The sequence below is a fragment of the Salmo trutta genome, chromosome 32 (assembly GCF_901001165.1).
Source record: "Salmo trutta chromosome 32, fSalTru1.1, whole genome shotgun sequence".
In the NCBI taxonomy this organism is placed as follows: Eukaryota; Metazoa; Chordata; class Actinopteri; order Salmoniformes; family Salmonidae; genus Salmo; species Salmo trutta.
In genome coordinates, this window is record NC_042988.1 from 4,229,996 (window position 1) to 4,374,174 (window position 144,179).

General features: G+C 44.7%; 5 protein-coding genes across 10 annotated transcripts in view; 3 read left to right on the top strand and 2 right to left on the bottom strand.

Annotated features, from left to right (window-relative positions):
• Positions 1-3,548: 3,548 nt before the first annotated feature.
• On the bottom strand, positions 3,549-11,710 carry cdipt (CDP-diacylglycerol--inositol 3-phosphatidyltransferase (phosphatidylinositol synthase)). The gene is made up of 6 exons (XM_029727149.1): positions 11,492-11,710; positions 8,727-8,861; positions 5,916-6,069; positions 5,069-5,150; positions 4,592-4,673; positions 3,549-4,283 (listed from the first exon to the last, which is right to left on the bottom strand). Exons 1-6 carry the CDS (start codon positions 11,532-11,534, stop codon positions 4,138-4,140), a joined length of 642 nt encoding a protein of 213 aa, XP_029583009.1. The 5' UTR covers positions 11,535-11,710; the 3' UTR covers positions 3,549-4,137.
• Positions 11,711-19,861: 8,151 nt separating this feature from the next.
• Positions 19,862-55,307, bottom strand: LOC115170827 (serine/threonine-protein kinase TAO2). Of its 2 annotated transcripts, none has more exons than XM_029727151.1 (20): positions 54,463-55,307; positions 45,896-46,036; positions 45,629-45,700; positions 45,300-45,401; positions 45,168-45,213; positions 44,919-45,015; positions 44,091-44,204; positions 43,848-43,939; positions 43,451-43,544; positions 43,163-43,244; positions 42,866-43,033; positions 39,386-39,592; positions 38,349-38,477; positions 36,470-36,706; positions 34,318-34,446; positions 32,491-32,694; positions 25,460-25,699; positions 24,170-24,382; positions 23,625-23,807; positions 19,862-23,442 (listed from the first exon to the last, which is right to left on the bottom strand). In XM_029727151.1, exons 2-20 carry the CDS (start codon positions 46,025-46,027, stop codon positions 22,516-22,518), a joined length of 3,468 nt encoding a protein of 1,155 aa, XP_029583011.1. In that variant the 5' UTR covers positions 46,028-46,036; positions 54,463-55,307; the 3' UTR covers positions 19,862-22,515. The 2 variants fall into 2 exon arrangements, with proteins under 2 accessions (XP_029583011.1, XP_029583010.1); XM_029727150.1 differs by having other exon boundaries at positions 24,161-24,382.
• A 13,027-nt stretch (positions 55,308-68,334) lies between these two features.
• Positions 68,335-76,461, top strand: LOC115170828 (serine protease 27). Its single transcript, XM_029727153.1, has 6 exons — positions 68,335-68,454; positions 70,727-70,747; positions 70,869-71,031; positions 71,510-71,778; positions 72,773-72,921; positions 75,813-76,461. Exons 1-6 carry the CDS (start codon positions 68,397-68,399, stop codon positions 76,128-76,130), a joined length of 978 nt encoding a protein of 325 aa, XP_029583013.1. The 5' UTR covers positions 68,335-68,396; the 3' UTR covers positions 76,131-76,461.
• Positions 76,462-88,818: 12,357 nt separating this feature from the next.
• On the top strand, positions 88,819-92,732 carry saxo3 (stabilizer of axonemal microtubules 3). 2 transcript variants are annotated; one of them, XM_029727155.1, is made up of 5 exons: positions 88,819-89,466; positions 90,195-90,347; positions 90,468-90,584; positions 90,912-91,006; positions 91,147-92,732. In XM_029727155.1, exons 1-5 carry the CDS (start codon positions 89,365-89,367, stop codon positions 91,520-91,522), a joined length of 843 nt encoding a protein of 280 aa, XP_029583015.1. In that variant the 5' UTR covers positions 88,819-89,364; the 3' UTR covers positions 91,523-92,732. The 2 variants fall into 2 exon arrangements, with proteins under 2 accessions (XP_029583015.1, XP_029583014.1); XM_029727154.1 differs by having other exon boundaries at positions 88,822-89,466; positions 90,168-90,347.
• A 29,903-nt stretch (positions 92,733-122,635) lies between these two features.
• LOC115170830 (potassium voltage-gated channel subfamily C member 1) overlaps positions 122,636-144,179 on the top strand; it is an 89,314-nt gene continuing 67,770 nt past the window's right edge. For all 4 annotated transcript variants that reach the window (XR_003871097.1, XM_029727157.1, XM_029727158.1 and 1 more), the window contains exon 1: positions 122,636-123,253. Coding sequence is in view for 3 of the 4 variants with exons in the window: in XM_029727157.1 (XP_029583017.1) it covers positions 122,636-123,253 (618 nt within the window). In the remaining variant the exon portion in view is untranslated. The remainder of the gene's footprint in view (positions 123,254-144,179) is intronic.

Consider the following 144,179-nt stretch of genomic DNA (forward strand, 5'->3'; position numbering starts at 1 on the left):
GGATGATCAATGGAAACAGGATGCACCTGAGTTCAATTTCAGATCTCATAGTAAAGGGTCTGAATAGTTATGTAAATTAGGTATATATATATATATATATATATATATACACATATACACACACACACACACACGCATACATACATACATATATACACACACACTTTAAACATGTTTTGGCTTTGTCATTAAGGGCTTTTATGTGTAGATTGAGGAGGATGTTTATTTTATTTTATCCATTGTAGAATAAGGCTGTAATTTAACAAAATGTGGAAAAAGTCAAGGGGTCTGAATACTTTTCGAATGCACTGTATGATAGAGAAATTAACATTGAATTATCTGGCAACGGCTCTGGTGGACATTCCTGCAGTCAGCATGCCAATTGCCTGCTCCCTCAAAACTTGAGACATCTGTGGCATTGTGTTTTGTGAAAAACTGCACATTTTAAAGTGGCCTTTTCTTATCCCCAGCACAAGGTGCACCTGTGTAATGATCATGCTGTTTAACCAGCTTTTTTATTTATTTAACAGGGCAAGTCAATTAAGAACAAATTCTTATTTACAATGACGGCCTACCGGGGAACAGTGGGTTAACTGCCTTGTTCAGGGGCAGAATGACAGATTCAGAGAACATTATGATTATGACAGAGAACATTATGATTATGACAAGATCTCCTCTCTGCCCAGAAAGCTACCATTCACCAGCTCTGTCAAAATATGTTCGTTACTCACCAGATATGCCTGCAACTATCGTCACATACTGCCGCTATGTACTTCCAAAAATGTGTCATGTATTGTTTTTGACCGGAAGAGGCACCATTAGAGGCACCTCTTCCGTGTGACTAATATACGTACAGTTGATTATGATAGGCCCCTTGGGCCAATGCTTAATATAGTAAATGGCAGATCTCTATGGTAAGACGCATCCATTCACCCAAGTTTTTTCAAAATTGGGACAGTGGTATCTGAGATATTGCGTGGGTTAGCTAGACTTATATACCTGAGGATTTCTTCCAAATTTTATCACTCTGAGTCAAACATGTGCCTGTTATTTCGCCACCTTGTGGACAATATGAATGTTCTTACATATGTGGAGTCTCGACAGTGTTCGCAGCATGTCTACCAAACTTTGTTACAAAACAAGTATCCTTGACTGATTTATAAGCTTATATTTATGTGGCAGACCACGTCCATGTTTATTGGTCAATAGTCTGGAAAATATAGAGAGACCTTAGATGCCGCACATCAAGTCGCTCTGGATAAGAGCGTCTGCTAAATGACTAAAATGTAATGTAAAATGTAAGTTTCGTGCAGATTGGTCATTTGGTGCCAGAGTAGCGTTTAAGAGTTTTTCACAAAATCCAAAATGGCGGAAAATCCATCTTGACGGACATTATGGATCCGAGGAAAATTAGTTCCTTGTAAGGGACCTACGTACCAAATTTCATGACTTTAGATCAAAAGGGCGTGACCTTTCATAGTTTGCATTTTTTAAATGCTTGTTATAGCGCCACCATCTGGCCAATTTTGTTTATGCCGGATCTAAATGGCGTGCCACCTCATTCGCCAAAGTTTGGTTAAAATCAGGCCAGTGGGGTCAGATATCGCGTGTGACATAGGTATGTACGCACAGAGACAGATACACAGTCCCCTCCCAGATTTCATCGTGGAGGACAACGACGACATTGCTAATGCCGCGAGTTGTCTTGAAAGCAGCATCAGAACTCAGAGTAAAAGTCTGCATGTTTTTTGCTTAGAAATTCCTATTGGTTGATTCTGAAAAAAAGCAATTATTCGAATTTAATAGGATCTCTACAAGTCCTTCCTATTACCCATGGCGCTGGCTTGCACAATAACAACTCTGGACCTCTACTTTGACAACACTGCCTAGAAACTCAACGGCCACCGTACAAGGTGGGACCGGTGTGGTCCAGCAGTTGCAGCCGCTCACCTTGGCACGCATTTGTGGGTTCGAGTCCGGCCCCACTGCCTTTTAGCTCGCCCTCGCCGTTTCCTCTGCCTTTCCAGCACTTTACGGTCTCTGGGGCGGAACTAGAGACTGGGATTGGTCCTTTGAAAAAGGACACTGTACAAGAAGCCATGCACATAATAACGGAAGATACTGGCATAGGAGAGCAAACTGGTAGGTTCAAAGACGTCTTTATTACCTTTTCATCTATTGCCATTGACAAAGACATTCTCCGCAATATCTGCAAGCCGGAGGCACTGCATGGAAATAAAACCTATAACACCTTTCTTACACTGACACCCACAATGATAATATCTGAAAATACATAGATCTTACATGGCTTGGGTTTTTTGCTCCTCCCTCTCACAGCACATTCTCCCAAACGTCTTGTTGAAACTCAAACGAACTAGAGATCTTTGATGCCATCTGGCTGATAGCAACGTCGCCACACTCCAAACATAGTTTCTAATGGTTGACAATAAAACAGATCAGCCACAGTATATCAATACACACGGTCACATAGTGATGATAGAAAAGCTTGTCGAATAATAGTTATAATAACACTCAAAACATAATACTCAGGTGGTCTTCACTTGAGCTCAGGAATGTGCCCAATATAGATGAATGCATGTCTGCAAGCAAGTGTGTGAGTATGTGTGTGGCAAGCGTGTTTGTGTGTGTGTGTATATATGTGTCTGCAAAAGAAAAAAAGTGTACGCATATATCTAAGTGTGTGCGTCTTCCCCATCCAATCATCACTGCAACATAAAAGTCCAACACCACCTCTACAGTCACCACTACCCAGGGGCGCAACTTTGGTTTTAGAAGTGGGGGGGACAATTATTATTATTATATATATATTTTCTTATCCAGTCGGATAAACACTCCAAACAGCCTACCCGACCGCTCGGAGGCGTCCGCATGGTCCTAAAGCACATAATTGCCTCGTTTTATAATCACATTCCAATGATAAAACTGGGGCCGACAAAAATGACATTTCAGAATGTGGTGGGGGGGGGGACGACATGTCCCAAGTGAAAGTTGTGCAACTTCAAATCATTACTGATGACGGCGACAGATAATAATAAAAACAACCATAGGAATTTAAATATTAATAGGAACAGCAATAATAGTGACTTGGACATTACCACTTAAAAGAGTATTTCAAGATAACACGTATCGCTCAAACCCTTGGTTAGGAAGTCTACTAAATAAGGTCTGGTGAAAAGTGATTCATGTTGGCTAGTTAGCTAGACAATATTAAAGCCCGCAATGATTTGCTAGCATACAAAAATATAGCACTACTGTTTACTTTTTCAAGTTTTGACACCAGTTATTATGTCAGGCTTATAAGACTATACAAGTAGGCTTAATAACAGAAGGTTTAAGTTGTTTCAATCTTCTAACTAAAATAAATAGCCATCATCAGTTTGGTTTTTAAAAAAGGTCCCCTGACTAAGCTTCACCTCCATCTTTGCTACATCACACAATAATATTTGTTCTCACACCTTCAACTCTATTCAACAAACACAGCAACTGACTCTGCTTTCTGTGTGTCCCAATCCTCTCAAATATCCTAATTTCCTTGCTTAATTTTCTTGTCTCCTTCCCTTCGATATCACTAACGTTGTTTTCCCCCAATGATTTCACGTCCTTTCCTATCAGTGCTCAAGCGGCGACTAAGAAAAGTGGGTTATTTGAGACTTTTGGGACACAGGGTGCATCTCAATAGTCTAGTGGCTTCCTCTCCTCATCTCCAATCCTTTCTCTCGTCTGATGTGAATTAACTGGATGGGTAAGCAGTGTTGACTAGTAGGCATCCACCATACTATTTTCACCAATCTCTTGTTTTCAGATCAGTGCAGATGGAAGGAAAAGGACATGAGGAAAGGAAGCCACTTTAGACTATTGAGAAGCATCCATCTACAGCCTCCTACACCCCCTCTCTCTCTCTCTCCCCCCCTCTTCTTTGCCTTATCCTAACTCGACCTCTAGCCCCTAGGCATTCAAGTAGATCCGAGAGGATTGGGTCGGTGTAAAATGTAGGAGAAAAAAAAAGCCTGACCTAGCCTATCAGAGGACAAGGTGGATTGGTTACCAAATTGTTACACCCATCCTCTCAGATCTACACACATACCAAGGGATTAAGAGCCCCCCCCCCCTCTCCTCTCACTCGGCCTTGCTCCTCTCCCTCTCACGGTCGTACACGTCGATGGCAGCCATGTTCCTGGAGGCGGTGATCAGGTGCAGAACGCTGATGGCAGACTTCAGCACACACACCACGGCGCAGACATGAAGCAGCCACTGCAGCCACACTGGAGAAGAGAAAAGAAGAAGTCTGTTGTTTCCACAGTGCCCCTTCCTAATGCGTAGGACCTGCTGTACAAACCAGCTATTTAGCATAGGATTACTATGCTTCTGTGAGGGAATATGAGCCAACATCTTTAGACAGAGGCAAGAAGGGAGGGATATTACAGAGGGAGATTGAGAGAGATTTGAAGAGAGGGAGAGAACGGAGAATGGAAGATATGCAAAGGGCGAGAAAAGAGAACGGGGATATGAAAAGAGAGGGAGAAACTAAGAAAGGAAGGCGGGGGGGAAAGAGTAGAGTGAAGAGACTCACCATGGGGTTCCTCAATGTAGTAGGAGACGTAGAGCAGGCAGAAGAAGAGCTCGTTCCCCATACACATGACAAACAGCACCGGCTATGGAAAACAGCAGTTAGATCAGCCTGTTGGCGCGCGTGTGTGAGTGGTGTGTGAGTGAGTTAGAGTGAGAGTGAATGTAAGAATTGTGTGTGCATGGGCACATGCTAACAGTTAAAAGCGTTGGGCCAGTAACTGGTTCGAATCCCCGAGCTGATTAGGTGAAAAATCTGTTGCTGTGCCCTTGAGCAAGACACTTAATCCTAATTGCTCATGTAAGTCGCTCTGGATAAGAGCGTCTCCTAAATGACTAAAATGTAAATGTGAAAGGACATTTTTTTGGGTGGTGTGTGTATGACCATGTTGGTGTGTGTGTGTGTGTGTGTGTGTGTGTGTGTGTGTGTGTGTGTGTGTGTGTGTGTGTGTGTGTGTGTGTGTGTGACTGTATTTCTTACCCGGGAAGTGTAGTAGAGGCGAAGAATGGGGTTTCCAGACAGATCAATGGCCTTGTGGCTGGTGGATCCCTTCATCATTGAGCTGAGACAGAGAGAGCGAGAGAGCGAGAGAGAGAGGGAGAGAGAGAGAGAGAGAGGGAGAGAGGGAGAGAGAGAGAGAAAGAGGGAAAGAGCGTGAGACAGAGACAGAGAGAGAGGGAGAGGGAGAGCGCGAGGGAGAGCGCGAGAAAGAGAGAGAGAGGGAGAGAGAGAGAGAGAGAGATAGAGGGAGAGCGCGAGAGAGATAGAGAGATAGAGGGAGAGCGCGAGACAGAGAGAGAGAGAAAGAGCGGGAGGAGAGAGAGGCCGAATGAGAGAGAGAGAGATGAGCGAGAGAGAAAGAAAGAGAGAGGTTTAACCTTTAATTCAGTACAAGGACATTACACCACCATTTTCATCACCATTACATATGCATGTGATGCTCCTGGGTGCATCTCAGTAGTCTAAAAACAGCCTTTCCTCCATCCACATTGGAGAAAAAAAACACGCTAAAGCAATATCGTGGGTGCCTACTACTGGGAATCTGCTGTCACGTGTCCATTCCTTTCAAATCAGTTGAAGGAGAGGATTATTGAGATGAACCCAACATCTGTAAGCCACACTGACCCAGATAAATCTGATGGATCAACAAACTATACACACTTGGCTGTGGACGGGGTGAGGAGCCCCAATACAACCCAAAGAAATCGGCGACACAAACCCCCCCCCCCCCAAAAAAAAAACACAAAACATTCACCGAATCCATTATTTGTGTAAATCGTACGTAAATGTACAGTTCATGGTTCTCCGAGGCTCTTTTGTTACGTACCTGTGCAGGTGCAGCCAGTGGCTGGCGATGTCCAGGCTCATGCTGATCTGGAAGAGGAAGGTGTAGGAGGGGTAAAGCAGAGCTAGGTTGACCAGGAGACACATGGTGGCACAGCGGTCCGTCAACATGTCCAGCATCGCACCAAACTTAGTGCCTACAGGACAGGACAGGAGAGATAGGGAGCGGTTCTTTTTGTATAGCACATTTATTTATACAAAATGATTACCCAAATGTATTTTTCGCAAATTATGTGAAAAGGAATTAGAGAATGCTGTGCAGGTACTTTAACCACTGGCTGGCAAAGCTCCAGATAGCTTAGACATTTGCAAATTGTACGACTCAGTGATTGGAAAATGTGATGCCATGCTGTGTGTTTTACCAATGACAGCGAGAACACAATCTCTTCGCTCCCAATCAATAGACTCCTAAATTCATCACGATACAGTATTCAATATGTCTGTCTAGGCTTGGGTGATATACCTTTAATACTGTACACTGGAATTTCAAAATACAGACTGATTTTCAATACCGTAAAAAATAAAAACTACACTTCATTTGATTTTTTTTTGGGGGGGGGGGGGGCTGCAGGGGTGCGTGCTACACCACTGCTTATAACTGTAAGTTCAGTATAACTATAAGAAATCTAAGATGTGTCAAGTAAATGATATCCAGCTCAGGGCTCCAGCTATGCATTTGGTTTGCTTACTTTCTAGCTAAGTGGCTAAATGTCAAGACCAATCATCTTGGTTACAGCAGAGACATTCAATCCACTCCTGAATCAAGGTCCCTGTTGCCTAAATGGTTTTGTGTGTCATTTTTTACAAATGTTTTCAATACTGCCCCTTATGTGCACTTCCGGTAATACCGTTGTACCTCGGTATGGTACAGAAACGATATGACTGTATGAAAATCTAGATACCGCCCAACCTTATGTCTGTCGGCTGCAGACCACTGGAGGTTCCCACTGGTCACTAAAGATCCATAATTAGACAGACTGTGCACGTTCACATTTCCGCTCTGTCTATTCTGACGTACCTTCGCTTCTCCCATTCATACTCCTGTTTCATGCACGTTTAAACCACTCGCACGATCGTTTGATATCCACTCATGCCTTTTTTTCCCCCTTTTATACATTGTTGATATTATGATCAAAGACAGGCCTATCACCTGCTGCCATAGCCGTGATTACAAAACACCTGCAAGTGTCCAATGGAAACCTGCTGGTCACCTGCCGCGTTTGACATGAAGCCCTGATTAACACAGCTTAGCTGTGGAAATGTTGGTGAATAAAGTGTGCAGCTTTTCCTTTTTCTTTTGGACTTATTCATTACCAATATTATGAAACCTTACAGATGCAAACAGCAAGTATTTTAGCCAATACACAACACAGATACATCAGCATCAGACAAGGACTTTCAACGTCCGATTCTTAAATTTGTGCAGCTAATGAGCTCCGCTTCATGACCGTGGCACTAATTTATAATAGAAGACAAACGACAAAGGAGAGAGAAACATTCTAGCTGTTATTCTCCAGGATTGCCTGAAAGCCAGACACAGATTTAGACTTGGAACAGCTGTGGGAATGGGGCAGGAACTGTCATACTCCGGGCGCGACGTGGTCCAAACCGTACAAGAGGGCCCCAAGTGACAAGGACCTACAGGACGTGAGCGTCAACAGCACCCACTACTCTGGGCTGAACTCCACTGCCGCCCTCCAGGACCCCTCCCCCGGGGGGGGGGGTAGCCCTGGTCATCTCCACGGTGTTAGAGGTGATCCTCATAGCCAACAAGGAGGTACCATTGGGACATGGGGGACATGCTGCGTCCGGTGTTTGCCGGGGTGAAGTCCTCGGCGGTGCGTAACTGGATGGATGAGTATCTGAAGCTCGTGCAGATGGATCTGGAGACCGAGCCGCTCCTCCTCGAGGAGGGTCAGCTCAGCTTTAATCTGACCTCGCATAAGGAACGCCATGCTAAGAGACGACCAGGCGTCCTCCCGCTCCATGAAGCACCGGGTCAACGGAGCCGCCTCCCACTCCCAGATGCCGATCGAGCAGGCTTGACTGGAGAAGGGCCACAAGACGGTCAGAGCCAGGGCCGAAGAAGACATCTACCTACAGGATCCACAGAAGCTGACGGGAGTACCTGGAATCTAAACTCCATATGGATGTTGAATCGACTATGATGGGTACTTACTGCTGGGTTCAATACGTAGAGCAGAATGAGCGGAGTAGTAAATGTGTTGATTTTCAAAGCCGTGATCTGAAGTACTGTCAAGTACAAGATTTTGTTGCCAATTTTCTCAACAAACAACAACGAGGGCAAAGAGGTACTTTGCCGACATCCAGAACAACATGGACGCTTTTACAACCCAACGCCGAACTGTCATTGTACCCACCTAATACTAAGTTTGTTGCAAAAAAAAGTGTTGCATTGTCTCGTGTCATGGTGACTTTTTTTTTAATACGGACCTAGGTAGGGATTAGAGGCTCGTGCACACAAATATGCTCGACACGCGATCCATCTTCCCTGTGATGACCCATTTCCACTTGCTGTATATTATGATTTTTTTTATTCAAACAGATAATATGGATAACATGAAGCGCATCCCGTCCTAATCGCTTCACCAGGTAGCCTAATCCTGATTTACCTTTAGTGGACAGCAGCCTTATAAGAACATTGTTCAAGTCTTTTTGATATCAGCAAAACGCTCAATCGCTCCACCTCTGAGACCGGAGAGTCTGAATAAATCTATCATGGGTTGAATCTATCGCAGGGTAAAAACGACATGAATAGTTGGAATAGTGGTACCTTGGTTGAGGGCGCGGGCGGCGTGCCCATCAAAGGCATCCAGGAGGGCACTGAGCAGGTAGAAGAACACAGCCGGTACTGGACAGCATGGCATCAGGTAGAAGGCAAGCAGAGCCAGCACGATGCGGGCATAGCCTAACAGAGAGGATAAGATCAGAGGAGAGGGGAGGACGAGAGAGGAGGAAAGGAGGGCCGAGGGTGGGTGGAGGTGGTGGTGGTGATAAATACAGGATTTGGCAAGCCCAATGTCACAACACATTCTGAGACAGAGACCTTCGCCCTCTCTGAGAGAAAATCTCCAGGCATTCTAGTGAGCTACATAATCTTAAAGAATGTCGACAGAAAACATTCCCATCCTAAGATAGTACCTAAGAAGCCACACATCAGAAGCCCTAACAGGACGGATATGTAGAGGCCCCAATCCGACTTGGGTTTAAATTATAGACTTTAAATAGAATATCTGAACTCTTTAAAATACTTTTTGCCTTTGTCTGTCTGGCATGCCAGACGGGTGAAGTGTCTACTTTTCCAACTGTTGGTTCCATTTTTCTAGTCAAGCTCAATCAAGCCCAGATAAAGTACTTGAAATTAACTCAAATAGTATTTAACCCAGGTCTGGCACACAATACAATCCTTCCAATACATAGCTAGATGGTGATACAGGTTGCTGGCACTGGCTCCTTCACACTACTAGCCAGCTCTCTATAGCTACTTGTATTATGAATATACAGTGCATTCGGAAAGTATTCAGACCCCTTGATTTTTCCATATTTTGTTACGTTACAGCCTTATTCTAAAATTCCACATCAATCTACACACAATACCCCAAAATGACAAATCGAAAACAAGTTTAGAAATTTTAGCAAATTTATTACAAATAAAAGACAGAAATACCTTATTTACATAAGTATTCAGACCTTTTGCTATGAGACTCGAAATTGAGCTCAGGTGCATCCTGTTTAGATTGATAATCCTTGAGATGTTTCTACAACTTGATTGGAGTCCACCTGTGGTAAATTCAATTGACATGATTTGGAAAGGCACACCTGTCTATATAAGGTCCCACAGTTGACAGTGCATGTCAGAGCAAAAACCAAGGCATGAGGTCGAAGGAATTGTCCGTAGAGCTCCGAGACAGGATTGTGTTGAGGCACAGATCTGGGGAAGGGTACCAAAAAAAATGTCTGCAGCATTAAAGGTCTCCATCGTTCTTAAATGGAAGAAGTTAGGAACCACCAAGACTCTTCCTAGAGCTGGCCGCCCGGCCAAACTGAGCAAACGGGGGAGAAGGGCCTTGGTCAGGGAGGTGACCAAGAACCTGATAGTCACTGACAGAGCTTCAGAGTTCCTCTGTGGAGAAGGGAGAACCGTCCAGAAAGACAACCATCTCTGCACCACTCCACCAAATCAGGCCAGACAGAAGCCATTCCTCACTAAAAGGCACATGACAGCCCGATTGAAGTTTTCCTAAAGGACTCTCAGACCATGAGAAACAAGATTATCTGGTCTGATGAAACCAAGATTGAACTCTTTGGCCTGAACGCCAAGCATCACATCTGGAGGAAACCTGGTGGTGGCAGCATCATAATGTGGGGATGTTTTTCAGCAACAGAGACTGGGAGACTAGTCAGGATTGAGGGAAAGATTAACAGAGCCAAGTCCGGAGATATTTTTACATTTTTTATTTTACCTTTATTTAACCAGGTAGGCCAGTTGAAAATAAGTTCTCATTTACAACTGCGACCTGGCCAAGATAAAGCAAAGCAGTGCAACAAAAACACAGAGTTACACATGGGATAAACAAACGTACAGTCAATAACTCAATAGAAAAATCTGTATACAGTGTGTGCAAATGAAGTAAGGAGGTAAGGCAATAAATAGGCCAATAGTGGCGAAGTAATTACAATTTAGCAATTGCAGACCCTTGATGAATACTTGCTCCAGAGTGCTCAGGACCTCATGGGGCCAAGGTTCACCTTCCAACAGAACAACAACCCTAAGCACACAGCCAATACAACGCAAGAGTGGCTTCGGAACAAGTCTCTGAATGTCCTTTGAAAGGCCCAGCCAGAGCCCGGACATGAACCCAATCGTTCATGGACATCTCTGGAGAGACCTGAAAATAGCTGTGCAGCGACGCTCCCCATCCAACCTGACACAGCTTTAGAGGATCTGCAGAGAAGAATGGGAGAAACTCCCCAAATACAGAAGAATACCCAAGAAGACTCGAGGCTGTAATCGCTGCCAAAGGTGCTTCAACAAAGTAACGAGTCTGAATACTTATGTAAAATGTGATATTTCAGTACTTTAATAAATTTGCAAAAATGTCTAAACTGTTTTTGCGTCGTCATTATGGGGTAGTGTGTGTAGATTGATGAGGGAGAAGAAAAAAAACAATTTAATCAAATTTTAGAGCAAGGCAGTAACGTAACAAAATGTGGAAAAGGTCAAAGGTTTGAATAGTTTCCGAATGCACTGTAATAGCCAATTCATGATGGCAAAACCGGCTCAAATCAAACAGACAGATAACATTATGCTACGATTGACTGGGCTGATTAACGTAAACTAACTCACTTCTGTACATCACGCTGGTCCGTACAATTGACCTTATTTTAGCGCCCCAAAAAACGTAATACTTCCAGATCAACTGTAATACATATATATTACACCTACTGTAGCTAACTGCTAATTTACTAACGTAATCTCGCAAAACATTTTAGCCAGTTTTCATTGGATTGGAACCATCCATGTAAATAGAAACTCACCGATCAAATTCGGAACGAAAAGGAAGATGTTTTCCTCGGCCATTGCAGTGGTCTTCAGGGGTTTTCGATAGAGCTTATATTCGACAAACGACAATATTAGTCTTATTCCACTCTTCTAGCTTTAGCTACAGTAGCCTTCTGACTTCCTCGAATGTAGATTTTTATTTTTGACATAATACTGTGCGACGTCAGACTTCCGGTGAGAAGCACGACTAGGCACCTCCCCTTTAATTGTAAAACGTCGTCCCAAATGACACCCTATTCCCCTATATTGTGCACTAAATTTGATCAGAGCCCTATAGGTCTTGGTAAAAAGTAGTGTATTAAATGGGGAATAGAGTACCATTTGAGACAGCTTTAGCCTCAATCATCAAGGACAGGGGACAAGAAATCAAGCTATTTTTGGCTTATGAGGGCACATGCACATCGTATGCATGCATGAGTGTCCTACTTGCTGTTACTGTATGAATGATCCATGTACATACGGTAAATGACTGCAAACTCACTTTGCACTGCAAATAACAGCTGGCAATGGCCATGTTCTCAGTCGAAATCAGTAAGCCAATTATTACTCTTGGCTATTTCAGGGCCTTAAAGGATTCTTGTAAATCTCTACAAAGTGTGACCGTACAATATTAGCCCAGAATATGATTTGATCTGTCAGTGGCCTGTACAATTGTGCCTGAAATCATTACTGTACTAGTTGTAAAAACTGAACGAATCCGGATGACCTCTACTAAACACTATGCACTGACTCAGGGACGTGTGAAGGACCACAAAGATGTCCGGCAAGAACAGAGCCAACGGATGTCAGGGAAAAAAGGTTTATTGTCACCAAACACACTCCCAGTGTAGTGGAGGGTATACGCTGTATACCCACTATTTTTCAGTGGGCATTGCGTATACTTACTTCTTAATCCCCACTGAGACGTATCAAAGTAGTGTAGTCGGTGTATATGGCGTATCAATCAATAGGGTTGATGGAACTGATCGGAATGTTTAGCTTAAAAATTGATCTACTAGAATTTCTTCACATTTTAGGCGCAGTAATGTACACACGGCAGTAGACCTGCCCGTGAATGTTCCAAAATGCAATTTGCGGGAAAACGTTCTAAAATGCGCACCGCACATGCAAGCGGTATCATGGACAGAGATGGAAATATCCGTTAGACAGAGGGAGGATTTAAAAGATGCAACAACCTTCATGGGTTGGTAATATGATTGGCTGCTAGATAATGAAATAATGTTGAAAGAAAACAAATAGAACAGGAGAACGCATATGAATAAGTCTTTATAAAAAATAATTGCCTCCACGTTTCTATGGTGGGATTTTGGCTATAGGCTACTTTGAAGCAAGGTAAGACACCTTATAATATGAAGTAAAACGTCCAGCTTTCAAACAATTAAGGAACAGGAAAAATATTGCGATGATAATGATAGGCCTAACAGTCTTATGGTAGATGGAAAGAAAAAAACACCTTTCTATTAAATGTTATCTAGCTACAAAGTAGTGATATTATGATTATTTGCGCCAATTCTTTTGCAAACTCCATCTCATGTGCTACAGAAACACCTCTAATCAAACAATAGTGCTAGGTGAATTAAAGGGTAAAGTCAGTTAAGAACAAATTCTTATTTAAACTAAAGTTTTTTAAAAAGTAACAAGAAAATAACAATAACGAGGCTACATACCGTGTCGGGGTACAGGTTAGTCGAGGTAAAGTGACTATGCATAGATAAACAGCGAGAATGAGCAGTGTAAAAACAGGGGGGCTGTCAGCGGGGGCTGTCAGTGTAAAATAGTCTAGGTGCCCATTTGATTAATTGTTCAGCAGTCTTATGGCTTGGGGGTAGAAGCTACTAAGGAGCTTTTTGGTCCTAGACTTGGCGCTCCAGTACCGCTTGCCATGCGGTAGCAGAGAGAACAGTCTATGACTTGGGTGACTGAAGTCTTTGACAGTTTTTTGGGATTTCCTCTGACACCGCCTAGGATATAGGTTGTGGATGGCAGGAAGCTTGGCCCCAGGGATATACTGGGCCAGATACACTAGCCTCTGTAGCGCCTAATGGTCAGATGCCCGAGCAGTTGCCATAACAGATGGTGATGCAACTGGTCAGGATGCTCTCGATGGTGCATCTGTATAACTTTTTGAGGATTTAGGTACCCATGCCAAATCTTTTCAGTCTCCTGAGGGAGAAAAGGTGTTGTTGTTCCCTCTTCACGACTGTCTTGGTGTGTTTGGACCATGATAGTTCGTTGGTGATGTGGACAACAAGGAACGTGAAACTCTCAACCCGCTCCACTACAGCCCCGTCGATGTTAATGGGGGCCTGTCCGGCCCACCTTCTCATGTGGTCCACGATCAGCTCCTTTGTCTTAATCACATTGAGGGAGGGGTTGTTGTCCTGGCACCACGCTGCCAGGTCTCTGACCTAGTCCCTATAGGCGGTAATCAGACCTACCACTGTTGTGTTGTCAGCAAACTTAATGATGGTGTTAGAGTCGTGTTTGGCCACGCAGTCATGGGTGAACAGGGAGTACAGGAGGGGACTAAGCACGCACCCCTGAGGGGCCCCAGTGTTGAGGATCAGCGTGGCAGACGTGTTGTTGCCTAGCCTTACCACCTCGGGTTGGCCCGTCAGGAAGTCCAGGATCCAGTTGCAGAGGGAGGTGTTTAGTCCAAGGGTCCTTAGCTTTGTCATGAGCTTTGTGGGCACTATGGTGTTGAACGCTGAGCTGTAGTCAATGAACAGCATTCTCACATAGGTGTTCCTTTTGTTCAGGCGGGAAAGGGCAGTGTGGAGTGCGATTGAAATGGCATTGTCTGTGGATCTGTTGGGGTGGTATGCGAATTGGAGTGGATCTAGGGTATCCAGGATGGTGCTGTTGATGTGAGCCATGTGTCACGGCTACTCCCGCTCCTCCCCTCCAGTGTTCGATGTTGCTGCTCTACTAACCACTGGTTCTGGCATCAATCGTTATGTGGCCCTGCACGTCATCATCAGACACACCTGGACGCCATTGCCTCACTTATTACCTCCCATATATCTGGCACTCCCTTAGGTTCTTTCCCCAGTCAGTATTGTTTATGTGTTTCATGTCTATACGCTACTTGTGTTTGTTATATTGTTCGATGTTCCGTTTATTATTAAACTCACCACCTGCACTTGCTTTCCGACTCCCAGCGTATACATTACATAATACTGACTCCAACAATGGAAGCAGCAGGAAACAGAATATCTCCCAGACGGTCGACGAGCAGGGATATCTTCTACGTCAACACCATGACCAGCTGGCATAACTGAGGATGGCTATGGAGGAGGCTCTTCACAGTGTGCAACGTCTCGAACATGCCCGGGAGGCGTTGTCGTCAACTAGCGGATAATACTCTACAACCAGTCGACCCACCAGCACGACAGCCCATTCAGCAACCCGTTCAGGTCAGCCATGTCCATTTGTCCCTCCCGGATAGAAATGATAGTACCCCATTGAAATTCTGTGGCTTCCTACTTCAGTGCTCCCTCTACTTTACACACTAAATGGGAGCCCCCCACCACGAGAGGTCCAAGGTTGCCACGGTTATTTCTCTGCTGACTGGGCAGGCGTTGGAATGGGCCTGGGCTGTCTGGAAGAGAGGAGAGGAGGAGCTAGATTCATACGAGGGTCTCATGGCTCTGTTCAAGTGCATCTTCGATCATCCCCCAAAGGGCAGAGAGGGGGGTGAGTGCTTACTTCAATTACGGCAGGGAGACCAGACGGTTGCTGAGTACGCACTCAACTTCCGGACAGTAGCAGCATCCAGTGGATGGAATGAGCCAGCGCTTCGCACGCTATTCAGAAGAGGTCTGCGCGAGGAGGTCCAGACGGAACTGGCCTGTCGAGACGACAACCTCTCCTTGGACGCACTCATTGCAACGGCCATCCGTCTGGATAACCTATTTCGGGAGCATCGGTACTATCATCGCTTCTCTCCCTCCCTCAGTGAACACTCTGGAGCAGAGCCAGAGGTCACACGCCTCCCCGTGACACAGACGGAGACAGCTGGGGTTCTGCCTGTATTGTGGTCAAGGAGGGCACCAGCTTCAGCGGTGTCCGGCACTTCCCAATCCGGGATCCACAAGAGCAGAGGGAGGGTCACGTGATCTTCCTCCTCCTGGGGCAGGAGTGAGTATTCCATCTTCATCACTTTCTGCTAAACTCTTTTTGGTGTCCATCACACTAGTTGGCTGTCCCTCATGCACTGTGTCTACAGCGTTAGTGGATTCTGGTGCCGCAGGGAACTTTTTTGACCAGACCCTTGTCTCCTTTCTTAACATCATCTCATACCCGCTCTCCTCTCCTTTCCCAGTTCAAGCCCTCAATAGTCGGCCATTAGGATCCGGAACCATCACACACATCAGCCAACCCCTCACCCTCACCGTGGAGTCCATTCATCAGGAGAACATCCCCTTCTTCATCACCTGTGCACCAGTTCCTCGGCCTCCCTTGGCTTCAACGCCATAACCCCACCATCTCATGGTCAAGGATGAGAATCACAGACTGGTCACATGAATGTCGGAGGACCTGCTTCCCCGTCCCCTGTGGTTCCACATCGGTTGAGAGTCCTATGGTTGCCCTTCAGCTCAACATCCCGAAGGTATACCAGGGCCTGCGGGAGGTATTCTCCAAGACCCGCGCACCTGTCTTCCTCCTCATCGCCCCTGGGACTGTGCCATCGATCTGCTGGCAGGGTCTGCGCCTCCGCGCAGATGCATCTACCCTCTGTCGGTGGCTAAGACCCAGGTCATGGAGGATTACATCCAAAAGTCGCTCCAACAAGGTTCCACCCGCACGTCCACTTCTCCTGCGTCGGCTGGTTTCTTCTTCGTGGCTAAGAAGGATGGAGGGTTACGTCCATGTACAGATTACAGAGGACTCAATGAAATCACCACAATGTACCGTTACCCTCTCCCGTTCGTGCTGGCAGCCATAGAACAGCTCCGCGGAGTCCGGTTCTTTACCAAACTGGACCTGCGGAGTGCATACAATATCATCCGCATCTGGGAGGGGGATGAATGGAAGACTGTGTTCAGCACGATGTCTGGTCACTACGAGTACTTGATGCCTTTTGGTTTAGCCAATGCTCAGTCAGTGTTCCAGGCATTCATTAACAAGGTGTTCAGGGACATGCTCGGACGCCAGGTGGTGACATCCTGGTCTGCTCGGCTACCCTGGAGGATCAAATCACTTACGTTCGAGCAGTCCTGGAACGCCTCCTGGCTAAGCACCTGTTCGTCAAGGCTGAGAAGTGCCAATTTCATCAGAAGGCTGTCTCCTTAGGCTACCAAATTAGCCTGCAGCGAGTGAGGATGGAAGACAAGAAGGTAGATGCAGTCAGGTCATGGCCAGTCCCAACCACCATAAAGGGGTTACAACGGTTTCTGCGATTTGCCAACTTCTACCGCCATTTCATCAGGAACTTCAGCTCAGTCGCCGCCCCTCTCACCTCTCTCCTCAAGGGTGGTCACCGTAGTTTGGTGTGGAGCCCAGCAGCCGACGGGGCCTTCCTTCAACTCAAGGGACGTTTCACCTCCGCTCCATCGCTCAAACACCCAGATCCCACAATCTCCTTTGTGGTCAGAGGTGGGCGTGTGGGCAGTTCTGTCTCAACGACAGGGTAATCCACAGAAATTGCATCTGTGTGCATATTACTCTAAGTGTCCCCTGCAGAGAGGAATTACGACGTCAGTGATTGAGAGCTTCTGGCGGTGAAGTTGGCATTAGAGGAGTGGAGACACTGGCTGGAAGGCGCCAAGGAACCTCCCACTCCACCTGCAAGAAGCTGAGCCCTCGGGTTTGTGGGGCCATTCAAGGTTCCCCGGAGGGTCAACAAGCTTCCCAGTGACTACCGTATCTCACCTTCTTTTCATGTCTCCCTTCTCAGGTCAGTGGTTCCTGGTCCCCTAGCTGATGCTGTCCCCCATGGCACTCCTTCAACACCCCCCGGACATCGAGGGGGGCCCGGCCTATGCCGTCAGATCTCTACTGGACTCCCGATGTGGTGGGGGCCGGCTACAGTATTTGGTGGACTGGGAGGGGTATGGCCCAGAGGAGCGGTGTTGGGTTCCAGTGGAGGACATTCTGGATCATCCGTGGGGGGGGGGGGGGGGGGGGGTACTGTCACGTCTACTCCTACTGTCACGTCTAGAACCTGAAGCTAGCGTTAGCCATGTCAGGTATGCTAGAAGGCTAGGATAAAGCACTGGACCTGGAAATGACTACCATGTGGTTAAGAAACTGTCACCGTAGCATACAATTAATTATACCAGTAAAAGGTTAACTATCTGCACAATAAGGACTGTAATGTGAGACAATGGCATCAGACTGAACAGCCCCTGTGTAGCCATAGCATTATCGGTGGGCTACAAACATTTAGCAGGAAATGCTAACAAATATACTGAACAAAAATATAAATGCATACATTTCAAACATTTTACTGAGTTACAGTTCATATAAGGAAATCAGGGAATTGAATTAAATAAATTAGGCCTTAATCTATGGATTTCACGACTGGGCAGGGGTGCAGCCATGGATGGGCATAAGCCCACCCACTTGGCAGCCAGGTCCACCCAATGGGGAGCCACGCCCAGCCAATCAGAATTTGTTTTTCCCAACGAAAGTGCTTTATTATAGCCCACCCTCATATGATCCCGCAGGTGAATTAGCCAAATGTGGAGGTCCTGGGCTGGCATGGTTGCGAGGCCTGTTGGACGTACTGCCAAATTCCTTAAAACGATGTTGGAGGCAGCTTATGGTAGAGAAATTAACATGAAATTCTCTGGCAACAGCTCTGGTGGATTTTCCTGCAGTCAGCATGCCAATTGCATGCTCCCTCAAAACTTGAGATATCTGTGGCATTGTGTTGTGGCAAAACTGCACATTTAAAAGTGACCATTTATTTTCCCCAGTACAAGGTGCACCTGTGTAATGATCACTGTTTAATCAGATTCTTCATATACCACACTTGTCAGGTGGATGCAGTGGCGGATTTAGGTATAGGCGACATGGGCAGTCGCCCAGGACGGCATCTTCCCGGCGGGGGCACGGAGCGCCCGCACCCAAAAAATCGGAATGGTGACATTTGCGCGATCGGTTTTCTATCGCTCATTTGCACGTCACGTCAATGATAAGTCATTGTGTGGGACTGTGGGTCAATTAACCTTGTCGGAGTGGGCGCCCTGATTCTAGTTTATGAGCTCGGCAGGCTACTGCCTGGGAAGGTCTCCCACTCAGAAGTACGAGATGGGGAGGGGGGCGGGGGTTGGTTGACTTGAGGTCTCCCCACTGGAAGCCCGAGGTAGGGGGAGCAGGGGAATCTATCAAATAGCGCACCTCTAACTTTGTACAGTACTAATGCAATTAGTCAAATCAGTCACACTACAAAATGCTACCAAATAAACCACAATTCATTCATAATACTGTAAATATATAGTTTCACAGACATATTGTTGCATTTTTTCTGGTTTATTTAGAATCATTAAGAATAATATAAAACCAGTCTGCACACCAAGGTGAACTGGTTTAGTCTTGACTCTTGGTTGACAGTGTTGGGGGGATGGGTAATGTATTGATGCTCAAGTGCCAAATCAACCATAACTTGTTTCTATTTGTCTTTGTTGTCTTATTTTTGTATATATTTATATAGTTTTAAATGCTATGATTATTTATTTGTGTACCAAATGTTTGAATAAAAATTACAGTTAGTGCAGAATGCTTTTTATTTTGTTGTGGCAGGTGTGGTTGCGGGGCTGTAGGGGGGGGTTGCCCAGGGAGCCATACAAGCTAGAACCATCACTGGGTGGATGGATTATATTGGCAAAGGAGAAATGCTCACTAATAGGGATATAAACAAATTTGTGCATAAAATCAGAGAAATAAGATTTTTTGTGCATCTGGAACATTTCTGGGATCTTTTATTTCAGCTCATGAAACATGGGACCAACACTTTACATTTGCATTTATATTTTTGTTCAGTGTAATTAGCCTAGCACGCAGAGGCACATAAATGAGTACAAACATCAATCCCTGCAAACAAACTCCACTATCAACTCTCAAATATCTCACAGGAGTGCTGATCTAGGATCAGTTACGCCATTTAGATCATGACGAATAAAATGACATGGACAGGCAGGACTTGATTCTAGATCAGCACCCCTATGGCCCCTGGAGTGGTTTTCCCCAAGTCAATTTCCTTTTAAAGGATACACAAAATGTAATCTTTACCTTACATCTTTCATGATTAGTTACACCAACTAATATAGTCTGTGGGCGTTCCTTTGAACCGATACACATTCCAACCAATTCCGTACAAATGAAGACAGCATCAAAAGTCATTTTTTTCCTTTTTTTATTTTTCAAAATTATTTTTGTGTTTCTGTACAACAAATTCTGTAGCAGACCTCAGCTCCACTTTGCATTGAACCTGAACGTAACTTGGCCTCTCTCTGTACAACAGTTCTATACCCCAGCACACAAATCCATTCCTCCTCTTTCTATCAGATTCTCGCTCATCCATCATCACCGTTGCCCTGCCCCACCAACTGAGGAGTATCACAATAGTCTTATGAGTCCCCTCCTCATCTCTCCTTCGTTTGAATGATGTGAAAGGACAGGTTAAAGTGAATTTCCAACACACATCCACCTGTGCTGTTTTCTATATGCCGGTGAAGGGGATGAAACAAGGAAAAGGAACTACTTTTGACTATTGAGACCCACCCCTCTAAGCGTACATCAGCACTACATGTGGGTAGCGACATCACACATTCTCTGTCCCGCCAGCTCTGTCTCCATGCCCTAGTCTAAAAATCACAGCCTCTGAAAATGAATCCAGCATGTTCCGTCGTGAACGTGTAAACTGAAGTAAACCACCCCAGACGTGTCTTGAGGTATCTTAGAGGTTAGAGTATTGAAATGCACCCACTGGAGACCCAATGTTTCCCACCCCACCATTTTGTTGTAATGTTGGTGCTGTTCAGATTTGGCAGTGTGAGTTTAGGAGCCAATGGTAGATGATTCTCTACACAAGAGATCCTGGGCTCAGTTAGAATACTTTAAAATAGCTAATTGCTTACTCGTACTTGACTACTGATGAGTGGGAAGGTGAACGCATAAAAGTGGCGACACTTCGCTTCAATCCAATCCGATCCTGTTCTGTCCAGAAATATCTTCCAGAAAGGAAGGCGGAAAGGAAGGACACAATGAAATATTCACACCAAGCTATTTAAAATGGATGCACTTGCTCGTTCTTGGCTGTTGTAACCAACAAATTCTGAGTATTTTGGTGGGGTGTAGTAGTGTATAGGATGAGTACTGTAGTGTACAATCAACAAGCTTGGCTGGTCCGTGTCAACATGAAGAGAGGTACAATATGGCACAAAACGTGCTGGAGTAGAGGCTGACTTTAGTCTTGAATTCAATATATTCACACATACAGCTAAAAACATGAACGGCCCGTCCACATTTAATACTGGCTCTATAACACCACGACCTTTCGTGGTAATGCACTGCCCAGTAGACTCCGACCCTGAGACCATAGAGGGAATGCTTGGGGAAAGGTAGTCGTTTTTCTTCTCTTTAAAAAAATAATAAAAACAATAGCATTCTTTCCATAGCGCTCCATAACAGTAACATTGCTCTTACTCCCCACCTAGTGGTCAAAATTGGCAATTAAAACATTTTTAAAAAACGTTTTTTTTTTTTTAAACAAAATTAGTGTACAACAAACATTACAACTGCTCTAGTAGCAATAATAATAGCAACCATATCTATTTTCCCTCAAAACTATTTTCCAATTTCTATTCACATGGCAAAATGATCATTATTATTACTATACCAGCGTTTCAGAGTGCTTTTATGTACACTAAGTACAATGTAGGACAAAGGTGTTGAACAGTGAACAATCTTCAATTTTACTGTCAAAACTTCTGACAGGTATTATATACTTATATGCATTTCTATAAACATGTATGAATACAATGCTTTCTGTACAGCACTTTCATGCACTGAATTGTAATAACTGCTTTATGCACATGTACTTCTACACACACCTACCAGGCTGTGTGTCCAGGAATGGGTCAAGCGTGAAAAAACTAAGCGAGCATTCAGCTCTGTACACTCACCCGCTTTCATAATGTTCACAGGGAAATTATTGCTCGGCAGTGGCAGAGTTGTGTTGGGTCAGCCGAGCCACCGGATGGCAGTGTTACATCTGTCATATATTTGAAAATCCTATTACCAACAAAAAAAACCCACCTGTTTCTGTAGTTGCCTCTCGTGGTTCCGCTCCTTGCTTCACCACAAATGGACAGTATACGACCCATCATTACCTAGTATGCTTCACGTGTTAGTTTCTGCGTTATTTACAATGTATTTTAAAGCACCCTCTTTCAAATAGTTATCTCCACATCCATTCATTTCTCTCAGTTTGATGTCAGCAGAGAAACCCATTGCTGTTAAAACACCCCTTTAAAAACACCGCTTTCCCCCCACTTGTATCCCTCCCGTCTGTGCAGACATTGTTATACTCTATGGTGTCTGTCTAATCTAAGCAGCTAGTCTGCTCAACTGACTCCTACTGGTGGCCAGCCCTGTCTGACATCTGACCTTACTGTTAATATTCCGCCCCCTCCCTCATCTAAACCCTTCTCCTGAATTTGTGAGAGAGATGACCTCATCCAACATTAAAAATCCCCTTAAACAATTGGAATGGTGGACCTGCTTTGGCTCTGCCCGTTGTGGTGGTAAACCTGTTTTAGCACCACCCCCTCCATGAACAAACACTCTTGTGGAAGTGAGATTAGGGACATTCAACCCCCCCCTCCCCCCCTACTCACTGCATGGCATATCTCAAACGACACCCTATTCCCCATACGAGAGGGCTAGGGTGTCGTTTCAGAGGCAACCTCAGAGAAAGGGCAGGCTTGGTTTGTTCTCTCACCCTGCCCCTTTAAGACTGAGGGGTGGAGCCTATCGTTGCCCTTCCCCTTTAAGAGTAGGAGAGGTGGGAGCCGTTGGAGATGTGTGAGGTGACCGAGGTGCTCCGGCTCAGAACCCCCTCGCCCCCCCCTGCCCCGCCGGGCCCCCCCGAGGCCGTCCTCCTCAGGGGCTGGGGGCTGTTCCTCAGGGCCATCAGGCTGGGGCCCCTGGCAACCAGACCCCCGTATCCCCCTCCCTGGGAAGACGAGGAGGAGGAAGAGGAGGGCGGCGAGGAGGAGTAGAGGGAGATGGGTGGTGGGGGAGGCGGAGGTGGCAGGAGAGCCAGGGACTGGGCTGAGGCGTGTTGGGAGAGGTGGTGGTGATGAACTCCTCCCCCGTGGTGGTGGTGTTGGTGTCCTCCTCCCCCACCCCCCCACTCTCTCTCCCTCTCGCGGTCCTCGCGCTCGCGGCTCTCTCTGTACAGGTGTGGCGTGCTCTGGTGGTGGTGGTGGTGGTAGTGCTGGGGGAGGTAGTGTTGCTGCTGCTGCTGGTGATGGTGATGATGGTGGGAGGACGAGGAAGAGGAGGAAGATGAGGAGTTGGAGGAGTGGCCTCTACCACTCATGTTCATCTCACTATCCCTCCCCAGGCCGTGAGACGAAGTGATCGACTCGGCACGGCTGAACCCTCCTCCACCGCTGCAGCTGTTCTGGCTACGCCACGAAGGGGGAGCCACAGAGTTCTGCACACCGTGGCTCCAGTGGCTCCCGGAGCGAGGGACAGGGCGGGAGGGCCAGCCCCCGGGGCCAGAGGAGGGGCTGGGATTGGGGTAGCCCTGGTTGAAGGCCTCTGCGGGGATGCCCGTCAGAGCCATGTTGCTGAAGCCAAGACGCATGCTCTCCGAGTCAAATGCCTCGATTTCCCGTGCCTGGCGCTCCAGTAGAGTACGGATACGCTCTGAACGCTCGTTCTGCAAAGACAGCATCTCTTCCTCAATCTAAGAGAGAGGGAGAGAGAGAGAGGGGAGAAAAAAAATATTTTAAGTGACCTATCCTTTTTGGTGTCATCTATATTGTACATATTCTCTTGCACACACACACACGCCCCCCCCCCCCCCCCACCACACACACACACTCCCTTCAGACACCCCTCCGCCCCATCTCTCCGTGTCACTCTCACCCTCTGTTCCAGCAGGGCCCTGCGGATGGACACCCTTTGCTCCAGGTCCTTGGCTTCTCTCTCGTGCTGGGAGTCTGTGTGGATCTTGATCTTGCTCTGGTAAGCGTTCAGCAGCTCCAACTCCTGCTGCAGCTGCATCCGCAGCACCTGGTATTCTGCTTCCTGGGTCTCGTCCAATCGCAGCTAGAGGGGGAAGAGGGGGGGATGGACGTCAGTAGAGCACACCCTGGTCTAATGGACGGTTTGGGGATGTCTACCACTCAAAATGTGGTATTTGTAGTCCTAGTTTGTAATTTTAGTAGTTCTAGAGCTTAGTATGGATGTAGTACATGTTTGTTGAACTGAAATTTGTTGGTATACATTTTTGGTGTAGCTGGTTTAATATGTAGGTGTATAGTTGATGTGTAGTGGGTGTGATCTGCAGTATGTGCGTGTCTTTGTGTGGGTTATGTCTCTCTGCGCGTGTGTTTAGTTTTTTGTAGTATTGCGTCGTTGTAGTTGTCAGGTGTATGAGAGGTGCACGGTAGGGTCCTTGCCTTACTCACAGCCTGTGTGGACAGCATGTCGTTGATGGAGTGGTCGTACTGCTCGGCCAGGATGGCCAGTTTCCTGGTCTGCTCCTCCTTCAGCCTCTTGAGCACCGCCTTGTGGTCGGCCTTGGGAGTGCTCTCCAACAGGTGGTTCCTCAGGGCCTTGTACTGACGCGTCTGGATCTTACACGTGTCCTGGAACTGACGCTTGATCTGGAGCTCCTTGGACTGGGAGGGGAGAAAGGAGAGTGAGGGAAGGAAGGAAGGAAGGAGAGTGAGGGAAGGAAGGAAGGAAGGAAGGAAGGAAGGAAGGAAGGAAGGAAGGAAGGAAGGAAGGAGAGAGAGAGAGAGGGAAGGAAGGAGAGTGAGAGAGAGAGAGAGAGAGAGAGAGAAGGAAGGAGAGTGAGAGAGAGAGAGGGAAGGAAGGAAGGAGAGAGAGAGAGAGAGAGAGGGAAGGAAGGAGAGTGAGAGAGAGAGAGAGAGGGAAGGAAGGAGAGTGAGAGAGAGAGAGAGAGAGAGGGAAGGAAGGAGAGTGAGAGAGAGAGAGAGGGAAGGAAGGAGAGTGAGAGAGAGAGAGGGAAGGAAGGAGAGTGAGAGAGAGAGGGGAAGGAAGGAGAGTGAGAGAGAGAGAGGGAAGGAAGGAGAGTGAGAGAGAGAGAGGGAAGGAAGGAGAGTGAGAGAGAGAGAGGGAAGGAAGGAGAGTGAGAGAGAGAGAGGGAAGGAAGGAGAGTGAGAGAGAGAGAGAGAGAGAGAGGGAAGGAAGGAGAGTGAGAGAGAGAGAGAGAGAGAGAGAGAGAGAGAGGGAAGGAAGGCGAGTGAGAGAGAGAGAGAGAGAGAGAGGGAAGGAAGGAGAGTGAGAGAGAGAGAGAGAGAGGGGGAAGGAAGGGAGTGAGAGAGAGAGAGAGGGGGAAGGAAGGAGAGTGAGAGAGAGAGAGAGGGAAGGAAGGAGAGAGAGAGAGAGAGAGAGAGAGAGAGAGAGGGAAGGAAGGAGAGAGAGAGAGGAGAGGGAAGGAGGAGAGGAGAAGGAGAGGAGAGGAGAGGAGAGAGAGAGAGAGAGAGAGAGAGAGAGGGAAGGAGAGTGAGAGAAAGAGAGAGAGGGAAGGAAGGAGAGTGAGAGAGAGAGAAGGAAGGAAGGAAGGAAGGAGAGTGAGAGAGAGAGAAGGAAGGAAGGAGAGTGAGAGAGAGAGAGGGAGGGAAGGAGAGAGAGGGAGGGAAGGAGAGTGAGAGAGGGAGGGAGGGAGAGTGAGAGAGGGAAGGAAGGAGAGAGAGAGAGAGGGAAGGAAGGAAGGAGTGAGGGAGCCTTACCTTAAGGCTCTTGGGCTGCTGGCGGACTTCCACTGTGTGTTTCTGCCGGAGTTCCTGCTCCCTCCTCTTGTTGTACTCCATCTGGTTGGTGAGCTCTGTCTGGTGCTGCGTGCGGATCAGGTCGGCCCGCGTACGCTGCACCGCCCCCAGCTGACGGAACTCCAGCTCCTGGGTGGACTCGTGGTGCCTCAGCAGCATGGCACACTCCAGATCCCTCTGGGTCTGCTTCTTGTTCAGGTCCTGGAGGGAGGGGAGAAAGGAGAGAGCCACAGAGAGAGTTGGGGAAAGAGAAAGAAACAGGTATAGGAAGAAAGATGGAGAGAGAGGGAGTGAGAGAAGGTAGGAAACGTGTCAACCAAGTGTGTCCAATGGTTTTTCTTTATTTTTACATTGTAGCATAATAGTGAAGACATCAAAACTATGAACACATGTGTAATCATGTAGTAACCAAAAAAAAGTGTTCTATATTTGAGATTCTTCAAAGTAGCCACCCTTTGCCTTGATAACATCTTTGCACACTCTTGGCATTCTCTCAACTAGCTTCACCTGGAATGCTTTTCCAACAGTCTTGTAACAGTTCACACATATGTTGAGCACTTGTTAGCTGCTTTTCCTTCACTTTGCGGTCCAACATCCCAAACCATCTCAATTGGGTTGAGGTCGGGTGATTGTGGAGGCCAGGTGTTCTGATGCAGCACTCCATCACTCCCCTTCTTGGTCAAATAGCCCTTACACAGCCTGGAGGTGTGTTGGGTCATTGTCCTGTTGAGAAACAAATGATAGTCCCACTAACCCAAACCAGATGGGATGGCGTATCGCTACAGAATGCTGTGGTAGCCATGCTGGCAAAGTGTGCCTTGAATTCTAAATAAATCACAGACAGCGTCACCAGCAAAGCACCCCCACACCTCCTCCTCATGGTGGGAACCACAAATGCGTAGATCATCCGTTCACCTAATTTGCATCTCAAAGACAGGGCTATTGGAACCAAAAATCTCAAATGTGGACTTTTTTCCACTGGTCTAATGTCAATTGCTCGTGTATCTTGGCCCAAGCAGGTCTGTTCTTCTTATTGGTGTCCTTTAGTAGTGGTTTCTTTGCAGCAATTCGACCATGAAGGCCTGATTCACGCAATCTCCTCTGAACAGTTGATGTTGAGATGTGTCTGTTACTTGAACTCTGAAGCATTAATTTGGGCTGCAATCTGAGGTGCAGTTAACTGTAATGAACTTATTTTCTGCAGCAGAGGTAACTCTGGGTCTTCCCTTCCTGTGGTGGTCCTCATGAGAGCCAGTTTAATCATAGCGCTTGATGGTTTTTGTGACTGCACTTGAAACTTTCAAAGTTCTTGAAATGTTAATTATTGACTGACCTTCATATCTTAAAGTAATGATGGACTGTTGTTTCCCTTTGCTTATTTGATATGGACTTGGTCTTTTACTTAACAGGGCTATCTCCTGTATACCACCCCTACCTTGTCACAACACAATGGATAGGTTCAAACGCATTAAGGAAAGAAATTCCACAAATAAACTTTTAACAAGGCACACCTGTTAATTGAAACTGACTGATTTTCTTGATGTTGCTGTAATCTACAATTTTCCTCCCTCATGATGCTATCTATTTTGTGAAGTGCACCAGTCCCTCCTGCAGCAAAGCACCCCACAACATGCTTCCACCCTTGTGCTTCACGGTTAGGATGGTGTTCTTCGGCTTGCAAGCCCCCCCTTTTCCTCCAAACATAACAATGATCATTATGGCCAGACAGCTCTATTTTTGTTTTATCAGACCAGAGGACATTTCTCCAAAAAGTACGATCTTTGTCCCCATGTGCAGTTGCAAACCGTAGTCTGGCTTTTTAATGGCGGTTTTGGAGCAGTGTCTTCTTCCTTGCTGAGGAGCCTTTCAGGTTACGTCAATATAGGACTCGTTTTACTGTGGACATAGATACTTCTGTACCTGTTTCCTCCTGCATCTTCACAAGGTCCTTTGCTGTTCTGGGATTGATTTGCACTTTTCACACCAAAGTACGTTCATTTCTAGGAGATAGACTGCGTCTCCGTCCTGAGCGGTATGACGGCTGCGTGGTCCCATGGTGTTTATACTTGCATACTATTGTTTGTATAGATGAACGTGGTACCTTCAGGCGTTTGGAAATTGCTCCCAAGGATGAACCAGACTTGTGGAGGTCTACAATGTTTTTTTCTGAGGTCTTGGCTGATTTTATTTTCCAATGATGTCAAGCAGAGAGGCACGGAGTTTGAAGGTAGGCCTTGAAATACATCCACAGGTACACCTCCATTTGCCTCAAATGATGTCAATTAGCCTATCAGAAGCTTCTAAAGGCATGACATTTAATGGAATTTTCCAAGCTGTTTAAAGGCAGTCAACTTAGTGTATGTAAACTTCTGACCCACTGGAATTGTGAATACAGTGAAATCTCTGTAAACAATTGTTGGAAAAATTACTTGTCATGCACAAAGTAGATGTCCTAACCGACTTGCCAAAACTATAGTTTGTTAACAAGAAATTTGTGGAGTTGTTAAAAAACGAGTTTTAATGACTCCAACCTAAGTGTATGTAAACTTCTGACTTCAACTGTATCTCATCTCTCTCCTGTGGTGCCCAGTGTGATTGGCTTTTCTCTTGTTGTGGTCTGGTGTGCTCAGCAGAGGGGAAGAGCGAGATTATTTGTAGTATTTACTTGTGACTATGGCGTCTTATATAGATGAGTTCATTCGCTGTCCATCAGAGTAACTGTTAGAATTATGTACTAAAGAACTGTTGAAGATTGCTGATCACCGGGTTGAAACCTGTGATGAACGTCCAAAATTTCTGTTAGGTTGATATATACTAGAAGTTACCAATGGGCAGCCTCTGCCGAGGACTCGCCGTTTTGCTACAACGGCTGCTCCGTCTGTGAGCCCTAGTAGTCGGTCTTTTGAACAACAGAACTGCTTCTGTTACAACTGGAGCATGATTGTGACAATGCTCGTGTTAAGCATGAATTGGAATTTAAACAGGATTTGGAGCGTGCTAAAATCAAGCTGCAACAAGAGCGGCTAGAGTTGTTTAGGGAAGGAAAGCTCTCGGGGTTGTTTGTCCTGGGAAGGTTACCCCGATTTACCTAGGGGTCGCTCCTCCCTCGGTTGTGCCCTGGACTCATTTGATATTGTTGGAAACATAGTAGTTGCCAAAATTGAATGAGAAGGACCCTGAGACGTTGTTTTCGTTGTTTGAGCGTGTTGCTGACCGCACTTTAATGTTGCAGTGTGTGTTGACCGGTAAAGTGCAGGAAGCATATGCAACTCTTGGTGTAGCTGACCGTGTTAGTTATGGAAAGGTTAAAATGCCTGGGTTACAGATTTACAAATTAGTTCCTGAGGCTTACCGCCAACGATTTATTACTTTAAAAAGGGCTGGCAGACTCATGTTGAGTTTGCATGAGAGTTATCGTCAGTTTAATCGCTGGTGTTCTGCCTCTGCGGGTGACTTTCCAGGGGCTGTGTGATCTGTATTATGCTAGAGCAATTTAAGGACACAATCCCTGATCGTATAGCCACGTATATTAATTAACGAAAAGTGAAGACTGTCTCTGAAGCTGCGGTTTTGGTGGACAAGTACGTTTTGACTCAAATGTCTTTGCAGAGCCCCGTATTCGGAGTGAGCGGGGGCGTTCGGAGAGATTTGGACCTTGCCCACCGAGATACTCTGATTCACGGACAGAGTTTCATTCAACTTGGGTTGAGCCTGGCTCCTGTGGTAAAGCTGACTTCGGTCAAGAGTGTCACTACTGTCAGGGTTCTGGTCATTGGAAAAACGAATGTCCTGTTCAGCCTCCAGTGTTTATGCTGCAATAGTTTGTGTCGGGGGGCTAGGGTCAGTCTGTTATATCTGGAGTATTTCTCCTGTCTTATCCAGTGTCCTGTGAATTTAAGTATGCTCTCTAATTCTCTTTTTTTTCTTTGTCTCTCAGAGGACCTGAGCCCTAGGACCACGCCTCAGGACTACCTGGCCTGATGACTCCTTGCAGTACCCAGTCCACCTGGACATGCTGCTGCTCCAGTTTCAACTGTTCTGCCTGCAGCTATGGAACCCTGACCTGTTCGCCGGACGTGCTACCTTGTCCCAGACCTGCTGTTCTCGGCTCTCTAGAGACAGCAAGAGCGGTAGAGATGCTATGAAAAGCCAACTGACATTTACTCCTGAGGTGCTGGCTGACCTGTTGCATCCTTTACAACAACATTATTATTATTTGACCTTGCTAGTCATCTATGAACATTAGAACATCTTGGCCATGTTCTGTTATAATCTCCACCCGGCACAGTCAAGAGGGCTTGCCACCCCTCATAGCCTGGTTCTTCCTAGGTTCCGGCCTTTCTAGGGAGTTTTTCCTAGCCACCGTGCTTCTACACCTGCATTGCTTGCTGTTTGGGGTTTTAGGCTAGGGTTCTGTACAGCACTTTGTGACATCAGCTAATGTAAGAGCTTTATAAATAAATTTGACTGATCGTTCTCAGGGCTAAGGGTAAATTCAGTGCTCGTTAAACCTAAGCCTACGATGTTAGCAGCGCCTGTCCCACATCAGTTCACTCGTCACTCCCTCATGCCCAGGGGCATGTGAAAGTCCATATTGACCCAGATTATTTGCCTTTCATTACGTAGGGTTTTGTGTCAATGTCAGGAAGTGAAGATTGAGAGACACAGGTGCCTCTGAGTAGTCTGTGTTACCCTTCTATGCTGAGACTAATTCGGGGGAGTAGTGTTTTAATTAGGGGAATAGGTTTCAACTCTGTCAGTTCCATTGCAAAAATTGATGTTGGATTCTGAACTGGTGAAAGGTGAGGTTGTTGTAGGGGTGCGTCCTTCGTTGCCTATTGAGGGTATCAACGTTATCTTTGGGAATAACTTGGCTGGTGAGCATGTGTGGTCTGTCTATCTCTAGTGGTTTCCAATAGGCCATCAATTGTAGGGATTCCCAATGAGAGCGCAGCGCTTCCCAGAGGTGTTCTCTGCGTGTGCAGTGACGACACACTGTTAGATTTTGCTTGTGGTCGATTTGTGCGTTTGCTTTGGCACCTTTCAACACCACAGCTATGCACACAACCACTCACACCATTGTTAACTGTATATAGGTAACTTCAGTTAATAAATGTTTTTGTAACTTTGTGGGTGCCTGATCAATTTCACATAGAAATGCAATGTTAAATGTCATTATCATTGAAAGCAAGTCTATGAAGCAGTAGATCTGTTCTGTGTGGTATTTCTATGCCTCCCGTTCTTTTGTTTTTGCGTGTTTTGCACACTAGCTTCCAACAGGTGAAAATGTGTTACCTTCAGAAAGTTTTCAGACTGACTTTTTCCACATTTGATATCCTAGCCTTGTTCTAAAATAAAACAATTTCCTCAACAATCTACACACAACACCCTATAAATGGTAAAGCTGTGCTGTGACGCTCCCCATCCAACCTGACAGAGCTTGAGGATCTTCAGAGAAGAATGGGAGAAACTCCCCAATACAGGTGTGCCAAGCTTGAAGCGTCAAACCAAAAAAGAATCAAGCCTGTGATCGCTGCCAAAAGTGATTTCAAGTACTGAGTAAAGGGTCTGAATACTTATGTTTCTAGCAAACATTTCTTGCTTTGTCACTAGAGGGTAGTGTGTGTAGATTTAAGAAAATGGCTGTAACCAAAAATGTGGAAGAAGTCAAGGGATCTTAAAACAAGGAAATAAAACGTAAGGTGTCGGATTGGGCGCGGTCCCGAGGTTAAGCCTCATGGAATTCCTATCACCAGTGTGGATTTACATGCTAATTAGGCTTGGGCAGTATATGGGCGTATTTTGGAAATAGCCACAGGATGGTTTATCAATACATTTTTATAGCTATACTAAACAAAAATATGAACGCAACATGTAAAGTGTTGATCCAATATTTCATGAGCTGAAATAAAAGATCCCAGAAATGTTCCATATGCACGAAACGCTTATTTCTCTACAATTTTGGCCAGAAACTTGTTTACATCCCTGTTAGTGAGTATTACTCCTTTGCCAAGATGGCATATCAAGAAGCAAATGAAAAACAGCATGATCATTACACAGATACACCTTGTACTGGGGACAAAAGGCCCCTCTAAAATGTGCAGTTTTGTCACAACACAATGCCACAGATGTCTCAAGTTGAAGGAGCGTGCAATTGGCAGGAATGTCCACCAGAGCATTTAATGTTAACTTCTCTACCATAACGTTTTAGAGAATTTAGCAGTACGTCCAACTGGCCTCACAACTGCAGACCATGTGTAACCATGCCAGCCCAGGACCTCCACCTGCGGGATCGTCTGAGTCCAGCCACCCGGACAGCTGATGAAACTGTCTGTAATAAAGCCCTTTGTGGGAAAAACACATTACGATTGGCATGTGCCGCCATAGATTCTGGCCTAATAAATGTATTGACGGATTTCCTTATAAGTAAAGTCGTTAATTGTTGCGTTTATATATTTTTTTAAGTAATCACTTGCAGATTGCTTTTCTCATTTCACCTGTCACATTATGAAGCATAATAACGCCCGAACCTATTGCTAATCAATTCAAATTTTGTGTGAATCACACGACTATGACGTGTGGCTCTAAATCGAGGCAACAGTTTTATTAGATGTGACTTTGAAAAACAGCAAATTGCCAATCAAAATAATTGTTTTATCACATCAGCCATATTATTTTTGGGAAGCCCAATTGATTCTGATTTGAGGGATATAAAGTTTACATGTAAAAACTTCTGCTTGAAGTCGATAACGGTGGGGGGGTTCTAAGGGTTATGCTAGATGGTGATGGACAGATCTGCCTATTAAAACCGGCGGCTGTTTTCACCGCTCCGGTCATAAGCTTCCATTCAACTCGATTTAAGTTCAGTTCTGAGGCGCTGTGAAACCAGATGGTTTGACAGAGAGCCGGCTGGTGGACGAGACCTCTCTGAGCAGGTCAATCTCCCCCAGTAATATACCTATACTCTAGGTACTACAATAGGTCTGCTATACCTCTCTGAGCAGGTCTTGTTCCAGATTGTGTCGGGCCAGCAGCATCTTCCTCTTGTACTGGCGACACTGCAGCTCGTAGTACTGCCTCTGTCTCCTCAGCAGCCCCGCCTCCTCCTCCGCCTGCAGCTGCTGCAGACATTCCTTCTGACGCACCAGCCATTCCTGCTTCTCCCGCTTAGGGGTCGACTGGTTCTCATTCAGTTCCTAGTAGAAACACAGGGGGAAGGGTTAGAGGGTGACACCAGCCATTCTTGCGTCTCCCGCTTAGGGTTTGACTGGTTCTCATTCAGTTCCTAGTAGAAACACAGGGGGAAGGGTTAGAGGGTGACACCAGCCACCCCTGCTTCTCCCGCTTAAAGGTTGACTGGTTCTCATTCGGTTCCTAGTAGAAACACAGGGGGAAGGGTTAGAGGGTGACACCAGCCACCCCGGCTTCTCCCGTTTAAGGGTCGACTGGTTCTCATTCAGTTCCTAGTAGAAACACAGGGGGAAGGGTTAGAGGGTGACACCAGCCATTCTTGCGTCTCCCGCTTAGGGTTTGACTGGTTCTCATTCAGTTCCTAGTAGAAACACAGGGGGAAGGGTTAGAGGGTGACACCAGCCACCCCTGCTTCTCCCGCTTAAAGGTTGACTGGTTCTCATTCGGTTCCTAGTAGAAACACAGAGGGAAGGGTTAGAGAGTGACACCAGCCACTCATTACAACACAGGGGGAAGGGTTGAAGGTAGGGACATGACAAATGGCTCATAAAAATCCACAATGCAGAGTATTGGTCCTATTACGTATGTATGAAGACTAGGGCCGGGCAATTAAGTTACATGTACCGCAGTCATATACCCTTGAAAGCGCCTCGGCTAGGGCATGTTTGTGTGTCTAAGGGTACACTCAGGCTTTTTAAATGCCGACAAAACCTTCTCCAGAGAAGGTTTCGAGGTGCCACTGAACGGGCATTTTACTTGTCTGTAAAGGAATGCTGCTTCTGAAGGGGAACTAACTGTCAATCAAATTATCTCGAGCTGCCTGCATCTTCCATAGCGAGCTAGCAAGGGATGGAGAGAGAGGGGAGGGGCACAGTATAGGCAGGTCAGCCACCAGACAGACGGAGTCAGAACCGTGCACTAGGCCTATCTATCGGCAATCAAAAGCTGCTCCTCGCAATTTCTAGCAGTAAAAAAAACTTCAGTAAAGCAGTGCCTATCATCAATGAATAGGCTTGGGGAACAGACTGAAGACACACCTGCATCATTAGTGAAGAGAAAGAGCAGACGAGCCAGCTGCACTGTGATAAAAAAAGATTTAAAAAATCCGTAGGATTACAAATAATTTGAGGACTGCAAATTAACCGCAAGAACAGATACAATGTTTGATTAAAACTTAATTTCAAACCTTGCTTACATTTGTATACGATGACTTGGTTCTCTATTATACGTGGGAATACTTTGGGAACAGATTTCTAAAAATGTTTAGCTGATTTGTGGAGCTGATTTCCTGGTGTTTTTACAGTCTTACGTGCAACAAGAAAACATGTATTATTTGTTTTATATTTTGCTAAGAAAAATTGGGGGGCCAAATAATTTTGACTGCGTGCCGCCAGTTGAGGAACCCTGGGTTAGGGGCTGACACAAGCCAATCAAAACAACACAGGGGGAAGGGTTAGAGGGTGACACCAGCCACTCCTGGGTCAGTCCCATGTGACTGCAATTGTGTGGTTGTCCTGAAATGGTTGGAATAAGGTAGTCGTGTGGTTGGAATAAGGTAGTCGTGTGGTTGGAATAAGGTAGTCGTGTGGTTGGAATAAGGTAGTCGTGTGGTTGGAATAAGGTTCTACCTCTTTGAGCTGGTCCTTGCGCTGGCGGTACTGGCGTTTCTGAGACTCCAGTAGACTGGTCAGCTCTTTCTTCTGCTGGCTCAGGATATGCTGCTGGAACTTCTTCTCCTCAGCTAGGGCTGCCTTGGTCTGGAGAGAGAGAGAGAGAGCGAGAGAGAGAGGGAGGTATTTGGTATTTTATTAGGATCCCCATTAGCTGTTGCAAAAGCAGCAGCTACTCTTCCTGGGGTCCACATCACACAAAACATGAAATAATACAGAATATTAATAGACAAAAACAGAACTACAACAATGCATTTTTTTAAAGGCACACGTAGCGTACATATCAATATATACACAAACTATCTAGGTCAAATAGGGGAGAGGCGTTGTGCCGTGAGATGTTGTTTTTAAACCAGGTTTGCTGTTCATTTGAGCAATATGAGATGGAACGTAGTTCCATGCAATAATAGCTCTCTCTATATAATACTGTAAGCTTTCTTGAATTTGTTCTGGATTTGGGGACTGCGAAAAGACCCCTGGTGGGCCAGAGCTGTAAGTTGACTATGCAAACAATTTGGGATTTTCAACACGTTTCTTATAAAAATAAGAAGTGATGCACTAAGTCTCTCCTCAACTCTTAGCCAAGAGACTGGCATGCATAGAATTTATATCAGCCCTCTGATTACAGTGAAGAGCAAGATATTCCACTATGTTCTGGGCCAGCACTAGGTCTTTCCTTGCAGCACTCGACCACACGACTGGACAATAATCAAGATTAGACTAAACTAGAGCCTGCAGGACTTGTTTTTGCAATGTGGTCATCAAAAAAATCAGACCATCTCTTTATTACGGACAGCCCACTCCCCATCTTTACAACCATTGAATCTATATGTTTTGACCATGACAGTTTACAATCTAAGGTAACACCAAGTAATTCAACAGCCACACCATTCATTAACAGATTCAGCTGAGGTCTAGAACTTAGGGACTGATTTGTACAAAATACAATGCTCTTAGTTTTAGAGATGTTCAGGACCAGTTTATTACTGGCCACCTATTCTAAAACAGACTGCAACTCTTTGTTAAGGGTTTCAGTGACTTCATTAGCTGTGGTTGCTGATGCGTATATGGTTGAATCATCAGCATACATGGACACACATGCTTTGTTTAATGCTAGTGGCAGGTCATTGGTAAAAATAGAAAATAATAGAGGGCCTAGAGAGCTGCCCTGCGGTACACCACATTTTACATGTTTGACATTAGAGAAGCTCCAATGAAAGAAAACCCTTTGAGTTCTATTAGACAGATTGCCATATCATGGATTCAGAGCTGAGGTTGAAAAGCCATAACACATGTTATTTCAACATATTATGGTCAATCATTTCAAAGGCTGCACTGAAATCAAACAGTACACCTCACAATCTTATTATCAATTTTTTTCAACCAATTATCAGTCATTTGTGTCAATGTAGTACATGTTGAGTGCCCTTCTCTATAAGCAAAATAATTGGCAACATCAAACGGTTTTGAGATGAAAAAGCCATCTAATTCGATAAAAGATGGAGTTGAAGTTGTCTTTCTGCCCATAATTTCATTTAAAGTACTCCAAGTTTTTTTCCCATCATTCTTTATATAATTGATCTTGGCTTCATAATACAGTTTCTTCTTCTTTGTTGAGTTTAGTCATCGTTTCTTAATTTGCAGTACGTCAGCCAGTCAGATGTACAGCCAGACTTATTAGCCACTCCTTTTGCTCCATCTCCTTCACCATTACAGTTTTTCAATTCCTCATCAATCCATGGAGCCTTAACAGTTCTAACAGGCAGTTTCTTAACAGGTCCATGTTTATCAATAATTGGAAGAAGCAATTTCCTAAATTCATCAAGTGCAGCATCTGGATGCTCCTTGTTAATCACATTAGACCAACAAAAATGTGTCTCATCATGCAAAATATTTCGTATGATCTCTTATACACTATTTCAGGCCCAGCTTTTGGAACGTTGGCCTTCCTGGATATAGCCACAATATTGGGATGAAGGGAGTAAAATAATAAATTCTGTTCATCTTTCCACAGTACTCCTTCCCTACTTCTTGCCCGGTTTGACCCCCTCTCTCCCAAAACTCTGGTTCTCCACCCCTCCTTCTTTCCTCCAGTCCCGCCATCCCTCACCTCCTTCTCCAGTATGGCCTGGTGTTTCTTGCCCAGTTTGTCCCCCTCTCCTCCGAAGGTGTTCCTCTGGTTCTCCAGCTCTTTGTCTAGTCTCAGCTGGTGCTCATCCATCTCAGCCTTCAGCTTGTTCTCCAGGCCCATCAACTGTTTCTGGTGCTGCCTCCTCATCCTCTTATAGCCAGACATCTGCTCCCTCAGCGCTGAGCCCTGCTCATGCTCCTGGATCTGACGAGTAACCTGGAGACAGAGGGAAGAGACAGAGGGAAGAGAGAGAGAGAGAGAGAAAAGAGAGAGAGAGAGAGAAAGAGAGAGAGAGAAAAGAGAGCGAGAGAGAAAAGAGAGAGAGAGAGAGAAAAGAGAGCGAGAGAGAAAAGAGAGCGAGAGAGAAAAGAGAGAGAGAGAGAGAAGAGAGAGAGAAGAGAGAGAAGAGAGAGAGAAGAGAGAGAGAAGAGAGAGAGAGAGAGAGAAAAGAGAGAGAAAAGAGAGAGAGAGAAAAGAGAGAAAAGAAAGAGAGAGAAAAGAGAGAGAGAGAAAAGAGAGAGAGAAAAGAGAGAGAGAGAGAGAGAGAGAAAAGAGAGAGAGAGAGAGAGAGAGAGAGAGAGAGAGAGAGAGAGAGAGAGAGAGAGAGAGAGAGAGAGAGAGAGAGAGAGAATATGTCTCAATAGTATCTGACATCTGAGTTTTGGATTGAGCCTGCCTGGAGAGACAGGTGGGCGGGGTTTTCAGTTGTGGGACAGTTCCATTGGATCGCAGGCAAACTCAATCAAGCTCAGGCAAAGTAATTGTAAGAAAACAATAAAAGCGTTCATAGTAGTATGAGAGAGGGGTTTGGGGATGTGCTAGTGGTTGGGTCAGAGAGAGGGGTTAGAGGATGTGCTAGTGGTTGGGTCAGAGAGAGGGGTTAGAGAATGTGCTAGTGGATGGGTCAGAGAGAGGGGTTAGGGGTTGTGCTAGTGGTTGGGTCAGAGAGAGGGGTTTGGGGATGTGCTAGTGGTTGGGTCAGAGAGAGGGGTTAGAGGATGTGCTAGTGGTTGGGTCAGAGAGAGGGGTTAGAGGATGTGCTAGTGGTTGGGTCAGAGAGAGGGGTTAGAGAATGTGCTAGTGGATGGGTCAGAGAGAGGGGTTAGGGGTTGTGCTAGTGGTTGGGTCAGAGAGAGGGGTTAGAGGATGTGCTAGTGGTTGGGTCAGAGAGAGGGGTTTGGGGATGTGCTAGTGGTTGGGTCAGAAAGAGGGGTTAGGGGTTGTGCTAGTGGTTGGGTCAGAGAGAGGGGTTTGGGGATGTGCTAGTGGTTGGGTCAGAGAGAGGGGTTTGGGGATGTGCTAGTGGTTGGGTCAGAGAGAGGGGTTTGGGGATGTGCTAGTGGTTGGGTCAGAGAGAGGGGTTTGGGGATGTGCTAGTGGTTGGGTCAGAGAGAGGGGTTTGGGGTTGTGCTAGTGGTTGGGTCAGAGAGAGGGGTTAGGTGTTGTGCTAGTGGTTGGGTCAGAGAGAGGGGTTAGGTGTTGTGCTAGTGGTTGGGTCAGAGAGAGGGGTTAGGTGTTGTGCTAGTGGTTGGGTCAGAGAGAGGGGTTAGGTGTTGTGCTAGTGGTTGGGTCAGAGAGAGGGGTTTGGGGATGTGCTAGTGGTTGGGTCAGAGAGAGGGGTTAGGTGTTGTGCTAGTGGTTGGGTCAGAGAGAGGGGTTAGGTGTTGTGCTAGTGGTTGGGTCAGAGAGAGGGTTTAGAGGATGTGCTAGTGGTTGGGTCAGAGAGAGGGGTTTGGGGATGTGCTAGTGGTTGGGTCAGAGAGAGGGGTTAGGGGTTGTGCTAGTGTTGGGTCAGAGAGAGGGGTTAGAGGATGTGCTAGTGGTTGGGTCAGAGAGAGGGGTTTGGGGATGTGCTTACCAGGGAGGCCGTGCGGATGGTGGCGAAGTGGTCCCGGTTGCGGTAGTAGGCCCTGCGGCGGGCGGCTGACGAGGGCTGCTGCTGATCTATCTCTGGCTGGTATGGGTCATCGTAGATATTATCCTGACCCTGGGGGAGGGGGACAAGGAGAGAGAATTCAGGAGGATAGGGAAGTTGAATTAATGTCCACAAACAAACAAATTGCACACACCTGATATACTTACCACATACACACACCACCATCTTCTCTCTCTCTAGCACACACGCACGACACACACACACCTCTCAGACTTACAGTAGGGTGATGTATGATGGAGACTGTGTTCTCTCCCTCAGTCATCATAGCCACCCCCCCCACCTCACTGCATTTACACACACACACACACACACACACACACACACACACACACACACACACACACACACACACACACACACACACACACACACCTCTCTCAAACTTACAGTAGGGCGGTGTATAACGGAGGAGACTGTTCTCTCAGACTTACAGTAGGGCGGTGTATAACGGAGGAGACTGTTCTCTCAGACTTACAGTAGGGCGGTGTATAACGGAGGAGACTGTTCTCTCAGACTTACAGTAGGGCGGTGTATAACGGAGGAGACTGTTCTCTCAGACTTACAGTAGGGCGGTGTATAACGGAGGAGACTGTTCTCTCAGACTTACAGTAGGGCGGTGTATAACGGAGGAGACTGTTCTCTCAGACTTACAGTAGGGCGGTGTATAACGGAGGAGACTGTTCTCTCAGACTTACAGTAGGGCGGTGTATAACGGAGGAGACTGTTCTCTCAGACTTACAGTAGGGCGGTGTATAACGGAGGAGACTGTTCTCTCAGACTTACAGTAGGGCGGTGTATAACGGAGGAGACTGTTCTCTCAGACTTACAGTAGGACGGTGTATAACGGAGGAGACTGTTCTCTCAGACTTACAGTAGGACGGTGTATAACGGAGGAGACTGTTCTCTCAGACTTACAGTAGGGCGGTGTATAACGGAGGAGACTGTTCTCTCAGACTTACAGTAGGACGGTGTATAATGGAGGAGTTGGAGGTAACCGTGTGCTCTCCCTCGGTCATCATGGCCATCTCGTTGCTGTCGTCGGAGCCGTCCGCCAGGCTGTTGACCGAGGAGCTCTGGGAGCTGGCGGAGATGGACATACTGGGCACAGACTGGGAACTCTCCATGCTGCCCACAGTGCCCGTACGGAGCAGGTACTGCTCCACCTCCTGGGTGAGAGGGGGAAGGAGAGAGGGGGAAAAAAAAGAGAGACATTATACAGACAGACAGGTAGGCAGGCAGAGACAGAAAGTTAACATAAGATACAATGCCTTCAGAAAGTATTCACACCCCTAGACTTTTCCCAAATGTTGTTGTGTTACAGCCTGCATTTAAAATGGATTACATTGAGATTGTGTCACTGGCCTACACACAATACCCCGTAATGTCAAAGTGGAATTGTTGAGACATTTTTACAAATGAATTAAAAATGAAAAGCTGAAATATCTTGAGTCAATAAGTATTCAACCCCTTTGTTATGGCAAGCCTAAATACATTCAGGAGAACAAATGTGCTTAACAAGTCATAAGTTGCATGGACTCACTCTGTGTGCAATAGTAATGTTGAACATGATTACATACAATTACCGAGGTCCCTCAGTCGAGCTGTGAATTTCAAACACAGACTCACAAAGACCAAGGAGGTTTTCCAATGCTTTGCAAAGAAGGGAACCTATTGGTAGATGGGTCAAAATAAAAAAGCAGACATTGAATATCCCTTTGAGCACGGTGAAGTTATTAAATCACACTTTGGATGGTGTATCAATACACCCAGTCAGTACAAAGATACAGGCGTCTTTCCTAACTCAGTTGCAGGGGGATAGGGGGGGGGGCACTCAGAGATTTCACCATGAGGCCAATGGTGACTTTAAAACAGTTACAGAGTTTAATGGCTGTGACAGGAGACAACTGGGGATGGATCAACAATGTTGTAGTTACTACACAATACTAACCTAATTGACAGAGTGAAAAGAAGGAAGCCTGTACAGAATACAATATTCAAAGACATACATCCTGTTTGCGATAAGGCACTAAAGTAAAATTGCAAAAGAAACATGGCAAAGAAATGTACTTTATGTCCTGAATGCAAAGTGTTATGTTTGGGGCAAATCGAACATCACTGAGTACCACTTCATATTTTCAAGCATGATGGTGGCTGCTGCATCGTGTTATGGGTATGCTTTTCATCGGCAAAGACAGGGAGTTTTTTTTAGGATGCAAAGAAACAGAATAGAGCTAAGCACAGGCAAAATCCTAGAGGAACACCTGCTTTAGTCTGCTTTCCAACAGACACTGGGAGACAAATTCACCTTTCAACAGGGCAATAACCTAAAACACAAGGCCAAATATACACTTGAGTTGCTTACCAAGACCACATTGAATGTTCCTGAGCGGCCTAGTTGACGTAAATAGGCTTGAAAATCTATGGCAAGACTTGAACATGGCTGTCTAGCAATGATCAACAACCAACTTCACAGAGCTTGAAGAATTTCTTTAAGTAAGTATACAATCCAGGTGTGCAAAGCTCTTCCGAGACTTACCCAGAAAGACTCATAGCTGTAATCGCTGCCAAAAGTGATTCTAACATGTACCGACTCAGGGGTGTGAATATACACTGCTCAAAAAAATAAAGGGAACACTTAAACAACACATCCTAGATCTGAATGAAATAAATAATCTTATTAAATACTTTTTTCTTTACATAGTTGAATGTGCTGACAACAAAATCATACAAAAATAATCAATGGAAATCCAATTTATCAACCCATTGAGGTCTGGATTTGGAGTCACACTCAAAATTAAAGTGGAAAACCACACTACAGGCTGATCCAACTTTGATGTAATGTCCTTAAAACAAGTCAAAATGAGGCTCAGTAGTGTGTGTGGCCTCCACGTGCCTGTATGACCTCCCTACAATGCCTGGGCATGCTCCTGATGAGGTGGCGGATGGTCTCCTGAGGGATCTCCTCCCAGACCTGGACTAAAGCATCCGCCAACTCCTGGACAGTCTGTGGTGCAACGTGGCATTGGTGGATGGAGTGAGACATGATGTCCCAGATGTGCTCAATTGGATTCAGGTCTGGGGAACGGGCGGGCCAGTCCATAGCATCAATGCCTTCCTCTTGCAGGAACTGCTGACACACTCCAGCCACATGAGGTCTAGCATTGTCTTGCATTAGGAGGAACCCAGGGCCAACCGCACCAGCATATGGTCTCACAAGGGGTCTGAGGATCTCATCTCGGTATCTAATGGCAGTCAGGCTACCTCTGGCGAGCACATGGAGGGCTGCGCGGCCCCCCAAAGAAATGCCACCCCACACCATGACTGACCCACCGCCAAACCGGTCATGCTGGAGGATGTTGCAGGCAGCAGAACGTTCTCCACGGCATCTCGACTCTGTCACGTCTGTCACGTGCTCAGTGTGAACCTGCTTTCATCTGTGAAGAGCACAGGGCGCCAGTGGCGAATTTGCCAATCTTGGTGTTCTCTGGCAAATGCCAAACGTCCTGCACGGTGTTGGGCTGTAAGCACAACCCCCACCTGTGGACGTCGGGCCCTCATACCACCCTCATGGAGTCTGTTTCTGACCGTTTGAGCAGACACATGCACATTTGTGGACTGCTGGAGGTCATTTTGTAGGGCTCTGGCAGTGCTCCTCCTTGCACAAAGGCGGAGGTAGCAGTCCTGCTGCTGGGTTGTTGCCCTCCTACGGCCTCCTCCACGTCTCCTGATGTACTGGCCTGTCTCCTGGTAGCGCCTCCATGCTCTGGACACTACGCTGACAGACACAGCAAACCTTCTTGCCACAGCTCGCATTGATGTGCCATCCTGGATGAGCTGCACTACCTGAGCCACTTGTGTGGGTTGTAGACTCCGTCTCATGCTACCACTAGAGTGAAAACACTGCCAGCATTCAAAAGTGAACAAAACATCAGCCAGGAAGCATAGGAACTGAGAAGTGGTCTGTGGTCACCACCTGCTGAACCACTCCTTTATTGGGGGTGTCTTGCTAATTGCCTATAATTTCCACCTGTTGTCTTTTTCATTTGCACAACAGCATGTGAAATTTATTGTCAATCAGTGTTGCTTCCTAAGTGGACAGTTTGATTTCACAGAAGTGTGATTGACTTGGAGTTACATTGTGTTGTTTAAGTGTTCCCTTTATTTTTTTGAGCAGTGTATTTCTAAAAACATGTTTTCACTTTGTCATTATGGGGCATTGTGTGTAGATGGGGGGAGAAAAAAAAATATTTAATCCATTTTTAATTCAGGTTGTAACAACAAAAATGTGGAATAAGTCAAGTGGTATGAATACTTTCTGAAGGCACTTTAAGTGAACGACACAGATCTGCCCAGACAAGTGTGCCCCGTACCACCTCCTCCCAACACTACAACCAGAGGAGGTCCATTATGGGCCTTACTAACATGGGGAGAGCTCCTACCTCCTCCTCCTCGCCTCCCTCTGGGGTGGGTCCGTTGTGGGCTTCGTGGAAGAGAATCTTCTTCATCTTCCTGTACTGAAGGTTGTCCAGCTCCCGCACTGCGTCCTTGGTCCTCGCTATCAGGTCCATCACCGCCGTCAGGGGACGCTCACGACACAGAAACCGGTGCTACAGACAAGGGGAAGGAGGGGAAGAAAGGAGGTGGGAGGGAAGAGGGAGTGCAAAGAGTTAGAGAGAGAAATTGGGGAAGAGAGGAGGAATGAGGAAGAGGTAGGTGTGTGCGTGTTGCAGTCTTACATTGAGCAACACATCAGAGATCGGCCTGTCCTGTGGAATCTTCTGTAGACAGGAGTCCACAAAGTTACGGAAATAATCAGACCTGCGGCGCGAGAGAGAAGAGAGTTCCGACAGAGAGGAGACAGAGAGCGTTAAGAGACAACGAGACAGTGATGTAAAGGAGAGATCATGAATAAAGGAGTTCAAGAGTTAAGCAAGAGAGGGGGGGGGGTGGGGTTAGGTGAATGACAGACAGATAAGTGAGTGGAGAGTTGTGCACGGGGGAGAAAGAGGGAGAGTGATGCTCACCAGTGATTGGACGCTAGGACGGGGCTCTCGTTCTGAGCGATGTGGTATAAGGCACTCATAGCATTCATATTGAACAGAGGAGGCTTCCTCTCCGCTAAAGGGAGACAAGGAAGAGAGAGAGAGAGAGAGAGAGAGAGAGAGAAGTAAGGGAGATCGAGAGAAAGTGACCAAGTGATAGAGAGAAGGGAGAGAGGGGACATGTTCGCTAGCAGCCAAAGCAGCTTAGCGCTGAGTCTCTTAAATCCCAGTAACAATGCCAGAACAAACAGACAACAGACCATTAACAACTCCCAGGGGTTAGGGATTTGGTCAGACGCCTTCACATTTCCTATATTATACTACATTGTTAGATTTCAGAAGTTAAAACTCTCTCTTTTTTGTGGTGTGCAATGCCTACCCAGCTCTATACAGGTGATGCCCAGAGACCAGACGTCCACCTTGCCGTCGTACTGACCCTCGTCCATCGCTAGGATCACTTCCGGAGCCATCCTGGAAAAAGAGTGAACCATCCTTTTATAATCAGCCACTGGCGTGTAAGGCAGGGGGTGGGGGAGGATTTGGAGATTCACGGGAGAGGACCAGCAGTACTTTGGCCCTCAAGGAATTGAATAGTCCATAGTTTGCATTTCTAGCTCCTCACCAGTAGGGGGTTCCCACAAAGGAGTTGGCGGGGGCAACAATTGAGGCAGAGCCAAAGTCTCCCAGCTTCACCTGGCCAGGCTCTGTCAGGAGGATGTTCCCTGCCTTCACATCCCTGAGAGGAGAGGAGCAATGTTGACACAATGTGACAAAAACAAATGTTGACACAACGGTAACACAATGTTAACGTTGACAGCGCAGAGATAACTACGTTGAACATATTAAATTTAACCCAGGGGTGGGCAAACGTTTTGGCTCGAGGGCCACAGCAGGATTTCAAAATTCAACGGAGGGCCGCACAGATTTTTTGGGGGGCTGATTTGTATGCCAAAATCAATTTGCGGGCCAGAAAAAGGGTAGTTATTATTTTTTTTAAATATATATATATATATATATATATATATATATACACACACACACACGTTCCGACGACGCACGTGTCGTGGCGTTTTGGAAAACGCGTGTTCCATCTTCGGCCGTTGTAGGAAAGAGCCATAGTTAAAAACACCAGTAAGCCTAAGTTCCATCGCTATCGGGGAAAATGGGCCCTGGCTATTAAGGCCACAATGGAATGACTACTGAAACAGCACGGGGTAAAATCCCTGAGACGTTACGTAGATATGGTAGAACCAATGACGACAGACTAGACTGAAAGGCGCAGCACTGAAAACAGAACTGGAATTGAACGGCCAGAATCGCTCTAAGACGCTGCACAGTGACAGCATGCGGACAACACAGTAGCATGGACCGAGAGGTTGTAGTAGTAGTTTGACTAAGTCGCTTTGGATAAAAGAGTCTGCTAAATGGCATATATTTTTTATTATATTACCTGTGGATCATGTTGTGGGAGTGAAGATAGGCCAAGCCCAGCAGAGCACCATGGGTAATAGCAGCTATTTCCACCTCCTGTAGTGGCTTCTTGTGAACTACAGAGAGACAGACAGAAAGACAGAGAGAGAAAAAGAGCAAGAAAGAGAGGGAGAGAGAGTCCAGTTATACACAGAACTTCACAAACATGCTAAATGCCCTTAAACATGACTCAAAACAATCCCTGCAGTTGTTGCCATGGTGTACTAACCTTCTAGAAGATCGGAGGCGGAGCCTAAACAGTATTCCATCACCAGCTGAGGGAGAGAGAGGGAGGGGGGGACATATTATTAGTAGACACTCAAATAGTGTAACTGGGGGCACACACACTGCTAATACTGACCCATGCCGTGTGTTCTCTGAGGTAGCAGCCTCTGTACTCGATGGTGTTGGGATGACGGAGCTTCTGGAGGAACTTCACCTCCTTGATGATATCCTGCCATTTCTGAGGAGAACGAGAGAGTAGGGGTTAATACTAAACACCAGGCCACAGGGAATCCTGGAAAATAGACATAAAGTCGATTGTTTAGGGACAAGTCTACGCCATTCTTGAATAGCCTATGTAAGGGTTCCGACTCTGGTCCTGAGTGTGCAGGCTTTTGCTCCAGCCAAGCACTAACACATCCGTTTCTATACGTCGACTTAAGTGTGTGCGGACGCGCGTTCCCTCACCTCGTTGGACTGCTTGCCAGTGTAGGACATCTTTTTGATGGCCACCACCTCGTTGTTGCGCACATCTCGGGCCTGTCGGACACAGCATCGAGAAAGACAGTCACGCACACACACTCCATTCAAACCTTCAAACACTGAAAACAATAAGAGGTTCTGGCTCGAACAAACTCTCAAAACACCTTGTCACACATGTTGACAAGGAGAGAAAACACACACACTTCCTTAATCAAAACTCTCCCCTCCCCCTAATATAAAAGGTTCCCTTACAAAGTAGACGGCCCCGAAGCTGCCATGGCCGATCTCTCGGAGGTCAGCGAAAAGCTTCTCGGGGTCATCTCTGTAGAAGAGCTCAGCCACATCCGGGTCCTTTAGATTGCCCGCCCGCACACTCGAGGGCATAGCCAGGGCCTGGTGGACAGAGGGAGAAAATTAGGAGGGAAATAGAGAGGGGACAAGGGAGATAGAGGTAGAGGAAACAGAGAGAGAAAGGGTGTGGAGAAGAGTGGATAGAGAAGAAGAGAAAGGTGGAAATGGTGGGAAAAGAAAGTGAGAGGGACAGAACAGAGATTAGAAGGGTAGTGGAATAGAGGAAGAGGTAGAGAGAGAGTAGGGGAATAGAAGAGGTAGGAGAGAGTGTAGGGGAATAGAGGAAAAGGTAGAGAGAGAGTCTAGGAGAAAAGAGGAAGAGAGTCTAGGGGAATAGAGGAAGAGGGAAAGAGAGGGAAAAGTCTAGGGAAATAGAGGAAGAGGTAGAGAAGAGAGAGTAGGGGAATAGAGGAAGAGGTAGAGAGAGTCTAGGAGAAAAGAGGGAAAGGTCTAAGGGAATAGAGGAAGAGGTAGGAGAGAGAGTAGGAGAATAGAGGAAGAGGTAGAGAGAGAGAGAGTCTAGGAGAAAAGAGGAAGAGAGTCTAGGGGAATAAAGGAAGAGAGTCTAGGAGAAAAGAGGAAGAGAGAGTAGGGGAATAGAGGAAGAGGTAGAGAGAGAGAGTTTAGGAGAAAAGAGAAAGAGAGTCTAGGGGAATAGAGGAAGAGGTAGGAGAGAGTGTAGAGGAATAGAGGAAGAGGTAGAGAAAGAGTGTAGGGGAATAGAGAAGAGGTAGCGAGTAGGGCTGGGTGATATAGCATTTTTCGGGGGGGGGATCAAAATCAAAAGTAACAGTCAGTATCTGGTGTGGCCACCAGCTGTATTAAGTACTGCAGTGCATCTCCTCTTCCACCAAGGCACCTGCAAGTTCCCGGACATTTCTGGGGGGGGGGGGGGGGGGGGGATGGCCCTAGCCCTCATCCTCCAATCCAACAGGTCCCAGACGTGCTCAATGGGACTGAGATCCAGGCTCTATGCTGGCCTTGGCAGAACACTGACATTCTTGTCTTGCAGGAAATCACACACCGAACGAGCAGTATGGCTGGTAGCATTGTCATGCTGGAGGGTCATGTCAGGATGAGCCTGCAGGAAGGGTACCACATGAGGGAGGAGGATGTCTTCCCTGTAACGCACAGCGTTGAGATAGCTTGTTATCATTGCAGGCAGTCCAAGGATGCTGTGATACACCGCCCCAGACCATGACGGACCTTCCACCTGCAAAATCAATTCCGCTCCAGAGTACAGTCCTCGGTGTAACGCTCATTCCTTCGACAATAAACACGAATCCGACCATCACCCCTGGTGAGACAAAACCACGACTCGTCAGTGAAGAGCACTTTTTGCCAGTCCTGTCTGGTCCAGCGACGGTGGGTTTGTGCCCATAGGCGACGCTGTTGCCGGTGATGTCTGGTGAGGACCTGCCTTACAACAGGCCTACAAGCCCTCAGTCCAGCCTCTCTCAGCCTATTGCGGACAGTCTGAGCACTGATGAAGGGATTTGTGCATTCCTGGTGTAACTCGGGCAGCTGTTGTTGCCATCCTGTACCTGTCCCGCAGGTGTGATGTTCGGATGTACCAATCCTGTGCAGGTATTGTTACACGTGGTCTGCCACTGCAAGGACGATCAGCTATCCGTCTTGTCCCCCTGTAGCACTGTCTTAGGTGTCTCACAGTTTGAACATTGCAATTTATTGCCCTGGCCACATCTGCAGTCCTCATTCCTCCTTGCAGCATGCCTAAGGCACATTCACACAGATGAGCAGGGACCCGGGACATCTTTCTTTTGGTGTTTTTCAGAGTCAGTAAACAGGCCTCTTTAGTGTCCTAAGTTTCCATAACTGTGACCTTAATTGCCTACCATCTAAGCTGTTAGTGTCTTAACGATTGTTCCACAGGTGCATGTTCATTAATTGTTTATGGTTCATTGAACAAGCATGAGAAACAGCATTTAAACCCTTTACAATGAAGATCTGTGTAGTTATTTGGATTTTTACGAATTATCTTTGAAAGACAGGATCCTGAAAATGGGACTTTTCTTTTTTTTTGCTGAGGTAATATTCTAAATTATTTCAATGGGTCTTTCCCCATTCTGATTGTTTTATACTGTTCAATTCAACTTCACCCTAAAATAATTGCCTGCATTTCCATCAATTTCTGCAATCATTTCAACACTGCCACGATATGGGCAAAAAATACTAGGCCTTATTTTTAACCAAATGTTGCAATTGCGATTTAGATCAAAACACTTGGGTGAACTTTTGGAATCATGTAAATAGAAAGTTGATTATAATTCTAAAGTTAGAATATAAATAATAGTGGCACTTTAAATACTGTGTTGTTTGACATGACAACGAATGGAAATGCCATGAACGAGTTATTGTGACAGGGTAGGAACCAAAGTGATGTTCTGTGTTTCCTAGGGGACCCTATTTGCTACATTAAATCTTTATTCATATAGCCAACATATTCATGCTTCGCCTATTCCTCTGATTTAGAAGATACTGTTGCACAAACAACAAGCTGATTTAAGCCTCTACCAGTACTGGTATCAGGCTGTATTAGCCAGCTAAATTTGCTCTGACTCAGTACTTTTATTAGCTAGTTAGCTAGCCAACTAACTAGCGATTAGCATTAGTGGCTAACACGATTTAGCTTAACTTGCTAAGAAAATACAAACTAGCTGTTTGCCGATGTAAGAAACACAAACTAATATTGTAATTGTAGAACGCTTGTGGATTTATATTAAGATCAAAGTGGAAACAGCGTCGTTGTCATCAACATTGTTGCATGTGCTGCATTGGCCATGCAGATGGAACAAAAGTGTCTCGTGGTCAAGCAACAACAAATGTGCCCCTTGAGTGACGGGATGGGACTAGGTCTGTGGAAAGCGGAATGCGGAGAGGGATGACTCAAGTAGCGGAGTAAACTATAAAAATGGACGTTACACACGGCCTATCACGTTTAACAAACCAAACATTCAAATACTGTTATAGAAGGTAAAGCAAAAACCCAAACCGGTCCGTGCATAACTGCCGGTATATAGTAAAAATACGGTATACCGCCCAGCCCTAGCAGAGAGAGTGTAGGGGAATAGAGGTAGAGAGAAAGAGGAGTAAAGAATGGTATAGAGATAGAAAGGTTGAGAACAAGTGAGGAGAGAAACCAAAAGAGAGGGAGACTAGTTCTCCCAAAGCGCACTTAATAACAAACCCATATTAAAAATGTATTATTGGTCTCAACCTCAGCAGAGAGCGCTAGCGTACATATCACGGTGATGGACACACAAACGTTCACTACAGCTCGCACGGCATGTGCACACACACTATATAAAACACAGTCCCTCTGTCTAAGTGTAAATCAAAGTGCCGTGAGAGCAGAGACATGGTTTACTCATAACTTAAAAGGTGCTCCACAGGATTTTATTTTTGTACTGTAATTTAAAAAAATGGCCATAATATATCTGCTGTGATTGCGGAATGATAGTCTTTCACAGTATTACTCACATCCCAGTGTTGTGATTGGCTGGGATATTCGCCTATTGATGTCTCCGGCTGGAGCAGCATCTGTTGTCAAAATGGGAAAGCTGTTCTGACTGTGTTATCTAGTGGAAATCGCTCTGTCATTTCCTTGATGCTAAAATTACACACTGTAAGCTCAATTTCTGTTTATGTGAGAAAACAATGAATAGTGTAGGGAATCATTGTACCATCTAAAATCGATGAGAAATATATTTCCAATACCAGAAGAAGAAAAAAAATATATATATATATCGTTGGCTGATGAAATATATATATATATATATACTGCTCAAAAAAATAAAGGGAACACTTAAACAACACAATGTAACTCCAAGTCAATCACACTTCTGTGAAATCAAACTGTCCACTTAGGAAGCAACACTGATTGACAATACATTTCACATGTTGTTGTGCAAATGGAATAGACAACAGGTGGAAATTATAGGCAATTAGCAAGACACCCCCAATAAAGGAGTGGTTCTGCAGGTGGGGACCACAGACCACTTCTCAGTTCCTATGCTTCCTGGCTGATGTTTTGGTCACTTTTGAATGCTGGCGGTGCTTTCACTCTAGTGGTAGCATGAGACGGAGTCTACAACCCACACAAGTGGCTCAGGTAGTGCAGCTCATCCAGGATGGCACATCAATGCGAGCTGTGGCAAGAAGGTTTGCTGTGTCTGTCGGCGTAGTGTCCAGAGCATGGAGGCGCTACCAGGAGACAGGCCAGTACATCAGGAGACGTGGAGGAGGCCGTAGGAGGGCAACAACCCAGCAGCAGGACCGCTACCTCCGCCTTTGTGCAAGGAGGAGCAGGAGGAGTACTGCCAGAGCCCTGCAAAATGACCTCCAGCAGGCCACAAATGTGCATGTCTGCTGAAACGGTCAGAAACAGACTCCATGAGGGTGGTATGAGGGCCCGACGTCCACAGGTGGGGGTTGTGCTTACAGCCCAACACCGTGCAGGACGTTTGGCATTTGCCAGAGAACACCAAGATTGGCAAATTCGCCACTGGCGCCCTGTGCTCTTCACAGATGAAAGCAGGTTCACACTGAGCACGTGACAGACGTGACAAAGTCTGGAGACACCGTGGAGAACGTTCTGCTGCCTGCAACATCCTCCAGCATGACTGGTTTGGCGGTGGGTCAGTCATGGTGTGGGGTGGCATTTCTTTGGGGGGCCGCACAGCCCTCCATGTGCTCGCCAGAGGTAGCCTGACTGCCATTAGGTACCGAGATGAGATCCTCAGACCCCTTGTGAGACCATATGCTGGTGCGGTTGGCCCTGGGTTCCTCCTAATGCAAGACAATGCTAGACCTCATGTGGCTGGAGTGTGTCAGCAGTTCCTGCAAGAGGAAGGCATTGATGCAATGGACTGGCCCGCCCGTTCCCCAGACCTGAATCCAATTGAGCACATCTGGGACATCATGTCTCGCTCCATCCACCAACGCCACGTTGCACCAAACTGTCCAGGAGTTGGCGGATGCTTTAGTCCAGGTCTGGGAGGAGATCCCTCAGGAGACCATCCGCTACCTCATCAGGAGCATGCCCAGGCGTTGTAAGGTCATACAGGCACGTGGAGGCCACACACACTACTGAGCCTCATTTTGACTTGTTTTAACGACATTACATCAAAGTTGGATCAGCCTGTAGTGTGGTTTTCCACTTTAATTTTGAGTGTGACTCCAAATCCAGACCTCCATGGGTTGATAAATTGGATTTCCATTGATTATTTTTGTGTGATTTTGTTGTCAGCACATTCAACTATGCAAAGAAAAAAGTATTTAATAAGATTATTTCTTTCATTCAGATCTAGGATGTGTTGTTTAAGTGTTCCCTTTATTTTTTTGAGCAGTATATATATATATATATATATATATATATATATATATATATATATATATACACATACATATACAGCCGTTTGAAGCTGGTGGACCAACACCGAAAGTAAAAGGCTCAAGCCTAGATAACACAGCCAAATTCAGAACAGCTTTCCCATTTTGACTCTCGGCGTGAGAAATCATTAGGCCTATATCACAGTCAATCACAACACTGACAGGTAAGTAATACTGTGATACACTGTCATTCCACGATTACTGCGTGGACATAGGCTAGTGCTTTTGCTGTTCGTTAGGCCTACTCATCTCGTTGGCTGATGAAAAGTAAATGTGGAATTAGATAAGAACGCTCAATTCTTTTACATTGTTGAATAGTAAGACATTAAAACTATGAAATAACACATATGGAACATTGTAGTAACCAAAGAAGTGTTACACAAATCAAAAAATATTTTATATTTCAGATTATTCAAAGTAGCCACCCTTTGCCTTGATGACAGCTTTGCACAAGCTTGGCATTCTCTCAACCAGCTTCATGAGGTAGTCACCTGGAATGCATTTCAATTAACAGGTGTGCCTTGTTAAAAGTTAATTTGTGGAATTTATTTCCTTCTTAATGTGTTTGCGCCAACCAGTTGTGTTGTGACAAGGTAGGGGTGGTACACAGAAGATAGCTCTATTTGGTAAAATACCAAGTCCATATTATGGCAAGAATAGCTCAAATAAGCAAAGAGAAACATACTTTAAGACATGAAGGTCAGTCAATCAGGAAAATGTCAATAACTTTGAAGGTTTCTTCAAGTGAAGTCGCAAAAACCATCAAGCGCTATGATGAAACTGCCTCTCATGAGGACCACCACAGGAATGGAAAACCCAGTTACCTCTGCTGCAGAGAATACGTTTATTTCAGTTACCAGCCTCAGATTGCAGCCCAAATAAATGCTACAGAGTTCAAGTAACAGACACATCTCAACATCAACTGTTCAGAAGAGATTGTATGAATCAGGCCTTCATCATCAAATTGCTGCAAAGAAACCATTACTAAAGGACACCAATAAGAAGAAGAGACTTGCTTGGGCCAAGAAACACAAGCAATGGACATTAGACCGGTGGAAATGTGTCCGTTGGTCTGATGAGTCCAAATGTGAGATTTTTGGTTCCAATCACTGTGTCTTTGTGAGACGCAGAGTAGGCGAACGGATGACCTCCGCATATGTGGTTCCCACCGTGAAGCATGGAGGTGGTGTGATGGTGCTTTGCTGGTGACACTGTCAGTGATTTATTTAGAATTCTGCAGAATTCCCATCTGGTTTGCGCTTACTGGGACATTAATTAGATTTTTTAACAGGACAATGATCCGAAACACAGCTCCAGGCTGTGTAAGGGCTATTTGACCAAGAAGGAGAGTGATGGAGTGCTGCATCAGATGACCTGGCCTCCACAAATCACCCGACCTCAACCCAATTGAGATGGTTTGGGATGAGTTGGACCGCAGAGTGAAGGAAAAGCAGCCAACAAGTGCTCAGCATATGTGGGAACTCCTTCAAGACCGTTGGAAAACATTCCAGGTGAAGCTGGTTGAGAGAATGCCAATAGTGTGTGAAGCTATCATCAAGGCAAAGAGTGGCTACTTTGAAGAATGTAAAATATATTTTGATTTGTTTAACACTTTTTTGGTTACTACATGATTCCATGTGTGTTATTTCATAGTGTTGATGTCTTCACTATTATTCTACAATGTAGAAAATAGTAAAAATAAAGAAAAACCATTGACTGAGTACGTGTGTCCATACTTTTGACTGGGGGGGTGGGGGGGGGGGGACGTGCCATGTCCGTACATTATATGGGCTTCATGGTGTGTATAGAAATCCAGTGAACCAAACCCACAACTTTAGGGTCAAATATTCAATATGCTCTGTTACACAATAACAGTCTATTGGTGCTCAATTCGAGACTCATGTTAGCACAGAAGACCTACGTCTTAAGCTAGTTAACTGCAATGTCATCAGTGGCTACACTGAGCATATCACCGATAGGTGTTGTCAAGCAATAAACACTAGGGAGTTATTGCAGCTGATGTGAATTGATGGCCTACATTGTTGGTTTGAAATTGATCCAATTCTCCAACGTTACACTAATTTCCATTCCCTATTTTTCCCCGTATGCATTCACCCTTTTTAGTGTGATGTGAATCATAGTAAAGTAGGTTGATAGTAGCTGAACTGTGGGTAAATGAACGTGGGGGACTGTGCATTTAATTAAAGGAATTGCTCATGACAGCACAAATATTTGTATTTATTTAACCTTTCTAAGAACAAATTCTTATTTACAAAGACGGCCTAGGAACAGGGTTACCGGTCTTGTTCAGGGGCAGAATGACAGTTGTTTACCTTGTCAGCTCAGGGATTCGATCTAGTAACCTTTCTGGCCCAATGCTCTAACCACTAGGCTACCTGCCGCTCAAACATGATCTGACTGATCTAGCCATGTAGCAAGACTAACTTATTCTGGAAGAAAGGAATTGGGTCATGGAATGCTTGGCTACAATAAAACCAGTGTGTGTCATTCATTCTATTTATATGTCGTCATGCCATGTAACGAGTCTTGTGTGACAGACGGGGTTCGAACCCGGGTCTCGCCCTAGGTTGAAGATGGGATATATTTTCAACTAGGACCTAGGCTAACGTTAAGTCTTGCCAAACCATGCATGAGTCTCACTCACTTTCAACTTTGTGAACTACACGTTTACAAGTATGTCTATGCTTAAATAGGGGTTGTCATTGAGATATCTAGCTAGTTATCCACATTAGACTATGTCATAGATAGATATTTTTGGGGGCTGGCTCAGGCATGTCAATGTCCGCTGAGTTTAGCTATCAATGGATGTATGCAAACACCATACCGTCGTTAGTTTAGTAAGCTAGTTAGCTATGCAATGTCAGTTAGCTGGTTAGCTCGCTAGCTGGCCAGTCAATTAATTTCAGTCAATTGATATGTAAACTATTCTGATGCTAAATACACGCTAAGGCCAGAATCGCAAACTGGCTAAGTAGCGCTAAGATGGACGGCTAGCTTGCTAGCCATCATTGTTGACAATAAATTGCAACACTTACCACGGCTTGTTATGATCCCGCTCTAGCTACAGAAAAAAAACAATTTATCCAATACCCGTAGCTAGTAACGTTAGTGGTGGTCTTTTCAATGGGGGGGAGGGGGGGTCTCAAATCGACGTACGATGCATTGTCATCGATTTCCTTCTCACATACATCCGACGACGAATTTGATTTGTTCTCAATTTCCTAGGCTAGCTATCGGTAGGGCTATCGGTAGCTTAGCTAGCTGTCCGACTAGCTACTTAATCCGTCCCGAACTGGTGAGCCACTAGCCAGTTAGCTTAGCTGGCTAGCTACTAGCTAACGTTAGCTGTATACGGGGTGCGGCTGGTCTTCTTCCACCTCGCCTGCTCCCCTTCCTTTCATATCGTATTGTATCGCTACATCCGTCTTTCCGTCAAGTTTCAAAAATGTCTAATATGCTTCTCCCCCGTCAGTGTTTTTCTGTCTCACACCTTTTTTGTTCAGGAAAAAAAAAACAAGATGGCTGTGAGTGGGGCGGGAGCCATGCGGATACCGGAAGTAACGCTCATGGTTGTCAAATATTTTTATGACTAAATATAATTGTTCTATCTGTGTGGGTGTCTTCTTCTTCTTGTCCGCTTCCGGCACACTCGACGCTGTAATGCGTATTGCTGCCTTTCTCAGGCTGGAGAGTGAAATATACACATATCTAAATAGCCTCACACCCGTAGGTGCAGGCAGGTGGACTAAAGAAACCACAACTTGCTATTTCGCTCTGCCTGTCATTTGTGCCCGAAATAGTTACAAGTAAAATGTGGTTACACCTTACACCCAACTCAGTCACTTCACCGAAAAATATCCTCAGGAGGAGTGGCGCACGGTCTAGTGGCGTCACTACAGACACCCTGGTTCAGACTGAATGAGGCTGTATCACAACTGGCGGTGATTGGGAGTCCCGTAGGGAAGCGCACAATTGGCCCAGCGTCATTGTAAATAAGAATTTGCTCTTTTTAACGTCTGGTTAGGCCCTTTAAAAAATCCGCCTGAATGACGTGCCAAAAGTAAACTGCCTGTTGCTCAGGCCATGAAGCCAATAGGAATTAATTGAATTCTACACTATTTCAATTAAATATTTCAAAGACAAAATTACATGTATTTAAGTATTTATTTGTTGTAGTGGGGATAGTAACAATAGTAGTGAATTATACTTTAAGGAAAAAGTGTATATATTTTCTAATATTTAGCTCTTGATTTAAAAGCATGCACTTAGGTGTCTAATAGAATAAAAACAAACATATATTTCATAAATATAGCTATAGCTTCCAAAATATTTTTTTACAACAATGGGGGAGTTCCAAGACAGAGTCGTGATGGCTTCAAAACAGTGCCCACAGTCTGTCATCTAGTGTATACCCTTGACTTTATCCACATTTTGTTACGTTAGTCTTATTCTAAAATGGATTTAAAAAAAACATTTCAAAACTCATCAATCTACACATAATACCCCATAATGACGAAGCGAAAACAGGTTTTTAGAATTCTTTGCTAATTTAGTTTAAAAAAAAACTTCTTTACAGTATTCAGACCCTTTGCTTTGAGACTCGAAACTGAGCTCCGGTGCATCCTGTTTCCATTGATCATCCTTGATCCAGACTCCTTGACTATTTACATTTTTTGTTAGGTTACAACCTTAATCTAAAATTGAATAAATCGTTTTTTTCCCTCATCAATCTACACACAATACCCCATAATGACAAACCAAAAACAGGTTTAGAAATTTTGGCTGATTTATTCAAAATAAAGATCTGTGCCTCGACTCAATCCTGTCTCAGAGCTCTACGGACAATTCCTTCGACCTCATGGCTTGGTTTTGGCTCTGACATGCACTTTCAACTGTGGGACCTTATATAGACATGTGTGTGCCTTTCCAAATCATGTCGAATCAATTGTATTCACCACAGGTGGACTCCAATCAAATTGTAGAAATATTTCAAGGATGATCAATGGAAACAGGATGCGCCTGAGCTCAATTTCAAGTCTCATAGCAAAGGGTCTGAATACGTATGTAAATAAGGTATTTCTGTTTTTTTATTGGTATAAATTAGCAAAAATGTATAAAAACCTGTTTTTGCTTTGACATTATGGGGTATTGTGTGTAGATTGTAGAGGATTAAAAAAAAACAATTTTAGAATAAGACTAACTTTAACAAAATGTGGAAAAAGTCAATAGGTCTGAATACCTTCCGAAGGCACTGTACATGTAGGTAGATGTAAAGTGACTATGTATAGATAATAAACAGCGAATAGCAGCAATAGAAAAAAAAGGGGGGGGTGTCAATGCAAATAGTCGTGGTAGCCATTTGATTAATTGTTCAGCAGTCTTATGCCTTGGGGATAGAAGCGGTTAAGGAGTATTTTGGACCTAGACTTGGCGCTCCGGTCCCGAAGCAGAGAGAACAGTCTATGACTTGGGTGGCTGGAGTCTTTGACAATTTTTTGGGCCTTCCTCTGACACTGCCTGGTATAGAGGTCCTGGATGGCAGGAAGCTTGGTCCCAGTGATGTACTGCTGGGCCATACACACTACCCTCTGTAGTGCCTTGCGGTCAGATGCCGAGCAGTTGCCATACCTATCACGTTTCAGGGAAGACCCAGATGCAGACAGCGTTGAAGTAACAAAAGTTTATTACTAGAACATGGGGCAGGCAAAACGACAGGTCAGGGGCAGGCAGAGGTCAATAATCCAGTGTGGCGTGACAAGGTACAGAACGGCAGGCAAGCAGGCTCAGGATCAGGGCAGGCAGAATGGTCAAAACTGGGAAAACTTGAAAACAGGAACTAGAAACAGACAGGAGCAAGCGGAAAAACATTGGTAGGCTTTCCTGGAAACAGGAAAGTGGGATCTATACAGAGGGTATGGGGCAACAGAAGACGAACAGCAGAGGGGTTGATGACCTTGGAGATGGGGAAAGGCCCGATAAACTGGGGGGAAAGTTTGCAGAACTCCACCTGGAGGGGCAGATCCCAGGTGGACAGCCATACCTTCTGCCCGAGACGATACCAGGGAGCCGGGGTCCGGTGGCGGTCCGCTTGTCGTCAATACCTGGAGGTGGTCTTGAGCAGGGCTGACTGGCCTCTCTTCCAGGTACAACGACAGTGGTGGACAAACATCTGGGCCGAAGGTATGCCGACCTCATCCTCTTGCTCAGGAAAGAGCGGGGGCTGATAACCCAGAAAACACTCAAAGGGCGAGATGGTGGTGGTGTTGCCATCAGATGGAGGGGAGACCCGTGACAAAGTCCAGGGATATGTTAGACTAGGGATGATGAGGGACGGGCAGAGGTTGAAGGAGACCAGCCGGGGCTTGCCAAGCGAAGTGAACACCTCCCGGAGGTTCTGGTACTCCACGGGAATGGCGGAGAGGTCCGGGCAACTTCTGAGCCCTCAGGAAGACATCCCTGGCAGGCTGCGTTGGCTTCAGGCAATGAGCGTGGCAGAACGGCTCCAGCAGATGGCACCAGCAGACCAGTCAATAATGGGATTGTATCGCTGGAGGGAGCCAAGAGAATCCCAATACCACTGGAACCCGAGGAGACTTAATGAGTCTACACGGACAAGTTCTGGCCTGGTTTAGATCTTATCTGTCTGAAAGATATCAGTTTGTCTCTGTGGATGGTTTGCCCTCTGACAAATCAACTGTACATTTCGGTGTTCCTCAAGATTCCGTTTTAGGACCACGATTGTTTTCACTATATATTTTATCTCTTGGGGATGTCATTCGAAAACATAATGTTAACTTTCACTGCTATGCGGATGACACACAGCTGTACATTCAGATGAAACAATGTGAAGCCCCAAAATTGCCCTCGCTGGAAGCCTGTGTTTCAGATGTAAGGAAGTGGATGGCTGCAAACGTTCTACTTTTAAACTCAGACAAAACAGGTCCCAAGAAACAAACAGATCATCTGTTGAATCTGACAATTAATCTTGATGTTTGTACAGTCGTCTCAAATAAAACTGTGAAGGACCTCGGCGTTACTCTGGACTCTGATCTCGCTCTTGACGAACATATCAAGACTGTTTCAAGGACAGCTTTTTTCCATCTACGTAACATTGCAAAAATCAAAAAATGTATTTCCAAAAATGATGCAGAAAAATTTATCCATGCCTTTGTCACTTCTAGGTTAGACTACTGCAATGCTCTACTTTTCGGCTACATGGATACAGCACTAAATGAACTTCAGTGCTACATATGGCTGCTAGAATCCTGACTAGAACCAAAAACTTTGATCATATTACTCCAGTGCTAACCTCCCTATACTGGCTTCCTGTTAAGGCAAGGGCTGATTTCAAGGTTTTACTGCTAACCTACAAAGCATTACATGGGCTTTATTAAATCAAGATTTTGTGTCACTGATCTACAAACAATTCCCCATAATGTCAAAGTGGAATTTTGTTTGTAGAAATGAATCAATTTAAAGCTGAGCCAATAAGTATTCAATCCCTTTGTAATGGTAAGCCTAATTAAGGGGTACAAATGTGCTTAACAATTCTCATAATAAGATGCATGGACTCATTCCATGTTCAATAATAGTGGTAAACATTATTTTTGAATGACTACTCCATCTCTGTACCCCACACATGCAATTCATTATCTGTAAGGTCCCTCAATCAAGTACTGAATTTCAAGCACAGATTCAACCACAAAGACCAGGGAGGTTTTTCATTGCCTCGCAAAGAAGGGCACCGATTGGTAGATGTGTAAAAATAATGAAAGCAGACGTTGAATAACCCTTTGAGCATGGTGAAGTTATTAATTAGGCTTTGGATGGTGTATCAATACAGAGTCACTACAAAGATACCAATGACCTTCCTAACCCAGTTGCTGGAGAGGAAGGAAATTAGGCCAATAGTAACTTCAGAACAGTTACAGAGTTTAATGGCTGTGATATGAGAACTGAGGATGGATCAACTACATTGTAATTACCCCTCAATACTAACCTAACTGACAGAGTAAAAAGAAGGAAGCCTGTACAGAAAAAAAATATTCCAAAACATGCATCTTGTTTGCAACAAGCCGCTTAAGTAATACTACAAAAATGTGGCAAAGAAATGAACTTTTTGTCTTGAATACAAAGCATTATGTTTGGGGCAAATCCAACACAACACATCACTGAGTACCACTCTTCATATTTTCAAGCATGGTGGTGACTGCATCATGTTATGGGTATGTTGGTCACCGGCAAGGACTAGGGAGTTATTTAGGATAAAAAGATATGGAAATACAACTATAAGCATTTGACAGAGCTTGAATAATTTTTTAAAGAATAATGGGCAAACTTTGCACAATCCAGGTGTGGAAAGCTCTTAGAGATTTACCCAGAAAGATTCACAGCTGTACTCGCTGCCAAAGGTGCTTCCACTAAAAGTATTAACTCAGGGGTGTGAATACTTCTGTAAACGAGATATGTCTGTATTTTATTCTCAATAAATTTGCAAAAATGTCAAAAAACATGTTTTCAAGTTGATATAATGGGTTATTGTGTTTAGATGGGTGAGAAAAACATCTATTTAATCCATTTTGAATACAGGCTGTACCACAACAAAGTGTGGAATAAGTCAAGCGCAATGTTCCCTCTAAACTGCGTGCACATAGCCCCGAGACTGCCGTGCAGTTTCCCTGGGACCGCCGTGCGACGTATTAGCCCACAGAGAAGTACGAGATTGAACTTCACTACATTTTTTAGAGCAGTGGTAACCAACTGGTTGATCGCGATCAACTGACTGATCTTCGAAGGCATTCCTATGAAGCCATGTGTTCCTATTAAATTTTTTTTAGTCTCGGGCTGTTGACGGTAGGCACACCCGATTCTGCTGCCCTGTCAGCCGCCTGTTAGGCGAACTGTTGCAAACGCTGGACAATCGAATGGCTCAGATGACCGTGTTTGCTGTAACGTAGCAGGCATGAAAGAAAGCTACGGCAAAATTGATACTGTGAAATTTCAAAACTTTTGAAACCATGACTAGAGAGAGACTGTCAACGAATACAGCAAAGATATTCTGTTTTTATGAGTGAGTTCATGTTTAAGTTCTTACTTAGCACTGTCAACACTTCGTATTCAACACTTTTATATGCCATAAAATGGGCATTTTTTCTATTTCCACTCAGCGCTACAAATGGCATTGGAGCATTAATGAATGAGTAGGAAAGTGTATCTATAGGCTTGCGTTGTTGTTATTATTAGCAGCTTGGGTCTTTTTTAATATGGAGGAATATTTCACTTTCTGTCACGCCTGCTCCCGCTCTCCCTCTCTGACGCTCGAGGGCGCCAGGCTGCCCTTCATTACACACACCCCTGTCACCATCATTACACGCAGCAGCGCTCATTGGACTCACCTGGACTCCTTCCCTTTGTTGATTTCCCCGACTATAACTGTCTAATCCCCTGTTTGTTCCCTGTGTCAGCATTAATGTCGTTATGTGTTCATGTCCAGACGCTGTCCTGTCCTGTTCCATGTCCATTGATATGTTCACTCCCTGTACCTGCTTCTCGTCTCTACCAGTGTTGATCCTTACACTTTCTCTGTTCATAGAAGTAACCAGTGGTTTAAATAACTTAAGTAAAAATCCTTTAAAACTTGTTGGGGATAGGGGGCAGTATTTGCACGGCCGGATAAAAAACGTACCCGTTTTAATCTGGTTACTACTCCTGCCCAGTAACTAGAATATGCATATAATAGTATATTTGGATAGAAAACACTCTAAAGTTTCTAAAACTGTTTGAATGGTGTCGGTGAGTATAACAGAACTCACATGGCAGTCAAAACACTGAGACAAATCCTAACAGGAAATGGAAATCTGATGTGTGGAATCACTTCAAACCTTTGCCATTGAAACACACAGGGACTTAATAATTTACCACTTCCTAAGGCTTCCACTAGATGTCAGCAGTCTTTACAAAGTGGTTTGAGTCTTCTATGGTAGAAACTGACCCAAAGAGAGGCTTGGGAAGTTGGTCACACGAAACGTTTAGTTGGTCACACGAAACGTTTAGTAAGACAATTCAATTGTCCGCCTTGAATATTATTGAAGCTCTGGTTGAAAAAGGCCCTAAAGATTTATGTTATACAACGTTTGACATGTTTGAACGAACGTACATATATTTCTTTTGCACATTCGTGACGACAAGTCCCGCGCGCTTCAGTACATTATGAGTAGCCTTCGGAACGCGCTAACAAGAAGGAACTATTGGGACATAAATTATACATTTTTTTTTAACAAAACTACATTTGTTGTGGACCTGGGATTCCTGGAAGTGCCTTCTGATGAAGATAATCAAAGTTAAGGGAATATTTACAATAGTATTTTTGATCTTAGATGGTTCCAAGATGGCGCTAACATGTATCGCCTAGCCTATTTTTCTGAGCATACCACGTCGTTTATTGCAAAGTGTGATTTCCCAGTAAAGTTATTTTTAAATCTGGCAGTGTGGTTGCATTCACGAGATGTTAATCTATAATTCTTTGAATGACAATATTACATTTTAACAATGTTTTCGAATAGTAATTTTGTAAATTGTAGAGCTGGTTCACCGGAAGCATTTGAGGGAAAATATTTTCTGAACGTCACGCGCCGATGTAAAATGCTGATTTTATATATAAATATGAACTTTATCGAACAAAAAATGCATGTATTGTGTAACATGATGTCCTAGGAGTGTCATCTGATGAAGATTGTCAAAGGTTAGTGCTGCATTTAGCTGTGTTTTTGGGTATTTGTGATGCATCTAGTTGCTTTGAAAATGGCAGTGTGATTTTTTTGGCAGGGTACTCTCCTAACATAATGTAATGTTTTGCTTTTGCTGTAAAGCCTTTTTGAAATTGGACAACGTGGTTCGATTCAGGAGAGGTGTATCTATAAAATGGTGTAAAATAGTCATATGTTTGAGAAATTGAAGTTATAGCATTTATGAGGTTTTGTATTTCGCGCGATGCGATTCCACTGGCTGTTGACTAGGGTGGGACGCAAACGTCCCACCTTGCCCAGACAGGTTAAAGTACTACTTAAGTAGGTTTTTTTGTGGTATCTGTACATTACTATTCATATTGTTGACAACTTTTCCTTTTACTTTACTACATTCCTAAAGAAAATAATGTACTTTTTACTCCTTACATTTTCCCTGACACCCAAAAGTACTCGTTACATTTTGAATGATTAGCAGGACAGGAAAATGGTCCAAATCACCCACTTACCAAGGGAACATCCATGGTCATCCCTATTGCCTCTGATCTGGCGGACTCATTAAACACAAATCCTTCGTTTGTAAATTATGTCTGAGTGGGGGGATGTTGAGAGGTGGAACCGCAGACTACAGCACTCTCCTTCTGCTGAGACTGACCATCAGATGCAGGCACCATCAGCACAATAAAGTCAAAATGAAAAGCAAATTATTTAAATGTATGCTCACTCAGCTGTGCTTCACAAGTAATACAACAACGGATCTATTACCGGTGTGATCATATAGCCTATCTCAAATTTTGAAATATAATTTTTTTAAATGACCCGAACAACAATGCATTGGCAGGGCAATTTAAGCAAAGCCAGTATGCGGTGATAATGTATTGGGCCTATAACTTACTGCACAAACCTCATTGCTACAGTACTGGTTTTAATTGGTTAATGATGCATAGGCTTCCTTTTTTTAAGTCATGTTAAAAAAAAATCTGAGCGGTAGATCTCAGCTTGCATTTTGACTCAAAGTGATCTTGACTCAGAAAAGGTTGGTGACCACTGTTCTAGAGTTTTCCCTGTTAACCCTATAAATGTTTCCCTTTACTGTGATCGAATCAACACAATATTAGCCACTCAGTGCAACATATGGAAACAAAATGAACTCTGCAAGAGATTTTGTTGTAGGCAGAAAGCATTGGAGTAGGATTCTATTGCATTGACATGCACTACAGCCCGTACTCTACACAGACCGGTGTGGCATAAACAATCAGAGTTGCTGTAGGCCAATATAACATTGCCATATATGGTTCTTTGTCATTTACTTTGAACTGAACTGTGTTTACAGCATGAGCGGTCGTGAGTAGATGCACTTGTTTAGAGATCAAAGCGAAAGCTGCATGTAGCCACATGTGCACATTTTGTTCATATACTTTGCTAGATAGTGAGTTATTAGCCCAGTTATAGATCATTTGTAGTCAGTAATAGGGAGTGATTGCTTCCTACAGGAGCACAACATGTATACATTTCTAGACATCTTTGAAAAGCAGGTAAAGACATTTTCCTTTTTGTCTTAAAGGGGCAGTGTTGTATTTTGAGACAATCTTGAATAAGCTAAGCAGCAAATAGGCAAAGGGTAGCATAATTTGTCTGATTCTCTGTAATAATGGTATGGGAATAATGCATTTTATTTTGTAAAGTGGTTTCTTGCGTTAAACAACACAACATTCACATGTCAAGCCCAGTCTCATGGAATGTAGGCCTACTGTAACGTTCGTCGTATGGAGTGGACCAAACTGCAGCGAGTATATTGAACATCTTCTTTTATTAGAAGGAAAACAAAACACTTACACAAAACAAACGACGAAAACAGTCCCGTAAGGTGCACAGACTAAACAGGAAACAACCACCCACAAACACAAGAGAAAACCAACCCACTTAAATATGGCCTCCAATTAGAAGCAACGACAACCAGCTGCCTCTAATTGGAGGTCGTTCCAAAACCCCAACATAGAAATAAAAAAAACAGAACACATAGAAATAGAAAATATAGAACATACACCAAAAACCCCGAAACACACAAAACAAACACGCACTGCCACGCCCTGACCAAACTACAATAATAAACAACCCCTTTTACTGGTCAGGATGTGACAGTACCCCCACCCCAAAGGTGCAGACCCCGGATGCACCGAAACAAAAACCCCACAAAAAATAACCCCAAACTTAAAGGGGGGGAAGGGAGGGTGGCTACCGTCACCGACGGCTCCCGTGCTACACCCCCCCTCCCCAATCCTCCAACTACGGAGGTGGCTCAGGCTCCGGCTTTAGTCCCCATTCCAACCTGCCCACCCCCCTTGAAGGCTCATGGCTGTAGACCACTGCTGAAGGCTCTGGGCCGAGGTGCGTCGCTGGAGACCTCGGGCTGAGGAGCGTCTCTGGCGGTTCCGGACTGTGGGACGTTGCCGGAAGCACTGGACGGGGCACTGTCGCCGGAAGCTTGGGCACTGTCGCCGGAAGCTCTGGACGGGGCACTGTCGCCGGAAGCTCTGGACGGGGCACTGTCGCCGGAAGCTCTGGACGGGGCACCGTCGCCGGAAGCTCTGGACGGGGCACTGTTGCCGGAAGCTCTGGACGGGGACTGCGCACTGTAGGCCTGATGCGTGGGGCTGGCTTTGGAGGCGCCAGCGTGGTAACATGCACCTCAAGGCTAGTGCAAGGAGCAGGAACTGGATACACTGGGCCATGAATACGCACTGGAGGTCTGGAGCGCACAGCCTGCACAACCCGTCCTGGCTGGATAGTAACTGTAGCCCTGCACAGGCGGAGTGCTGGCACAGGGCGAACTGGGCTGTGCTGAGGCATGATGGTTGCCGTGCGTAGAGCAGGCGCAGGGTAGCCTGGACCTAGGAGACGCACTGGTGGCCAGATGTGTTGTGCCGGCGCACTTCTACCAGGCTGGATGCCCACTCTAGCACGGCACTTACTGGGGGCTGGTATCATCTGTACTGGACTGTGCGTGCGGATGGGCGAGACCGTGCGCACTTCCACATAGCACGGTACTCTCAATGCCAAACGCTCCCCATAATAAGCACAAGGAGTTGGTTCAGGCCTATTGCCTGACTTACTCCAACTCTCCGTGTGCCCCCCCAAAAAAATATTTTTGGGGGCTGCCTCCTCACCTCCTGAAATGGAGGATATAGTGCCTCGTACCTCCATCGCTCAGCCTTCGCTGCCTCCAGCTCCTCCTTCGGGCGCTTGTACTCCCCAGCCTGGTGCCATGGTCCTTTACCATCTAATATCTCCTCCCAAGTCCACGACTCCAAATAACTTTCCTACTGCTCCTTCCCCCGCTGCTTGGTCCTACTTTGGTGCTCCAATCCCCCCTGCTTGGTCCATGTTTGGTGGGTGGTTCTGTAACGTTCGTCTTATGGAGTGGACCAAACTGCAGCGGGTATATTGAACATTCTTTTATTAGAAGGAAAACAAAACACTTACACAAAACAAACGACGAAAACAGTCCCGTAAGGTGCACAGACTAAACAGGAAACAACCACCCACAAACACAAGAGAAAACCAACCCACTTAAATATGGCCTCCAATTAGAAGCAACGACAACCAGCTATCTCTAATTGGAGGTCGTTCCAAAACCCCAACATAGAAATCGAAAAACCAGAACAACACATATAAATAGAAAATATAGAACATACACCAAAAACCCCGAAACACACAAAACAAACACCCCCATCTTGTGCCAATATCAGTTGTTTAAAATCTTATTTCCAATAGTTTCTATTTTTTCTCTAAGAGATTGTCAGTTGGATGTGCTCTCTGAAAGGTTTGGTATATCTTCCCTATCATATGAACATCCTTTTCTGACTCAAATAGCATTTCCCCAAGATTGGTTATGATGTTCAAAAGATTTCCAATCAACATTTTGTGATATTAAACTTTTAAGTTGTATGTATTTGAAATGATCTACATTGGTCAGTCCAAAATGTATTTTTAATTCTGTCATGGAAATCAATGTATTTCCTATGACCAAGTCATTTACGGTTTCTATATCACGACTCAGGATATGACCCAGATGCAGACACAGGAGGTGGATAGTACAGTTCTCATAATATTTATTATACTAGGGGACAGGCCAGGGCAGGTCGAGGGCAGGTCGAGGTCAGTAATTCCAGGCAGAGTCAAAGAGGTACAGACTAGAAAACAGTAACTAGAAAGACTCGAAAACACTCTGGTAAGACTTGACGGGACAAGGCGAACTGGCAACAGACAAATGGGGACAAATGGGGACAAATGGGAGACACCTGGTGGGGGGTGGAGACAAGCACAAGGCTATGTCTTTAGTTTTGCAGGTGGACCAATGTATTTTTTATTCCGAAAAGCTATCCAAGGATTGTTCCATAGGGTTGTGTGTTTTGGGAGTGACATATTGTTGAGTTTGAGTTTATTTTTATTTGTACAGGGACAATGCACATTAATCAACGTTTCAGTAGAAGTGCAGGTTTTAGCCAGCCGGCTAATGTTCAACCTCAGTCCCTGGGCAGGTTATTAAAAACAATTACAATACCAACAAACAATGAGCAGTGAGCATAGGACAACCAACACATAGCATGCAGACAGAGCAATAGCACAAAAAGCAACAAAACAAAATACATAAAAGCAACAAGAATACGTGTCACGGCTGTTATAAGGAGCGGACCAAATCGCAGCATTTTCGTTCCACATATTTATTAGATCGTGAAACTAAATGCAAATAACAAATAAACTTAACGACAAAACAACAAACCGTGACGCAGGAGGAACATACATACACACTCACAAAATATAATCACCCACAAGGACATGTTGGAAAACATCAACGTAAATGTGGCCTCCAATTAGAGACAACCAGCTGCCTCTAATTGGAGGTCATGCCAAACAACGACCAACATAGAAATACAAAAACTAGAACTGAACATAGATAAACAAAAACAGATAAACACCCCTGACCACTCTACCAAGAAAACAACAACCTACTATGGTCAGGACGTGACAATACGTCAAATGTTCTTCCATATTGTTTTAGTGTTCTTAACTATAAAGTTGTTTATGTTCTTAGCTTCATGCTTTTTATTTAATGACGCTTGTTTACTGCATTTCTACACAATTTTTTTACTCTAAAATTATATTTGGAGAACAGCAAAATGCAAAAATAAACTAGATGTACTCCAGCCATTATCACTGCACCAAATACCCATTGTTTCAGACTCCTAATTATCCTTACACTTCTAAAGACTCTAGCCACTTCCATGCCAGTCGGAGGAACTTACGTGTTTTACCTCTGAACACACAAAAGCTTGTTTCTCCACCGACTTTTGGGGGGTTAACAACACTCGGTGGACACTAGAGATCCTGACTGCCAACACGTTCAGCCTGAGACATGCCATTAAGTCATCCTCACACCTCCCCATTGTTACAGTATGAAGGAAGTTAGAGGTAGTTTTGCAAGCCAATGCTCGTTAGTGCAGTGACTGGCGGTGCAGGTGCTGGAGGAGTGCTCTGCTGTAAGAATAGTTGAGCTACTGGTGTCATCAGCCTTTTGTTTATATCAGCCACAGTATTGTAGTCTTGCATCTGAGTCAGCCTGGCAATGAGTTGTTGGAAATCCATGCTCTCTTTTAGTGATGCATCGTTTCTCTCGCGTGAAGAGGCTCCTGTTGGGGCCCGCGGGTCCCACAAACAAATTTTATCATTGAAAAAATAAAAACAGTCAATAGTTGCTTATCTCCTTTACTGTGTTTTACCACGCTTGAAAGAATAGTTTTTTTTATCATTTACTGCATTTCTACACAATTTAACAACACTAAAATGCTATTTGGAGAACAGCCAAATACATGACTTGCCAAATCATTATTTTAATTGAACTGAATTGAGAACAACTGATATTGAAAGAGAGCTAAATGAGGAAATGATCGGTGACATAAGGTTGTGAAAGACACACACACACACAAAGACAGAGAGAGAGAGAGAGAGAGAGAGAGAGAGAGAGAGAGAGAGAGAGAGAGAGAGAGAGAGAGAGAGAGAGAGAGAGAGAGATGACAGGTCGTAGGAGACAATGACCAGTGTTGTGAGGTAAGTGTCACACCCTGACTCAATACAAACAATTACCTACCTACGTACATACAGTACCTCCCCGTTCAACAAAGGGTATTTTAAAGACAGGACACAGAGAGCCAGAGCAGCTGATTAGGATGGACTCGTGGTGGGCGTTGTGTGCTGTGGTAGTTGCGTTGACATGCATTGGAAAAGGTAAGAGGGAATTATTATTTCAAATCAAATGCAGTCAACTAAGCTATATGGAATTGTTTTAAGAAGGTCGTACCAAGGATAATTTAGCTATTTGATTTTGAATTTTAAGTTGTGCCTTCTTGAAATGCTTTCTGGAACATTTGAACTTTCATGTGCCTTCATAACAAACTTGTATGCTATCTGTAAATATAGGTAAAATTGTTAAATTACAAGCCTGGTGCGTTTAGCCACGGAAAAGACAGGAACCTTCCCACTAGCCATGATTGGAAGCGTGCCATGTAGCACGCTTCTCTCTATAACATGAGCTGCTCAGTATGTGTACGTAATCATTTCTAAAGCAGCTTTTTTGAAGGATATCATGAAGAACTGTGATAATGTTGCTAATGCTCTCCACTCTCCACGTTCCGGAGGACCGAGTTTTGAAATCAGTGGAATGCCTGGTGGAAACACATCTCTAGCTTAAACAGATTTTTATTGGGATTTTTTTATGATGCTAATTCGATTTTTGTGGGATCGTGGACATCAACCTTAAGGGGTTAAAAAGACTGCCTGTGAATTTTTTGTGTTTGAAAAGAGAAGAGGATTAAAACGGTGAATATGTTTGATATTACGGCTTTAACAGTATATTACAGGACCACAATCTATTTTGGACTGTGTTTATATTTGTTTTGGTAATGTGAACTGCATCAGTAAGAACAAATACCAAATTTAGGTTAAAAGTGCACTGACATTATTTGGTTAAAAACAACCCAGTGCTGGGTAAATATTGGACAGAAGACACGTTGGGTTGACCCGTCAGAGTAAATGTCATTCCGGTTCATTCATTGTATTGTCTACACATGTTTAGGTTGAGCACTGACACTTTTGTAGCTTAATGAGTATGATAATTAAAACATCATATTCTTCACAGCACTGTCCCAAGTGATACTATTGTTTCAAATTACTTTTTTGGGGGGGGGGTGTTTCCACACAGAATAAATAAAAGATTATCCCTCAAACTACTGTTGTATATTCTTATCATGATTGATGTGTTCTTTAACAATAAGAAATAGACTAGTCTAGCCCAGCCCAGCCCACATTATTATGTCATTCACTGCTGGATTTCAGCCACTTTACACAGTGATGTTGTTGGTTTAGATATTAAGATAATGAGAATATTTCTAACATAGGAGGTCGGTGGCACCCTAATTGGGGAGGATGGGCTCGTGGTAAATGGCTGGAGCAGAATTAGTGGAAAAATATCAACTACCTCAATCAAACACATGATTTCCATGTATTTGATGCCATTCGTTCCGTTCCAGGCATTATGAGCTGTCCTCCCCTCAGCAGCCTCCGCTGATTTCTAAGAAGGTTCAAACTTGAAATTCTGGAAATGGCTGTTTTCTTTCTTTCCATCCTCCCTTTGCCCTTAGAATGGCTTCCACTGAGCGGCATTGAATAGTATGAGCAAAGGAAGGTTGGTATGACAAAAATGCATTGCGTTAAACCACAAGTTTTGCATATGACCAATAGAAGGGTATTATTTCCAGTGGTGGAAAAAGTACCCAATTGTCATACTTGTCATACCTTAATAGAAAATGACTCAAGTAAAAGTGAAAGTCACCCAGTAAAATTCTACTTGAGTAAAAGTTAAAAAGTATTTGGTTTTAAATATACTTAAGTATCAAAAGTAAATGTAATTGCTAAAATATACTTAAGTATCAAAAGTATAACTCCTTTCAAATTCCTTATATTAAGCAAACCAGATAGCATGATTTTCTTTTTTTTCTTTTTATTTACGGACAGGCAGGGCACACTCCAACATAATTTACATAATTGAATTTAACATAATTTACAAACAAAGCATTTGTGTTTAGTGAGTCCGCCAGATCAGATGACCAGGGATGTTCTCTTTACGTGCGTGAATTAGACCATTTGTCACAACTTCCACCGAAGGTGGCTCCTCTCCCTGTTCGGGCGGTGCTCGGCGGTCGTCGTCGCTGGCCTACTAACCAGTTTGTTATAACCAGTTTGTTATTTTTCCCTTGTCTCCATTCATTCTGGATAATTACAAACCCGTGTTTTATATAGAGAATCATCATATTCTAGTAGATAGGCAAACTGTAAGATTTCACAGGCACTTTCTAATTCCAGCAACTTAAAGGGTTAGGTCAGCGATTTTGCATAGTATTTATATATTAGCTTCCTCCCCCATTTAGCATGTCAATTTAAGTAGTATAACCTGGTAACTGAAAAAAACTTTAATAACACCAATCCACTTTCCCTCACCCAGGTGGCCATGCACAGTTGGATGGTAAGTTATTACACACAACTGCAGAACTTCAAATCAGCTTTGTTTCTTGTTGCTCTTTTTATACTGTGAGGGATTTGTGTGTTCTATCATGAGCCGCCTCTCATCGGCTTGTATCCTCCAGTGTGCGGCACAGCTCCACTCAACACAAAGATCGTGGGGGGTCAAAATGCAGTGGCAGGGAGCTGGCCATGGCAGGCCAGTCTGCACAGATCCAACGCCCATTTTTGTGGAGGCTCCCTTATCAGCAAAGACTGGGTCCTGACTGCTGCTCACTGCTTCGCCAGGTAGAATGACATAACCTTACCCATCTGGGGTTGGGTTAAATGCAGAAGACACATTTCAGTTGAATGCATTCATTTGTACAACTGACTAGGTATCCCCCTTTTCCCCAACCTGTATATTATGCCAATGTGTGATTGAAACGTCTCTATACACTGTATTTGTCTATGTACTATTTTATCTACTGTATTCATGAATAATCACTTAATTCAGAGCTAATTCAAATAACGTATTTTGGTAATTTGAGGACAACTCTACCATGTAAATACAAAAACTTGAGTTAAAAACTTGAAAATGACATTTCCTAACGAAAATGTATGTGCTTGCTAGCTTCTCTTGAAGCATCTATGGTTGTCAAAGAAGTGACTCCAGAGAGGTGACATTATCTCTCTAAAAATACATTACAGAATGAGGTAAATTGTGTCAGCAAGCACACGAACAATCACACGTATAATCTTTAGCCTCAACTCCCTTCATTCTCAGCACCAGCACTTCTGGCCTGCTTGTCTACCTGGGCCGGCAAAATCAGAAAAGCATCAACCCCAACGAGGTGTCCCAAACGGTCTCTCAGATCACCCGCCACCCCAACTACAACAGTGCAACCCATGACAATGACATATGTCTGCTGAAGCTCTCGTCATCTGTCACCTTCACTGACTACGTTCGGCCGGTCTGCCTGACAGCAGGGAGCAGCACATACTACAATGGAACTACTAGCTGGGTCACTGGTTGGGGCAATATCAATAGTGGAGGTTAGAACTGATGATCCCAATGCTGACTTTGCATTGTCAAGCCACAGTCAGGCCCAGAATTATTGGCACCCTTGATAAAGATGATTTTTTAAAAACGATGAAATAAATCTTTCTTTCAATGCCTCACCTTGCGAGGATAACGGCACTGAGCCTTTTCCTAATATGAGGTATCTCAGACCATTCCTCCGTACATAATCTTTCCAGATCCTTGATATCCTTCATCGTCAAACCACAGGTTATCAATGGGTTTAATGTCCGGTGACTGCAAAAGGTTAATTTTGTGGTCAATTGACCATTTCTTTGTGGATGTTGATGTGTGCTTGGGGTTGTTGTCTTGCTGGAAGATCCACTTGTGGCAAAGTTTCAGCCTCCTGACAGAGGCAAGAAGGTTTTTTTTCTAAAATGCCCTGGTACTGGGTAAAGTTCACGATGCTGTTGACCCTAACAAGGGCCTCAGGAACAGTGGAAGCAAAATAGCGCCATAACATCAAAGATACACCACCATATTTGACAGTAGCTTTCGGGTTCTTTTCTGCTTATGCATCCTTATTTCGACGCCAAAACCACCACTGGTGTTTGTGGCCAAAGAGCTCTCCCTCTGTACTCAAATTTCATAAAACATATTAGGAAAAAGCTCAGTGCCATTATTTTTTGCATGGCAAGGTATTGAAAAAAGAGACGCTAATAATTTTCACCCCTATGTTTTTCAGATAATTTTTTATTACATGTTCTCTGAGCAATTGTTTTAGTATAACATCATTTTCCATACAATATAGCTCAGTATTTGTATTATTTTATAGTATTGTTTTGCTCATCTTTATCGGGGGTGCCAATAATTCTGGACCTGACTGTACAACCTTTACCTGTACATATGTCACTTTTTGGGAAGTTCAGTTTGTATCAATACAGTTGGAGCAGATCACAAAGGATCAGAAATGTATACAACGGTTTATCGGTAAAAGGTGACCTGTCTCTCACGGTCTCTCCTCCTCAGTGTCCCTGCCCTCACCCCAGACCCTACAGGAGGTGGAGCTGCCAATAGTGGGGAACAGGAAGTGTACCTGTCTCTATGCTGGAGTGGGTTCAATCACAGGCAACATGATCTGTGCTGGTCTATTGGCGGGAGGAAAGGGTTCCTGTCAGGTGATACATGGCTGTGTTTAATTCCAAATACTGTAGTTTCAGAGCTAAATCTGCATTTTAGCTGCGGTTTGCAGAGCTATTATTTGAAGGTCCCGAACAGTCATTCTGATTCCCATGTAAAATAACTTTTTGTATGACTACTTTTTCTCTCGTGTCAAACTACCAGGAAGTCTGAAAATACAGACTCAGTGGGGAGCTAGTAGGCTGAGTGGGCAGGTAGCTCACAGTTCTTTGAAAATATCTTTGTCAAGCAACATGGATGCAGTGAGCATTGTTGCGGTGAGCATTGTTGCAAGCAAATTTCCTTACACACAAAGCAGCTCAAACAACATTGAACTTGCATGCAACATCCAATCCTGTCATACATCATCACATCATGCTTTCACAAATGATTTGTCCAACTATTTTGTTTTTGTAACATCATCAATATAGACAAAATGTTGGCCATATAATTTATCTAGCTAGCCCAAATGGAATTGTCAGCACTGTTTATCAAGCTAGCTAGCTAATTCATTTTGGACAATTTCAATTTGGGTGCATCTTCACCACCACAATTGCAGTATTTAGGCTCAGCTGGCGTACGATACCCCTCCCATCTACATACACATGACACATGACCAAATAATGTGCCTTTATCACACTGCTTGGCTTTGGGTCATGTAGGCTCTCACAGGGTATCTCATAAAACCCAAATACATGTGAGAAGGCAGAGACTCTTCATAAAAAAACTATAGAATGGATCGGGGTGGGCTTCCTTACTCCATCCGCCATGCGGGTCAGACGTTGTGCACCAACCGCTTGATCGAATTCTTCACGTGTACACTTTGCATTTACTTCTAGCGCCACCCCAGAGAACACCCTTGATAGGTGCCCTGCTTCAAAGATCCACACATGACGCATTCCAATCCGATATCTTCTTGAGGCGCAGAGCATGCTCCTTCTGTTCCATAGATATGCAAAACAACATAATAAGCCCACTTCTCGTTACTCTCATCGACGCCACCTCATCACCATTTTTATAGAGACTTCAAACTGATCTCCCAGGTAACAACATCAATTCAAAACCTTTACTCCGACCAAAAAAAAAAGAAACAGAACTAAGCTTGGATTTACTAGATTCCACGACCACTTCTCTTATTTCCTTTTGCATTCGCCACTGTAATCCAAGTCCTCTCACTCTCATCTCCACTAGACACACCATCTGATTCAAACATAAAATCTGCTTCCGCCATTTTCTTTAGCCTGCTTTGTATGAATTTTCCAATTGTAATGTCTCTTGATGTAATGACATTACAACTGCGTAAGCGTATTGGGCAACCCTTCCCCTGCTTTTGTTCCATGCTGGCTGAAGACCTAGCTAGCCAGCTATTAGCTAACACCAGACACAGATGAAGACCTAGCTAGCCAGCTATTAGCTAACACCAGACACATATGAAGACCTAGCTAGCCAGCTATTAGCTAACACCAGACACAGATGAAGACCTAGCTAGCCAGTAACTAGCTAACACCAGACACAGATGAAGACCTAGCTAGCCAGCCAGTAGCTAACACCAGACACAGATGAAGACCTAGCTAGCCAGCTATTAGCTAACACCAGACACAGATGAAGACCTAGCTAGCCAGCTATTAGCTAACACCAGACACAGATGAAGACCTAGCTAGCCAGCTATTAGCTAACACCAGACACAGATGAAGACCTAGCTAGCCAGCTATTAGCTAACACCAGACACAGATGAAGACCTAGCTAGCCAGCTATTAGCTAACACCAGACACAGATGAAGACCTAGCTAGCCAGCTATTAGCTAACACCAGACACAGATGAAGACCTAGCTAGCCAGCTATTAGCTAACACCAGACACAGATGAAGACCTAGCTTGCCAGTAACTAGCTAACACCAGACACAGATGAAGACCTAGCTAGCCAGCCAGTAGCTAACACCAGACACAGATGAAGACCTAGCTAGCCAGCTATTAGCTAACACCAGACACAGATGAAGACCTAGCTAGCCAGCTATTAGCTAACACCAGACACAGATGAAGACCTAGCTAGCCAGCTATTAGCTAACACCAGACACAGATGAAGACCTAGCTAGCCAGCTATTAGCTAACACCAGACACAGATGAAGACCTAGCTAGCCAGTAACTAGCTAACACCAGACACAGATGAAGACCTAGCTAGCCAGCCAGTAGCTAACACCAGACACAGATGAAGACCTAGCTAGCCAGCTATTAGCTAACACCAGACACAGATGAAGACCTAGCTAGCCAGCTATTAGCTAACACCAGACACAGATGAAGACCTAGCTAGCCAGCTATTAGCTAACACCAGACACATATGAAGACCTAGCTAGCCAGCTATTAGCTAACACCAGACACAGATGAAAGTGGAAACCTATCAGTATCTTTGCCTTGAATAGATGAATAGCGGACACCTCTAATTATATTTCCTGACACGCTGCAGTCAAATTTTGGCACCGGTAGACTATCGACCTAGCTATCTAAACCACGCCCCGCCTTCTGCGATGACCGTTACAAGGCGGCACATAATGAAATTAGGTAAGAGAATAATACATTACCAAATAGTGTATTAAAATGAGAGGCCTTATGTGATGTCACATAAAGCCCTTAATAATCCCGCCTCCTGAATCCAAGTGTTTTTGACATGGGGGAGGGGACCAGTAACTTTATGATCAAACTTTATCAAATGTAGAAGCAGCAGTAATAGTTTGTTCTGGTTTCATCCAAATATCATCCAATTTCAAGAAAAACATGATTTTGACTGTGTAGGACCTTTAAAGACAAATTAGAGATGATCACAAACCAAAATCATGAGAACTTCTGCTGGTAATTGCATTGTTCACTGACCCTGGTGTAACATTTGTCTCTGTACAGGGAGACTCAGGTGGGCCGCTAGTGAGCAAATCGGGCTCAGTCTGGATCCAGTCTGGTGTTGTGAGTTTCGGAGTAAGCTGTGCTAAACCAAATTTTCCAGGAGTGTATGCCAGAGTGTCCCAGTACCAGGCCTGGATCAAGAGCCAGATCAGCACTGACCAACCAGGCTTCGTCACCTTCTCCTCCAGTGGGAATAACTCTGACCTCACTGTCACCTGTGCCGCACTGTCCGGTGGGGCCACACACCTCCTCTCCTTCTCCCTCTCCCTCCTCCTCTCCCTCTCTCCTATTCTCCTTTCTTTTTATCTTTTCTTATAGGACATACACTGAAAGCGGACTCTATGTCCGCTACACTTCTCATTGTATGTGAAAAGCACTGTAATAGTATGTTAAAACTGTCAACAATAAGTGATTGGTCTCATTCAATATGAATATGAATCTACTGGATCTACTGGATCTACTGAATCTACTGGATCTACTAATATTTTCTTCTTGTGATGTAAGTAATTAAGTTGGAGAGCAAATGTATTTGTGTTATGCTATAGGATTACATTTGGTTGATTATCAGAGCTCAGTTCATGATCGTTAAGAGAGTAACACATAGACATCACACGTGATGATTAAATGGAAACCTATTTTTATTATTATTTAACAAGTTGTGTATATTTTTTCCATCTTGCATATACTGCATCTGCAAATAGATACATTCTTTATAGTGAACTACAGCTATTTATCATTGAGTTGAGAATGCCTCTCAACAAGCATCTCCTATCATGTAATGGTGGACAGGCAGGCATGTAACTATCAGACTGCCATAAATACCAAGTGTGTATTCATTTAGACCAAGACAGTAGCAAACAGTTGCGAAACCATTTACTCTTTGCTTTATTGGTATTTTTTAAGGAGTGGGGCAGTCCCACTAATTTGTTTGCTTTTATTGAAGAGATAGAACAGTGTTGGAAAGACAGGGAGAGGGTGAGTCAAAGGGCAGTGAGATAGATTCAAACCCATGCCGACTCTGGCATACATGTGTTCCAGGGTCAGCGGCTGTAACCAATGGACCACACAGGCCACGTTAAACCGTTTACTCTGAAGGGAAATGTTGGGCAACGGAAACAAGAGTTCCTATTGGACAAATTCAGGTAGGTCCCGTTCCGTTCTGTTTGCTTCTGTTGGCTTCTGTTTGGTTTGTTTGGTTCCTAGTGAATATACCCCAACTGGTAACCCTCTTACCTGGATTGGGTCATACAAACTCACTTAACCAGAGAGGTGATATCATCTCTTTAACTAAAATACATCACAGAATTCTACTTATAATAAAAGGAATGACATGCATAAATGAATCAGCGTAAAACCAAATGTCCAATCATCAACTCAATTTTGAGTTCATACATTTACAGATCCAAAATTATTGGCACCCTTGATAAAGATAAGCAAAAAATACTACAAATGAAATAATACAAATACTAAGCTATTTAAAAACAACAACAATTCTGAGCTGTATTGTTTGCTCAAAGAAATTGGAAATTATATGATTGAATATATATATATATATATATATATATATATATATATATATATACTACTAGCCTTTAAAAATGATCAACTTGGATTAGCTAACACAACGTGCCATTGGAACACAGGAGTGATGGTTGCTGATAATGGGCCCTTGTATGCCTATGTAGATATTTCATTAAAAATCAGCCGTTTCCAGCTTCAATAGTCATTTGTTAATGTTGTAATGTCTACCCTGTATTTCTGATCAATTTGATGTTATTTTAATGGACAAGAAATGTGCTTTTCTTTCAAAAACAAGGACATTTCTAAGTGACCCCAAACTTTTGAACGGTAGTGTATATATTTGCAAACTTGAACATTGAAAATTCTCTGCAACTTCCAGCGTGTGTTTAATATGAACACTGAGGCTGTACCCACTTTAAGTTACAGTTTTAACAGTGGCCATGTAGGCTACTGTGGCTATTTGATCATAATGTAGGCCTACAGAGAGTGGCCTACCATCAAAAACAATGGAGAAAATGCATCCCATAACATTTTAACATGGAAATAGCTTACAGTAGCACCCAATGTGTGGTGTTCAGTGTAGGTCTACATTCCATGGAACTTTTGAATAAAAAAACATGCAGGGCTTGACATTAACCTGTTTATCCACTTGTCCTTCAGACAAGGAGGTGACTGAAAATGTTGTTGTGTTGTTTAATGCAAGAAACCACTTTACAAAATACAAATAATTATTATTCCCATACCATTATTACAGAGAATCAGACAAATACTGCCCTCTGCCTATTGTTTACTTAGCTTATTCAAGCCTGTCTCAAAATACAACCCTGCCCCTTTAAGACAAAACAAAATCTCTTTACCTGATTTGCTTTTCAAAGATGTCTAGAAATGTATATGTTTTGTGCTCTGTAGGAAGCAATCACTCCCTATTGCTGACTACAAATGATCTATAACTGGGCTCATAACTCACTATCTAGCAAAGTATATGAACAAAATGTGCACACGTGGCTACATGCAGCTTTCGCTTTGATCTCAAAACAAGTGCATCTATTCACCACCGCTCATGCTGTAAACACAGTCCAGTTTAAAGTAAATGGCACAGATCCATATATGGCAATGGTCTATTTGCATATAAGCCTACTGCAGCTCTGATTGTTTATGCCACACCGGTCTGTGTAGAGTACGGGCTGTAGTGCATGTCAATGCAATAGAATCCTACTCCGATGCATTCTGCCTACAACAAAATCACCTGCAGAGTTAGTTTTGTTTCGGTATGTTGCAGTGAAAGTTTATTCGATCGCAATTGCCACAGTAAAGGAAAACATTGATAGGGTTAACAGGAAAAACTCTAGAACAGTGGTCACCAACTGAAAGCTGAGTCAAAATGCAAACCGAAATATACCGCTCAGATTTTTTTTGAACATAACTTAAAAAACGTAAGCCTTTACAACATTAAACAATTAAATACAGTACTGTAGCAATGAGGTTTGTGCAGTAAGCTCTAGGCCAAATACATTAACACCGCATATTGGCTTTGCTTGAATTGCCCTGTCAATGCATTGTTGTTGGGACATTTCTTTAAATTATATTTCAAAATTTGAGGTAGGCTATATGATCACACCGGTAACAGATCCGTTGTTGTATTACTTGTGAAGCACAGCTGAGTGAGCATACATTTAAATAATTTGCTTTTTATTTTCATTTTATTGGACTGATGGTGCCTGCATCTGAGGGTCAGTCTCAGGGGAGGCAGAGAGCAGCAGACTGAGGGTCCGCCTCTCAACATCCCCTCTGCTCTCCTTTACCAAAAAGGGACACCGTCTTCCAGATGATGGTGAAACTCAAGTCGCACCGCATTATTTCTGCCTCTTGCACAAATGTATGTTGTTACTCCTGTGAACAGAGAAAATCAAATATTCCTTGACATTAAAAAAGACCCAAGCCTCTAATAATAACAACTAAAGCATATAGATACACTTTACTACTCATTCATTACTGCTGCAGTGATTGTTGTAGCACTGAGTGGAAACAGGAAGAACACGCATTTTATGGGTTATAAAAGTGTTGAATACAAAGAGTTGACAGTGCTGAGTAAGAACTTAAGCAGGCAACAAAGGAGTGGCTCAAGAAGAAGCACATTAAGGTCCTGGAGTGGCCTAGCCAGTCTCCAGACCTTAATCCCATAGAAAATCTGTGGAGGGAGCTGAAGGTTCGAGTTGCCAAACGTCAGCCTCGAAACCTTAATGACTTGGAGAAGATCTGCAAAGAGGAGTGGGACAAAATCCCTCCTGAGATGTGTGCAAACCTGGTGGCCAACTACAAGAAATGTCTGACCTCTGTGATTGCCAACAAGGGTTTTGCCACCAAGTACTAAGTCATGTTTTGCAAAGGGGTCAAATACTTATTTCCCTCATTAAAATGCAAATCATTTTATAACATTTTTGATATGCGTTTTTCTGGATTGTTTTGTTGTTATTCTGTCTCTCACTGTTCAAATTAACCTACCATTAAAATTATAGACTTATCATTTCTTTGTCAGTGGGCAAACGTACAAAATCAGCAGGGGATCAAATACTTTTTTCCCTCACTGTAGTTGGAGATCATAGACACTCGAGTTGGCACTTTGTTTGAGAAATAGCACGCATTACAAATAAAAACAAACAAACCATGTAAAATAGTTGGTGTTGAGATGCGGTCAGATATTCAGAAGGAGGCAGAAGGTTCGGGTGCATACGTGTTGATATTTATTTACAGTGTTCAAGTATAGTGGTAAATGGTAAAGATATTCACAATATTTACAATGCCAAACTGGACGAATAGACCTTCGGTTGATAGAAAACAAACGAACGGAGCCTATTGCAGGCTAACCCTGCTGCTACCTTAGCTAGGCAGGTTGGGGTGTACCAGGCTCAAGCAGCCTGCCCAGTCAATTTTCCAAAACAGAAGTCAATTGCCACCTAAAACAAGGCCATCCTGGAATGTACCATAAATCACCATATCACACAAAACTGGCTAATACACACAAATATAATTATGTAGAAGTACCACATTACATAATATTTAAACATTCAAATATACAAACATTTCATAGTGATCAATCTACGAGACATCTACAGTTGAAGTTTACATACACTTAGGTTGGAGTCATTAAAACTCGTTTTTCAACCACTCCACAAATTTCATCTACTTTGTGCATGACACAAGTCATTTTTCCAGCAATTGTTTACAGACAGATTATTTCACTTATAATTCACTGTATCACAATTCCAATGGGTCAGAAGTTTACATACACTAAGTTGACTGTGCCTTTAAACAGCTTGGAAAATTCCAGAAAATGATGTCATGGCTTTAGAAGCTTCTGATATGCTAATTGACATCATTTGAGTCAATTGGTGGTGTACCTGTGGATGTATTTCAAGGCCTACCTTCAAACTCAGTGCCTCTTTGTTTGACATCATGGGAAAATCAGAAGAAATCAGCCAAGACCTCAGAAAAATAAATGTAGAACTCCACAAGTCTGGTTCATCCTTGGGAGCAATTTCCAAACGCCTGAAGGTACCACATTCATCTGCACAAACAATTTTACGCAAGTATAAACACCATGGGACCACGCAGCTGTCATACCGCTCAGGAAGGAGACGCGTTCTGTCTCCTAGAGATTAATGTACTTTGGTGCGAAAAGTGCAAATCAATCCCAGAACAACAGCATAGGACATTGTGAATATGCTGGAGGAAACAGGTACAAAAGTATATCCACAGCAAAACGAGTCCTATATCGACATAACCTGAAAGGCCGCTCAGCAAGGAAGAAGCCTCTGCTCCAAAACCGCCAAAGATCCAAAGATCGTACTTTTTGGAGAAATGTCCTCTGGTCTGATGAAACAAAATAGAACTATTTGGCCATAATGACCATTGTTATGTTTGGAGGAAAAAGGGGGATGCTTGCAAGCCGAAGAACACCATCCCAACCGTGAAGCACGGGGGTGGAAGCATCATGTTGTGGGGGTGCTTTGCTGCAGGAAGGCTTGATGCACTTCACAAAATAGATGGCTTCATGAGGAAGGAAAATGATGTGGATATGTGGATATACATCTCAAGACATCAGTCAGGAAGTTAAAGCTTGGTCGCAAATGGGTCTTCCAAATGGACAATGACCCTAAGGATACTCCCAAAGTTGTGGCAAAATGGCTTAAGGACAGCAAAGTCAAGGTATTGGAGTAGCCATCACAAAGCCCTGACCTCAATCCTATAGAAAATTTGTGGGCAGAACTGAAAAAGCGTGTGCGCGCAAGGAGGCCTACAAACCTGACTCAGTTACACCAGCTCTGTCGGGAGGAATGGGCCAAAATTTACCCAATTTATTGTGGGAAGCTTGTGGAAGCCACCCGAAACGTTTGACCCAAGTTAAGCAATTTAAAGGCAATGCTACCAAATACTAATTGAGTGTATGTAAACTTCTGACCCACTGGGGATGTGATGAAAGAAATAAAAGCTGAAATAAATCACTCTCTACTATTATTCTGACATTTCACATTCTTACAATAAAGTGGTGATCCTAACTTTTTTTACTAGGATTAAATGTCAGGAATTGTGAAAAACTGAGTTTACATACACCTTAGGCAAATACATTGAAACTTCCGACTTCAACTGTAATAATGATGGGTGTGGTTTTGATGGGACTGTTTTACTCTCCACAGTGTAAAACAATAACTCTAGTTATTAACAGCAACACTGGGGGTTATTTTACAACACTGAGTGTTAAACTCACTCTGTAAGAGTGAAATTAACGCCTGACTCAACACTAGAAATATAACACTGAAACATCAACGCTGGCCAATTTGCTGTGTACACTTTATGTGACTGGCGACGTAAGCAACATCTTTTTAGTTGTGACACAAATTAGTAGGCTATTCTGCTGACACTGACAAACAGATACCAATGACATCCATCTAATCTAGGCCTACGAAAAGGGGAGACACAATTGTACAATGTGATGTCCATCTAGCCTGGATTAGGAAATTATTGTCCCCCCCAAAATCTTTCCAGTGGTACTGATCCAATGATGAAAGACAGTGAATATGCACCTATTTACCAGGGATATGGCCAACGCTCTACGCTGGTACCAATAAAGCTTCTGTTCACTCCATTGGGAGTTGAGAATCTTGATAACTCGAGGCAGAATAGACTATTTACTTTGTCTTTGTTTTCAGCAATAGCCATTTGCTTTCTAAACTATATTTTTCCGATAATTGTATTTAGAAATATTGCGATAGGCCAATTAAACTGCTTTTCACTGACAGCTACAACTCAACAATCACCTATTTGGTAGGCTATTTGCAGCGCACCACGCACACTGCCCAAGTTGTGCACTAAAAACAATCCACAGCTCATTTTTAAAAGAAGCAAATGATCCTCTGTGGCCAAATCACATCCTCTGGTGCAGTATTTTCAAATATTTATGTATAGACATGTGTAATTATATAGCAAATTTGGGCACATTTTATTACATTTACTTTAGGGGAAGTTTATAATCCCTAGCCTATTGGATGTGCTGCCTATGCCGACGTCAATGTGAAAGTAACTGGTGCATAAAACAGCTGGCCACCAGCCAGAGTTCAAATGCTGATGTTATATCTAGCTTAGCTGTCAAAGAACGCACATCTGCACAGTTTCACATTGTACATCACTCTGTAAATTAATGACATGTGCCACTCATTCTGACAAATCAAATCAAATCAAATTTATTTATATAGCCCTTCGTACATCAGCTGAAATCTCAAAGTGCTGTACAGAAACCCAGCCTAAAACCCCAAACAGCAAGCAATGCATGTGAAAGAAGCACGGTGGCTAGGAAAAACTCCCTAGGAAAAACTCCCTAGAAAGGCCAAAAACCTAGGAAGAAACTTAGAGAGGAACCAGGCTATGATGGGTGGCCAGTCCTCTTCTGGCTGTGCCGGGTGGATATTATAACAGAACATGGTCAAGATGTTAAAATGTTCATAAATGACCAGCATGGTCAAATAATAATAATCATAGTAGTTGTCGAGGGTGCAACAAGCACGTCCGGTGAACAGGTCAGGGTTCCGTAGCCGCAGGCAGAACAGTTGAAACTGGAGCAGCAGCATGGCCAGGTGGACTGAGGACAGCAAGGAGTAATCATGCCAGGTAGTCCTGAGGCATGGTCCTAGGGCTCAGGTCCTCCGAGAGAAAGAAAGAAAGAAAGAGAGAAAGAGAGAATTAGAGAGAGCATATTTCAATTCACACAGGACACCGGATAAGACAAGAGAAATACTCCAGATGTAACAGACTGACCCTAGCCCCCCGACACATAAACTACTGCAGCATAAATACTGGAGGTTGAGACAGGAGGGATCAGAAGATACTGTGGCCCCATCCGATGATACCCCCGGACAGGGCCAAACAGGCAGGATATAACCCCACCCACTTTGCCAAAGCACAGCCCCCACACCACTAGAGGGATGTCTACAACCACCAACTTACCGTCCTAAGACAAGGCCGAGTATAGCCCACAAAGATCTCCGCCATAGCACAACCCAAGGGGGGGCGCCAACCCAGACAGGAAGACCACGTCAGTGACTCAACCCATTTACATTTTACATTTAAGTCATTTAGCAGACGCTCTTATCCAGAGCGACTTACAAATTGGTGCATTCACCTTATGATATCCAGTGGAACAACCACTTTACAATAGTGCATCTAAATATTTTAAGGGGGGGGGGTTAGAAGGATTACTTTATCCTATCCCAGGTATTCCTTAAAGAGGTGGGGTTTCAGGTGTCTCCGGAAGGTGGTGATTGACTCCGCTGTCCTGGCGTCGTGAGTGAGCTTGTTCCACCATTGGGGTGCCAGAGCAGCGAACAGTTTGGACTGGGCTGAGCGGGAACCGTGCTTCCTCAGAGGTAGGGGGGCCAGCAGGCCAGAGGTGGATGAACGCAGTGCCCTTGTTTGGGTGTAACCCACTCAAGTGACGCACCCCTCCCATGGACGGCATGGAAGAACACCAGTAAGCCAGTGACTCAGCCCCTGTAATAGGGTTAGAGGCAGAGAATCCCAGTGGAAAGAGGGGAACCGGCAAGGCAGAGACAGCAAGGGCGGTTCATTGCTCCAGCCTTTCCGTTCACCTTCCCACTCCTGGGCCAGACTATACTTAATCATAGGACCTACTGAAGAGATAAGTCTTCAGTAAAGACTTAAAGGTTGAGACTGAGTCTGCGTCTCTCACATGGGTAGGCAGACCATTCCATTCATCCGTAAAACAGCACACTGTCGTAAAAATAAAAAATGTACAGTACGACGAACAGCATGTCGTACCATACATAACATTTCCCCCCTTTCTAAAACCAGGGACTGGTACCATATATAAAAATGTCCATAGGGCAAGAACCTAGAGTGATACCTGTACGAAAGAAACATTAACACTTAGACGGAAGAGGTAAATAACGACTCTACAAATTAGCCAGTTCAGTCCATTAACCTGGAGGTTGACTAAGACACCTAACGGAGCCTAAGAATGAAAGGAGGTTAAGTAGTCCCTCAGATGAGCAGGGCGAGTTCGTTCTTCAGCCGCCACCGCAAGTGGCACTGGCCCTTGGGGAGCCCACAGAGGCTGGGGCTCGGGTGGTAGTGGTGGGGGAGGTCCATCAGGTGGCGCCTCTGGCCTGTATGTCAGTTTTGTGTTCCTTGAGGGGCAGGGACTTTTCTGAGGCGGCTGGCATGCCAGCGTGATCCATTGCTCAGCATGAAGGTTGCGGCCCCCAGTTGTCGACTGACCTGCAAGGGGTCCTACCAGAATGAGGCAATTTTGTTGCACCGTTGAGGCTGACGGGCTCGTACCCAGTCTGACACTTGGATGATTGGCTTCTTCACCCTGTGTGCCTTGTCGAAACGCTGTTTCATTGGTCTTTGTTGCCTGGTCACTGCCTTCTTTCCTTGGGTGCGCCTAGTCGCCGGTTCTGCTGCTCTCTGTGTTCTGAGTCTGTCCAGTGGCAGATCCATCTCACGACCTAGCATGAGAGATGCTGGGGAGACCTGTGTTGTTGTGAGTTTGCTTGCTCTGTAGTGCATTAGCATTTGGTTCAAAGCAGTTTGGAACGTGCACCCCTGGAACAGGTGCGCTCTTATGCCGTTCTTCAGCTTTTGGTTGAAGCGTTCCATCCCTCCGATAGCTTGTGGGTTGTAGTAGGCCGTGCGGATGTGTTTGATTCCCTTGTTGCCGAGATAGGAGGAGACCTTGACAGAGGTTAGCTGGGGCCCATCGTCCGTGGTGAGGGTGGGGGGTAGGCCCCACCTTGTGAACAGACTGTCTAGGATGTTCACAATGGCTTGTGCTGTGACAGTTCTGAAAGGAACCCCTTCTGGCCACTTAAAGTGGATGTCATATGCCACCACCAGGAAGCGCTGATGGTGAGGGACTACATGTCCATGGATCTCGCCACAGATATCTAGCTGGATGTGCTCCCAGGGCCGGGACGGCCACGCGAGAGGCAGCAGTGGGGGTGAGGCGGACTTTCCTGTTTTCCCGCTGTAGCACAATCCCTGACCAGGGCTTCAATGTCGTGGTCGATGCCTGGCCACCACACAAGGTTTCGACATCGCAGCTTGACCTCCACTGTGCCCAAGTGACCCTCGTGCGCCATTGATAGAACACGTCAATGCAGGCCACTCGGGACAACAGTGCAAAACCCTCGAGAGACACAGACTTCTTCCCAGCAAGAAAGTTCGTGCTTCACCCTGGCGAAAGTTGCCAGCTCTTCTGGTACACGTGATGGCCATCCAGTGTGTATGTAGGTGTGCAGGGTACACAATGTGGGATCCTGTTCCGATGCTTGCTTCAGCTCCTCCAGTGAGACAGCTGACTGAAGGGGAGCGTAGAGCATTTGTATGAGCTTTGTTTCGTTGTCGTCTGGCAAGACGGTCGGAGTAGGAGCGTCAAAGGAGCATGAGAGGAGGTCTCCCACCACGTTATCCCTCCCAGGAGTGAACTTCAGATGTTTGTCATACTGTCTGAGGCGGTCGGTCCATTTGTGCAGCCGAAGTGGCTTGTGGCCAGTTCCTGCTGCCGACAGTAGCGTTGTGAGGCACTGGTGGTCAGTTTGGAGCGTGAACAACCGGCCGTATAGGTAGAGGTGCCACCTTTCGCAGGCCCAGACACAGGCCAGTGCTTCTCGTTAGCCCACAGAGTACCGTTGTTCAGTGGGGCTCAGGGCCCTTGAGGCGAATGCGACAGGCCTCTCAATGCCATTCTGCAGCTGTGAGAGGACAGCTCCTAGTGCTCCAGCTGAGGTGTCACAGGTGACAATGGTGGGGCAGACGGGTCAAAGTGAGCCAAGACTGGGGCTGTGGTGAGCTGGCTCTTCAGTGAGCGGACCGTGTCTGAGCAGGCTGCCGTCCAGGCCCATGGCTCGTCCAGCTTGAAGAGCTGGCGATGGGGCGCTGTGGTCTGAGTAGTGGAGCAGAAACCGGAGGTAGTAGGCTGTCATGCCCAAGAACGAGGCCACCTGAGAGGCTGAGGTCGGTTCCGGGATGCGGAGGACGGCGTCAATGTTCGACATGAGTGGGGCAATGCCTTTGGCCAACAGGCGGAACCCCACAAACTCGACGGCTGGAACTGCAAAGTTGCACTTTCCATCGTTCAGGGTCTGGTTGTTCCGCAGTAGAGCACTGAATACTCTGTGGAGTCGATGGTCATGGATGTGGAGGTCATGGCCGTGGACCACGATGTCATCCAGATAGACTGCCACCCCATATATTCTAGCAAAGATGGTGCTCATCACCTTCTGGAAGCAGCTGGGGGCGGAGCAAAGTCCAAAAGGCATGTGTGTGTATCTGAACACACCAGCATGCGTGACAAAGGCTGTGAGGTCTCTACTGGCTGGGTGGAGTGGCACCTGAAAATAACCCTGACACAGGTCGAGCTTCGTGGAGACCGTGAAACCATGAAATTGTGCGGTCAGCTCCCCAGCTGTAGGCAAGGGGTACTTATCCGGGACAACAGCCTTGTTCACAGCACGGAGATCCACACAGGTCCGGATTCCACCTGACTTTTTAGTTGCGATGACCAAGTTTGAAATCCAGGGGGCAGCGTTGACTGGCGCAATGATGCCTGCATCCAACTGTGACTGGAGATCTTTTGTGACGTCATCACGCATTGCAAAGGGAATGCGCCGCAGGGGCTGCATGACTGGGGTCACTTCTGGATTCACTAGGGGCCTGTGAGTAAAGGCTGTGAGGCAGCCCAGTCCATCAAACAGAGTTTGCCAGTTCTTTTGCCATGTGGCGGTAACTTGGTGGATAGCTGACCCACTCATCTCTCAGTGTGAACCCCAAGCCTGTGAAGAGGTCGAGGCCCAGGAGGTTGGCACCCCACTTTGCAAAGTGAAATATGAATGATGGCAGATGCTTGGCGCCGTAGAGCACTGGGACCTGGAGGGTGCCTGTAATGTCTATCTTGGATCTACCATACACAGGGCAGTGGAGGGCTGTTGGAGTGGTAGGTGACTGAAAAACTTGTAAGTGGCAAGGTTGAGCAACGACACCGCAGTGCCAGTATCGAGTAGCAAAGGCAAACCCACCTCGACCAGCTGGACAGTGCATGTCCTGAATGACACATGGTTAGTGGATACGGTTTGGATTTAAGTGTGTTCATGTTGAGAGTGAGATGAAAATAAGGGCCTGTTCTGGGTGGAGCTAGTATGCAGCTGGGGCACAACGACACACTTTAGCAAAGTGATTGTATTTTGAACAGTTCTTGCATATTTTCCAACAGGCTGGGCAATTTGAAGCCCTTGAATTGTGAGAGCTAGAGCCCTACAGTTGCCACAGACACTTCTGTCTGTTTTCAGTCTGCCTGCTGCAGGGGCATGCCGGTGTCTGTCTCCATGCAGCTATCAACGTGGGAGGGCGTGCGCAGCGTGTGATCGTTGTAGTGCGCCTGCACTGGCCGAAGCTGCTGTGTGAGAATGGCTGGGGGCTGATGTATGCTGCAGAGCTGTCTGTTAGCAAAATAGAGCATTTCAAAGCCGCTTCAACCTGTAGTGCTATTTTAATAGCTCCATCAAGTTGTACCTAGGCAGTGACGGAGCAGTGCTGTTCTCCACTTTTCGGAGATTCTAGAAAAATCCATAGCTTTGAGATAAGTGTTAAAACGTTCAAGCCAGCTATTCCACGGTGCTGGAGGTTCGCCAGGCACGGCGAGGAATGGTGCAGGTTGTGGCAAACTGAATTCAGCCATCATCGTCGCCAATGTTATATCTAGCTTAGCTGTCAAAGAACGCAGATCTGCACCGTTTCACATTGTACATCACTCTGTCGTGTAATGACATGCGCCACTCATTCTGACAACCCATTACATTTAAATTTACATTTTAGTCATTTAGCAGACGCTCTTATCCAGAGCGACATACAGTAGTGAATACATTAAAAAAAAATTGTACTTGGTTAATCTGTCATCTGTAAAGCAGCACACTGTCGTAAACCATAACAATGTACAGTACGACTAACAGCACGTCGTACCACACATAATATTCACATCTGTCTGTCTTGGTGTTTGTAAATAAATATTGTCACTTGTAGAATGTTTATTTTGTTTCCAATTGTTGACTAAACAAACCTGCTTCTGTATGAACTGAATTACAATAATTTCACTGATTTGAATAAATGAAACAAACAAAGGTGTTTTAAAACAGATCGTGCAAGATTGCGTTGAGAATATGGCCACATTTAATTAAGTAAAAGTCCGCTGTTTGTCCATTGAGTGACGTGTGTGAGCGCGCAGAATTTGCGCTAGTAGCGTCTACGGTATCCATGACGATATTACCGAAACAAAGCATAATGTTCAAGCACTGTCGAAGCTCCCGATCGTGTTCTCCTTCCTTTTCTGCTGATTTGAAGAACACGCGTATACATGTGTGATACCTCGTTTTCTTCATTCATGTTGATGCTATTTTAGTAGCTAAGTGAACAGGACTTTGGAACAGGGAGTCCCTGTTGTTGGGTCAACTGGCACATCAATCCAATGGCTTTGTGGAAGGGACACCGGCGAGAGCTGGGACAGACAAGCGCAGGTGTCGGCCACATGTATGTGCAGCCCTTGCCTTTTTATGTGGAGAGTCACAAGGTAGGTTTAAGAGTAAGACGATTTACAATTTGAATTAGGCCTAATAAAGATTCAAAGAATTCTGATTATAAGTCTTATAATTTGAATAAGAGATACGGCTCGGGAGGTTTATGTGTTTCTGCAGCTATATTTTTCACCACCTATGGGCTATAGGCTATTTTTATGATTATCAGTGTTTAAAAGTGTTTACACCCACTCTCTCTAGCTTCGTTTATACCTGAGCTAGCATGTCCTGATCTTGTTCACATTCTGATCGTGTGCACATTTTCAGAAATATGGTATTAAAATGTGTCTCATATATCCACTGTCAGCATTGTGAACAGATTTCCTGTATGCAAATTATTTGACAGCTATTCTTTCAAAATAATATTGCTATATACATTTTTTAAGACACATTGATACCATAAATCAATAGTGCCCCCTGTCAATGATTTTGGGATAATGATGATTTACATGGTTTCACGGTCCAGATCTGTCTACACTTGTAAGATATTCAGACCCAGTGCGTGCCTGACTTCCTCAAGGAGTTCTGATCATAATCAGATCCCAATGCGTTTTTTAATAGTCTACCCTGTCTGAAAAATGTGGGCACAATCAGAATGTGGACAAGATCAGGACAAAGGATGCATGATAGAAGCAGGTATAAACAAGGCTTCTCTCTCTCTCTACACACACACACACACACACCTTGTGTGTTTCAGGGTGCATCTCTGCCCCCTCTGTTCCAGCGTTCTCCCCTGGTGTCCACCAGCAGTCACTTCTCTGTCACCTCACGCTTGGAGCACGACAGGAAGCCTCAGACGGGGCCCCTGGCCAACACACGGCACCCACGTGCCCCTCCACACTGGAACACACACTTCCTCAATGAGCTGGCACAACAGGTGAGGAGAGAGCGATTGAGCGTGTGTGTATGTGTGGGTCTGTGTTTTCATTCAAAGGTAGCACCTGATTGGTTGTGTGTGTGTCGTCCCCCCCCCGTCCCCCCCCCCCCCCCCCCCCAGCTCAGGGACTGTGGGACAGTGCGCCTGCTCTCTCAGCCAATCAGTGAAATGCAGGACAGCTACAGGGGCCAGTCTGCTCCACAGGGCCCCCTGCTGGACCACTACTGCACCCTGCTGGTAAACAAACAAACTGACAATAATGTTGGGCAATATTTCATGTTCTGACATAATGACATAGGGCCCGATTCAGATAAGTACACTTAACATGGACTTAGGTCTAAGTTAATAAGCATGGATTTAAGTAAAGATTTTTTTAACTGAAGTCCATGTTAAGTTAACTTCTCTCAAGTCTGAATAGTGTATTTGTGAAATGTAAATTGTGAATACATCTACCTTTCAAAAGTAAACAATGGAGCCAGTTGAATGTGTGAGTGGAAAGAAAAGACTAGATGAATGAATGAATGTCCAACCTGTATTCCAACAGATCTGTATATCTTCCCTCAGGCACTTTATGGACAGCTTGATCCAGGCCAGACCCCGACTGTGACAGCAGATCCTTATGTCAGCACAGCTCATGCATACTACAGGCGCTTTAGCAGGTACCACTACACCAGAGAAGTGTGATTGTGTGTGTGTGTGTGTGTGTGTATTTCCTTTATTTCGCCACTAGAGGGTAGTGTGTGTTTGTGTGTGTCCTATCCCTCTCTCCCCTACCTTTCACCTTTCTTTCTCTCCTCAGGTCAGAAATTGCCCCTTCCTCTGGTCTGGAAGCCCCTTCCTCCTACCTTAGCCTGAACAAGAGCTCCACCCACAGCCGCCTGCCGGGCCACAAAGCCCCTCCCACCATGTCCTGCCACCCTTGGCTGCCCCGCCCCTCTGTGCCCTTACCCTATGGAGGGAAACACAGCCTGTACAGGGACAGCTTCCGTGTGCCTGCCCCTCACCCTGCTCCTTCTGGTCCCTCGCCTGTTGCAATCCCAGACTGGCGACAAGCCGGGACTGAAACTGGGGCTGGAGGAGCTAAGAGAGGGCTACTCAGGGACATCGTGGAGGTCCCCAAAATGTACCTGACAGAGAACCGGGTCTATGGTGGGAACCGGACCGTACTGGTCTGAGACCGTGCTGGTACGTGTGTGTCAGAAAGACAACTACATGTGTGTATTTTGCCATATGTCACCAAGTGCGATCTAATTTATACAAGGACCATGACCCCACTTTGGAGTCAACCGTTCCCAGTGTTTTTTGTGACTATTTATCAAAGGCCCAATAAACAGGCAGGGTTTGAAGAGGACTGTAGTAGACTGATTGATTTATCAATCTCCACCAGTGATGCATGACCACGGGGTCCCAAGAGACACAACATATTTCAGGGAGTTGTTGGAAAAAGGCTGCGATCAGTTTGGGCATTAGTGTTTCTTATTGTTAATGTTTTAATGGGAGCAGGCTAAGCTGGTCCAATATCTGTGTTTAGGGGGTCCTTCAGTCTGGAGCTAGAGAGAGACAGACCAGGGCAGTATACTGTAAATACTGACTGTATGTATGTATATATGTGTGTATGTATATGTGTGTGTGTGTCAGGAAGAGAGAAATGCTGAGTAGGTTAGAGGTTATTTTGGCATCGTCTCACAAATTACCCTCAGAATCCACTGGAGTCCCTCTGTCTTTTCTACCTTTTCTCTTCCGCCCACCTGCTCTCTCGCTCTTTCACTCTCCTCCCCCTTGTTCCTCCCTCCGGCAACATGCCAGACAGAAGAAGAGAGACAGAGAGAGAGATGGAGGAAGAGAGAGAGGGAAGAGATGGAGTAGGGTTAGATAAACATACGTATGTTTATACAACTCTACTCAATCTTCCCTTTCTCTCTCTCTCTCTCTCTCCCTCTCTCTGTCTCTCTTCTTCCATCTGGCATGTTGGGGCAAATAAGGAGGTTAATACATAAAAGTAACAAATACATTAGGAATGATGTGCACTTAGCACCAATTCAGAAAGAGAGGTAGATCTATGGTAGGGGAGAGAGAGAGAGAGCGAAAACGACAGCGAGAGCATTCAGATAAGCAAGTCAGAGATATACAGACTAAGCTGACAGAATCATTGCTTACCACATTTGTGTGTGTTGGCCTAAGTGCAACATAATTTATCTGCAGAAAATAAAAATAAAAACGGATTTAATAGTTACACTAATATACAGTAACTACTTGTATTTGTGTTGCATGTGACTTGCCCAGATTCAATAATTTATCTGAACATGTATTTGAATATCAGGCTGTGCATTAATTAAAGGTTGTTGGCAGCTCTATAAAATAAACTCAGCAAAAAAATAAACGTCCTCTCACTGTCAAATGTGTTTATTTTCAGCAAACTTAACATGTGTAAATATGTGTATGAACATGACAAGATTCAACAACTGAGACATTAAATGAACAAGTTCCACAGACATGTGACTAACAGAAATGGAATAATGTGTCCCTGAACAAGGGGGGGGGGGTCAAAATCAAAAGTAACAGTAACAGTCAGTATCTGGTGTGGCCACCAGCTGCATTAAGTAATGCAGTGCATCTCCTACTCATGGACTGCACCAGATTTGCCAGTTCTTGCTGTGAGATGTTACCCCACTCTTCCACCAAGGCACCTGCAAGTTCCTGGACATTTCTGGGGGGAATGGCCCTAGCCCTCACCCTCCGATCCAGCAGGTCCCAGACATGCTCAATGGGATTGAGATCCAGGCTCTTTCCTGGCCATGGCAGAAAACTTACATTCCTGTCTTGCAGGAAATCACGCACAGAACAAGCAGTTTGGCTGGTGGCATTGTCATTCTGGAGGGTCATGTCAGGATGAGCCTGCAGGAAGGGTACCACATGAGGGAGGAGAATGTCTTCCCTGTAATGCACAGCGTTGAGATTGCCTGCAATGACAACAAGCTCAGTCCGATGATGCTGTGACACACCGCCCCAGACCATGACGGACCCTCCACCTCCCAATCGATCCCGCTCCAGAGTACAGTCCTTGGTGTAACGCTCATTCCTTCGATGATAAATGCGAATCTGACCATCACCCCTGGTGAGACAAAACCATGACTCGTCAGTGAAGAGCAATGTTTGCCAGTCCTGTCTGGTCCAGTGACGGTGGGTGTGTACCCATAGGCAACGTTGTTGCCGGTGATGTCTGGTGAGGACCTGCCTTACAGCAGGCCTACAAGCCCTCAGTCCAGCCTCTCAGCCTATTGCGGACAGTCTGAGCACTGATGGAGGGATTGTGCGTTACTGGTGTAACTCAGGCAGTTGTTGTTGCCATCCTGTACCTGTTCCGGAGGTGTGATGTTCGGATGTACCGATCCTGTGCAGGTGTTGTTACACGTGGTCTGCCACTGCGAGGACGACCAGCTGTCCGTCCTGTCTCCCTGTAGCGCTGTCTTAGGCGTCTCACAGTACAGAGATGGCAATTTATTGCCCTGGCCACATCTGCAGTCCTCATGCCTCCTTGCAGCATGCCTAAGGCACGTTCACGCAGATGAGCAGGGACCCTGGGCATCTTTCTTTTGGTGTTTTTCAGAGTCAGTAGAAAGGCCTCTTTAGTGTCCTAAGTTTTCATAACTGTGACCTTAATTGCTTACCGTCTGTAAGCTGTTAGTGTCTTAACGACCGTTCCACAGGTGCATGTTCATTAATTGTTTATGGTTCATTGAACATGCATGAGAAACAGCGTTTAAACCCTTTACAATGAAGATCTGTGAAGCTATTTTTACGAATTATCTTTGAAAGATAGAGTCCTGAAAAAGAGTTTATAGTTCAATCATGTTCCCACGGTTTCCCAATTGGTATCATATTAATTTATTAATATCAATCAATTATTCAACTTTTATTGGGTTTTTCCACACCGGACCATTGTCTTCCGACAGGTGTCATCATGGTTCCCCTCAGTCATTTGGAGTTTCCCCTACACATTATTTATTTACTAATAAAGTATCTCATATTGCACTAAGGATGCTACATTATTACCTTTCTTCAATAACTGTATACATCCAAATGGTCTCTGGGCTGCTCTGACACCAATGTAGCGATCCTTAGTTGGGGGATTTAATAATGACGGTCTACCTCAGCCAAACCCTAACCCGGACGACGTTGGGCCAATTGCATTATACATGTCACTGTATTTAAAGATGAACTCTGCCACTCCAAACTGAGGGCACCAGGTGAATCACCGACCAGGTTTACCCCATCTGCGGGGGAGGAGGAAACAGAGTCAAATATAATTGAATAACTGATGAGTGAATTATTAATTAATCAATGGATGAGTGAATGAATGAATAAATAATCAATGGACGAATTAATGAATGGACGAATTAATTCATTAATTTTCTCATGGAGATGCCCATTCAATTCTTCATAGGAAAGAACATTTGTTATATTTTCTTCTACAATGTATAAGACCAGGCTTCTGTCTAGCATTAGCTAGTTTATTTTCAAATGAAGAGGTTTGTGGGATGATTGAATTTGACTGTGTGGAAAGTGGCAACTGATTTACTGATGCAAGTGTGATTTGCTCTACAAAATGTTGGCGTTCAGATAGTTATTTCTGGCCACCCGTGAGACTAAATGTAATTCCTGTCTATCTGTTCTCTTGCGTTCATATCACATGATAAGGTTGAACTCTGATTCTTTTGAAACTTTAAAAGGTCCTGAACAGCCATTCTGAAAAGTACATTCTCTCATGAATAACTACCAGGAAGTTTGAAAAGACAGGCTGAGTGGGCGGGGAGCTTATACTCATTAGCTCGCCTTGACTGACAGCTCTTTCAAACACCTATGTCAAGCAACTTCGATGCAGTGTTGCAGTAAAATCGTCACAAGCAAATCTGGTGATACACAAAGCAACTCAAACACTCTCTTCTCAATTTACATCAACAACATAGCTCAGGCAGTAGGAAGCTCTCTCATTTATATGCATATGATACAGTCTTATACTCAGCTGGCCCCTCCCTGGATTTTGTGTTAAACGCTCTACAACAAAGCTTTCTTAGTGTCCAACAAGCATTCTCTGCCCTTAACCGTGGTGTGAACCCCTCCAAAACAAACGTCATGTGGTTTGGTAAGAAGAATGCCCCTCTGCCCACCGGTGTGATTACTACCTCTGAGGGTTTAGAGCTTGAGGTAGTCACCTCATCCAAGTACTTGGGAGTATGGCTAGACGGTACACTGTCCTTCTCTCAGCACATATCCAAGCTACAAGCTAAGGTTAAATCTAGTCTTGGTGTCCTCTATCGTAATTGCTCCTCTTTCACCCCAGCTGCCAAATGAACCTTGATTCAGATGAACATCCTTCCCATGCTAGATTACGGAGACGTAATTTATAGATCGGCAGGTAAGGGTGCTCTCGAGCGGCTAGATGTTCTTTACCATTCGGCCATCAGATTTGTCACTAATGTTCCTTATAGGACACATCACTGCAGGGGCGAAAATCTGATATCAACTTTGGAGGGGACAATTACATTAAACTTTCTCAAGAGCAATTCCTGAGGGGGACACCAAAAGTAGTGCTGTAACACATAGCCTACGTTGTAATATGGTAAATGTATATTGAGGAACCAAAGAAATAAGGTGTTTGCCGTACTCCTAACTACCGGTACCCAAAACTACACAACTAATCACAACAGCAATACCATTGCCTTTAACAAATCTTAGTTCAGTCACCAGTTTAAGTTGAGAGTGGGGGTATCCATGGCATTTTCCAATTATGTTCCTATTTTACAAGTAAAAAAAATTGAGAAGCTTTCATAATGTTGCCAAACAAAGACTCAACAAACTAATCTGAGACTCCCTGTCTCTGCCAGTCTGTCCCTGCATATCTGTCCCCAACTCTGTCCCTGCATATCTGTCTCATAGACATCTATGTTTGGTTCAGATTTTGTCCGGTCTGGACCTTGATTTGGACAAAACATAGACAACTATACATGACATCTTTTCAACTTTCATTCACAACGGAAAATAACCTGATTTCAACACCCGGAAAATACGTATTTTCAACTGTCATACAGAATTGAAAATAAACCTGATTTCAACTTCCGGAAAATACATCTTTTCACCTTTCATTACGAACCTAAATAGAACTTAACTTCAACGTATGAAAAATACATTATTTTGCTGACTGGGACTGTTCTAGTTATGTGTTTTTTGTTTTTTGTCTCTACTAGGGCTGCAGAATGGCTAGAACCATCCCTGACCCCAAGTCTGCCCCCCTCATGCGCACTTTTTGTTCCGGCACCTCCTGATTTACAAAAACTTCTTCAGGATTGGTGGGTCCCCTGTGGGACGGTTGAGCTAACGTAGGCTAATGCGATTAGCATGAGGTTGTAAGTAACAAGAACGTTTCCCAGGACATAGACACATTTGATATTGTCAGAAAGCTTAAATTCTTGTCAATCTAACTGCACTGTACAATTTACAGTAGCTACTACAGTGAAATAATACCATGCTATTGTTTGAGGAGAGTGCACAATTTTGAACATGAAAAGTTATTAAGAAATAAATTAGGCACATTTGGGCAGTCTTGATACAAACATTTTAACAGAAATGCAATGGTTCATTGGATCAGACTAAAACTTTGCACATACACTGTTGCCATCTTGTGGCCAATATCTACATTGCACCTGGGCTGGAATAATACATTATGGCCTTTCTCTTGCATTTCAAAGATGATGGTACAAAACAAATACAAAAAACGGTTGTTTTTTTCTTTGTATTATCTTTTACCAGATCTAATGTGTTATATTCTCCTACATTCCTTTCACATTTCCACAAACTTCAAAGTGTTTCCTTTCAAATTGTACCAAGAAAATGCATGTCCTTGCTTCAGGGCCTGAGCTACCGGCAGTTCGATTTGGGTATGTCATTTTAGGCGAAAATGGAAAAAAAGGGGCCGATCCTTATTAAGCACTGCTTATGTAACCATACCAAATGTAACATATCATACACATTTGAGTGTCCCGGATTTACGTTTACTATGTTACGTCTAGTCTATGAGACCGATCTGCATGGGGCGATTCTCGTTTGGATAAAATAACATTCTCTCTCCTCAGTCCTCTCTCCTCCAAATCAAATCAAATGAAATTGTATTGGTCACATACACATGGTTAGCAGATGTTAATGCAAGTGTAGCGAAATGCTTGTGCTTCTAGTTCCGACAGTGCAGTAGTATCTAACAAGTAATCTTACAATTCCCCAACAACTACCTAATACACACAAATCTAAAGGGGTGAATGAGAATATGTACATATAAATATATAGGATGAGCGATGGCCGAGCAGCATAGGCAAGGTGCAATAGGTGATATAAAATACAGTATATACATATGATATGAGTAATGTAAGATATGTAAACATTATTAAAGTGGCATTATTTAAATTGGCATTGTTTAAAGTGACTAGTGATCCATTTATTAAAGTGGCCAGTGATTGGGTCATATACATGAGCATCAAGGATACTCATGTATATCCTACCACAGAAGAGTTTTGACATCTGCCACACCCCACTGGAATCAGCTTTTGTTTTGTCAGAGGAGAAAAACATGCACAAGTTTTAAAACAATATGCTACTTATTGTTTTATCTATAAATGTCTTGCACAACTAACTCAATTTGCTTTGAGCTCTTGACCCATATATTTTGGGATCCACCTCTGTAAACGTAATTTGCCTAATAATGCGCGAGTCGAGATCTGGACCGTCTCATTTCAATCGAACCCATTTCCATCCATATTCACTCTCCTCGCCGACTCTCCCCGACAATTCTCCCCGACAAACTTTGACCTTTTTCAAAAGGGCGGAGAAAGGGAGCAACAGGGCGAAGGAACCAAAATATAGCCTACCGCTAATCAGAAACATTTGCAAGTTTGCAACCCCGTCATTTTCGTTCTATAAATTCGATCGGTACGGATATTGGATAGACTTACACAAAATCAATATGTGGTATTTCCTGACAATGGACTACGGAAAGCTCTAGAGTTCCTTTGTGGAGATAGGAGAATGTTCCAGAAGGACAACCATCTCTGCAGTACTCCACTAATCAGGTCTTTATGGTAGAGTGGCCAGACAGAAGCCACTCCTCAGTAAAAGGCACATGACAGCCCGCTTGGAGTTTGCCAAAGGCACCTAAAGAGTCTCAGACCATGAGAAACAAGATTCTCTGGTCTGATGAAACCAAGATAGTTTTTTTGGCCTGAATGCCAAGCGTCACTTCTGGAGGAAACTTACGGTGAAGCATGGTTGTGGAAGCATCATGCTGTGGGGATGTTTTTCAGCGGCAGGGACTGGGAGACTAGTCAGGATCGAGGAAAAGATTAACGGAGCAAAGTACAGAGAGATCCTTGATGAAAACCTGCTCCAGAGTGCTCAGGACCTCAGACTGGGGCAAAGTTTCAACTTCTAATTAACTGTGTTAAATTGTTACCCAATTAAATTAATCATGTAACAATTAACTCATTAGGATCTGGGGCACCACGAGAGCGGTACTTTAAAGAGTTACCATCTCCAGAATTATACTCTTAAAGGTCTTTACCTATCAGATCTATAGACAGTCAACTTATTAATCATAACCTCGTATCATGTCATCATCATTCAGTCGCAACCCCAGCCTTACTTATGATCCAGTACTACACAAATTGGTTTCATTATTTATTTACTAGCTAATTTAAGGGAACACAGGATAAACACACACACTGCACCGGTTATTGACGGGAGACGTAATACACTGAAAACAGGTCCCTAGCAAAATGTGTGGTGGAATTATTGTAATCAAAAGGAGAGACTTTTAGATTTCTTCAAAACAATCAAACTTTATTATTTAATTAGTGCAGTAATGGAGCTGGTCAGTAATCACCCCTGGAGGGGATCACTGAGAACTCTACCAGCTGGTTTGAGCCATGGCATTTTATAGCAAAGTCCATCCTCCTTCAGTCTGCATGACACACAACAGATGTATGGAATGGGTCACAAGGTTAAAATGTGTGTGAAAGATACTTATAATTCACAGCAGACAGGATCTGCTGTAACAGCAGTTTTCATTGTGTAGAGACTAGTGTCTGGCCCCCCAACTCCATACTGGAGCCATGTCTCCATGTATGTTCTATGGTACCGTATAGAACAGAAACATTAACTCATGCTCTGGAATGCTCTTCTCATGCTCTTCTCAAATCCCATCCCTCTCTTAACAAAAACACGTTCATAATTTTTTCATATTACATGTACAACCCATAGAAGGGAAACTTCAGCTATGTAGTGTGTTTACGTTCCATGTTACAGTATTTCCTTTATAATATTTTTAATGACATCACAAAATAACAAACAAAATGATATTAGTGTTCTATAGATGGCCTCTGACCATTCCCCACGTTCTACGTTTGAAATATTGTTCCAGTATTCGCTTTTGAACGTGTTAGAGTTTCAGTGGAAAAAAGGTCTGTTGAGACAAAGAATATTCCTTGGGTGAATTTTGAGAGCACAGGCATGGATCTTCTCCCTTGATTTACAACAGGATGTGAGTTGTTAATCCCCACTAGTTCTTTCCTTCCCCCTCTACGGGTAAGAGGGGGTCTGATTGAAGTTATTAATTGCAAACCTGATCTGACCTATTTGGATTCTCATGGACAGTCATGACAACAGTCTCAGACCATTATTCCTGCTCCCCCAAACTTTACAGTTGGCACTATGCATTTGGGCAGGTAGTGCTCTCCTGGCATCCGCCAAACCCAGATTTGTCCGTCAGACTGCCAGATGGTGAAGCGTGATTCATCACTCCAGAGAATGCGTTTCCACTGCTCCAGAGTTGAATGGTGGTGAGCTTTACACCACTCCAACCGACGCCTGGCATAGCACATGTTGATCCTAGGCTTGTGTGTGGCTGCTCGGCCATGGAAACCCATTTCATGAAGCTCCCAAATGGTTTTTGTGCTGACGTTGCTTCCAGAGGCAGTTTGGGACTCGGTAGTGAGTGTTGCAACTGAAAACAGATGGTTTTTATGTGCTACGTGCTTCAGCACTCAGTGGTCCCATTCTGTGAGCTTGTGTGGCCTACCACTGTGTGGCCTATCGTTGTTGCTCTTAGATGTTTCCACTTCACAATAACAGCAGTTACAGTTGACCTGGGCCGCTCCTGCCCATGGCAGAAATTTGTCAAACTGACTTGTTGGAAAGGTGGCATCCTATGAAGGTGCAATGTTAAAAGTCACTGAGCTCTTCAGTAAGGCGATTATACTGCCAATGTTTGTCTATGGCTTTGTGCTTGATGTTATACACCTGTTAGCAATGGGTGTGGCTGAAATAGCCGTATCCACTAATTAGAAGGGGTGTCCACATACTTTTGTTTATAGTGTAGATATACAGTAGGTACAGTACAGTTTATATACAGTTTATTAGGTACACCCATCTAGTACCGAGTCGGACCCCCCTTTGCCTCCAGAACAGCCTGAATTATTCAGGGCATTCTACAAGGTGTCGGAAGCGTTGCACAGGGATGTTAATCCATGCTGATGCGATGGCATCACGCAGTTGCTGCAGATTGGACAGTGGTACATTCATGCTGCGAACAGCCCGTTGCATCTCATCCCAAAGACGTTCTATTGGGTTGAGGTCTGGGACTGACCAGGCCACTCAAATAAACTGAACTTGCTGTCATGTTCCAGGCAATGTTTTTCCACTCCTCAATTGTCCAGTGTTGGTGATTGCGTGCTCACTGGAGCCACTTTTTGTTGTTTTTAGCTGATAGGAGTGGTACCCGGTGTGGTCGTCTGCTGCAATAGTCCATCCGTGACAAGGATCGACGAGTTGTGCGTTCCGAGATGCCGTTCTGCACACCACTATTGTACTGCGCCATTATTAGTCTGTTTTTGTCCCGCCTGTTAACCATTCTCATTCAACCTCTCTCATCAACAAGCTGTTGTCGCCCACAGGACTGCCGCTGACTGGATGTTTTTGTTTGTCGCACCATTCTCGGTAAACTCCAGACATGGTCTTGGGTGAAAAGCCGAGAAGGGCAGCCGTTTCTGAGATACTGGATCCGGCGCGCCTGGCACCGACTATCATACCACGCTCAATGTCGCTTAGGTCCCTATTTTTGCACATTCTAACGTTCAATCGAACAGTAACTGAATGCCTCGATGCCTGTCTGCCTGCTTTGTATAGCAAGCCATGGCCACGTGACTCACTGTCTGTAGGAACGATCAATTTTTGTGAACGGGTTGGTGTACCTAATAAACTGTCTGGTGAGTGTAGATCTACAGGAAGTACAGTATATACAGTATAAATATATAGGTCTGGTTATGACTAGCTATGGCATTATGCAACAGAGTAGCCGTTCCATTAATGTCAGCTGATGATCCCTATCTAATCTTTTCAGCTCTCTTTCTCCTACACACTTGTCCTTTTCTTTCATCTATCCCCCTCTACTAGAAATCACTCTCTCTCCCATTCTTTCTGTTTATTTCTATTCCCATTCAACCTATTGCCCTCTACTGACCCCACAAGGCCTCAAGGCCCGACCTTTCACCTCAGACTGACACACACACACGCACGCACACACACACACACACACACACACACACACACACACACACACACACACACACACACACACACACACACACACACACACACACACACACTATCCTACTGATTCCCTCCCCGACTCCCTGGGATAAGAATAGGTTCCATCAAGTTCATATGTGATTTGGCTTAACACAATTATATCCCTCCTTCTCTCCCATTACTCCTTCTCTCTTTTTCCCTGTATTCCCTGAGTGCTTTACGTGGGCCTATAAAGAGGAGGTAATTAACCGCGAAGGGCAGTTTTATTAATTAGCTTTTAACGAGAGTGAAGAGAGGAGAGAAGGGGAGAAGAGGAAAGGGGTTAAAGCTATCTTAAGGATATTGTTAGCTCTAGATATGGGAATAGACGGGATGAAATCGTTTCTGTCAGGAAACGCTTCACCTCTCCCTCTATCTCTCTCGATCTTTCCGTCTTTCTCTTTTTCTTCTTCTAGAGTGTCTTCATTTGATCCTCTCACCTTTTTTGTCTGGTTTATAGACAGTTCTCTGTTCTCTTTCTCTTTTCTTCTTTCATTCTCTATCTCTCACTTTCTAGGTGTCTCTGCCTCTCTCTCTCTCTCTCTCTCTTTCTAGTCTCGTTTATACCTGGCGCTAATCTGGTGCCTGATCTTGTCCACTTTCAGATTTTCCCCACATTTTCAGATGTGTGTCTACACATGGTATTAAAATGTGTCTCTTATCCGTCCACTGTGTCCACATTTTGTGACCATTTCCTGGTCACTCCCTGTATGCAAATTATTTCACAGATATTCTTTCAAAATAATATTTATTTATTTAAATTCTTGATGTCATAAGGTGGCACACCTGCCAATTATTTCAGAGGACAGGAAAAGGATTTCTTGAATGATTTCTTAAATTTCACTGTCCAGATCTGTCTACACTTGTAAGGGCATATCTACACTTGACACTTACATGCGACTTCTGAAATCAGAATACGATGATCGCATTGAAAAGACAGGTCTAGATGCACAAAAGTTGCCACTTCAGCAGGTGGTTAGGGACGCATTGTGTGCGGATAGCTCCTCAGTCTGGACGCAATCATGCTACCAAAAGTGCATACAGTGAGTGGCGTCATCATCACTCCACCAACAAGTCTTCAGAAAACGTGTATTTTGGGATGAGAGGCACCTTTTACATTTACATTTACATTTAAGTCATTTAGCAGACGCTCTTATCCAGAGCGACTTACAAATTGGTGCATTCACCTTATGATATCCAGTGGAACAACCACTTTACAATAGTGCATCTACATCTTTTGGGGGGGGGGGTTAGAAGGATTACTTTATCCTATCCCAGGTATTCCTTAAAGAGGTGGGGTTTCAGGTGTCTCCGGAAGGTGGTGATTGACTCCGCTGTCCTGGCATCGTGAGGGAGCTTGTTCCACCATTGGGGTGCCAGAGCAGCGAACAGTTTGGACTGGGCTGAGCGGGAACCGTGCTTCCTCAGAGGTAGGGGTCCAGCAGGCCAGAGGTGGATGAACGCAGTGCCCTTGTTTGGGTGTAGGGCCTGATCAGAGCCTGAAGGTATGGAGGTGCCGTTCCCCTCACAGCTCCGTAGGCAAGCACCATGGTCTTGTATTTTTCATTATAACATTGTAGAAAATACTTCCCTAGCGTGTGAGGAAAGTATTTGCTGCTCTCATAAACACTAGCCAGCTAGTTAACATTTAGAAAGACAAATGTTTGTTTTGCTAGAGTTATGCTAACCGTTTGCAATCCTTTAGCTTTGCAAGCTAGCTTGTTAGTTAGCTACAAGCTAGCTACAATAATGAAGTTGTTGTTGTGTTATAATCATATTTTGCCAGAATTACATACTAGCATTTGAATATAGCGTGGGATAAGGGGATCCTGACACAATGTGGACACGATGGACACATTTCATCAGAATTCCATATTCAAATGAATATGATTATGGTGTTTGCATAGCTCTACTGTACAGTAATATACAGCACCTACAGTGAAAAACAAAACACTTGATTTAGAGTAAACTGGACTCACTTTTCTTAGTGCTGACGCTGTTACACTTTCTCAGTGTAAGAAATGAACAGCTGTAGTGTTACAGTCAATCATTTTGGGGTGTTGTTTTAACACTGTATCGTCTAAAGGCTAGTTTGTATATTTCACAGGGTGCCTTTTCTTTTCAAGTGAATGGTAGAGTTACCACCCATGACTATTTGTTAGTGACAGAGACATGGTTATTGAATTCTTTCCTTTTGAAGGCCTGTGGCTTTTACCAAGTGAGTACTTAGGCAAATGCTATCATTCAAATTTAACTCTATGACAATACATACACTGAGTATAGCAAACATTAGGAACACTTGCCTAATATTATGTTGCACCCCCCAAGGCGTTGAAAGCGTTCCACAGGGATGCTGGCCCATGTTGACTCCAATGCTTCCCACAGTTGTGTCAAGTTAGCTGGTTGTCCTTAGGGTGGTGGACCATTCATGATACACAGGGTTTGGTAAGTTACTTTGTAAATGTAATCCGTTACAGTTACTAGTTACCTGTCCAATATTGTAATCGGTAATGTAACTTTTGGATTACCCAGATGGAGACAGTGTCAAAGTAACAAACGTTTATTATTAGAACAGGGGACAGGCTATAACTTGGGTGACTGGGGTCTCTGACAATTTTATGGGCTTTCCTCTGACACTGCCTATTGTATAGGTCCTGGATGGCAGGGAGCTTGGTGATGTACTGGGCCGTTCGCACTACCCTCTGTAGCGCCTTACGGTCAGATGCCGAGCAGTTGCCATACCAGGTGGTGATGCAACCGGTCAGGATGTTCTCGATGGTGCAGCTGTAGAACCTTTTGAGGAACTGGAGACCCATGCCAAATCTTTTCAGTCTTCTGAGTGGGAAAAGGTTTTGTCGTGCCCTCTTCACAACTGTCTTAGTGTGTTTGGACGATGAATGTTTGTTGGTGATGTGGACACCAAGGAACTTGAAACTCTCGACCCGCTCCACTACAACCCCGTCGATGTGAATGGGGGCCTGTTCGGCCCGCCTTTTCCTGTAGTCCACGATCAGCTCCTTTGTCTTGCTCACATTGAGGGAGAGGTTGTTGTCCAGGCACCCCACTGCCAGTTCTCATAAGGCTTTACTTTGATGGCCTAGTTTTACCCTAACACAGTGGTGTTTAGAAAGTCCTGGTTTACAGGCCACATCAGGCCTGCAAGTCGAATTATCCTGGCTTCCAAAGTAATGTGTAATTCCGATTGGAATCCAGCATGAGTTAGGATATTGTAACGGCCGTCGTCAAAATGAGACCAAGGTGCAGCGGAGGATGTGTTCATCGTGAATGATTTTAATGGACCGAATGAACACTATACAAAAATAAACCAAAAAACGACCAGCAACAGTTCTGTCAGGTTAACAAAACTAAACAGGAAAATATTCACCCACAAACCCCAAAGGAAAAACAGGCTGCCTATGTATGACTCTCAATCAGCAACAACGATCTACAGCTGTTACTGATTGAGAGCCATACACGGCCGAAACAAAGTAATACACCAACATAGAAAAAGGAACATAGAACGCCCACCCTAGTCACACCCTGGCCTAACCAAAAATAGAGAACCAAAACCCTCTCTATGGCCAGGGCGTGACAGTACCCCCCCCCAAAGGTGCGGACTCCGGCCGCAAAACCTGACTCTAAAGGGGAGGGTCCGGGTGGGCCTTCCTTTCGGTGACGGATCTGGTGCGGGACATGGACCCCGCTCCACCTTCGGCTTGGCCCACTTAGGTGGCGACCCTGGCTGCGCCCGGCTGGCGGGCGACTCTGGCTGCGCCCGGCTGGCGGGCGACTCTGGCTGCGCCCGGCTGGTGGGCGACTCTGGCGGCTCCGGACAGGCGGGCAACTCTGGCGGCTCCGGACAGGCGGGCGGCTCTGGCGGCTCCGGACAGGCGGGCGGCTCTGGCGGCTCCGGACAGGCGGGCGGCTCTGGCGGCTCCGGACAGGCGGGCGACTCTGGCGGCTCCGGACTGGCGGGCGGCTCTGGCGGCTCCGGACTGGCGGGCGACTCTGGCGGCTCCGGACTGGCGGGCATCTCTGGCGGCTCCGGACTGGCGGGCGACTCTGGCGGCTCCGGACTGGCGGGCGACTCTGGCGGCTCCGGACTGGCGGGCATCTCTGGCGGCTCCGGACTGGCGGGCGACTCTGGCGGCTCCGGACTCTGGCGGCTCCGGACTGGCGGGCGGCTCTGGCACAGGATTCACCAGGCTGGGCAGACATGCAGGAGGCCTGGCTCTGGGCGCAGGCACAGGCACAGGACTCACCAGGCTGGGGAGACCCACTGGAGGCCTGGTCCGAGGAGGAGGCACAGGATAGACCAGGCTGAGGAGACCCACTGGAGGCCTGGTCCAAGGAGGAGGCACAGGATAGACCAGGCTGGGGCGACCGACTGGAGGCCTGGTCCGAGGAGGAGGCGCAGGATAGACCGGGCAGTGGGGGAGCACTGGAGTTCTGGTGCGTAGGCTTGACACCCCTACTCCAGGCTGAATGCCCACTCTAGCCCAGCACGGGCAGAGCGCAGGGATAGGACGAACTGAGCCCTCCCAGCGCCCCGGAGACACAGTGCGCAGAGCCGGCGCCGGATAGCCTGGACCGAAACAGCGCACTGGAGACCAGACGCGCTGAGCTGGCACAATCCGCCCTGGCTCGATGCCCACTCTCGCATGGCACTTGCGGGGGGCTGGCATGTAGCGCTCCGGGCTATGAGCGCGTACTGGAGACACCGTGTGCTTCACCGCATAACACGGTGCCTGACCAGTACCACGCTGCTTCCGGTAAGCACGGGAAGTTGGCCCAGAATTCCATCCTGGCTCTGCCACACTCCCCGTGTGCCCCCCCAAAAAAATGTTGGGGCTGCCTCTCGTGCCTGTTGCGCTCCCTTGCCTCATCCCACCGCCTCTCAGCTTTGGCTGCCTCCAGCTCTTCTTTCGGGCGGCGATATTCCCCAGCTTGTCTCCATGGTCCCTTTCCGTCCAGTATTTCCTCCCACGTCCACGAATCCTGAACCCTTTGCTCCTTCTTCTCACGCTGCTTGGTCCGTTTATGGTGGGTGAATCTGTAACGGCCGTAATTATTTTAATGGACCGAATGAACACTATACAAAAATAAACCAAAAAACGACCAGCAACAGTTCTGTCAGGTTAACAAAACTAAACAGGAAAATATTCACCCACAAACCCCAAAGGAAAAACAGGCTGCCTATGTATGACTCTCAATCAGCAACAACGATCTACAGCTGTTCCTGATTGAGAGCCATACACGGCCGAAACAAAGTAATACACCAACATAGAAAAAGGAACATAGAACGCCCACCCTAGTCACACCCTGGCCTAACCAAAAATAGAGAACCAAAACCCTCTCATTATGGCCAGGGCATGACAGATATTCAACAGTTGTCATTTTTATTCACCCGCAACCTGCATTCAGAATGACTGTCAGGGTTAGGAAAGTTGATAAGAAGACTACCTTACTAATAAATTGTATCTATCTTTGTGTGGCATAAGATCAATGTATCAATCAATCAATGTACATGCAAAAACCCAGATATTAAAAACAATCCTAAAAAATCTGCTTCCAGTATAGCATGCTGAAAAATATGATAATGATGGGTGTGGTTTTGATGGGACTGTTTTACTCTTCAAAGTGTAAAACAAAAATGCTGGTTATTAACACCAACCATGGGGGTTCTTTTACAATCCTGAGAGTTCATTTCACTCTTAAAGAGTGAATTTCACTCCTGAATCAACAATAGAAATGTCACACTGAAAAATCAACACTGGCCAATTTGCTGTGTTAAGGAGTGTATGTGCTGTGTGTGTTTGTGTGTGCTGTGAGTGTGAGTCTTTTCTCTCCCCAATAGCAGTACCCCTAGTTTTAAGGTGATTCATGCCCACCGTCGACGACCTGGTGTGAGCGCCTGTGGTGCTCGTCTGTGTGTGTGTCTCTATTCATCTCTCTCTCTATTCTCTCCCTCCGTTTATTATTCATCCCTACCTGACTCCCTCCACCCTTTCCTCTCTCCCTCCACACCTCCGTCTTTCCCCACACCCCTCCCTCTCTCCCCCACCCCTCCCGATCTCCCACTGGTCTCGGCTGTTTATTCATTACAATTGGGCCTGCTGACACACATATACACATACGGGGTAGGGTGCAGAGTAGAATTCTTCATGCAGTACCGGTTAACAGGTCATCAGAGAACAATGACAACCCTTTCTTTTTTAAGGAGACAGACAGAGAGAGAGAGAGAGAGAGAGAGAGAGAGAGAGAGAGAGAGAGAGAGAGAGAGAGAGAGAGAGAGAGAGAGAGAGAGAGGGGGGGGGAGAGATTTAAAAGCTTACCAACATGGCAGCTAAAAAGTAGGGGAATACAATAGAGTGAAAGCCAAAGACAGATGGATATCGTAAACCAGCAGCACACTGCACCGAGAAAGAGAGGGAGAGAAAGAGAATGAGATGGGGGGGGGGGGGGGGGGGAGAAAGGGAGGGGGAGACTGCAGCATTTTGTCAGTCCGCAATAATCCAGTGTGTCCTCTAGATGTCTCCTGTGTACCACAATGAAGGAGATGCAGGCAGAGATAAGGAGAGAGGCACTGCACTGTAGAGAGAGAGAGATGCTTATACACTACAGTGCATAAAGGCCAGCCACATACGGTTGGGTAGATCTCTCTCTCTCTCTCTGTGTTCCCTGTGTTCACTGTGTCTCCCCAGAGGTACTCATATTTATATGTGGTATTCCATATCTGCGTACTTCCCCTTTGAATCCTCCTCCTCCTCTCCTCTCTTTCTTATTTCCTTCTTTCTATATTTGCTGTATTCCACCTCTTATTTTACTCTCACATACATTATATCTCTTCCCTTCCCTCTGTCTCTCTTCCTCTCTGGTAATCCCCCCCCTCTCAGAACCAGTGTACTTTTCTCTCTCCTCCCTCTACTATAATCACACCATCCAGCCCCTCTCTTTCTGTCTCATCTCCCTTTTTTCTTGTTCTCCGTCTACATCTTTTTCACTTGCTTCTTATACTCTCATTCTTCTCGGCTTGCTTCTATCTCTGGCTCTATTCTGATGTTGTCGCATCCCATCATCTTACACACACACACACACACACACACACACACACACACACACACACACACACACACACACACACACACACACACACACACACACACACACACACACACACTCATACACAGCAAGGATTTTCCTGTTTTCCAGTAGGAGCCATTTTTTGCTCAGTCAGCACACCTCCCTCCTTCCCTATCTCTGTCCCTCTCTCCTCTCTCTCTCTCTCTCTCTCTCCTTCTTTCCCTCTGTCTACTTCCCTTATCTCTCTCTGTCTCTCTCCATCTCTCTCTCCCACCCTCCATCCCTCCCTCTCCATCTCTCTCTCCCACCCTCCATCCTTTCCACTACCAATCTCTCTTCTTGCTCACACTGTCTTTCCCTTCCACTCTCTCTTTCCCTTCCACATTCTCTTTCCCTTCCACATTCTCTTTCCCTTCCACTCTCTTTCCCTTCCACTCTCTCTTTCCCTTCCACATTCTCTTTCCCTTCCACATTCTCTTTCCCTTCCACTCTCTTTCCCTTCCACATTCTATTTCCCTTCCACATTCTATTTCCCTTCCACATTCTCTTTCCCTTCCACACTCTCTTTCCCTTCCACATTCTATTTCCCTTCCTCACTCTCTTTCCCTTCCACATTCTATTTCCCTTCCACATTCTCTTTCCCTTCCACACTCTCTTCCCCTTCCACATTCTATTTCCCTTCCACATTCTCTTTCCCTTCCACATTCTATTTCCCTTCCTCACTCTCTTTCCCTTCCACACTCTCTTCATCCCTCCTCTTCCACCATCCCTCTCTCCCAGTGCAGTGTCAGTACTGATCCTGGTTTCTGGGTTGTTAGTTCAGTCATTGTATTAACCTCTCTCCCAGTGCAGTGTCAGTACTGATCCTGGTCTCTGGGTTGTTAGTTCAGTCATTGTATTAACCTCTCTCCCAGTGCAGTGTCAGTACTGATCCTGGTCTCTGGGTTGTTAGTTCAGTCATTGTATTAACCTCTCTCCCAGTGCAGTGTCAGTACTGATCCTGGTCTCTGGGTTGTTAGTTCAGTCATTGTATTAACCTCTCTCCCAGTGCAGTGTCAGTACTGATCCTGGTTTCTGGGTTATTAGTTCAGTCATTGTATTAACCTCTCTCCCAGTGCAGTGTCAGTACTGATCCTGGTCTCTGGGTTATTAGTTCAGTCATTGTATTAACCTCTCTCCCAGTGCAGTGTCAGTACTGATCCTGGTCTCTGGGTTATTAGTTCAGTCATTGTATTAACCTCTCTCCCAGTGCAGTGTCAGTACTGATCCTGGTCTCTGGGTTATTAGTTCAGTCATTGTATTAACCTCTCTCCCAGTGCAGTGTCAGTACTGATCCTGGTCTCTGGGTTATTAGTTCAGTCATTGTATTAACCTCTCTCCCAGTGCAGTGTCAGTACTGATCCTGGTCTCTGGGTTATTAGTTCAGTCATTGTATTAACCTCTCTCCCAGTGCAGTGTCAGTACTGATCCTGGTCTCTGGGTTGTTAGTTCAGTCATTGTATTAACCTCTCTCCCAGTGCAGTGTCAGTACTGATCCTGGTCTCTGGGTTATTAGTTCAGTCATTGTATTAACCTCTCTCCCAGTGCAGTGTCAGTACTGATCCTGGTCTCTGGGTTATTAGTTCAGTCATTGTATTAACCTCTCTCCCAGTGCAGTGTCAGTACTGATCCTGGTCTCTGGGTTGTTAGTTCAGTCATTGTATTAACCTCTCTCCCAGTGCAGTGTCAGTACTGATCCTGGTCTCTGGGTTGTTAGTTCAGTCATTGTATTAACCTCTCTCCCAGTGCAGTGTCAGTACTGATCCTGGTCTCTGGGTTATTAGTTCAGTCATTGTATTAACCTCTCTCCCAGTGCAGTGTCAGTAATGATCCTGGTCTCTGGGTTGTTAGTTCAGTCATTGTATTAATCTCTCTCCCAGTGCAGTGTCAGTACTGATCCTGGTCTCTGGGTTGTTAGTTCAGTCATTGTATTAACCTCTCTCCCAGTGCAGTGTCAGTACTGATCCTGGTCTCTGGGTTGTTAGTTCAGTCATTGTATTAACCTCTCTCCCAGTGCAGTGTCAGTACTGATCCTGGTCTCTGGGTTATTAGTTCAGTCATTGTATTAACCTCTCTCCCAGTGCAGTGTCAGTACTGATCCTGGTCTCTGGGTTGTTAGTTCAGTCATTGTATTAACCTCTCTCCCAGTGCAGTGTCAGTACTGATCCTGGTCTCTGGGTTGTTAGTTCAGTCATTGTATTAACCTCTCTCCCAGTGCAGTGTCAGTACTGATCCTGGTTTCTGGGTTGTTAGTTCAGTCATTGTATTAACCTCTCTCCCAGTGCAGTGTCAGTACTGATCCTGGTCTCTGGGTTGTTAGTTCAGTCATTGTATTAAACTCTCCCGACTGTGGGCTACTGTGTGTGTGTGTGTGTGTGTGTATGTGTGTGTGTGTGTGTGTTTGAGTGTGTGTGTGTGTGCGTGTGTGTGTGATCCCTGTCTGCTCCTCTCTATCACTCTCATACAGTGCAGTCCTACGCACGTCCTTACTCAGCATGTTAGCTTAATTAATATTGTGTGTGTGTGTGTGTGTGTGTGTGTGTGTGCGTGCGTGTGCGTGTGCATGTGCGTGTGTGTGAATGAGTGTACTACCATCGGTGTATCGGAATGTTTGTGATGTAGACCTGTAACCTTTTTGTAATTTTGAAGGTGGGTGCTGTCCGTGGTGCTGAAACCATATCCCACGTCTACTATTAGTTAATGACATACTATTTGCCTCTTGCTATGATCATAATCTCAGTATTCACGTTGATATGAACATGTTGTGATTGAAGTTGTTCTGGCGACATGTTTGTTGGCTGTAACAGGGTACTCTCTGAGAAGGGTCTATTGACAGCAACGTTGTTTTAAAAAAATCGATTTTAAGGGGCAATCTGCACTTGCTACATCCATATTTTGAATGAATTATATACCCATTGATTCTTGAAGAACATAACTTATAAATTCCTCATGAGCTTAGTTCAACTGTCGCACCCCACCAGAACCCAAAATATGATCTTGTTAAACTCCAATGTTTGTGAACAATGTCATTGTAAACAAACACTGTATAGCATTAAAACATGGTTAAACCATCCCGCGGCTGTTTACCGAAACAGTGGTGCGTTGTTAGTTTTCTAACTGCAGATTGCCCCTTTATTATTAACATGTTATAATTTCAATATTTATGGCAACATGATGAAGGTATATACAGTTGAAGTCGGAAGTTTACATACATCTTAGCCAAATACAGTTAAACTCAGTTTTTCACAATTCCTGACATTTAATCCTTGTAAAAATTCCCTGTCTTAGGTCAGTTAGGATCACCACTTCATTTTAAGAATGTGAAATGTCAGAATAATAGAATAATTGTTTAACTTGGGTCAAACGCTTCGGGTAGCCTTCCACAAGCTTCCCACAATAAGTTAGGTGAATTTTGGCCCATTCCTCCTGACAGAGCTGGTGTAACTGAGTCAGGTTTGTAGGACTCCTTGCTCGCACAAGCTTTTTCAGTTCTGCCCACAAATTTTCTATAGGATTGAGGTCAGGGCTTTGTGATTGCCACCCCAAGTACTTGACTTTGTTGTCCTTAAGCCATTTTGCCACAACTTTGGGAGTATGCTTGGGGTCATTGTCCATTTGGAAGACCCATTTGCGACCAAGATTTAACTTCCTGACTGATGTCTTGAGATGTTGCTTCAATATATCCACATCATTTTCCTGCCTCATGATGCCATCTATATTGTGAAGTACAACAGTCCCTTCTGCAGCAAAGCACCCCCACAACATGACGCTGCCACCCTCGTGCTTCACAGTTGGGATGGTGTTCTTCAGCTTGCAAGTCTCCCCCTTTTTCCTCCAAACATAATGATGGTCATTATGGCCAAACAGTTCTATTTTTGTTTCATCAGACCAGAGGACATTTCTCGAAAAACGACGATCTTTATCCCCATGTGCAGTTGCAAACTGTAGTCTGACTTTTTTATGGCGGTTTTGGAGCAGTAGCTTCTTCCTTGCTGAGCGGCCTTTCAGGTTATGTCGATATAGGACTTGTTTTACTGTGGATATAGATACTTTTGTACCTGTTTCCTCCAGCATCATCACAAGGTCCTTTGCTGTTGTTCTGGGATTGATTTGCACTTTTCGCACCAAAGTACGTTCATCTCTAGGAGACAGAACACGTCTTGTTCCTGAGTGGTATGAAGGCTGCATGGTGTTTATACTTGCGTACTATTGTTTGTACAGATGAACGTGGTACCTTCAGGCGTTTGGAATTTGCTCCCAATGATGATCCGGACTTGTGGAGGTCTACAATGTTTTTTTCTGAGGTCTTGGCTGATTTCTTTTGATTTTCCCATGATGTCAAGCAAAGAGTCACTGAGTTTGAAGGTAGGCCTTGAAATACATCCACAGGTACACCTCCAATTGACTCAAATGATGTCAATTAGCCTATCAGAAGCTTCTAAAGCCGTGACATCATTTTCTGGAATTTTCCAAGCTGTTTAAAGACACAGTCAACTTAGTGTATGTACACTTCTGACCCACTGGAATTGTGATACAATGAATTTTAAGTGAAATAATCTGTCTGTGAACAATTGTTGGAAAAATTACTTTTGTCATGCACAAAGTAGATGTCCAAAGTAGATGTAGTTGTTAATGTGGTAAACTGCATGTCGGTAAACTCCGAGAAGAGTCTATTGATGGCAGCATTGGTTTTGTATGATCTATTAGAATGTGGAACATAGAAGAATCCTAGTACACTGGAGTTTCCTGGGTGACGGGGCTATGATGAAGTATTTGGTCAAGCTTATTCGTTCAGTTTATTCATTTGTTGATAACGCCTACTGTGCGTTCGTAAAGTATTCAGACCCCTTGACTTTTTCCACATTTCGTTACGTTACAGCCTTATTCTAAAATGGATTACATGTATTTTTGCCTCGTCAATCTACACACAATACTCCATGATGACAACGGGAAAACAGGTTTGTACCATTTTTTAATCATTTATTAATTATAAAAAACAGAAATTCCTTATTTCCATAAGTATTCAGACCCTTTGGTATGAGACTTGAAATTGAGCTCAGGTGCATCCTGTTTCCATTGATCATCATAGAGATGTCTCTACAACTTGATTGGAGTCCACCTGTGGTAAATTCAATTGATTGGTCATAATTTGGAAAGGTACACAAGTCTATATTAAGGTCCCAGAATTGACAGTGCATGTCAGAGCAAAAACCAAGCCATCAGGTCGAAGGAATTGTTCGTAGAGCTCCTAGAAAAGATTGTGTCGAGACACAGATCTGGGAAGGGTACCAAAAAATGTCTGCAGCATTGAATGTCCCCAAGAACACAGTGGCCTCCATCATTCTTAAATGGAAGAAGTTTGGAACCACGAGGAGTCTTACTATAGCTGACCACCCGGCCAAACTGAGCAATCGAGGAAGAAAGGCCTTGGTCAGGGAGGTGACCACAAACCCGATGGCCACTCTGACAGAGCTCCAGAGTTCCACTGTGGAGCTGGGAGGACCTTCCAGAAGGACAACCATCTCTGCAGCACTCCACCAATCAGGCCTTTATGATAGAGTGGCCAGATGGTAGCCACTCCTCAATAAAAGGCACATGCCAGCCCACTTGGAGTTTGCCAAAAGGCACCTAAAGGACTCTCAGACCATTAGAAACAAGATTCTCTGGTCTGATGAAACCAAGATTGAACTCTTTGGCCTGAAACCTGGCACCATCCCTATGGTGGTTGCAGCATCATGCTGTGGGGATGTTTTTCAGCGGCAGGGACTGGGAGACTAGTCAGGATCAAGGGAACAGAGAGTACAGAGTACAAAGTACAGAGAGATTTTAATTTATTTTTATTAACCCCTCCACCATCCCCCCTCTTCGGAGGATAATTTATTTATTTTTTATTTATTTTTTACAGCTTTTTTGCTACATGTACATACATTTTCCATACATGGTACTTTCATATACAGCAATCACATAACAATAATACATTACCAAACATAAGCTCCTTTAAGCCAACCCTCAGCCACTCTCACCTATCACTGTAGAACACCCTCGTTTGGTTTCCATGTGCCATACATTTTGAGGCAAAGAGGAACGGAGCAAAGTACAGAGAGATCCTTCATGAAAACCTGCTCCAGAGCACTCAGGACCTCAGACTGGGGGTGAAGGTTCACCTTCCAAAAGGACAACAACCCTAAGCACACAGCCAAGACAATGCAGGAGTTGCTTCGGGACAAGTCTCTGAATGTCCTTGAGTGGCCCAACCAGAGCCCGGCCTTGAACCCGATTGAACATCTCTGGAGAGACCTGAAAATCAGTGATTTAGCTACTTTTAAAAATGTATTTGGAACTTTTAGCAACTTTTGAAAAGTGACTCAAATGCTAAAATGCATTTTCCCTCTAAATGACACAAAAATTATTTTCTCTGTCACACACTCAGTCACAACCCACCTGCCAGTCTGCAAAAGTACATTGTGAGGGACGTCAGCAGCAGCTGCTCAGCTCGTGCACAGGCAGCAGCAGGCCAGCAGCAATTTCAGCAAATTGCAAATCATTGTTGGCCGACTGCAACAGCAGTAGTACGGGTTCGACGAGACAAACCCAATGAATATAGTTGGTCACGAATGTTTGATCTTGAACAGAACTTACAACATCAATCAACATGTCTCAATCAAAATTGTACAGCCAGAAGTACAGAAAAGAGTGACAGTCTGTGCCTGAACAAATGTCAAATCCTATTTTTCGCTGTGATGGCCAGTCAATTTGAGTAACTTTATTGTGTATTCTACGTAATGACGCAGTTTTACGTTTTACGTAATGACGTCATCGCGCAATGACATCACAACGTCATTTAGCAACTTTTAGCAACAAATCAACCTGCCTCTAGCAACTTACCCTGAAAATGAGTTGGCAACACTGCTGAAAATATCTGTGCAGCGACGCTCCCCATCCAACTTGACAGAGCTTGAGAGGATCTGCATAGAAGAATGGAAGAAACTCCCCAAATACAGGTATGTCAAGCTTGTAGCGTCATATCCAAGAAGGCTCAAGGCTGTAATCGCTGCCAAAGGTACTTCAACAAAGTACTGAGTAAAGGATCTGAATACTTATGTAAATGTGATATTTCAATTTTTTTTAAATGTATTTATAAAAACTGTTTGCTTTGTCACTATGAGGTATTGATGAGGGGGGGGGAATAATTAAATCAATTTTAGAATAAGGCTGTAACGTAACAAAATGTGGGAAAAGTCAAGGGGTCTGAATAATTTCCAAATGCAGTGTATAACATGGTCACCAGCCTTTTGTAATATGAGAGCTACTTGAATGAAACATGTCTCGAGCTACACATTTTTTTCTAGCTTTCAAATAGGCACATTCTTTTCCTCTCCTCTCCCCTGCAAATCTTCCCCGGGTCCAAAGTGTACAAAAGAAAGAAGTGCACTGCACTGTTTTCTGTCACTATACCTGGTAAAATAATAGTTAATCATCTGTTTTTTTCATCTAAATTATGTTTTATAGTTTTCCAAATGATGTTTTCTCAGTTTTATTTTTCCTGGTTTTAGATTTGTTTTTCACTCTCAAAATTACAATTGTTCATAGAGAAACAACGAAATGTGATGTTCTGAGTCCATGTTTAAATCACATCAGAATACATTTTTAGGGGGGCCTGGAAGAAGACTAACACATTTAGATTTTTGATTGTAATTCCCCTTTAATTGCGCATCTGGCCCTTTTAATTGCACATCTCTCGAGTGAGGAATGAGTTGTCTAATGTGCCTGTCTACTGATGGTTCTGTACTGCTGCTGCTCATTTCATGGCAAAGTTTGCAAATAACAATAGATACAAATGATATACTTACTCATGATATACTTCTGCCAGGTAAGCATACTTTGGAGTTAACATTTCATTGAGAAGGTTTTGGGGAAAGTATTTCTGTCGACCCACAAGATGGTTAACACATCAAATGGCTACACACTGAGTAATAGACAAACATGCGGACCACACAGACATACGGGCAATATTGCTGTTGAATTAATCGGCAGATATTGTGTTAGGTTTGGCTTTTTAAGCTAATAGTGGCTGACTAGGGTGGGATAATGTCAATGTTGCGTTGATTAAATAGTAGCTGGGCGCTTGCGGTGTAACACGTGACGATTCCATGTACTTTCAGAATTGTTTGAGCTACAAGCTTCTGGTAGCTCGCGATCCACCTGATCTATAACATTGGTGTTTACATTGATAAACGCCTTCTGATGTAGTAATTAGCTATTTGACATTGCAGCAACAGACACGTTTTTATTGTATTTATTTAACCAGGCAAGTCAGTTAAGAACAAATTCTTATTGCAATAACGGCCGACCTCGGGCAAACCCGGACGACGCTGGGCCAGTTGTGCGCCGCCCTATGGGACTCCCAATCACGGCCGGTTGTGATACAGCCTGGACTCGAACCAGGGTCTGCAGTGAAACGCAGTGCCTTAGAATGCTGCGCCACTCGGGAGCCCCCATATTTAGGGCATGGTATATTATCTGGAATGTACTCCGTCATTACAGTAACGTTCCAGCAGAAACAGAAATCACAGCAAATCTCGTCCTCGGGCTTCCTTCCTTTTCTCGCTCTATTTTTTCTTCTTCTAAATTTCCGTCCTTGTCCGGAAATACCCGAAGGTGTCACGTGTTTTCACTGACGCGCGGTATGCACGCTGTACATGGCGATGAAACGGACAACCACTCCAATCATCTACAATGCAGTTATTTATTCAAAGATGATGTGTGCTGACCATTGGTGACTATTTGTATACCGCAAATTAAATGTCATCACTGTAGAATAGTTTACTTTTATTTTTGTATCAATTTCTCCACATCATGTTTCCTTTAAATTCCTCAATTTTCATATATTTAATTATGACAGATATGAAAACCCCTTCCCCAAAACAAAATATGAGTGTCCCATACACACTTTTAATCTACAAATTTTACTTGGAGGTTTGTAGCCCCCCTCCCCTCTCTCTCTCCCTCTCTCTCGCCTTCTCTCTCTCTCTCTCTCTGACTGTGGTTCCCTCCTTCCTCTCAGGGGGACTGTGGTCCGGTCCGTGGCAGTTTGCCTGGACTTAATGAAGCGATAGCATGAGGTAGCGGCACAGAGGACATCTGGAGAGGAGGGGAGTGGGGGGGAGGCTTTCAACTCAGAGATGGAGAGAGGAGAAGAGGGGGGGGGTTCCAAACAGCACCGCCAGCAAAGTAACGGTCCTGTGGAAGTGAACAGCCAAAAGACAAAAGAACAGAAAGGGAGAGAGAGGGAGAGAGAGAGAGAGGGGGAGGGATGGAGGAGAAGGACATACAGAGGGGAGAGGAGGAAAGGAGAGATATGGGTGTGTGAAAGAGCTAGGGATAGAGGGAGGGAGGTAGTAAATGTGATGAGTGCAGTACCTTTACTGAGATGGCGGAAACAGAGATGGAAAGATAGAGAGAGGGAGGGTGAGAGAGAGGGGGGGAGAGAGAGAGAGAGAGAGAGCATAGGAAGGACAGGAACATAAAGGAATGAGAAGAGGAGAAAGTCGAGGGAAGGAAGGAAAGCAGAGAACGGTTAAGAAGACGGTTCTAATTCGCCCCAGTGAAATCTGATTATTTTGTGCAGAACACGAGTGAGCCAGGGGAGGGAAAGAAGGAGGAGAGAAGAGAGCAGAGCTGAAGTGGATGGATTACTTTGAGTAGGTAAAGGACAAAATGTGACGACGGTAGAGTGACAGGGCCATTCAGAAAGAGAGAGAGAGAGTAGAGAGAGATTGGAGAGAGAGATATAGTGTGAGAGAGAGAGAGAGAGAGAGAGAGGGAGCCTCATTCTTGTTTTCACTGCAGCAAAAGATCATTCACTTTTCCAGCATGGACCCGGTCCCCGCTCGCAGTGCGGCTCTACGACTGTGTGTGCGTGCGCATGTGTGAGAGAGAGTGTGTGTGTGTGTGCGGATACAGATCCACGTAGTTGTGTATTAACCCTCCATGTGTGTTATTAACTCCCTCCTCTGAATCTCTCTCCATCCAGACTAATATCACTCCCTACTCTCTGTAGTATACCACTGTTCAATGAAGGGCACATACAGTGGGACAATGCCTCGACGAATTTCTGCGACTCAAAAGTCGTTTGCTTCTTTCTCGCGTCTTCTTTCGTCGACCCCCGTCTCTCGTCTCCTTTTCTCATCTCCTACTCTCGTCTCTTTCCTCCACCTTCTCTCCTTCATCCCCTCTGATCTGCAAGAGCAGGAATAGTGAAAGCCGGTCCTCCTCTAGGCTTTACTAGTGTGCTTCCCTTCATCCTCTCGTTACAGATCAGTGCCGACGAAGGAAGGAAGGGAGACTATTGAGATGCACCCCTCGTTGTACAAGGGCACTGCATAGCCTACTACAGTACACACACGCACACACACTGACTCTGCAAACACAGCGACAATATGAATAGGGCTCTGCTTACATACTACAGCAGCAGTGTATCAGCTATATTAAGACTTTGCCGTAAGGAGACCCTGTGCTTGTCTGTGAAGGTGCTGCATAGCCACACACTCCAACGGCTACGCCAAAGGAGGAATGTAGCCACATGATAAGCTAATCCGGTGTAATCAATGACATCGCATCGCCGCAGTAAGGGTTAATACAGTATCATCAGAATGTACTCAATCGACTACACGGCACGTTAGCTTTGCACCGAGCACGAGAGGGGGAGAGAAGAACAGAGAGAGAGAGAGAGAGGGGAGGGAGAGGAGAGTGAAGAGGAAGAGAGATGGGTGAGAAAGAGGGTGAGAGGGGAAGAGTGAGTGTGCGAGAGGGAGGAGAGCAAGAGAGGGGTAGAGAGAACAGGGTGCATTAACGGTCTGCAGTCTTTTCTCCACATTTTGTGCAGCTCAGCAAATAATCGTTCTGCCTCTAGCTCTCCTCTCCCCCTCCTCGCGCGCTCTCTCTCTCTCTCTCTCTTTCCCACTCCACTCTCCCCTCTCCCCTCTCTCCCATTGGATAAGCCTGAAACTTGGTGAGAGCGAGAGACGGAGGGATGGAGAGAGAGAGACGGAGGGAGGGGGCGTGAAACACTCTGTCATATTCATCTCACTCCTCTCTAATTGAAGAAAGGGTTTTAGTGAAATGAAAGGCAGGAGGACGGGAAAAGTGGGGCCATGCAGGGGGGAGAGAAAGAGAGAGGGGGGGGGGAATAGAGAGAAGAGAGGGACCCATTCATTATGTAATATCACATTAAAACGTTACCTCTCCCCAATTCAACATTGCCCTACCGGTGTGTCTGTGTGTACGTGTGTGCCCACGTGTTTCTTCACTATTCCTCACCTTGTCCACTACGGACCGAGCTCTAATGATAACACAAGGTTTCTCATGCAGTGCCCCTTATGTCATGCTCCATCTCATCAGTGTCTAGTCACCTGCTGTCGCTATAGTAGCCTGCACCTAATAACCTTCCCTGTCTCAGGTTCATTTGCTGTTGTCAACTAGCCTATAGAATTGGTGAATTGGCCTGTTAATTAGCTGTGGTTTCAGTCACTATTGGGTGAATTGTTTCTCTAACTAGCCAGTACCAGTCAAAAGTTTGGACACACCTACTCATTCAAGGGCTTCTTTATTTTTTTATTATTTTCTACATTGTAGAATAATAGTGAAAACATCAAAACGATGAAATAACACATATGGAATCATGTAGTAATCCAAAAAGTGCTGAACAAATCAAAATATATTTTGCACACTCTTGGCATTCTCTCAACCAGCTTGATGAGGTAGTCACCTGGAATGCATTTCAATTAACAGGTGTGCCTTGTTAAAAGTTCATTTGTGGAATTTCATTCCTTCTTAATGTGTTTGAGCCAATCAGTTGTGTTGTGACATGGTAGGGGTATACAGAAGGTAGCCTTATTTGGTAAAAGACCAAGTCCATATTATAGCAAGAACAGCTCAAATAAGCAAAGAGAAACAACAGTCCATTATTATTTTAAGATAAGAGGATCAGTCAATCTGGAAGATTTCAAGAACTTTGAAAGTTTCTTCAAGTGCAGTCGCAAAAACCATCAAGCCCTATGATGAAACTGGCTCTCATGAGGACCGCCACAGGAATGGAAGACCCAGAGTTACCTCTGCTGCAGAGGATAAGTTCATTAGAGTTACCAGCCTCAGAAATAGGCAATTAACTGCACCTCAGATTGCAGCCCAAATAAATGCTTCACAGAGTTCAAGTAACAGACACATCTCAACATCAACTGTTCAGAGGAGAATGAGTGAATCAGACGTTCATGGTTGAATTGCTGCAAAGAAACCACTACTAAAGGACACCAATAATAAGAAGAGACTTGCTTGGGCCAAGAAACACGAGCAATGGACATTAGACCGGTGAAAATCTGTCCTTTGGTCTGATGAGTCCAAATTTGAGATTTTTGGTTCCAACCGCAAGTCTTTGTGAGACGCAGAGTAGGTGAACGGATGATCTCCGCATGTGTGGTTCCCACCATGAAGCATGGAGGAAGAGATGTGATGATATGGGGGTGCTTTGCTGGAGACACTGTCGTGATTTATTTAGAATTCAAGGCACACTTAACCAGCATGGCCACCACAGCATTCTGCAACAATACGCCATCCCATCTGGTTTGTGGGAGTATAATTAGTTTTTCAACAGGACAATGACCCAAAGCACCTTGAGGCTGGGCGGCAGGTAGCCTAGTGGTTAGAGCGTTGGGCCAGTAATCAAAAGGTTGTTGGATCGAATCCCTGAGCTGACAAGGTAAAAAGATGTTGTCTGTCCATGAACAAGGCAGTTAACCCACTGTTCCCCAGTAGGCCACCATTGTAAATAAGTTAAATAAAGTTTACATTTAAAAAAATATTAAAAAGGGCTATTTTACCAAGAAGGAGGGTGATGGAGTGCTGCATCAGATCACCTGGCCTCCACAATCACTTGACCTCAGCCCAATTGAGATAGTTTGCGATAATTCGGAACGCAGAGTGAAGGAAAAGCTGCCAACAAGTGCTCAGCATATGTGGGAACTCCTTCAAGACTGTTGGAAAAGGATTCCAGGTGAAGCTGGTTAAGAGTGTGCAAAGCTGTCATCAAGGCAAAGGGTTTTTCTTTATTTTCACTTTGATGAATCTCAAATATTTTGATTTGTTTAACACTGTTTTGGTTACTACATGATTCCATGTGTGTTATTTCATAGTTTTGATGTCTTCACTATTATTCTACAATGTAGAAAATAGTATTTTTTTAAAAGAAAAACCCTTGAATGAGTAGGTGTGTCAACTTTTGACTGGTACTATATGTATGTATGGTGCACACATGGTCTATGGTCTATTTGTATTTCAAAGATTTGACCCTCATCTGTAGATTTGACCGTCATGTTAAAAAATCAACACCATACTCCATCCTTTTCCACTCAATATTCTACCCCTCTCTCTTTCCCTCTCCACAGACTCCTCCTCCCCCCTCCCCTTGTGTTCTCTCTCTTTTCCTCTCCCTCCCCCTTTCCCCTATGCTCAGTTCGGTGTCAGTCTCCTCTTTCAAAGGACGCAAGGGTGGGAACAAGTCGCCCAACAAAGCATGTTACAGTGCAGACATGACTTGTCCGCCAGACAGCGAGAAAATCGTAATAAACTGCGGAGGGGTGCGACACGAGACTTACCGCAGCACCCTCAAAACTTTGCCCGGTACCCGCTTATCCTGGCTTACCGATCCGGACGCGTTTAGCAACTTCGACTATGACCCCAAAATCGACGAGTTCTTCTTCGACCGCCACCCCGGCACATTCACGTTCATCCTTAACTACTACCGCACAGGCAAGCTTCACTGTCCCAACGATGTGTGCGGCCCACTGTTCGAGGAGGAGCTCGCCTTCTGGGGCATCGACGAGACGGACGTGGAGGCGTGCTGCTGGATGAACTACCGTCAACACAGGGATGCCGAAGAGGCGCTGGACAGCTTCGAGCAGCCCGAGCCAGAAGAGCCGGAAGACGACCTGGAGCTGACTGCGGACGGAGAGCTCAAGAGGCTGTGCCTGCATGAAGACGGGCGCAAGAGGAGCTGGTGGAGTGTGTGGCAACCCTATTTCTGGAATCTTTTTGAGGATCCGTATTCTTCCAAGAATGCCAAGGTGAGTCCTCGCTCCAGCACGATACATGCTGTTGCGATGCTTGTATTGCGCTCTCTCTCTTTCTCGTTGTCATTTCCTCTTTAAAAAATGTTCCCGTCCCACAAAAGTCTATTGCAGGTGCACTGGAATGTTAAACTGGATTTAGAAGAGGGAGATCCCGCATAGCCTGATGCATATTTAGGCTATATATTGAATATCCCTGACATATTTTATAATGGACGTCATGTGTACAGACTGCAGTCAATGGAAAGTTAGCTGCTATGTCCAAAGTTAATACGATGATGAGGGAGGGTGTGTTCATTGTGTTCTTGTCAGAATGATGGTGATGATCGCTTTGATAGTGAAGGAAAATGAGTTGGAAGAAAAAAAACGTTGACTGTCATAAACGTCGGTTAGGGATTTCCAACAAGCAGCCAACTCAGACAAGTGCTGGTGTGCTTAGAAATTGTTGCCGGTTGGAAATTGACTGTTGTGGCCCAGAGTGCGTTATTTTCTCTATTTTTGTATAAATTATTATATTTAGCACCACAGTACGCTATTACAGTTGTGTGGGGAGACCCTCTCCCATGTACCTCGTTCCCTCTCACGCAGTCACTTGGTTGGTCCTCCATTCCTATACGCTTCTCACCTCGTCCCTCTATCCTTCTCCATTTTTACGCATTATTTCCCCGTTACCACTGCGTCTCGAGCGTACTGCATACCCCCCCCCACACACACACACACACACACACACGCACACACTTTCCCACGCTTGATTAAATTGTCGTTCTTTGTGGACCTCTGGTGCCGACTCCGTCGCTGTCATCGAGTGCATCACTCAATCTAGATTAGCGCATTGTCTCCTCGCTCACTCCCTCGTCTTCCACACTGTTCACTCCCCTGTTGCGCATCTCTCTCTGTCTCCTTGCCTTTCACTCTCTCCATCCCACTTTCACCCCCTCGTCGTCATTTATCTCCTCACATCAATAACTTTGTCGTTTTAACAAGCCTTCTCGTGCTGCGTCCCGCCCCAGTCTATAGGCCACCCGCGTTTTGCGCACCCTGGCCGTGATTTTGGCGCATTTTCAGCAGCTCGTTTTGTAAACTACACGAGTGTCCACTTAGCTAACTCAAATAAAGTTAAAACCTAAATAAATGGAGCATTAATGAATGGAACCATTGTCATGTTTGTGCCCACCACAGAAATGACTTCATTAATTCACCACTGTCCATTCTAATCTAGACCTAAACCTTTGACCATGCTCTCCTGCTGTTTAACCAACCTACCTGTAACCATGGCACTTGTCCTCCCTGCCAATCAACGTCTCTACCTTGTCTACCACAGTCTCAATCTGTACAAGTGAAGGGTTATTTTAGGCTTAGTTAGTTTAGGGTTTTGTTGCCAACCAACATTATGAATGAAAGCTTTGCTTGCCTCTATATGTTGATTGACCAATTGTCAACAGTTGCCTATCAATTGCCTATCTCACTTTGCTTGTGGTGACATACACTAATGGAAAACTGTAAATGATACAGTAATTGTGTATTATCAACAGTAAAATACTTTTCAAATGTTTTACTGCAGCACACCGTAAATGATGGGCATTGTGGGAAAATGTGAGCCGGAAAGAATTGCTATATTTAGAATGGGACTGTAATTCCAATATTTGTTGAAGCTATATTTGTTGCACCCGTGAGTGAGAATGCTGTACCAATTTCACTTGTATGTAGTTATAGTGCCCCTTCAACTTAAAATGCATAGGGGTGTGGCAGCAGGTCTTAAACCTTAGTGGTTGAGCATTTTGCCATGTCCTGTAGTCACTGACCGTTTGGAAGCCTCTAGAAGTGCAAGTGATATAAAACACAAACTATTCATTAATATACTGTAATGTTTGTATAGACTTTACCTAGCAGCCAAAGTGCTTGCACCAATCCCTTGTAATTACAGTAAAATACTGTGAAATACAAACCCTTCAACTCATTTAATTTATTCATTCATTTATTCACTCCGATTACAGTAGCGTTACATTTTTAAAAGTACAAGACACTAAATTTTACGGTATTGTACTGTAAAACAGTACACGCAGTACATGCTTTGATACTGTGTACTGTAATATGAAATACAACATTTCACTTGCCGCTGAGCTGCCTGTAAGCTACTGACAAATTCACGGTAAGCCCTTTACAGTGTAGGCCTAGTCAGTGCAGTTGGCATGCCAGCTATGAAGGTGACATACAGTAGCCCTATGTCACATGTGGCCCTGGAGGTATGACGCCCCAGCGGTTGGTTATTCCCCTTCCATAAGCATTCATCCCTTCAACATGACAAACCACATAGCCCATTTATCTCCAGCATGGTGGCCTTTCCAGTGAAGGCTACCCACTGTTTTCCTTCGAGGTGGTGGGCTACCTGTGTGTGAAAACAGGGACATCAACAGGCCTGCGCCTGTGACAAATGAACAAAGACACATCTGTGTGAGTATTCAGGTAGGACCACGCAGCTGCGGAGATGAGGGAGCATTCATAACCAGGAACTGTTAGCTGAAACGTGTCGACTGTTGAGGATGTGCAGGCCAGGCCCGTATCCTTACCTGTTACAACGGCTCACTTGTGGACACCTGCGCCCAAACACAAATGAACACCTTCACGCAGGTAACACTGAACGCATGGGGTTCCCTGGCAACAGGATGTATGCTATGCTGTATTCTGGCCCAGGCTACAGTAGGCTTTTACAGGTCTCGGCTTGACATAGAAATAGAATTATTAGAACCAAGGTGTTCTATACAGAACACACAGACCTATTGTAGGTGTAAGGTGTCAAGAGAAGGCAACTGAGGGATTCCGCTCTTGATTAAAAATGGGACAATCATCAATGGTCTGTATAGGGCTGATTGTATAGGGCTGGTTGTATAGGGCTGATTGTATAGGGCTGATCGCGTCAGTTTAAGCCTGAGATCTTCGTACACGGAGTGACGTTAGAATATTCACCGTCACACAACAGGCGTCATTTATACCAAAAGTCGTCCTGCAGGGGCGGCTATAGCTCCTTGTCCTTCTAAACGCAAGTCCTTGGTAGAACGGACATTCTGATCTATGCAATGCGGTGGGTTTTTCCGAGTTGTGTATCTGTTCCACTAAGTCTGACTCTATGAGATGAACTCACCTGATTTGATCTTCCTGGTGTGGCTGGCCCTCTACCTGACCTCCAAGGATGCTGTCTTCATGGGAACACAATACTGCAGGCTTTTGTTTCCCGGAGGTTCGTGTTAGAGGGCGCAACGGGCTTAGAGTCGGAGTCGACGTCCTAAAAGGCACCCTATTCCCTGTAAGAGTGCACTTCTTTTGGCCAGAGTCCTATTGACCCTGGACAAAAGTAGTGCACTATAGGGTGCCATTTGGGACACAAACAGTGTGGCAGCTCCAGGTATAGAAGTTGCCCTCGGAAGCAGATCTAGGATCAGTTTATTCTCCTCCAATCCTAACCTTACCCAATAGGAGGAGGGAATGCAAATATAACCTTAGATCAGTGTCTAGGTCCAATGTCACCATACCCCAGAGAGAAATTACAGCTAGGTCTCTTTCCAGGCTTACTCAGCAGGTAGTGCTGCCAAGATAACCCTCCTGGTTTGGGCGTTGAATTTTCCACATTTGTCGTTTATCCCCTCCGACTATAAAGTGAAGTTATTTCAGCTGAATTTTCGAATGCTTGAATGAAATGAATAAATGTAATCGATGTAAGTAGCCCCGATGTCAAATTACTTTTCTAAATCACTTAAAATGAGTTTGTTTTTTTGTCATTGCAGACAGGAGAGGGTAAACACTGGATCGACCTATTGCTGATCAGTGCCCCTCTGCTCTATCATCTAAAAAAACAATCGGGGGCTGTTCATAGAAGTACGCACATTTATTGGGGCTAGTACTACTACTTTCAAAGATGAGGGAGTTTACAGTGTGATGTGCATGGAGAAAATTCCTGGTGAGCTGAAATAACCACTCCATGATTGAGCTTGCATGGTCCTGTCCTGTAGGCTACAATGCTATAGGCCTACTGTGGGCTGATCCAAAACAAGCTGATGCTTCTGAATTGACTTTAGCTTCGCACTGCAGGGTTGATTAGTAACATAGTGTAAAACAAGGGTAAGGTTTATAGCTTAAAACCAGTGGTGTGAAGTAACTAAGTAAAAAATACTTTGAAGTATCTGTACTTTACTTTACTATTTATATTTCGGACAACTTTTACTACATTACATTCCTAAAGAAAATAAATATATTTTTACTCCCATACATTTTCCCAGACATACAAAAGTTGTTACATTTCGAATGCTCAGGCAGATCAGCAATATGGTCAAATTCAAGCACCTATCAATATAACGCATTGTCATCCCTACTGCCTCTGATCTGGTGGACTAAACACAAATACTGCGTTTGTAAATGATGTCTGAGGCTTGGAGTGTGCCCCTGGCTGTCCGTACTTGTACTTTTGTCATACTCTTTTACTCAGGTATGACAATTGAGTACTTTTTCCACCACTGTACCTAAGTACATTTTAAAATCAAATACTTTTAGACTTGTACTCAAGTAGTATTTTACTGGATTACTTTTACATTTACTTGAGTCATTTTTATTAAGGCATCTTTGCCTTTTACTCAAGTATGACAATCTAGTTCTTTTTCCCACCACTGTTTTATAACACAACAGAAGTAAACTGACTAAACTAAACTAAACTGACATATGACTTTGTGTTGTTTGGGAGGGTCCCATTTTGAACTTCATATTGCAAGACATTGTGAAGAGAATAAAGAGGGTTAGCCCAAGTGGGACGTGACTTTACACCACCACACACTTTAGAGGGAAGCGGAAGCACACCCTCACCTGTGCCAAGATGATTCATCCGCCCGGTAGTGGCTGTACTAATGTAACTATAGCAGGGTCGCTACCGCAATAAACCTCTTTCTCTCCTTCTCTCTCTTGCTCCCCCTCCTCGTGCTTAATTGTCTCTAAATATCCATATCCATTTACGGAGACAAAGCTGTGCCGTGACCCAGATTATTGTGTGTTAAAAGAGTATTTTTCTGTCGACTGGGCACATCAAGACAGCGTATTGCCCGGGCTGCGCCTGCATGCCTGGTCTCTGGTTTGGCCTGGTTGAAGAGACTGCATGCAGGGGAAAAAGCGTTAAAATCCGTTCATAGCCCTAAATATCTCAGATAAACCACCCCCTCTGTCCTCCTACTGTCATTCAGTGACTGGATGTTGTAGATGCTTGTGTTGCTGTGTCTTTAATAACAGAGATGTTAACAGAGCCGGGAATGAATGACTGAAGAATGGTGAATCCTTGGTTTCAAATGGAGTGAAATCTAGCTGAATGGCGTGGTTTGCGGGCTTATAAATTAGTGAGTGCAAAAGTGACCTGCATATTACTAAAGGTTTGGAGTATAGTAAAATACCAGGGGCCTCATTTATCAAAAGTGCACAAAACTACTGTAAACCTTGCGTGCGCCATTATTCCCGCTAAGGATGGTATTTATCGTTTTTGAACTTGATGGGAAAGTGTGCATTCTGTATCTCCACGCAAATCTCAGACCATGCGTATGCACACCTAGTGGTCAAAAAAAAACATTTTTGGGGAAATGGAGGTGTTTGATGCAGGGGAATTATAATAATGGTAGGCCTAATGATAAAACAGATGCATTTGCTGTTAATGAGATCGCATAGCAGCAAGTTGCCTAATATATTTATTTTACTTGTACTATATAGGCCTAAATCTTAATTATATTGTAGGGCATGTCTCTCTCTTTCTGACATGACTGGTTTATACCCGCTACACAACAAATATTCATCTTCTATTTAGTCATCGTTATTAGTAAGTAGACCGTGGGCCTATGACAGTATTAGTGGGTTACGGTAGTGCTGTGCGATAGGAGCGCAACATAATAACCTGTTTAATCTCAGATCCTGTAACAAGTATTGATCATGTATTGATAAACAAAATATTGAACAACAAATCGTATTTTGTGTGGGCTGTAGGCAGCATTTACTTTTGAATTGTTCAATAGACAATGAGTCTTGCAGAATGCGCAGCCAGTGTTTGGCACTTGCTATAAGGCGACATTTTTATATGTTTTGAAAAAGTCGTTGCAAATATTAAAACATTCTGCCCACACCTCTACAAAAATGTTAGCAAAATTGCCATTGCGCTGTAGAAACTATCATAGCCCAGTTCCAACATATGCTAACCCCGCAGCAACTGAGGGAGTTTTTGTTACCATAAACCCGCGCTTTCCACGCGGGTTTGTAGCGCTAGTCCATGAACGCGCAAATATAGTATGACTGATTTGTCAACGATAGTATTCAGACCCCTTAACATTTTGTTACGTTACAGCCTTATTCTAAAATGGATTACTTTTTTTTTTTAAATCCTCAGTAATCTACACACAATACCCCATAATGACAAAGCGAAAACAGATTTTTAAGAAATGTTTTCAAACGTATTAAATATTTAAAAAAACTGAAATACCTTATTTACATAAGTATTCAGACCCTTTGTTATGAGCCTCGAAATTGAGCTCAGGTGCATCCTGTTTCCGTTGATCATCCATGATGTTTCTACAACTTGATTGGAGTCCACCTGTGGTAGATTCAATTGATTGGACATGAGGTGCTTCAACAAAGTACTGAGTAATGGGTCTGAAAACGTATGTAAATGTAATAATTCAGTTTTTTATTTAAAATACATTTGTAAAAATTTCTAAAAACCCATTTTTGCTTTGTCATTATGGGGTATTGTGTGTAGATTGACGAGGGGAAAAAACTATGTAATCCATTTTAGAATAAGGCTTTCACGTAATAAAATGTGGAACAAGTCAAGGGGTCTGAATACTTTCCGATTGCACTGTATGTTTGATAAATCCCCATCATTTGTTGCACGTGCAAATTGGTTGATAAATGAGGCCCCTGACTTGTTTGTAACATAATACATGTTGTGGTCTTGTATGGCTCAGTTGGTTAAAGCATGGCGCTTGCAACGCTAGGATTGGGGGTTTCAAATCCCGGCGCCACCCATGCGTAAAATGTGTTCACACTTGACTGTAAATCGCTTTGGTTAAAAACGTTTGTGATATATTATTATATGAATGGTGAGGAACGGAGAGGACAAAAGGGCCCGAACACAGCATTGATTAGGCTACATAATTGACTACAGAGTCCCCCGTTCGGTTTGATAGTGACAAACAGCAAATCGGTTGGGGGTGGCTTATTCTTTGCACGGGGGGTAAATGTCGTCATCGCTCTGCGGCGCCGACAGTGTATCCCTCAACTCTTTATCATATACAACACTCGACTTGTTTTATTATCACGGATGCAGGGGTGTGCGCTGGATTGCTTATTTTCACCTTCTTCCTTCACCCCCCCTACTCTCTCTCGTTGTGCTATAGCGTAGCACTGCGGTGCTGATAGTAGCTGACTTCGCGCCGATTTCTGCTGCAGCGCAGCGGTCTAAAAGGAGAGAAAAGGGAGAGGGGGAGGCGGAGAGATCGGGGGCTGTTTGTGCTAGCCCTTTTAAGACTTCGATCGAGAGTAAAAGCACTAAAGCTATTGTATGGGGTCGCTTTTCCCCTCTTTCGCGTATTTTTTTTTTGTTGCTTAGCCTTGCAATCTTGGATGTGCGTATCCGCTTATTGATTAATCCATATGTCTCCGTGGCTGTCTCCACCAAATGGTGTTATTTGTAAAGCGAAGCCCCCACTTTACGCAGCGAGTTGTGCTGGCTTTCCAACCCCCCCCCCCCCCCCCCCCCAGACACTGAGAGAGGGGAGGTAATGCGGGTAGACGATAGCCGAGTGCCCGCTGTTAGTGGCGATACCTGTCAAGCTCTAGAATGGCTGACTAGTCTCCCTTTTCACATCCTGCCCGTAGAGGTTACCTCCTTTCGTGTACTACGCTTGCGCTGTTTGATTAGTTTGAAGTATTCTGTCATATTTGTGTGTGTGTGTGTGTGTGTGTGTGCGTGCGTGTGCACTGACGGGGGCTCAATATCACATCTCCAGAGAGAAATGAACCCTCGTCCACCTTGTAAACTTCACGAACGACCCTGGTCCAGTTTCACTCGTGTTACAATTACCACACACACACACACACACACACACACACACACACACACACACACACACACACACACACACACACACACTGCTTTTGAGAATGTGCTGCTTCAGAGGTTACCCTAGATATCAGAGGGAGCGCTTGATATTTGATGACAGGTCAGGAAAAAAATCTGTTTAACCTCTGTGTGATCCAGCTCTGTCCATGTCACGCGCATCCTCACGCCTCTTGGCTGACGACACGGTCGGTCGGTCATAGCTTATGTTCCCCTCCCAGATATACCTGCGCTTGTGAGGAAGAATAAATAACATCACCAAAAAAGAAGTAAATGCCTCTCTTTAGGACAAGGCCAAACATACAGCTGAGCGTATAGACCTACCGGTATGTAGTTCTTTGACCCCTGCACCATATTTCCTATATGCACCTATTAGTACACAACACCAACAACATCCTGCAGGTGAACAGTTAGCCTATTCATTCCCCTATTTGCTATGGATGAGCAAGTGTTTAATAGACTTCATGCAAGTTAAGTTAATAGGCTAACTATTAAATACAACTCATTTAAGTCCCAATATTTCACACAAAGCAGGCCTGCAGTCTGTAGTAGGCCTGCAGTCTCCCCCCAGATGCCACATTTCTAGGCCTATGGTGCTTCTAGGTTATTAGTGCTTATTGGTTATTAGGGCTTTTTTAAATGACCCACTGCCCATGATTTATCCCGTTGTGTATATTATGTAGGCTACGTGGCATGCTATGGCTATTTTGGTCAAACGATATGAGTAGAGCCCGTCATTTGAGTCTAAATGAGCAGGTAGAAAGGTGAGTAGGTAAAGCAGTAGAGGCGAGAAACGATGGAGACTAGCAGGCCCAGGCGGAACAGTCTGCTGAAATGCAGTCCTCTAGCACAGAGATGGGCAACTCCCGTCCTCTGGGGCTTGTCGTACTTTTGCCCCAGCCCCAGTTAACACACCTGACTCCAATAATCAACAAATCACGATTTCCAGTTTCTAATGCAATTCGTTTAATCAGCTGTGTTTGCGAAGGATGGAGAAAACGTTTGGCACAACACTGACCCCTGCGGCCTGGCTTTTCCATCCCTGCTCTAGAACCGGACAGCTCCACCCACACCTTCTGTATTTCAGCACTGGACAGCGGCAGTCTGTTGGCCTATTTCAGCACTAGACAGCGCCTAGATCTCTCCCTTTTACTACTTTACTCGCCTTTCTACTCGTGTGAACTCAAGTGTCTGACTATATAATGGCTGCTCTTGCGATCTTACTTTGCAGCAACCTATTATGTTACAACAATGCGACCAGACAAGTTGGTGTCACTTATAGCCTAGGTCTACTCAGTGTGTCGATTGTCGAGGACGCGTTAAGGTTGAGTTATATCATTCAGTTCATGCTGCCGGTCTCGAACTTCTCTGACTGACTCAACTCTCTCAGGTCTCATTGTCTCCATAAGACACGTCACTGAGGGTCAAGGGAACATCTCGGCAAAGTTTATTCTATATTGATCACTTTGTGTTGTCCAACTCCAGTCCTCGTGTATCCCCAACAAACTATTAGCCTAAAATAAACAGTATGGTCTATTATACGTTTAGGGGCATCCGTTTTCCCAATGTTAATGGGCACACCCCCGGAAACTGTTAAAAATTGGCTAGCCTACTGCATGGCACACGCATAATACTATTCACCCAGGAATCAACTCACTGGTGACGTGGCCGTAGAGATCAAGAGCAAACACGTGTTTGATGACTTTGATGTGACGTGTTCCACTTTTTTTTAAACGGGGCTAAATCGTTCTTGTCTCGGTGTGGCGGTTGTCTCTTTCTCTCCCCAGGTGTTTGTAAACAATCTGTGAATAGGGGACCCGGGTGCCGAAAATAAACCGGCGTGTGTGAACTAGATTCCTTTGTACTGTATACGTTAAAAGTGTGTCGTGCGCACTCCGACAGACTTACTCGCGCGCATGCTCGAGCCGGCAGGGATCTCACCTTTCCCCGTCGGCAGTTTTATTTATCACCAACCGGTATTTGTTGTGGGTCCTCTGCGGAGGCATTGGCCACTGGGAAACCTTTCATTTCCAGGCCGTATTGGTCTGTGTGTGGCCGATTTTAAATGCTGCTTCTGCTGCGGATTGCCATTTCTGTGTTGTTCTTTATTAAATGTAATGTGACAGAGTAGCCTATTCGGAGGCTTGTTGACATTGCGTGAAAACACGGTCTCAAATTTCCTTGGGCATACAAATGTTGCAGTCCACTCCTTTTACACCACTTTGCCGTTTTTCTGCTAAGGTTTCTGTTTGGCTGGATCCTATTTGTGATTCTGTCCTTCAACCCCCCCCCCCCTCCTCTTCTACCTCTAAATATAGAAAGGAAAAGGGGAGATGGGCTGCATCTTTCCTCCTCTTCCACATACTGACACGCACACCCCTCTTCCCCATACTGACACGCACACCCCTCTTCCCCATACTGACACGCACACCCCTCTTCCCCATACTGACACGCACACCCCTCTTCCCCATACGGACACGCACACCTCCCCCGGTGGTTTTCGCTGGATGTTACTGCACCTCCGTTGCACATTCCCATGCAGCAGAGTGCTTTGCAGAAGCAACCGGCCACCGTGTGCATCAAAACCGCCCGTGGTTCTCTCCCCTTTCTCTTTTCTTTTACCGATGTGCGTGCTGCCCGCCCTTAGCGGGCGGTTACTTGGCTTCCCTTACACAGCGCTGGCTGGTTTGCAGCGTGTACCCCAGCCACATTGTTTTCGCCCTTGTCGTCGTCGATTGTACCTGCTCGGAGTGTTTCGTGTGAATTGCATCTCCACTGCGGTGGCAGCGGGGCCCCTCCGCGGGGAGAAATGCGACAAACGTCGGGGGAACTGAACGCTTTCAGCGCCGGTGTTCTCACATAGGGCCCAATCAAGGGGGCTTTTGAATAAAATAAATAAAAAAGCTTCGTTATTTGTTTTAATTAATTGAACCGTTTTTTTTAACATGCATGATAGATAATCTACCTACTGGTCACTTTATGTGTAACCTGTTTTTGAAGTAATCTAATAAATAAAAAAAATGTCATTTATTTACAGGCAGAATGCAGACCATGGACTGTATGTAGGTTTATGTTTGAGGTAGGAATCATATAGGGTTTTGACCCTGTGTTTCCCATAACAAGATTCTGTTGTATAGGGAACAGGCAATAATAGTATGCTATGGTGCTGCACCACAAAACTTTGAATTTTTCTCTTCCAGAATTGAGTAGCGGCAGGGACCACCTCCTATTGCCTTTTTTGTGACACACACACACACACACACACACACACACACACACACACTTTCTCTCTGTGTCAATCCTTGCATCATCTAATTTTGTACCACCCCCTTATGTACCACCCCACACATCCTGTTCCTCGGTGTCCTTTCAGTTCATAGGGGACTGTCCCCATTCAAACACTTTAAACATGCATAATTCCATCCTTCTTTCAGTTAGTCAGGGACTGGCCCTGTTCAAATATTTAAAATATGCATCCTTCCATCCATCCTTCCTTCAGTAAGTCAGTATCTGGCCCCGTTCAAAAACTCGCAACATGCATCCTTTCTTCCTTCGATCAGTTAGTCAGGGACTGGTTCCATTCTTAAACTTTAAACATGCATCTTTCTGTCTTCCAATCATGCACATCAGTAATAACCTTGAGAAACAGCTGAAAGGAAGGAGGCAGTCTGAAACTATTTGAACCGTGCCCAGGAGTCAATGTCATCATAGCCGTGCTAGCCCACTGAGCTAAAGACTTGGCGTTTGCCTCTGCGAGCAAACACAAGTCTCTAAGTCCCAGGCAAGGTGACTTGTGTCACTTGAGTTTAGTTTGGCAAAATACCACCTCTCCATTCCCCTGATAGGGGACAGACAGAGGAGAGCAGACTGCCACGGGGTGCTGCAGTGCGTGCAGATGGATCTTCCCACTGGGCACACACTGGATGAATCAAAGTAGTTTGAACGTCATTCGTCCATTTACTGTGACGTGGAGTTAACATGGAAAATACATCGGATTTGAAAAAAGTCATCAACCAGTAATGTTTTTCATCTCATTTCAACCAGCGTTGTAAACATTGAAATGAGGGTGAAACTTCAACTTAAATACATTGACTTAACCTGACTAGCAGGTTGTTACATCAATCTCATTTCAAACATAATTACAACTGTGTACGATGAAATCGCCTTGACAATTCCACATAGAAATATATTCAATATATATTGGGTGGTTGAAATGATGTTGAATTTCATATTTGATAAGACATATGCTACTTGACCTTGTTTCTCGATGTTGATAGTAAAATGGTATGTTTTGAATCAACGTCATTGTTTCAACGTCGTGCCATCAACCAAAATAGAGGTGCATTGAAATATAGTGTGAAGTCACAGTCCAACGATTCCTGCCTGAACAGTGACTCCTACTGGTGCATGAGGGGTGAATGCATTTCAGCGCGAACAAGTTGACCGTCCTGATGCCTACCTCTATGAACCCTACTTATCTTTGGAAGCAAGCTGTGTTTGATCCAGCTGAGCGTCAACACGTTCAGACATGGATTAGCTTCCGTACTCATCTGCATAGACTACGTAAATAACGTTGACTAGTTGAAATTAACTCCTCTAACTTTTCCCGCGCAGGCTGTACGTGAAAGTCAATTGGAGTGAGGTTGGGTTTACGTAGGATACATTAACATCTGATTTGCCCAGAGGACACCATCGTTTAAATACAAGTCAATGTATTTTAGTTGAAGTTTTACCCTAATTTCAATGTTTACAACGCTGGCTGAAACGAGAGGGAAAACAATACTGGTTGCGAGCTTTTTTTTCCAAATCGAATGTATTTTCCACGTTGATTCGATATCACAGTTCGTTGACAAATTACGTTGAAACAATGTTGATTCAACCAGTGTGCGCTCAGTGGGTTGGCTCTGGTCACTTTATGCCTTAAACAGCTGATTTCTGATCAGATCTAACCAGAACCAGTTAGATAGAAACATTTTTAGAAGTAGCCTAGGACCAGTTGAGATAGCCCCCGATAAGTTGTTACGAAAGGATTTCAGGTCAAGGGTCAAGCCAGTCATACAGGCTAGCTAAGGTATAGTACTAGAGTTCTAACTTGTTAGAGAGACACTCAAGCAAACTCTGAGTGAACTTGATCCAGTATACTTCAATGTGAGATGATGTGTTGTAGTGTTTGACCTGATTTTAAAAACCACCACGGACTGTAATATTTGCCACATAAAAGGTAGTTTGGGCGTTTTTTAGTGTGTGCAAATGTTTTATTTTTGTTCCTTTCAACTGCCTTTTAATTATACTCATAGGAACCATTATAGAGATTGAATTGATCATGTGCTTTTCATTGAAAAACAATGTATTATTATCGAAAGGAGAGGTAGCAGCCAGGGCGTGTGTTCATGTGACATAGTGCTTGTGTCCCGCTGGTCTACATCCTCTGGGGGAAGGGGTAGAGGTAGGGTTGGGAGGGTGCCTTTCCTGTTGACCCTGAGGGAACACTCTTTCCCCTTGTGTAAAAATGGCCAATTTGGCACAGGACAGGGGTTGAAAAAACCTAACACTTAAACACCATCTTTCCCTCCCCTCTTTCTCTTCTCTCTTTCTCTCCCCTCCTCTACTTCCCTTTCCCCTCCCCTCTTTCTCTCCCCTCTTCCCATCCAGTCTTCCCCTCTACCACTCAGTTCCCCCTTTTCCCCCTCTTCCATTCTTTCCCTCCACTCCCCTCTTTCTCTCCCATCCTCCACTCTCGCCTTCCCCTCGTCTCCTTCTGGTTATAGGATGGTGGGATGATTCTCATCCTCCGGAGAGAGAGAGAACTGGAAGCTTTTGGAGATTTGTGGGATTTGTCAGGCAGATGTCAAATTCTCCTTACTTACGGCCCTGTATTAGCCTCTTCACGTAGCCCTACAGGGCCCAGTTCAATCAAAACTGCTAACCAGGTTTCCGCGGTCAAACAATGATGTGGCGAGACTACTTGAATTGTATTGATTTGACACTGGAATTGTATATGTGTATTGATACACTCATTAGAAACAAAATCAATATTTTATGAACGTATCAATGAACGTCAAGTAGGCCATATCAAACACAACAGCTTCCCATTTACCACAAAATGGTGGAAAGTATTACCCCAGTTTCCCCTATACAATGCAAAGCACCTTGAGTTTGAGGAAACTGTTGAGTAATCTGTACTGTAAACACAAATCATGACCATTATAATGCAGCTGGAAGTGTACCATGTGAGGTGCTGCTGAAAAGGCCAGGCCTTGCATCTTTGATTAGTATTTATGGATCAGTGGAGATAAGTGAATGGCGTCTGGATTACCAGTGGAGAAATGACACAGGAGTAGAGAACAGTTATTGTGGCCAAGCCATTTGGGTGTGAGGCCCACCTAGTCGAATCGAACATTGCCTAAGGTACAATGAATTGACAAGTGATACATTACACACACACACACACACACACACACACACACACACAATAAACCTCTCCGTCAATCTCTATGCACCACGTCGATAACATGATGATTTCGGTAAACCCTCTGTGTGTCCACGATGTTGAAATCCCTGGTGGCACTTTCCAGGCAAAAACAGAGCGTATCGATATGTGTGCATGTATGTGTGAAAATGTGTGTTTGTATGTGAGAGTGTGTGTGTGTGCGTGCGTGCGTGCGCGTGCGCACTGCAGAGAAGAGGTCTGTGAGAGGAGGGAGACTCATGAAATGATGATGACGGTAATGCTGCAGAGCTCCGTATAGGGGAGGGAGAATGAGAGAGAGAGAGAGAGAGAGAGAGAGAGAGGGGATGAGAGTGGAGAGAGGCTGGCGGGAAGGAGGAAGAGAGAGAGAGAGATGCGGCGGAGCAAGAAGGAAGAGGAGGAGGCGAGGGCCCAACGCTGCCTGGTAATGAAAGAGGGGTGATTTGAGAGAGGAATGAAGGAGAGAGCAGCAATGGAGGGACAATCCTGAGCTTAGCAGTATCAAAGCACCTCAGGCCACAAACTGCTGGGGAAAAAGCCTAGACGTGCAGAATAAAGGTGAATGGACAGACAGGGATACAAGATGAGACAGAGAGAGAAGGAAGAGAGAGAGATTTGCAAAGAGGGATGGAAAGAGATAGTTCTGCATTTTAAAATCTCTCTCTCTCTCTGTCAAAGTGTGAAGCGTGGGTACATTTACCAGCCAACCCAGTCAATCTCTGGGTGGACCTGTCTCTGACAGTTTGGACCCAGTTGGCCCGTGTGTGTGTTGTATTTCATGACAGAGAAGATCCCAGTGTGTCTTTGTGGAAGAGCGGCTGCTCCGCTCTCTGCTGACTGTTCCTGTACAAATACAGACGCTATGACTCAGTGCCCAGAGCCTGTGTGTGTTCATTCTCTAGGACAATTAGGCTTTTCCCCCATGCAGTGTGTGTACTTTACTACAGAACATATGTGTGTGGAGTGGTTGATCAAGTGTTGGAGATAGAGAGAGAGAGTACAATAAGGGAGAAAACTGTAAAATACTGAGTGATGTGAGGGCACAGAGAGAGAGAAGAGAGACTGACAGAGGGAAAGAAGGAGGGAGGGAGAGCAGGAGAGGAAAGGCACATTTGCAAGGACAAACATGCATAGTGCACTGCAGTGATCAGGATTGAATACTAAGCAGAAAAAATGCAATGCCTTCTCTTTTCCTGGTTTCACCTCAATGGACAGGGTGTGTGTGTGTTCCGGCCAGAGAGGGAGGGAGTGTGCGTGGGTGTCTGTGTCCGTCTGCATGTGTGTGTGCGAGAGTAAGACCAGTTGGTGTGTGTGTGTGTATTCCTGCGTGTTTATGGCTTCCTATTGCACTTACTGTACTTTCCACAGTCTAATGCACTGGAATACAATGTACACGATAAGCACTCTCTAAGACTTAGGGGTTAGTGCTCTACTTACCTGAGGCAAACATTACCCTCTATACTTCACTGTTCTTCAAGAGTTTAGCTACCTGAAGCTAACATTACTTCACTGTTCCACTTTGTTTTCAATAGAATTCCTATGGTGTTCCCATCCCTCCATCCTTCCAAACCTCCATCTTTAAGATGTCCTAATTTCCATGATTACTCCCAAGGCTGCTGGGCTTTTTCTGTTCCCAGTCCCACATGGGAGCATCTCCCTCCTCTTCCTGTCCTTCTCTTCCTGTCCTTCTCTTTCTGTCCTTCTCGCTCTCTTCCTTCATTTGTCCGCTCTTCTTCTTCGCTTCCTCGTCGCCCTCCTGCCTTTTCTTCTCATTCTCTCTTTCTTTCTGTCTGTCTTCATCTCTCCATCCGTCACTCGGACTCTCTCTCCCAGTGGAAACGCGTGTCCACTTCTAAGGGCTCATAATGTTCCCTCCTTAGGGACGATAGGAAGTAATGTCCACTTGGGTGTTAAGATGTCTCCACTGACTTCTCTCCAGGAATGAAGTCCTTTTAGGACACAGGGACACACTCAGACCAAACGGGATATGTGAGAGTTCATTCCACTCTTTGGTAGCATCAATGCCCACTCCTCAGGGCATGGGGATGTTCTCTCCCTATGTAGGGTACACTCTAGTCCCTGGTTAGTGAGGACTGAGCAGTAGTGTCATTACTGTTGAATGAGCTGGTTATATAAAAATGGCCTGGGTGTGTGGGACTGTCTCAACATCTATATGTCTCAGTGGGCACGGGCAAAATACAGTATATGGATCAGGGAGGGAGGGAGAAAGAGAATGGAGTGGGGGAGAGAAGAGAGAAGAGAGGCAGGAGGGGGAGAGAGAGAGAGAGAGAGGTAGAAAAGAGAGGGGAATGAAAGTGAGAGCTGGAAGAGAGAGAGTGGGAAGAGGGTTTGCTTGTCATTGGGGATGGTTCGAAATGAACAGAATGGGGACCAGGAGGAAAATGTGGGAGGGTCATGATTTTTCAATATCAGTCAAGGAGAGGGTTTCGTATTTAAAAAAAAAATCTAGTCCAGGGGAGGGTCATGTATTTTGTAATTGATGAAATTTCAATATTTCTCAGTGTTTTTAGAATGAGTTGCTTAGCAGGCTTTTGTCGACGTGTGCCTGATGCCGCCCCTAATCTCTGATTCTTCGCTGGGCGCGCAATATCAAGTGCACCTATATGGGCTAGGCTGCAGGAGCACAGAGCAAAGTTATATTTATAAGAAAATGTACTTCCTTCTTTTGCGCTGCTGGGAACGGCGTAATTGAAACTAGGCTGCCATGCTCTTGCTGATCGAAACCTGTTGGCTGTGCTGTGCAGCTTTTAAAGCGGCAGTTCAGGAGGAGAGTCAAAGGCTTCTTCCGAAATGGGTATATATTTATATCCCCCCCCAAAAAAATTCTATACCGTGCACGCAGACTGGTTTATTCTGTTCAGTTTGAGAGGTGTAACCGATGTGAAATGGCTAGTTAGTTAGCGTGGTGCGCGCTAATAGCGTTTCAATCAGTGACGTCACTCGCTCTGAGACTTGAAGTAGGGTTTCCCCTTGGGTTGCAAGGGCGTGATGGGTAACGATGCTTCGTGGGTGTCAGTTCTTGATGTGTGCAAGGGTCCCTGGTTCGACGGAACCAACACTGTTACAGAGGGAAAGTGCGAAGATGAGAAGGAGGACCGGAAGTCAACTTTGATAGCTTGCTGCTACTATAATTGATTTGATAAACAATATGTTTCTTGCCCATGACGGAACTATACTGAACAAAAGTATAAACGCAACATGCAACAATTTCAATGATTTTACTGAGTTTACAGTTCGTATAAGGAAATCAGTCAACTTAAATAAATTCATTAGGCCCTAATCTATGGATTTCACATGACTGGGAATGCAGATATGCATCTGTTGTTCACAGATAAAAAGTAGGAACGTGGATCAGAAAACCAGTCAGTATCTGGTGGCCACCATTTGCCTCATGCAAATGAGGGTCACACCAGAGTTGATCAGGCTGTCGATTGTGGCCTACAGAATGTTGTCCCACTCCTCTTCAATGGCTGTGCGAAGTTGCTGGATATTGGCGGGAACTGGAACACACGGCGGATGAATGGCACGACAATGGCCATTCAAATTGCCATCGATAAAATGCAATTGTGTTCATTGTCCGTAGCTTATGCCTGCAGTACCATAACCCCACCTCCACCATGGGGCACTCCGTTCACAATGTTGACATCAGCAAACCGCTCACCCACACGACGCCATACACGTGGTCTGCGGTTGTGAGGCTGGTTAGACGTATTGCCAAATTCTTTAAAACAATGTTGGAGGCGGCTTATGGTAGAGAAATGATCATTAAATTATCTGACAACAGCTCTGGTGGACATTCCTGCAGTCAGTATGCCAATTGCACGCTCCCTCAAAACTTGAGACATCTGTGACGTGTTTTGTGACAAAACTGCAGATTTTAGAGTGGCCTTTTATTGTCCCCAGCACAAGGTGCACCTCTGTAATGATCATGCTGTTCAATCAGCTTCGTGATATGCCACACTTGTCAGGAGAATGGATTATCTTGGCAAAGGAGAAATGCTCACTAACAGGGATGTCAACACATTTGTGCACAAAATCTGAGCGAAAAAAAAAAGCTTTTTGTGCATACAGTATGGGACATTTCTTTTTATTTCAGCTCATGAAACATGGGACAAACACATTACATGTTGCATTTTTATGTATATTTGTTTTGTATATTTATCAGCGACGCTGAGATATTGACCTCACAATAATCGCTAATTTGACTAACTTGGATTGGGGTGCTGAAACCGTCAAACGGTAGCCGTGGCACAATCAACCAGACGGCTCATGGTGCTGCATCCCTCACTCTAAATAGCCGACCCCTGTGTCTGTGAAGTTAAAACCAAGACTCGAATTGAGGGGGGTATGAGTGTGCTATAGGCTTACCTTTGGTTTAAGAATATTGTTTTTGTTCCAGAAAAGCATAGGCCTACCCCTTTGTTCGCTTAAAGGGATCCTTCAAGGATTTGGACAATGAGACCCTTTATCTACTTCCTCAGAGTCAGATGAACTTGTGCGTACCATTTGTATGTCTCTGTGTCCAGTAGGAAGGAAGTCAGAGAGAGTTTCACCAGCCAATCCCAGCGCTAGTTAACGACTTCCTTCAAACGGCACACAGAGACATAAAAATGGTCTCCACATGTTCATCTGACTCTGGGGAAGTAGATACATGGCCTCATTCCCCAAAATCCCCAAGTAAGATTTTGTAGAAAATAAAACGAATCCGATGATATGAAGTGATCTATATTAGCGCTTTGGTCCTTGATGCTTTATGCTAGAAACAAGCTGTAAAAAAAACCTGGGAAAGAAGAGACTTTGAATGCATATGCGGAGGTCTTTGTTTAGCTTCTATGACATTCATTGGCTGAGCTACAACTTTCTATAGCGGAGGAGACAAAAATAGACTTTGCTTGGGAAGTAATCTAATTCTGTCGCTATCAATTGATTGAGCTATTCACTTTCTGTAGGATAGACGACGTTTAAACCCAGACAGCTTTTAGGGAAACACTTGTGACCTTCTCTCGTTTGTTTAAGCCACGGAAGAAGAGTAGCCAGCAGTTAAAGCTGTAATTTTTCTGCGTCTGTAGGCCTACTCTGTCCGGGGTGGAAAGGTAGGCCTAACTTTTGAAAGTACCATGCTCGGATTCATGACGAAGTCTCCGATTTATTTAGTTGCAAACAGGGACAGTTTCATTACAAACCAGACACGATGATTTGGCATTGGAGAAATAGGAAGAGATGAACGCACAGGCCTTTCTCTCTGTCCATTCTTAGCCTGTCATTTTTGTAATTTGTGTGGTATTAAAAAAGATTCTGCTAAGGTCTCCGGTCATGTGAAATGACGTAGAATTGCATGGCATTTTTTATAAAAGGCTTATTTCTCTCAGACCTGCAAATACGATGATAGATTCACGCAATGCTTTTATTATAAAGAAGATAATTTCCGCCCTTCTCTATTACCACAGCGGTTTGCAAAACCACAACCTTCTGGCCCGGAGCCCTGTGCTATCAAAACTCCTGCATTGCTATCAAAACTCCTGCATTGCTATCAAAACTCCTGCATTGCTATCAAAACTCCTGCATTGCTATCAAAACTCCTGCATTGCCATGTAATGCTTACAGGACGAGGATCAGCTTCTAAAACTGCATATTTAGTCTCTGGTCCATCCTAGAAGTGAGGGTAAATGGTAGGCATGTTTTCTGTTATCCAATTTATGTTTTAATTATTATTTTGGGTATAGGGGATAGTCACTTGTTTTTTTATTTTCAGGGAAGGTTTGGTTAAAGTATATTTTGCTGAAGGGAGAGCCTGTCGTCAAACTATTGTCTTCTACATTATGTATTTGACATTCACTTAGATAATTCGAGTTTATCCGTATTTGCTTTTGACGGAAAGAGAGGGAGAAAGAAACAGAGAGGGAAGAGAAGGGGGGAGGGAGAGGGGGGGAGAGAGAGGAAGATAGAAAACGAGAGGAATAGAGAGATATACGAAGAGAGGTGGGAGAGGAATATATATATATATATATATATATATATATTCACACACACACACACACACACACACACACACACACACACACTATCCCCATGCTATTAGTTATGAAAGTTTAGACACTTTAATGATCCATGCGAGGTTGATGTGTGTAGGGCAAAGTGTGCAGTGCACAATACACATTGCATAGTGTGCCGTCTGTAATGGAAAGTGGTGTATCGCAGACCAATGAGATGCTAACCTTTTCAACAGCACCAACAACAGGGAAGTGGTTGGTAGCTCACCAGAATGGTTGTAGAAGTGTTAAGAAACATGTTGATATGCTGAA

Excerpts from the sequence above, each read along its gene's own strand:
- LOC115170827 (XM_029727150.1), bottom strand. The coding sequence starts at position 46,027 with ATGCCCTCGAGTGTGCGGGCGGGCAATCTAAAGGACCCGGATGTGGCT. Across the intron at positions 43,034-43,162 it reads TCTCTGATGTGTTGCTCAAT|CACCGGTTTCTGTGTCGTGA; the intron begins GTAAGACTGCAA and ends CCTTGTCTGTAG. Across the intron at positions 23,443-23,624 it reads GGGCCCTGCTGGAACAGAGG|ATTGAGGAAGAGATGCTGTC; the intron begins GTGAGAGTGACA and ends CCTCTCTCTTAG.
- cdipt (XM_029727149.1), bottom strand. The coding sequence starts at position 11,534 with ATGGCCGAGGAAAACATCTTCCTTTTCGTTCCGAATTTGATCG. Across the intron at positions 8,862-11,491 it reads TTTCGTTCCGAATTTGATCG|GCTATGCCCGCATCGTGCTG; the intron begins GTGAGTTTCTAT and ends CCTCTCTGTTAG. Across the intron at positions 6,070-8,726 it reads CGCCCGCGCCCTCAACCAAG|GCACTAAGTTTGGTGCGATG; the intron begins GTACCACTATTC and ends CCTGTCCTGTAG.
- saxo3 (XM_029727154.1), top strand. The coding sequence starts at position 89,365 with ATGGCTTTGTGGAAGGGACACCGGCGAGAGCTGGGACAGACAAGCGCA. Across the intron at positions 89,467-90,167 it reads TTTATGTGGAGAGTCACAAG|GGTGCATCTCTGCCCCCTCT; the intron begins GTAGGTTTAAGA and ends TGTGTGTTTCAG. Across the intron at positions 90,585-90,911 it reads ACCACTACTGCACCCTGCTG|GCACTTTATGGACAGCTTGA; the intron begins GTAAACAAACAA and ends ATCTTCCCTCAG.
- LOC115170828 (XM_029727153.1), top strand. The coding sequence starts at position 68,397 with ATGGACTCGTGGTGGGCGTTGTGTGCTGTGGTAGTTGCGTTGACATGC. Across the intron at positions 71,032-71,509 it reads GCTGCTCACTGCTTCGCCAG|CACCAGCACTTCTGGCCTGC; the intron begins GTAGAATGACAT and ends CTTCATTCTCAG. Across the intron at positions 71,779-72,772 it reads GGGCAATATCAATAGTGGAG|TGTCCCTGCCCTCACCCCAG; the intron begins GTTAGAACTGAT and ends TCTCCTCCTCAG.